General features: G+C 41.3%; 2 protein-coding genes across 3 annotated transcripts; one reads left to right on the top strand and one right to left on the bottom strand.

Annotated features, from left to right (window-relative positions):
- Positions 1 to 43,945: 43,945 nt before the first annotated feature.
- LOC122661743 (protein ACTIVITY OF BC1 COMPLEX KINASE 3, chloroplastic-like) lies at positions 43,946 to 44,721 on the bottom strand. The gene is made up of 2 exons (XM_043857243.1): positions 44,292 to 44,721; positions 43,946 to 44,203 (listed from the first exon to the last, which is right to left on the bottom strand). Exons 1-2 carry the CDS (start codon positions 44,622 to 44,624, stop codon positions 43,946 to 43,948), a joined length of 591 nt encoding a protein of 196 aa, XP_043713178.1. The 5' UTR covers positions 44,625 to 44,721.
- Positions 44,722 to 61,746: 17,025 nt separating this feature from the next.
- Positions 61,747 to 143,341, top strand: LOC122661813 (chaperone protein dnaJ 10). 2 transcript variants are annotated; one of them, XM_043857326.1, is made up of 10 exons: positions 61,747 to 61,983; positions 83,447 to 83,506; positions 84,396 to 84,478; positions 101,834 to 101,993; positions 120,500 to 120,629; positions 138,309 to 138,467; positions 142,001 to 142,179; positions 142,293 to 142,373; positions 142,463 to 142,621; positions 142,787 to 143,341. In XM_043857326.1, the coding sequence occupies exons 1-10, from the start codon at positions 61,897 to 61,899 to the stop codon at positions 142,898 to 142,900; spliced, it is 1,212 nt and encodes a 403-aa protein (XP_043713261.1). In that variant the 5' UTR covers positions 61,747 to 61,896; the 3' UTR covers positions 142,901 to 143,341. The 2 variants fall into 2 exon arrangements, with proteins under 2 accessions (XP_043713261.1, XP_043713262.1); XM_043857327.1 differs by lacking the exon at positions 138,309 to 138,467.
- Positions 143,342 to 144,179: the final 838 nt, after the last annotated feature.

Below are 144,179 nucleotides of genomic sequence, written 5' to 3'. Positions count from 1 at the left end.
TTATTGCTTCTTAATGTAATGAAAGGATTAGGATGAAAATATGTGGTCCAAAGTGAGCCGGCCAAGAGATTTGCTCTATGGGTCCTACAAAGTACGTAATTAGCTTAAATTCTTAAATCAAACTTTATAATGGGGGGGAGGGGAGGGGGGATGAAGTCTTTAGGATGGGACCACTATCCTTGTCATCAACAAGAACAAAAGATAAAGGATAATGACGTCAAAAGGAACCAATCACAAGACATCGTACTGTGTGTGTGTCTGCATCTCTTCTCCCAAGAATTTTTAAGATCACAAGACCATCATCATCACCCACTTTGGAGTTTGGACTTTTGGATTGGGTAAAACTAAAAGACAAACTGGACCCTTTTCTTAATTTTGAAGTGATAAATTTTCTACTTTTATTAACAAAAGCCCACACTGCTTTCAACTTCCACTATTGTTGTCTGACTTGGATTTTTTTTATTAATTATGCTTAGCTCACCAAAGCATTACATTTTGTTATAATCTTTTAATTAAGCATCATTTGGGTTAGTCATATACTTCCTTGTATTCGTACCATTTTCAATAATTGAAGGATTCTTGTCGTTTCCATATATTTTTTTTTAAATTTTCGATGTTTTACAATATAGATCGAATTCTCCTACACCCATGGTGAAGAGGGAATATCCATATCTAAGAACATCCAACTCTTTGATTAGAAGAAGGGGGGGAAAAAATCTGGGGAAAAAATCTAACTCTTTGGATTAATATGAGTAGGGGTAGGGTGTGAAAAGTTGGCCTGCACTGGTAGGCTTGATCTGAATCGATCGATTGAAGTCTAAGATTGGTTCGATTGATTAGGTAGTGACGGATTAATATTCAGGTTTGATGCAATCTAGTGGCCTCAACCATGGTCATAATCTTAGGATCGGATTGGATCGGTTGATTCGTCTAGATCAGATTAGTATTGGTCAAGGTCGATCCCAAATATTGACTAATCCATTGTTATGACCAAAGGGTAAAAAAGTAATAAAAACCAAATTTTATTAAAAAGCATGTGCAATTTCGTCTGATCTAGATCGATATCAGATCAGTATTGGCCAAGACTAATCTCAATCTAATTTTTGATACCTTAAGCCATGGGACTAACCGAATATTGTGACTAACTAATAACTGACCACTTATAGACCGTTTAGCCCGTTAAAGACCGTTTATAGCCCGATGAACTTTAGCCCGATTATGGAACAATAATCGACCAACTGACCGAATAAAAATGTGTCTATGCTCTTGCTTACGAGGTTAAATTACTTAAACGAGCAAAAAACAATGCAAAACCTTAAATTGGTGGGGAGCACTTTGATTGATCGAAATCAACTTGGCTCAATTGGTGACACTTCTAGGAATGGTATTTTTTTTAGCCCGTTCAATAGGGGGGTGAAAGTATAACAATGAGACGAGTCCAATCACACGATTACATCAAGCATGAAAAATATATTTCTCTACTCCATAGATGAAGGAAGACTCAATTCGTCCGATATACATTTACGTGGTAAACCTTATATAAAAAGACAATTAAAGAGGGGGGGGGGGGGGGGAAATAGCACAAGAGCATAACACCAATGTTTAGTTTAGAATAGAAAAGGAAAAACACAATCTGATGGTTCTAGCCTTCTAGATTTGTTACAAGAGTGTGTAGTTATGACGGGGACGATATGAAAACTATTAAATTTTAAAATAAAAGATATCGAAATCATTAAATTGATAGATGTTATTTTAATTGGTCACATGTCAATTTTGATGGTTCAATTCAATCATATGATTCATTATGTATTAGACTTACTATTTATATTGTATTATTAAAAATTATTTTCTTATTAAATTTTGTTTACCTTCAAGTTGACTTAGTGGATAGAACAAGGTATGATTAACACACCTTAGGGGGTGGGGAATAAAAAATAAGATGAATAAGATAGAGGATAGCACAGGCCACATGGTAGGGGTGTCAATTACTCGGGCCTAATTGGTCCCCACCCCACATTTTTTTCCGTCCATTAAAATAATTGGGCTTCATAGACCAGGGCATGGATACATTTCTATTTGGTCAATCAGTTATTGATCCCTAATCGGGGTCAGAGTAATTGGGTTAATTGAGTTATAATTGGGCTTTGAATGAGATAATTGAATAATTGGGCTATAAATGGTCCTTAAATGGGCAATAATTAGACAATAAACGATCGATTATTGGTCGGTCCTGGTCGAAAGATTTTCAAATCATTACCTTGTACCGAGAAAGTCCAATTATTAATCGATTAGTGCTTGAACCTGAGAAAATCAGATTATTTATCAACCTAAGATAAGCAAATCCAATTAATCCATAGAATTTTTTTTTTTTGGGGGGGTAGAAATTAATCCATAGAAAACTAAGGATATATAGAACTAAACTAGTTTTCCTTTTCTATATGAACTGACAGCAATAAACCCGTGAAATGTACAAGAAAGTAAAGAATTTGATTTAATTAAGGGGAGTTGAATTATAAAGAAAAAGAAAATGATAAAAGAATTACAATATATTCTAATGTAGTAGAAATAATTAAGTTTTCATTTTAATTATATTAATGAGTTACTAAAACTTACATTTTATACTATAAAAAAATAAAACATTAAAAACCTATTGAGAAAATGACCTCAATATAAAAATGATAGTCTCGATGATATTATTGTGCACCATAAAAGAAACACGGACAAAAATATGCAATATCAAAAGGCTGAAATTTTTTGTGGTCGGCTATCGAGACACAAAATTTATGAGTGAAGACATCCGTTTTTGCCACGTAGAAGAATGATGTGATAATTTTGACATTTAGGAAACTTCTAAATTTATCTTCCAATCTAATTTTTCACAGAATAATTGAATGGTTTACATTCATGTGTTCATGTCGTATGGATGAGTCTTTTCACAAAGATTTAACCATAAAAATAAGTGTATCTCTGAATCTCCGTTGAAGCCCATACAAATGTACACTTTCAAAGGGGTTGCTTTGAATAGGCACCTCACATCTATAAATAGGAGGGCTTAGAACACATTCCTTCAATTCATTTTTACTCTCTCCCACTTACTGTACTTAGGCTCTGCATTTTTCATCTTTGAGTTTCATACTATGTTCGTCCATTTCGTTTGTTTCATCTCTGAAATTGACACAACATCGAATGCATGTGGACTAAATGGCCAATAGGAGGCTGTTTTATCTTGGAAGACTAGTTCACATCAACCCATTGGCACCAATAAGGGAGAACTAAGGTCTTAAGGATAATGATACGTGGCACGATTCAACCCCACCTACTTCTCCTAACCATGGATTTTGTGATTACAATAAAAGACGCGATAGACACATCAATACTTCATCAACATTGAATTACAGTAGCTGTCATCATCAACAATTAAGTGAACTTATACTCAATTTTTTTTTCGGTGAATAAGAAAACTTAACTAATCAAACATAATACTTACAGAATAGTTTAGGCTGTCCGTAGAGAATTTATTTACCCTAGCATATCTAACAAGTCTATCTACTGGAGCAATATAAGTCCTAGGTTGTTTTTTTTTTTTTTTTTGGTAAATAATCCTAGATTGTTTTAAGATTATTACAGACCCATGAGATGTAATAAGGTGGGAAATGTCATATAGCCAGGTGAACAGCTGAAAAGGCCAAGGATAGTCTACCGGGCACTGAAGCCAATCCACAATTTCCTATGAGTTAGTCCATGCTATTATTTGTTTGCATTCCAATGAAAGTGACTTTTGGAGCCTTGCCTGGAGTCCTCGCAGCTGTGCTTCTTATACTCAATTTTGAATATCTTCCATTATACGGTTTTTTCCATGCCCGTGTTGTTATGTGGCTAACTTTGGTTTTAATAACTAGCTATAGATCGTTGTTCTCTCCACTTAATATAGGATTGGTCATTTTCTATTGAGAAAATCCAAAAAAAATTTTTGGTAAGAGAGAAAATCCAATTAAGACTGAAGAAAGTAAAGTTTTAAAAAAAAAAAAAAAAAAGAGGATTTTTTTGTGCTTTAAAGTTATTTTTAAAAGTAGGATGATAGCTAAAATATATGAACTAACAACTCTTAGATTATCTTTTAATAAAAGTTGGATATTTTATTTAAATATTATGACAAGTTTGATCAAATAAAATCATGAAAATTTAATAATTTTGAAGATAATTGGATCTTTGAAAACACAAGAGAAAAAGTCTAACACCTTTTGGGCTTTTTGGTTGAGAAGGACCACATACATTGACACAGATCATAACCTAACTTTTCAATGGTTAGAACTTTCAAATCGTTTTCTACCAAAAAAACTGTCAAATCATTTGATCATGGGAGTGGAAAATCAAGTGGAAATTTATTTATTTTTTTGATGAAAAAAGGTTTTATGCACGATCACGCACAACACTTTGGATGAGAAGTAAGCCCCATTAAAATGACAAAACACCCCTATTTAATGATGCATGGAATCTCCTACGCATCAATCTAGTCCTTTTTTTCAATAAAACAATCATACATTTACTTCCTACCCATCGCACTAATATGATTATGGGAGAGGGATCGCTACAACACTAGAATGCAATTTCCCACCAATGAAGGGGTGAATGATTGAATCGTCTAGTAAATGGATCATTATCACCTCCAATTCTGACACCCTCCAATCCCTCACATAGTAGCTGAAATGACCACCTACCCACTGCCTGATCACACTGCCCAAGGTGGGGTAAGGTGGTCATTTCAACTCCTATGTGAGGGATTGGAGGGAATTGGAGGGAATTGGAGGATGTCAGAATTGGGGGAGATAAAAATTCTTCTACATTGTGGGCTTCTTTTTCCCTATGATTATTATCTTCTTCAATCTCCGACTTTTCCTATAATCAATTGCAATTGCCTCTTCGCCCTTTGGATAATCTTATGATTCCTTTGTAAATTTTCTCAGGGTGATATATACCAGCTTAAAAAAAAAAATTTGATTTGAAGGATACCCCTAAAACTACATCGACAACCTGTCCTTGCTAATTCATATTGCCTAATTTTAATGGATTGAGTTTTTCCTCGCCATGATGAAACTCAACCTCGAGTATTGTAAAGCCAAGGAATCAACTTCACATGGTGTACATCCAACTTCAAACCACAACAAAACACGAGCAGCTCATGGCTGTTAGGAATGAAATCCTCAAGTCATGGAGCTCGTTCTTTGAAGAACTGTGGTGGAATCACAAACTCTATAACTTCCATTAATAATGCAATCTATAATGGTCCAGTCTCAAGTGGAATATCCTCAGAGTTTTTCACAACCGTATTATTGTTCTCTTCCACCATTGATTCAATCTCTTCAGCCTTGACTGTACCAAATTCCAAGGTGTCTTCTGTTAAGATTTAGGGGTATTTATTTACCCAAAAAAAAGATTTAGGCGTATTTTAGTCTATTTCAGCCTCTAAGGCTATTCTCAGTTGTATTTACTTGGTTTAGTAGAGTGTCATGGGTACAAAGGTATTATTGTCTTTGTATCCTTCTTTTATTCTACCAATGAGATATTAAAAATATTAGGGGAGAGTCTGCGGTAGAGAATTGAACTCTCTTGCCACAGGCTATTCCCTCTTCTCGGATAGCTTGTTTCGTCTCCTTTCTTCCTCTTTCTCTCTTCTTTCTTCATTCTCTCTAACCTGGTTACAAAATCCTGGCATTGTAACATTGTATCAGAGCTCCTGTAATCAGGTTTGCAATTTTTTTCCTTCCCCTCTGGTTTTTCTCTTTCGGTTCTCACCTTCGGGTGTGCAGCTAAGTAGCTAACTACTGCTGCATCTACAATGAAGTAATCACTCCTCTCATTCATGGAGTGTTTGATAACAAGTTATCTCATGTTTTCTGGCTACTGAATTGAAGATTAGTGTTTCCCTGTACCTTGGTATCGATTTTCATGGAAATCCTGCAACATCAATTTTCATGAAAACACAGCAACATCGACTATCTGGTTCTGCTGATTTTTTATGATTGATTTCTGGAGCTTATGGGTTCTTGGCTCTTAGTTGCTGCTGTGTATTGATACTGCAACAAATTTGATAGTTCTACAGTTCAAGTGACATTGATTTCTGCTACTTCAACAAAATCCTGCAACATCAATCTCATGACTGGTTGGTTTTCTGGTGTTTTAATTTGGTTAAGATTTTTTTTACTGCCGGTATTTTATTCCAGCCCTACTTGGTTCTCCTATCTGCTGAATTGATTTCTTGCGTTTTCTAGAACCCTGATTGTTATCAGATTATTTTTTGTATTCTATTTTTTTGTGTCATGGCTGAGAGACCAAGGCTACTACAGACCCGGTTAATGTTCAAATCACATCTATTAAACTCAAAGGGAGCTCCAATTACTTGCTATGGGATCAGGCTGTTAAAGTTTATATTATGGCTAAGGATAAGCTCCGGTTATTACTTCTGATCCTCCTGCATCAGATTCTAAAGACTATAATGAGTGGGTCAAGGACAATGCTATTATTCTGATTTGGTTATGGAACGCCAATGTGATGTTCCATACTACTGCAAAGGGGGTGTGGGATGATTTGAAAGAAACATATTCTCAACAGAAGAGTATGACTCGTATCTATGACCTGTATGAGAAGTTTCAATTTCAGCAATCTGACAAGTCTCTACAGGAATATTATAGTACTTTCAAGGGTATGGTTGAAGACTTGAATGTTTTCAGCCCCTTACAACAGATATTGAGAAGCTTAAGGCTCAACAGAATGAATTCTTCGTCTCCGAGTTCCTTGCTGGTCTGAATTCTAATTTAAAGGTTGTAAAGGGTCATTCACTTGTTGGTGAGTCAGTTCCTACTCTGAATGACACCTATTCCAAACTTCAACGTGTTGCATAACTCCGCTTTCAATGCTGGTCATGGTCGTGGTTCTGGTGGACAGCAACCCGATCATTCTAGTAGACAGTGTTCTTATTGTGGCAAGCCCAATCATACGGTTGAGACTTGTTGGGCCAAGCATGGGAAGCCAGAATGGACTCAACAGTTGGTCAATCATGCAATGTCTGATGATGGTTCTAATAATGGTGATTCCCAGTGCTACTAAACCTGGTCCATCTTCAAGTGATTCATCCTCCAATCTCAGTGAAGAGGTTCATCAATTGATGTGCAGTTTACAGAATCTTGAGACTCTACATCTACTGGAGCTTCCAGTTCCGCTGCCACTTTAGCTCATGCGGGTACACCTACTTTCTTTACTACTACTTCTACACACTGGATTGTTTATTTGGGGGCTTCCACCCATATGACTGGTAAGTCATCATTGTTTAATTAGTTTTCTTCAAATTCCCACTCCATCTGTCATTCTTGCAAATGGCACCTCTACTCCAATTATTGACCATGGAATAGTTCATCTGAATTCTAACATCACTCTTTCCTCGGTGTTGCATGTTTCACAATTTCCATTAAGTCTTTCTTTTGTTAGTCAGTTAACTAAGTCTTAACTGCTCAGCAACATTTTTTCCTTCTCACTGTGTTTTTCAGGATCTTCACACAAGGAAGACGATTGGTGGAGGGTGTGAGAAAGATGGACTGTACTATCACTACTGTGTTGCCCCTTCCACTTCTGCGGTAGCTACCACTGTTGGTGGGGTGTCTCCTTTCCAGTGGCATTGTCGATTAGGTCATTTGTCTCTTTCTAGGTTAAAACTTTTGCATCCTCAATTTAAGTCCTTAGCTAGGTTAAAGTGTACGGATTGTGAGTTGGGAAAGCATCATCGTGCCTCTTTTCCCTCTCGACCTGTGCCCCGTAGTCCATCTTTATTTTCTTTAGTTCATTTAGACATTTGGGGTCCTTGTCATGTAATAGGCATAGTTTTCAGTATTTTGTCACTTTTGTCGACAATCGTTCTCGTCTTACGTGGTTGTACTTCTTGAAAGATTGTTCTAAGTTTTTCTCTATCTTTCAAAAATTTTATAATGAAATAAAGACTCAATTTGGTATTCCTATTAAAGTTTTTCGTTCTGATAATGCCTTGGAATATGTTCAAAATGAAATTTCTTCTTTTTGTGCTACTTACGGGGTAGCAGAATGAAAAAATAGACATTTACTTGAAGTGGCCCATGCCATTATGTTACATATGCATGTTCCCAAACAATTTTGGTGTGAGGCAATCCTCACTGAGTGTTTCTTGATTAATAATATGCCATCTTATGTGCTAGCCGATAAGTCCCCATTTTCAATTTTGTTTCCTGTATTGTTGACTTTCACTTTACCTCCTCAGGTTTTTGGTTGTGTGCGTTTTGTCCATAATTTTCATTCCCCAAGTGATAAGTTGGTTCCTAAGTCTACTAAGTGTGTTTTTCTGGGTTATTGTCGTACTCAGAAAGGGTATCGATGTTATGTTCCAATTACCCGTAAGCAGTTTATCAATGCAAATGTGACTTTCTTTGAAGGCACTTCTTATTTTTTCTAATCAGCCCACTTAGTCTGGGGACACGTGGACTGATTCTAAACCACCTCCCATCCCTACCCTTATTCCTATCCCTACACCGCCACTCCAGGTTTATCAGCGCAAGAAGAAAGTGGGGCAGTCTGGTACGAAAGTTTCTGCTCCAACTCCATCACTGCCTGCAACAATTTCGACCTATAATGCAGATCCTAGTCCTGTTGTGTCTGATGACTTACCAATTTTTGTTCGTAGGGTTACAAGCTAATGAACTCAAAAATCATTTGTTGTGTATCCGATTGACCAGTTTGTCTGGGGACACGTGGACTGATTCTGACCCACCTCCCGTCCCTACGCTTATTCCTATCCCTACACCGCCACTACAAGTTTATCAGCGCAAGAAGAAAGTGGGGTAGTCCAGTACGGAAGTTTCTGCTCCCACTCCATCACTGCCTCCAACAATGTCGACTTATAATGCAGATCCTACTATTGTTGTGTGTGATGACTTACCAATTGTTGTTCGTAAGGCTACATGCTCATGAACTCAAAAATCATTTGTTGTGTATCTGATTGACTAGTTTGTCTCCTTGTCCGATCTTCCATCTTCCTATCATAGTTTTGCTCTCTCCTTGTCTAAGCTTCTGACCCACCTCCCATCCCTACGCTTATTCCTATCCCTACACCGCCACTACAAGTTTATCAGCGCAAGAAGAAAGTGGGGTAGTCCAGTACGGAAGTTTCTGCTCCAACTCCATCACTGCCTCCAACAATGTCGACTTATAATGCAGATCCTAGTATTGTTGTGTGTGATGACTTCCCAATTGTTGTTCGTAAGGCTACACGCTCATGAACTCAAAAATCATTTGTTGTGTATCTGATTGACTAGTTTGTCTACTTGTCCGATCTTCCATCTTCCTACCATAGTTTTGCTCTCTCCTTGTCTAAGCTTTTACTGTCCCTGGATGGAAAACTGCTATGTATGCTCTTTTGACTCATAATTCTTGGAGCCTGGTGGATTTACCATCTGGTAAGGACCTGGTAAAGTGTCGGTGAGTATATACTATTAAGTACCACTCTAATGATTGGGCGGCTGAAAGCCCATTTGGTTGCCAAAGGATACACTCGGACTTATGGGGTTGATTACTTTGAGACGTTCTCATCGGTTGCAGGTTGAATTCTGTGCGCCTTATTATCTCATTGGCAGTTAATCTTGATTGACCATAGTTTCAGTTGGAAATTAAAAATGCCTTTCTCTATGGTGACTTGCTTGAGGAGGTCTATATGGAGCAACCTCTCGGGTATGTTGCTTAGGAGGAGAATGGTGGACGTGTGTGCAGGTTGCATAAGGCGGTTTATGGGTTGAAACAGTCTCCTTAAGCTTGGTTCGAGAAGATTAGTGCCACTGTGACCAAGGTAGGCTACTCTCAGTGTTACAGATCATTCTGTGTTTGTTCGTCGCCAAGGAGAGAAGTTAGCTGTCTTAGCAGTCTACGTGGATGATATCATCGTCTCTGGTAATGATGAGGTTGGTATTGCTAAGGTAAAAGGGTACTTGCAGCAGCACTTTCAGACCAAGGACTTAAGTCAACTCCAATATTTCCTTGGGATTGAATTCTTTTTTTTTTTTTGATAAATAAAAAATTCTATTACCAAAAGGAGAAAGAGGGAGGGGAGGATACAAGCAAAGCCGACACTAATCCCTACCAAGAGCAAGGACAAGACAAAGGGCCAAAGCCCAACCCAAAAAAAACTCGGAAGACAAGACAGGAAACCAAAGAACCAAGTCTGGTTCGCAAAGAGCAACAGCCAGGCAATCCAAGTAATCCCAAGCACTAGCTAACCCGGGTCAATTGGCTCACCACTTGGATCAAAATTTCTGAAATCTGAATTGAGCGGCGAATGCAACTTCGGGGCGGGCAGGGAGGAAGAAAGGTAGGGACGCTTCTTAGAGAAAGGAGGGGAGTTAGGGTTACAACGACGGAAAACAAGGGGATAAGGGGAGACAGCAAGGAGGGGAGGCCGGATGGATACAATGGTTGAGAGAGGAGGGGGGAACTGGCCCATTAGAACTAAATGGGCCAGCGAGAGAGGACCAAGGGGTTGGCTGGGTCGGAGAGGAAAAGGGAATGGGAGAGGGAGCTGGCCCATTAGTACCAAATGGGCCAGCCAGGCAGGGACTAGTGGTGGGATGGGCTATAGAGGGGATCAAAACAGGGGGGGTACCACGAAGGAGGGGGGAATCGAGGAGAGAGAAGGCGAAAGGGGGTAAAACTCTTAGTTACCGATTTGAAAAAAGAGGATCTCCCAAGGTGAGAGGGGAGCGATTTTGGGGAAGGGCCCAGAGGAGTGACATGCTGAGGCATAGCATGCGCAACAAAAGCAGCGACAGTGGAGACTGACACAGGCAGAGAGGCCAGCTCATCGGGGGAGGGGAAAGCTGCATCATCGCATAGGAGAGAGAAACAGTTGAAACAAGCGACGTCAAGGGGGACCATTTGCTCAGCGTGGGAAGGACGGCGGGGAGATTTCGATACCGGGAGATCCATTAGGCAATTCTTGGATGGAGGTTTCTTCTCTGGCCACGACTGGGGCTCCTCAGCTCAGAGGGTACCTAAAGAGAAGCGGCGGCTTCGACTGGATAGCGATGATCAAAGACTTCGGCTAGGCTGCACTGCTTAGGGACTTCCATAAGAGAGACGGGGGCTTCGACTGGATTGCACTGATCAGGGGCTACCGTAGGAGAAACATGGACTTCGACTAGGGGGCTGCTTAGATCCAAGTTAGGGCTGAGACCTTCGATAGAAGATGGCAGAGCAGAGGAAACATCATCTCTAAGGCTTCTCTCCCAACAGCAGGGCATTCTTTGCTCAGATGGCTAAAGACCTTGCAAGAAAAGCACTGAGGGGGGGTCCAATCGTAGCAAACAGCCTAGTTGAAGGAGAACCCTCCGTCATCAACAACGAGAATGGAAGTTGGCAGGGGAGAATCCGCCGGAACATCCATGCAGATTCTGGTGAAGGCGAGACGATCTTGGACCTTTTAACTGGCATCAAAGTAGAGTGGATTTCCAAGGACCGAACCAATCACGCTCAAACCTTCCTTACACCAGAAATGCAGGGGGAGCCCAGGGAAAGAGATCCAGGGAGGAAGAGAATTGAGATCGAGCCTATGCATCTGAAGATATCGGTTCCAATGCCATAAAAAGAGAGGTTTTCTTCCAACATTCCAGGGGCCACTAGCCATAACTCTACCTCTGTGTTCGACTTCAGCAAACTTAAAGATAAAGAGGCCATTGTCGAGCAGGTAAGTTTCGAAGCAGCCCTTTGTTTTCCATTGCTTGGTAAGAGAGGCTTTCACAAGGGGGAAGGGAGGCCAAGTTCCCATAAAGTGCCCCCACCAAGCAGTTGTCCTATTTCTTAGCTTCATAGAGAAGGAGGTCAGCTTCGTAATGGGCTGCCTTGGAGCCACTGATGAAGGCAGGAGGGACAAAATGTAGGGGGAAGCCATCACAAGATTGGGGGTTTTGGGAAGGGAAGAGAGAGGTCCAAGGTCAAGGTTCAGTGGTGGAGAGGAGGGAATCCTTAGGTTGAGATGGCACCACCCCAGGAAGGTCGGACATGGAGGTTCTCTCGTGACATCATTTCAACATGTTAATGGTGACTGTGTGAAGTTATCTCTGCAAAGTCGAGTAGAGCATTTTTATTCCCTTTTGCAAGTAAATTTGAGCATCCATGAAAAACGAAGAACAAACGAATCAAGAAATTTCTAACAGTTGCTTTCCCCTAACTCGATGGTTATCAAACAGTAACCAAAAAAGGAAATAGTATGCTTGCCTCAAAGCCAGTGGATATTCCTATGGACCCTCATCAGAAATTTGGAGTTGGAGTTAATGATGGTGAAATTCTCAAGGATGTGCATTCAAACAGAAGCCTAATTGGGAAGTTGATATATCTAGCATTCACAAGGCCAAACATATCCTTTTCTGTTGGAGTACTCAATCAGCTCATGCAATCTCCTCATAAAGCACATTGGGATTTTGTTGTTCGGATCCTTTAATACTTGAAGGGTGCTCCTGGTAAAGGACTTATTTATCATCCCAATAGGCAAATGGAGTTAGTAAAGTTCTCTGATGCAGATTGGGCAGGATCGGCTAGTGATCGTCGTTCTACTACAGAATATTGTACCTTTGTAGGGGGTAACCTGGTTACATGGCATAGTAAGAAACAAACTACCATGCAAGGTCCAGTGTTGAAGTAGATTACAGAGCCATGGCTCATACTATTACTGAACTGATGTGGGTTTGGTTTTTACTTCTTAAGATGGGTTTTCTTGTGCCAACACCAATAAAGATGTATTGTGACAACCAAACAGTTGTTTACATTGCTAATAATCATGTCTTTCACGAGAGGACCAAGCATAATGAAGTGGATTGTCACTTTGTTCGGAATGCAGTCTTGAAAAAGTTAATTGAGACTCCTTTTGTTCCTTCGTCAGATCAGCTTGCTAACATGTTCACAATGTCTTTGTTTGCTCCTAGTTTTTGTTCTTGTTGTAACAAGTTGAGCATGGGTGATATATATGCTTTAGCTTGAGGGGGAGTATTAAGATTTAGGGGTATTTTAGTCTATTTCAGCCTCTAAGGCTATTCTCGGCTGTATTTACTTGGTTTAGTAGAGTGTCATGGGTACAGGGGTATTATTGTCTTTGTATCCTTCTTTTATTCTAGTAATGAGATATATTAAATATTAGGGGAGAGTCAGCAGTAGAGAATTGAACTCTCTTGCCGCAGGCTATTCCCCCTTCTTGGATGGCTTGGTCCTTTCTCCAAGTAGGCTTTCTACAATAGCATTCCAACCAATGCCACTACAACACCATACTATCAAAACATGTTAGATGAAATAGGTAGGGCTGGCCCAAGAGTGAAGAGGCCTACAGCATATGGAGATGTATAATGTTTAGTTGCCCCACCACAAGGCAAACTTGGTGGAGAATATTGAGGGGCTGAAGCTGATTCAGGAGCACCATGGAGTGACTGTCAGGTGGTGAAATCAGTGATCCTAGAGAGGCCAGTGAGCATCTCGCTCTCTCGCTCTCACCTCAGGCAAATAAAGCATCAAGACTTCTACGTTACACGTAGAGAATCGATCCCCCACCGAGCATCACAAACGTTGGATTTCCTTGCCTTCGGTTTTGGGGCACTTCTGTTCAATCTTTTCAGCCTTCTATGGAAGGGCTCTGTATCACGCTCTACAACTGAAAAGAGATACAGCTGCTAACTGCCAGATTTATTTGCCTTTGTTTTTAGGGCAATTCCGTATTTCTGTTCAATCTTTTGAACTTCTGTAGAGGGGTTACGGTGCTCAGTTGCTACTACAGCCAGCTTCAGCCTGTAATAGAAGTGGAGTTGGCATTATAGTGGATAGAAATCTAAACAATGATGTTGTGGATTTTAAAAGACTTGGAGAAAGGATTATTTCCATCAAACTTATGTTAGAGAAGAAGTAGTCAACATTATCAATGCTTACGCACCACAAGCAGGATTGGACGAAAGTTGCATGTTACAATTTTGGGAAAACTTTGATGGACTAGTGCAAGATATTGGTCAAGGAGAAAAGATTATTTTAGGAGGTGATTTGAATGGACATGTAGGGAGAGATCGTAGAGGCTATGAAAGTGTGCATGGAGATTATGGATTTGGTGAGAGGAATGAGGAGGGTATCTCGGTTTTGGATTTTGCGGTTGCTTATGACCTATCCATTGTAAACACTTTGAAAAGAGAGAGGAGCATCTAGTCACCTGCAGAAGCAGACATTACAATAGTCAAATAGATTTCTTCCTAACCGAAGGGTCTAACAGATTGTTTTGTAAGGACTGAAAAGTTATCCCAGGAGAGAGCTTAACCACGCAACATAGATTAGTATGTGTTTCCTCACGCAGGACCGTAAGAAAGCGAACCTGTTTGCCCTAAGGTACGATGGTGGAACTTGAAAGGAGAATTCTTAAAGTCATTTACTGACAAGGTGGTCAAACAAGGAAAGTGGAACTTTGAGGGTGATACTAACTTGATGTGGAACGAAATGTCAACGTGTATAAGGAAGGTGGCTAAAGAGGTCCTAGGGGAATCGAAAGAAACACGCCATCCCCCTAGGGAGACCTGGTGGTGGGATGCTGAGGTCCAAGACACCATCCAAACTAAGAAAGCTAGTTTCAAGACATTGCAAAGGACTAAAGATGTAGAAGACTAAAAAGGTATAAATCTGCTAGAGCTGAAGCTTAAAAGGTTGTGGGGAATGCAAGGGGGAAGAAATATGATGATCTCTATAACAATCTGAATGCCAAGGAAATGGAAAAAGCTATCTATAAGATAGCTAAAACGAGGGAAAGGATGAGTGAGGACTTTGCCAATACTAGATGTATTAAAAGTGATGATGGTAGAGTCCTAGTAAGGGATGAGGAAATTGAGGAGAGGTGGAACCGTTATTTCTACAATCTACTTAACGAAACCAACTCAAGTTATAGAGGACCGGGAGAAGGCACTACAAATTAAGTTACCTGTCGGAGGTATATACGTAAAATTAGGATTTTTGAAGTAAAAGAAGTTCTAAAGAGGATGAAAATAGCCAAAGCACCTGGTCCAAAGGGGTCCCAATAGAAGTGTGGAAGAGCTTAGGAAACTATGGCTTATCTTGGTTAACTAAGTTGTTTATAAGATTATGTGCACTGTGAGAATGCCAGATGAATGGAGGAAAAGCATTGTGGTCCTGATTTACGAAAATAAAGGCGATATCCAAAGTTGCCACAACTATAAAGGCAAAAAACTTATGAATCATACTATGAAATTATGGGAGAGGGTTATTGAAATACACCTGAGAAAAGAGACCTCGATTTCCGAGAACCAATTTGGTTTTATGCCGGGAAGATCTGCAATAGAACCTATTTATCTACTTAGGAGACTCATGGAAAGATTTAGAGAGAAAAAAAAGGATCTTCAAATGGCCTTTATTGATCTAGAGAAAGATTATGACAAGAGTTCCTAGGGATTTAATCTAGCATGTGCTAAAGATGAGAACTATTTCAAGTAAGTATGTGGACTTAATTAAAGATATATAAGATGGTGTGGTCGACTAGTGTTATAATTGTGAGGGGTCAAGGTAGTGAATTCCCAATAACAGTTGGGTTACACCAAGGACCAGCCTTGAGCCCTTATCTGTTTGTGCTTATCATAAATGAGTTAACTAGAAGCATACAAGGTGAGGTTACTTGGTGCATGCTTTTTGTTGATGACATTGTTTGGTGAATGAAACAAAGGCCGGAATTAATAACAAACTGGAGCTATGGAGATCAACCTTGGAATCAAAAGGTTTTAAGATAAGCAGAATGAAGACGGAGTATATGGTTTGAAACTTTAGCAACTCCGAGACGGATAATGAGGGGGTAACAGTTGATCGGATGGAGATTCCACAAAGTGACCTTTTCAGGTATCTATGATCAATTATCAGTAAGGAAGGTGATATAGAAGATGATGTCTCTCAGAGGATTAGAGTAGGTTGGATGAAGTGGAGGGGTGCATCCGAAGTGTTATGTGATCGACGGATCCTTTTAAAGCTTAAAGGAAAATTTTATAAGACAATCATAAGACCGGCTATGATGTGTGGCGCGGAGTGTCGGACGGTCAAGAAGTGCCATATATACAAGCTAAGTGTAGCGGATATGAGGATGCTGAGATGGATGAGTGGCAAAACCAGGAAGGATAAAATAAAGGAATGATACTATTAGAGCTGGCCTGGGAGTAGCCCCACTTCAAGATAAGCTACGAGAAAGTCGGCAGAGGTGGCATTAACATGTTCAACTGAGGTCTTTGGATGCCCCAGTTTGGAAGAGTGACTCAATTATGATTGAAGGTGTTAAAAAAGCTAGGAGCAGGCCTAAAATGATCTGAGAAGTAGTGAGGAAAGACATGCATAATTTAGGACTTGCTACAAATATGTCTTTGAATAGAGCAGTTTGGAGGGAAAGGATCCGCATTGCAGAACCCAGTTACTGAATTTAAGACTGATTTGTTTGTCACTGTTGCTATTTTCCTTTATCTTTTATCTTATCTTCGCTAGGATCCATGTAGCCGACCCCATTTAGTTGGGACAAGGTTGAGGAGTTGTTGTTGTGATGTGTGATGGTTGGACTGGACCCACTAGACAGTCTATCATCAACTTCATCGTATATTGTGATAGGAGGACTGTGCTCTTCAAGTCAATTGATGCATCCAAAGAAAAGAAGGATGCAAAGTATATTTGCAAGCTGTTGAAGGAGGTGGTGAAGGAAGTGGGGGTAAAGAATGTAGTATAGGTTGTCACTGACAAAGGAATAATTTTTAGGAGGCAGAATGAACAATCCCAGATACTGACTCTTCTAGGTTCCATGTGCAGCCCATTGCATCGATCTCATGTTAAAGCATATGGGGTATCTAAAGCATAGTTGTCACGGCGTCACGGCGATCCAAGTCGGTGGAGGGGTGTCACGTCGATATATCGACATGCCGAGCATGTCGACCATGTTTTATTTTTTATTTTCTCTATTATTAATGTTTTAATAGATGTATACTCAAGCCATGTTTTATTTTTTCTCTATTGTTTCTCAAGTTTTAAGAAGAAAATTCAGAAATCGAAGAAAAAATCGAAGAGGGAAAGAAGAAATCGAAAGAAATCGAAGAGGGAAAGAAGAAATCGAAGAGGGAAAGAAGACAGGAAGAAGAAATCGAAGAAGAAATCGAAGAGGGAAAGAAGAAATCGAAAGAAATCGAAGAGGGAAAGAAGAAATCGAAGAGGGAAGAAGAAATCGAAGACAAGAAGAAGAAATCGAAGATAAGAAGAAGAAATCGAAGAAGGACGCCATGGCGTAGGTCGCCATGCAACCTTCTCCAGCGCCAGGACGGCATGGCGTTGCCATGGCGGCGCCATGGCGACGCCATGACAACTATGATCTAAAGAGTATCTAAAGATTGTGAAAGAAGTGATAGAGAAAGCAAAACAAGTAACCACCTTCGTCTATAATCATGGATTTGCCCTGCACTTGTTGAGGAGCAAGTGTGGTGGTAACTTGATGAGGCCAAGGCTGACACGCTTTGCAAATTGCAACAAATTGGATAAGCTCTTCAGAGCTTCGAGATGAAGAAGTCTGGATGATGCAGCACCATGTGCCCAAACCCGAAGGAAGAAGAAGAAGCAGCACAGAAATTAGGGCTTAGTTTGGGAGCCATAGCTTAGGTTTACATTTATTAGGTTCTATACTTTAGTTTTATTTCAACTATTTTGTAAACTTAAATTGAACCGGTTCAAACCCTGGTTCAATTTAAGTGATTTAATTAAATGTTTTTTGTTTTAAGTTATTAGGGGTAGATAGAACTTTTAACCTTTTAACAAGTTTAAGTTGTTTTAATTTGGTCCACCCCTCCATGATTTAAGGAGGGAGTGTTTTGTTTAGATTAGGATTTGGCCTATGGCCTTTTATTATTAATATTGAAATCGTGGGAGGTTCCCCCACAGTCTTATGAGTTTAAAAAAACATCGGTTGCTGCCATTGTTGCTGCTGCTCCTCCTTGTGAGTGTTTGCCTTGTGGTTCTACCAAGGAATTGGATCTCCTACAACTCCTTACGCCGTGACGGCTGGGAGGATCTCTAAATTTGAAGGTGGTTCTATCCTTCTCCAGTGCTCAATCCAGTAAGTTAGTTTAATTTTCTGCAATTATCCTTCTCTCCTAATCCTCAATCCAGCCCCCTTTTATTTTATTTGAATTCCCCCAAAACCCTAGATCTTCTTAACTCCAGCAAGCCTCTATCTTTCATCAGATTCAACCCAAATTTAGACCACAGTCCCCTTTCCTCACCCCTCACACTCGACTGTAAGTTCTGCCCCTAATTATCATTCAAACCCTAATAAGATCCCTTCATTCAGATAAAATCCAAGAAAATCCTAAGTTTCTGTCTAGACCTAGCCAGCCATCAAAAGTTATTCATACAACAGCCTAACCTCCTTCCCACTATCCCCTACACTCGACCCAAAACCCTGTCCCAAAATCCGATCTTAAACCCTAGTTTTGGCTGTGTTTCCTAATTTTCAAAACCCGAAACCCTAACCCTAATTTCTGAAATTTGAAATTTTGTTCAAACCTACATTATTAGCTTCTCCTAGACCTGCCTATTAAAACCATATAAGATTTAGCTCCATATTCGTAAACCTAACCCTAATTCTGCCCATTCGAACCAGCAGCCCCTTTTGATCCTGTTGCTTGGCCTCTAGTAGGATCCTTCTCCTATCTACAGCTACATTACTGGACTTAGGTCCATGTTTGCTTCAGAGGATTGATTTGATTGGGAGGGGTCTAGTTCTCGTGGAGGTCGGCCAGCTCAGGCCATCATTGCTAGTTGTTGCAATATGGAAGAGATTCACCCAACCTGACCAAGATAGAAGTTAAAGTGTGTTCCCAGACATGTTCTGCCACTGGGTGCCGAGAGCAACTAGAGTACGGTCAACCACATACACTCCAAGAGGCGGAATCGATTGGGTGCTAAGCGGCTTGAGGACTTGGTCTATGTGCATTATCATATGAGATTGAGAGAGGAACACATACACCTTGGCATGGAAAACAATGCAAGCCCAATTGAGTTTGCCAAAATCGTCCGAGTGGAATATGAGGATCCACTTTATGAGTATGTCAAGGATCAGGTGAGCCTTTGTTATGTGAGGCTAGGGGGGCCCAACAATGAGACTGCCTCACAGATTGGTGCTAACGTAGATGAGTATATAGCAACAAAGGGCAGAGTTCACTCAAAGACTGCTTCACAGATGGGTGCTGACGTAGATGTGATGCAGAATCATCACCAAATAGGGCTTATTTCTGTAGAAATAGGTCTAGGGTTGGGTTATACCGTTATATACATGTTGGGCCTTTGTTCCCAAGGGTTTTTTATGTATTAGGCCACTTTAATGAGCCTAAACTAGGGTATATAGGTTGCATACGGGATTAGCCCAACACTTAGTTTATTTTCCTGTTTTTAGATTGAACCGGTTTAGAATTGGTTGCATTCAATTGGTTCAATTGGTCTAATTTAAGTGAAGTGTTCCTATTGGTTAATAGTTCCTTATATCCTATTGGCTAATATGGAATCTTCTTTTAAATTAGTTATTTTAAGTTAGATATCTTTTAACTTAAGTTAGTAGGGTTAAATAGGTCTTTTACTGTTTTAAATTAGTCAAGTTAGATTAAATCTCTTCCTTCCACGATTTTTGAAGGAAAAGACTTTAAATTGTACTAGGACTTGGCATAAAGCCATCTAATTAATATAGTAAATCGTGGAGGGCTCCCCCACATTGAATTTGAATAAAAAATACTGTTTCTGCTGTGCTGGCCAACTGCTGCTGCTGTTCTTACTCCTTTGAGTGTGCATCCTTGTGGATTTCAAGGTGGATAGGGTGGGTGGATTCCTGCAACTCCTTGCATCGAGACGATCGGGAGGTTCCTTTACTTATCAAGCTGCTGTCGGTGAATTCCTGTGGTAAGTTTGAAGTTTAATTTTCTGTTCCAGCCACTCTTCTTCCCTCCCAATCGATTTCCCCTTTGTGTTGCTTGAATCCCATAAACCCTAATTCATCTAGGACCTGTCCAGCCTTCATCCTTCATCTGTTTTTCATAAAATCCTAATCACAGCTTCCTCTCCATCAGCCCTACATTCGATCCTGACTGCTGCCCCCATCCTTAGTTCAAAACCCTAAAATCCCCTCATCCCCCATAAACCTAAAGACCCTAAATCCTGTAAAACCCTATTCAGCCATCAGAAAACCTTCATATTACAGTCGAACATCCCCCTCCCTGTTTAGAAAGCTCGACCTCAGCCCCAGCCCTTAGATCCCACTAAAAACCCTAAATTCAACCTAATTTCTAAAACCTAAAACCCTAACCCTAAATCTGCAGAGTTATAAAACCTAACCAAATCCTTTTTTTTTTATATCAAATAGTCCCCTAGACCTGCTGATCATTACGATGTATCACATTCATCCCTAACCCTAGCCTAAACCCTTACTTTGCCCTAAACAGCCCCAAACTGACTACCCAAACCAGCAGCCTTACAGATAAGGTCCTCACAGACACTTTAGACCAGATGAGGTGATACATCGAGCTTGTCAAACATAATGGAAGCTATGAATTTAGGGGAGCGTCAAAGATTTGGGCATTGGCACACGCCATCCTTCGTAAAAGAGAGCTTCGGTCCGGCACATCATGGTGATAGTAGCTTCGAGAGAGTCGCATCTGCATCACATGTTGGGTATAGACCGCATGGTGGATATGTTGGTGGACCATCCATTGACCCGTTTCATTTGGATATGGTGGTGGCCATGGTGGATCTTCTACTTCATTTGTATATGAGCGTAGCCATGGTGGATCTTTTATTTCATTTAGATATCAGGTGGGTCAGGTGTCCGGTTATCTTTTGTTGACGGCATCTTCAAGTGTCCAGCCCAACCATGTGTGCCGGCTCCACCTTCTTTCAATCTCGGTGAGCCATTCCTAGGGTGGGTAGTAATTGACTATAAGAACAATTGGGTCCAAAACATGTCATTGAATACATATGTGTTGCATTCCGAGGAACGGCTACGACATCTTCAGTGGTATGCGGCTCGTGGATTGGACCCGCCAACAAACCCCTCGTGGAATTAGGTGGTGAGTGTTGTATCATCTATCATGTATGCTTTTTTAACAATTTTAATGTATGTTCTGATTGTTTTAATGGCTTATTTACATTTCCAATAGTTTATCTATTTGTTGACTTAGTGTTTATAATAAGGCTAGTCTACAAATCATTCAATGTACACTAGCAAACCTGGGTAAAAAACACAAGTACCATTTTGAGTTTTTTTTTAACTAATTATGGATTGTATTTAAAATGTCAAAAATAGGCAGCACAAAAAAAAAGGGCAAAATAAAACTTTTTTGGCCATGAACCCATGGTTTCCAGTTGACCTAGAAAAAGAATCAGGTTTCGGTCGAAGCCTGGTGCATCTCAATTTCATGGCTGGTCGAAACCGGCCTCAAAACCAAGATTTCGAACCTAGCTTCTAATATGGTTAAATGGTGAAACAAGATTCATACACATTTAGTTGGTATAGGACTTAGTTGAGTTGAGTTAGTCATGAATTAGTGTCCACGAGGAACAGAACAAAACTAGAAAATATGAAGGTTGAAAACTAGTATCCATTTTGGAAAGTGCAGTTGTCTTCCTACCACCATAAGCATTCTTTTAAGCTTCATCTCTTTGAAGTATGCCATCAATGACCAAACCAACTTATTATCTTTTGTGATTATGAACTGGGCACCAGCAAACTTCTTTCGTGCAGCAAATAAAATCATGTACCTCATTTCCATTTCCTAATGTATCTAAGAAGATGCACAATAGGCGTATTACATGCCTCTTAAGATTTCAGGGTGATTCATTGAAGATGGATCTTAAATGCTTTGATCAGAGCGATCATCAATACAAGCAGGTAAATGCCTGCAGTAAGGATTGTACTCCCATCTATTTCTCTTTGAAGTTGCTATCTCCACATTATGCATCTAATGTTGCTTCCCACAGAACTATTGTTCCATCAACACGAAATACAAAACAGGTCTAACATTACCACGTCATACTTCCAAAGATAAGATAAAAAGGGACACAATTAATGAAACCTCAGCAACTCACAATTAAATCCCCTCCAGTGATGCAGAACTGAAGGTGTATTCAAGGAAGAAGAAGAAGGCTGCAGCCTAGCAGCCATAATTTTGGGCTGCTGCCTAAGCTGCCACGATATTTGGTCTTGGGTTGCTGAGTTATTTTTGTCTAATTTTGAGTCCTTATGTCTTTGTATGAACTGGTTGGTTCAGTTTAAGTTATGGTCCAGTCTAGTGGTCTAGCTGAAGTTCGTTACCTCCTATTTTCATTGTTAGTAGTCACTTTCTATTTTCGTTGTTTGTAATTGTGTCAACAATTAGTTCACATCAGTTTAGAAACTGATTGTGCCTTGTACTCCAAGCAAAGGGGGACCAAGTTGGAAACTTCCTAATTTTGGAACCCTGCTGCTCCTTTCTATTATTCTATAAAGCAACCCAAGAGGGCACAAGAGAGCCCACAATTTCTGCTTCAACACTTGCTGCTGTTTGCATGCTTGCTTGCTCCCCATGGAGTTTCCTTAGTGTTTGATCTAAGGTGGAAGGGGCTGGTGTTCAATCGTCGACTCCTTGAGGAGCGAAGCTCGGGAGGCTGATACCTATTGTGTTCTTCATCCCTACATCACCCTAAAGCCATTAGAAGGTTGTCTTCAACAATTAGTCCACTATTGAGTAAGTTCAGCCATTCAACTTTGTTAGTGTCTAATTCTGTTCCCTTCAACTTCTAATATCTTATTCCCCAAGTCTACCACCCCCACTCCAATCCACCCATCAGAACTGGCCAATATTTTGATCGAGTTTAGTCCATCCAGGAGGGAAATTCGACCAGAATTTCAGACCAAACTGACCACCTGATCTTCAGTTATTCATCTTCTCCCATAATCAGTCTCTGTGTTAAGTTTCTCTGTAGTTTCAATCTGTTTTATGAAATCAGTGATGCAGGTTCATCATAGAAATTGGCTTATTTCTTTAGAAATAGGCCTAGGGTTGGGTTATATATATGTTGGGCCTTTGTTCCCAAGGGTTTTCTATGTATTAGGCCGCTTTAATGAGCCTAAACTAGGGGTACATAGGTTGCATACAGGATTAGCCAATACTTAGTTTATTTTTAGGTTTTTTTTAATTGAACCGGTTCAAATTAGTTGCATCCAATTGGTTCATTTTAAGTGATCATGTGACTTGGTTAAGTGGTCATGTGACGTAAGTTGGGCTGGATTAGGACTCTATAAGTCCAGCCATGTTTTGAGTCCATTTCTTTTAGTATTTTAGTTTCCTAGTTAGTTTAAGTTACCTAATAGGTTAAGGATTGGGTTAGGCCTTTTCTTTTTAGTGTAGGAATCTAAATTTGAGTCTTTTATATAAGGTTGTAAGGGGGCCAAATATTGAAGACGAATTTGATTAATAAAAACTCAGCTTTATGCTTGCTGCCTTTGTTGCTGCCTTTGCTCCATCGTGAGTGTGCCTTGTGAGTAATATCAAGGTGAAGGGATTGGTGGATCTCCAATCGACTCCTTGCATCGTGAAGATCAGGAGGGCTGCTACTTACCTCCTTGCATCTTGTAGATCGAGAGACCCCATTGTTCATCTTCAAAGCTGCTGCCATTGAAGATCTCTTCAAATCCAGTAAGTTTGATCTGAACTTTGTTTAAACCTTCTTCTTCTCACTCCTACCCTAACTAGGATTCCTCCATAACTTCAAATCTGTCCATTAGTTTCAAACCAAACTTTCAGCATACATCCCTTACATCATTATTGACACTCGATCCAAGTTTCATCAAACCCCCACCACCCTAAACCCTAGAATCCCCTACTCCTACCTCCATTAGGAATTGTCTCTAATAACCTTATCTTGTTGTTCAACTCATCTAACCTACTTCCATTCACTCAAACATCATAAAACCTATACCATTAGACTTCCCTACACCTGTCTATCATTACCATGTAAGACAACCCTAACCTAAACCTAACTTTAACCCAAATTTTGACCTAAAACCTCAATTCTGCCTCCATCGAACCAGCAGTTCTACAGATCCTGGTTAAACTGACTCCTAGTAGGTCTCCTACCTATCTAGGACTACATTAATTGGTATCAAAGCCATGGATGTACATGGCAATCCAGTTCTGCCCCCTCCACCTGATCCTATGGCTGCTATAATGGAGATGCTACAGAAGTTGAATGAAAAGGTGACACGATTGGAAGAGAAGAGGACTACCCCTCATAGGGACAACAACATTCCCCTAGAAAAGGACAGATATCAAGTCAATTCGGTAGTACAAAGAGCCCCAAGGAGAGATCAATACAGAGAAGACAGAGAAAGGTACAGAGATCATAGTGAAGATAGGAACAGAGGATACAGAGACTACAAGAGACGCAATAGACCTCCAGAGGCGTATGAGTTAAGAGACTTTGATGGCAGACCAGATCCACAGGTATTTTGTGATTGGTTAGCTGCTTTAGATGGTTATTTTAATTGGTATGATTTGCCTGAGCATAAGAAAATGAGACTAGCACATACCAAGCTAGTGGGACCAACACACAATTGGTGGAGAACCCAGATGGATTATCCTGACTACCATGATAGAGAACCTGTTACATGGGCAGAGATGAAAAAAGATCTAAGTAAGAAATATTTTCCACGGACGTTCAGAGCTCTACAACAAGGTAACTTAAATTCCCACCGAAAACATCACCACCAAAAGGCCTTCAAATCTAAAGACAACTTGAAGCCTCCATCAATGAGATTCCGTTTGCAAGTTGAAGAGTGTTGGAAATCTGACATCACCAGTGTTAAATCAGTGGATGAATACAAATGTACAATGCCAACGGAAATTGAGAGAGCACAAGTTGCAGACAAAGCTGAAGTGATCACAGTGAACTGTGATGAAAAGAAAGAGACAATGCCTGAAGCTTCAAATATGGAAGTTCAACGTGTAGAAGATTCTACTGAAGAGGTATACATTGAAGAGAACAAAGTAGATAAAGCTGAAACAGTAGAAGATGAAAAGTTGATTGAGAGCATTCCAAAGGAAAACAATGACCTTCAAGATGTTGTTCTTGAAGAGGTGGAGCTTGTGTCTCACGCATTAGATGAAAAGGTTGCTAACACTGAAGGCTCTATGGACGAGACATTGACAGTTGTTGCTGATTCAAAGATAAAACACATAGAGTTTGTTATGCCACCATGGTTCTTCGAAGAGAAAGCTCCATGCATTAAAGACTTTATCCCCAATGTTCCTGCCTCATCCGAATTTTGTTTGGGGATGGTCAAAGCCGCTGATCACATGTCGATTTCCCCCCCATTGCTGCAAAATTCAAGGACAAATTTTTTCAAGTTGGAGAGAGTTGATGCAAGTTCATCATTGAAATTTGCTTATTTCTTTAAAAATAAGCCTAGCGTTGGGTTATATATATGTTGGGCCTTTGTTTCCAAGGGTTTTCTATGTATTAGGCCACTTTAATGAGCCTAAACTAGGGGTACATAAGTTGCATACGGGATTAGCCCAATACTTAGTTTATTTTTAGGTTTTTTTAATTAAACCGGTTCAAATTGGTTGCATCCAATTGGTTTAATTTAAGTGACCATGTGACTTGGTTAAGTGGTCATGTGATGTAAGTTAGGGTGGATTAGGACTCTATACGTCCAGCCATGTTTTGAGTCTATTTCTTTTAGTATTTTAGTTTCCTAGTTAGTTTAAGTTACCTAATAGGTTAATGATTGAGTTAGGCCTTTCCTTTTTAGTGTAGGAGTCTAATTTTGAGTCTTTTATATAAGGTTGTAAGGGGGCCAAGTATTGAATACGAATTTGATTAATAAAAACTCAGTTTTATGCTTGTTGCCTTTGTTGCTGCCTTTGCTCCATCGTGAGTGTGCCTTGTGAGTAATATCAAGGTGAAGGGATTGGTAGATCTCCAATCGACTCCTTGGCTCGTGAAGATCAGGAGGGCTGCTACTTATCTCCTTGCATCTTGTAGATCGGGAGACCCCATTGTTCATCTTCAAAGCTGCTACCATTGAAGATCTCTTCAAATCCAATAAGTTTGAATCTGAACTTCTTTTAAACCTTCTTCTTCTCACTCCTACCCTTACTAGGATTCCTCCATAACTTCAAATCTGTCCATTAGTTTCAAACCAAACTTTCATCATACATCATTATTGACACTCGATTCAAGTTTCATCAAACCCCCACCACCCTAAACCCTAGAATCCCCTACTCCTACCTCCATTAGGAATTGTCTCTAATAACCTTATCTTGCTGTCCAACTCATCTAACCTAATTTCATTCACTCAAACATCATAAAACCTATACCATTGGACTTCCCTACACCTGCCTATCATTACCATATAAGACAACCCTAACCTAAACCTAACTTTAACCCTAATTTTGATCTAAAGTCTCAATTCTGCCTCCATCGAACCAGCAGTTCTACAGATCCTGGTTGAACTGGCTCCTAGTAGGTCTCCTACCTATCTAGGACTACATTAATTGGTAGGGAGGGTTTAATTTGCTGATTGCATGGAGACCTGTGATATTGAATTCTACTTTGGTTCAGACCTATATCTACATATCTCTGTTCTGTTCCCCAAACTGCTACCTAACAGCCTGCTTCTCTCCTATTCTGTTTCATAACCTTTCCCATCAACCTTACCACAGCCTGATTATCTCTAAAGTGTGTTTCATTCCCTGGTTTAAGATCATTTTTGGGATTAATTGAAGCTTTCAAATCTGTCCTACATTATCCATCAAGCACCGTATAGATCAAACCAAGGTTCCCTCAACAAAGTTGAGCTCGAGTGTTATTTATTTCAGCTGCTTCATTACCATATAAGAGAACAAGGAGGGCAAATGATTGAATGAAAAGAAGAATTTCAAACATGATAGTTATAGGGCTTATGTTCATGATCCAATCACACATACCAGATTCAAAGGAACCTCATCACAACTTGTATCCAGACTCTTGCGCTCAGCCAAAATTATAAAGTAGGACACTTTGTAGTGAAACTTGTTGGCCTTCCTTATCAATGTTTAGGAACCCTCTAGGAGACCCTCTACATACCATTAATGAAAGAGGAAATTGCTATCGCTCCCTTACTCTTGTTCTATATTTACTCAAACCATAGTTGTCAAAGCATCGCATAGGCGTCCAGGCGGATTATTTGGGTTTAGGTGCCTATCGCCTTAGTGGTATTCAACCCCTTAGTGGTATCGAACTAGGTTTTGCCCTTATTTATGCCAAATATCATTTAAGTAATATTACTTAAGATATTATTCATAAGCAAATACACTTTTATTTGAATCCAATAAAAATAGTTAAAATATCAAATTCTAAAAGGATAAAAAGTCACCCCCTCGGTTCAAGAACAAAAACTGGATTTTTGGGGGTAGGTGAAGTTTTCAAATTTCTAATACTAGGGTTTTTTTCAAATCTAAAAATTCCATAAATCTTTATATGGTAAAACAATACTAAAAACCAAAAGAGCGGTAAAATATTCATTTGTTTTGATATCTAAGAACATATTTTCATTCAGAGCAATTTTGACAGCATTCGCACACACCATATAAGGTTTGACCGGAACATAACTCCTTCAATAAAAATTAGATTTAAGCAAACTTGGATTTGTTGGAAAGCTGATTTTGCCATCTACTTAATACAAAAAGTCTCACGTAAAAATAAATCATTTGATCGGTCAAACTTTTATAGAACAACAACGTTTCTCTAAATCGAGAGTAATTTAATTACTTACAGATAAGATCATATTTTCTAATAACAGTATAAACCAAATGTGAGACTAGGTATACCTGGACAATGATCAATTCTAAGAACAATATAAACCAAATGTATGTTTCGATTGTTTCAAACTTCCAATAGCTGGCTTCTTCAGTTTTATTGTCTTCTCGTTCTATAATGATTTTTGATAACTTGATGTGCCTTAATATTGCTTTTTTATGACTTGATGTGACTTAATGTTGATTTTTGATGACTTGATGTGGCCTAATGTTGATTTTTGATGACTTGATGTGGCTTAATGTTGATTTTTGATGACTTGATGTGGCTTAATGTTGATTTTTATGATACAAAGTATATATAGCAGCATACTAAACAAAGTTGTCAAGTCTTCGCCTAGGCGCCGATTAGGCATCCAGGTGGATTTCTACGTGCCTAGGTGGCTGCCACCTTATTGTAGGACGCCTTGCATTGGTTTAATTGGTATTGAACCAGGTCTTGGTACTTATTTATGCCAACTACCATTTCAGTAAATGTTTTTTCATTTACTTAAGATACATTATTCATAAATAAGCAAATACCCCCTATTTGAATCCAATAAAAATAGTTAAAAAATAAAATTCCAAAAGGATAAAAAGTCAACCCCCCAGTTCAAGAACAAAAACTGGATTTTTGGTGATAGATGAAATTTTCAACTTTCTAATGTTGAGGTTTTTCTCAAATCTAAAAATTCCATAAATTTTAATATGGTAAAACATTGCTAAAAACCAAAAGTGCAGTAAAATACTCATTTGTTTTGATATCTAAAAAAATATTTTCATTCAAAGCAATTTTGACAGCATTCACGCACATCAAATAAGGTTTAACCGAAACATAACTCCTTCAATATAAATCAGATTTAAGCAATCTTGGATTTGTTGGCAAACTGGTTTTGTGCTCTACCTAATACAAAAAATCTTATGTAAAAATAAATCATTTGATCAATCAAATTTCTTAGAGAACAAGAACATTTCTCTAAATCGAAAGCAGGTTAATTACTTATTGATAACATCATATTTTCTAAAAACAATATTAACCAAATGTGAGACTAGGTATACCTAAAAAATGACCAATTCCAAGAACATATAAACCAAACGTGTGTTTTGATTGTTTCACACATCTAACTGATATATTAAAAAAATATTACTAGAATGCGAATTACGCCATCTAAGCGCCACCTAAGCGCTTAGGGAGGACCTCGAACGCCTTGGAATGCCTAATGCCTTGACAACTATGTGTGGGCTTTATATTTCTTGGGCTTCCTTCTCTGTCTTTATGCCCATGTGGGATTTTGATTTTTACAAGCCTAGCCTCCTCTCAGGTAGGCCTTGTAATTTGTTTTGGCTTTTGCCCTTGTACGCTCTCTTCCCCCCCTCCTTTCTTTCCTTTAGTAATGAATTAAATTATTTATTCATCCAAAAAGAGAGAGAGAGAGAAAGAGATCAGAGGAGGAGAGAAAGGTAAGTGTAGAATGTCAACCATCAGTTTCAACCCAAATAAGTTTTCATTTCAAATCTCTAATCTGTCTATACGATGGTTACAATAGTATTTAAGGACTCGAGCAATCCTAATCCTTGTCAAAGTCTAAATTATAAATCGACTCTATCTTCAATTGAAACAAACTCTAATTCTATCATGATCTAAAATAGAAAAAACATAATCAACTCCAATTGGACTTTTCATACCTTCCTACAACTCCAACATGAATAAAAAAATTACAAAAATACGTCCTAATTCCAAAGTAAAACTACATCAACTCTCCCGGTCTTTAAAGAACTCAACTCTGTCGAGTTAGGTCACGAACCCAAGATGCCTCTGTAATTATTTCAACATTGAGGTGGCACGTATCTCGAGGTATATGATCGAACTGCAACTCCATGAGTAGGGTGGAGAGAGTGATCCAGAACAGGCGCGGGACAAAACGGTTGTCACCGTGGCATATCCTTCAATGCATGAGGCAACATTAGAAACATACGCCCTCCATGTTTACTTTGATGGTGTTCCGTGCACCATCGTAAAGAATACCAGTCGTTGCAAAGGTCGTCCTAGAAGACTATCGCAATGGGCCAATGAGGTGACTAGGTAAGGCACTTGGTACTATAATGGCTCAAATTGCAAGTGTACTCAAACTCCTATAGCGACCTCTTCTTGAGCTGTAGGTCCAAAACCTCGCACATGAATTTTCTTGAAAAAGTTGTTTCTGTAAAAGGTTGAGTGCTCGAACAAAATCAGCAGAGATGAAATTGCCTTCTGCCCTAGTATCAATAATTGTATGAACATCTGTAGAACCAACACCGTGCAAAAGAATACCCTTTTATCTGAAGAGGAGAGCTTTATCAATTAATCTGTTTGAGGATGATGTAAGACTGGCAGAGTGAGCTTCAACTTCATCATTATCTTCATTAGGATCAATATCCTCTAAAGGAGGACCAACTCCCTTCCCTTGAGAAATGTCGTCTCCCCTGACTTCCCTTCCCTGCCGGTGAAGGCCTGATCTTCCCTGTTCTGTCTTCTGGTGGCGGGGAAATGTCGTCTCCCCCACCCACTGCTACTCTTCCATCCCCTCCAGCTCCCTTTACTTCCCCCCTCCCTTCTTCTCCCCCCTGCTGACACTCGGCCTGCATCCTGGAGCTCTCGGCTTGCTGCAGGTCTCTCCCCTAGCGCTGATGCTTTGCCACTGCACTTCGTTCCCCCTACCACTGTCGGCTCCTCCAAATTGCTGTTTGTCCTGCTGACCTCCTGGAATTTGAAGCAAAACTATGGGAGGACTGCCTTGTTGGCAACTTCCTAGGGCCAGACCTCCTTTCCACCTCGTCAAGTTATCACTCTCCAAACAATGGCGTCCTCAGGGTTCTTTGGATACCTTCTTGCTGGACAATGGATTCTTTATCGTTAAGTTCCCCTCCTCCATTGATAAGACCCGTGCCCTTGAGGGTGGCCCCTGGATGGTGGGTAAGAAACCGATCTTTCTCCGGCAATGGCACACTAAGCTTCAGCTCCGACGCGTGGACCTTTCCTTGATCCCCCTGTGGATTTCTTTACCTGGCTTGCCTCTTCATTACTGGTGCTCGGTTGGCCTCAGCTCCATCGGTTCTGTCCTAGGAAAGCCGTTGTTCTTTGATGTTCGCACCATGCGCAAGGATCGTCTGGCTTTCGCAAGGATTTGCGTCGAGGTTTCTGCAGAGGATACTCTCCCTTCCTTCATCACCGTCAATGAGGGCGAGGACTATTCGTTTGAGCAGGAGGTGCACTACGATTGGAAACCACGGCACTGCCTGGTTTGCAAAGTCTTTGGCCACGACTCCCACCTGTGCACTTCGAAGACTCTGACTACCTCGCCTGAGGTTCTGTCTCCTAGCGAGAATGGTGTTGACGAACAGGCTTCTGCTGCAGCTGCGGTAGGTGATGCCTTGCCTCCTTCTCGCGATGTGCCGGAGACTGCTCTTCCTCGTCCTCTTGCCGGCAGACTTGCGTCTCGTGGGAGGTCTCATACTAGACCCCGGCGCCGGAACCACAGAGAGTGGAAGAAATCGCAAGTTCCCCTTAAGGACCTGTCTCTAACGCAGCTCCCTGCTTGGACCGATGGGCAAAACCGATTCAGTCTCCTGTCGACTGACAAAGACTCTGATCCCCTCACCTGTCCTGAAACTCTCCAGTTTGATGTTCTCCCTCAAAGTAGATCTCGCATGACAGCTTCACCCTCGGTAGACTCTTCCATTCCCAGCTTCGGTTTTGCTCCCAATGCTCTGTCGTCGAAGGATCAAAGAAGCCTGGGTGACGTAGCAGCTTTACCTTCTGTTTCCAACGCTCTGCCCCCCCCCCTTTCGTCTCCCTCCTCTCCATCGTTGCTGTTAAGAAGTCCTGTTGGTGCTGAGTCATCCGATGTGGCCCCCACTCCCTTACCCCTGGTGGGTCCACCCCTTTCTCCCCCTCTTCCTTTGGACGAGATTGTAGGGCCCCTTTTGAACCTGCCCATTTCTGGTCCCCGTTTGCCTGGGCCTGGCCCTGGCCCATTAGCTACTTTAAATGGTTGTGGTCTTGGGTCGGGTCTTCCACACCCGACAGAAACCCCCACTTTCCAGTTGGACCCGTCTTCTATACCCAGCAAGTCTGTTTCATCCTGCTCTCTGGCCCCCAGCATTTTCCCTCCCCCTTCGCCTGCTCCCCATGCTGGTAGCTCCTACAGGCGCCGCCACCACAGTGAAACTCGATCCCAAGCTGCTCTGACTCAATTCCTTGAGTCTTCGTTGCCTCTCCTCCCCCTACCCAAATGATCCGTGGCTTTATTTGGAACACCCGAGGGCTTAACTCTCCCTCCAAGCATTCTGTTGTGCGCTCTCGCATTTGTTCTTCCCATGCCAGTTTTTGTTGCTTGTTGGAAACCCATATCAAAGAGCCCAACTCTCAAAACATAAGTTCTTCCATTGCCCCGGGCTGGTCTCTCCTTTTCAACTACCCCCATCACTCCAATGGCCGCATTTGGATCCTTTGGGACTCGGAAAAAATTTCTATAGCCCTCTCTTCCTCCTCTCAGTTTATGCACAGTTCTTTCTCGGATAGCTTGGGGCATTTTTCTTTCCATCTCACTGTGGTCTACGCTCTGAACTGTCCCCTTTAGAGGAATTCTCTTTGGTCTGACCTCAGGTCCTTGGCCCCGCAAGTTGGATCCCATCCATGGGGGCTTGGTGGTGACTTCAACAGCATTAGGTACAGCTACGAGAAACAGGGAGGCGACCAGCCTGACTTGGAAGCTTTGAATTCTTTTAATGAATGCCTGGAAGATATAGGTGTCAATGATCTCAGGTGGTCTGGTTTCCCTCTTACTTGGAGCAATAAAAGAGCAGGTTCTAACCGTATTGCTTGCAAGCTGGATAGAGTTCTTGTCAATGAAGAATGGCTAACCTCTTTCCCCACCTCTCATGTTATATTTGACAATCCGGACATCTCAGATCATTCCCCCATCTCTCTTGAGATTCAGCCCTTCACCTCCTTTGGCCCCAAACCTTTCAAGTACTTTGATATGTGGTCCTCTCATGAAACCATCTTGCCTCTTGTCCAAGAGGCTTGGAATAAGCCTATTTTTTCCTTCTCCTCTCCTCTTTTAGCCTTCTCCAAGAAGCTTAAGAATGTCAAGGCTGCCCTCAAAGTTTGGAACAACTCCACCTTTGGCAACATTTCTATTCAAGTCTCTGAGTGTAAAGAACAACTTGCTTCAATTCAGGTTCGGCTGCAATCTGACTCTCTAAATGATCTCCTTGCTGAGGAAGAGAAAGAGGTCTCCAGGCATCTGTCCACTTTGCTGGCTAGAGAAGAAAGCTTCCTCAAACAAAAATCTAGAATCAAGTGGTGGCTTGATTTGGGGGACTCTAATACAGCCTATTTCCACAGGTCAGTGAAAGCTAGAGTCAATGCTAATTCCATTGTGCAGCTAACTCATCCGGATGGCTCTATGTCAACACTATTAAAGATATTAAAGATCTGGCCGTTCAGCACTTCAAATCCATCTTCTCCGGATCTCAAGAAGACGCAGAGCCCATACCTAACCACCTAATCAACAAGTTCATAGACCCGGCTTGCTATGCTTCTTTGAGCTCCATTCCTACTGAAGAGGAAATTGTCAAAGCTATTCACTCCCTCAAAGCCAATGGAGCCCCGGGGCCTGACGGTTGTAGTATGGGATTTTTCACAGCTGCCTGGGATATAATCAAGCATGACGTCATTGCAGCCATTAAAAGCTTCTTCTACAATCCAGCTCAAATCAAAGGGGCCAATTACACCTTTTTATGTCTTATCCCTAAAAAAGAAGGTGCTACTGCCATGTCCGACTTCAGGCCTATTGCTCTCTGCAACCTGCTCTACAAGTTTATTGCCAAGATCCTTGCTCGAAGGCTCAAAAATGTTTTTGACCTTCTAGTGAGTGACAACCAAACAGCCTTCATTCCTGGCAGGAACATCTCTGACAACATTCTGCTGTGTCATCACATTGTTCGAGGGTTTGATAGGAAAAATCACTCTCCAGCTCTCCTCTTGAAGATTGACATCCACAAGGCTTTCGATTCTCTAAGATGGGACTTCATATCTCAGGTCATGTCTAAGATGGGTTTTCCTGCGATCTTCACCAACTGGATTACTGCCTGTATCTCCTCTCCAAAATTCTCAGTTTTGGTGAATGGCAGCCCAACTGGCTACTTTGGAGCTTCTGTGGGGATCAGACAAGGCTGCCCTCTCTCCCCCTACTTGTTCACCTTAGCCTTGGAAATCCTCTCCAGAGAGATTCAGATTTGCAATGATCAGCAGCTTATTGCCCCTATGCCCAAGTATAAAGCTCTCAAGCTTACTCATCTGGCCTTTGCTGATGACTTGATGATTTTCTCCAAGGCTTCCATCTCTTCATTGGAGTCTATCCTCTTATGCATGCAGCACTTTAAAGAGCTCTTAGGTCTCCGTATCAACCCCACTAAGTCTCTAATCTTTTTTGCTGGGGTTTCCGACTCTGAAAAAGCTGCCTTGGTCTTGCTGGCTTCACTGAAGGTAGGCTGCCGGTCAAGTACTTAAGGCTCCCTCTCATTCCAGCTAGGCTCACTGCCCATCACTGCAGCCCCATGTTAGATTTCATCCAGAAAAGGCTTCAACTTTGGAAAGGCTAGCTTCTCTCCTATGCTGGAAGACTGGTTCTTATTAGATCAGTTTTGGAGGCTTCCCACATCTACTGGTCGGGTTCTTTCGCTCTTCCCCACTCCATTATCAAGTCCTTAGAAGCTCTCATAGCTTCATTCCTCTGGAAGGGTACAGATTCCTCTCGGTTCCTTCATCCTCTTAGTTGGGCTGCAGTGTGCCTTCCAAAGAAAGAAGGAGGTTTAGGCATTAGAAGAATCAAAGAAGTTAATACAGCAGGCATCATTAAGCTTCTCTGGAAGGTTGTCTCAAAGAAGAAAAGCATTTGGGTAGATTGGATCTACTCCGGGCCTCTGTCATCACATCTTGATAACAGAAAGGAACATACAAAATGAATAAACCGTTCCAGATACAGAGTTAGTGGAAGCGAGATTTAATTAAATCATGTGAAATTATAGAGCATCGGTTCTCTAATGATGACACATATTACAATTCTAATATAAGTAATCATTCATTACTCTCCCTATAAATAAACATATAGTTTATACATGATTGTGGAATGAAGACAGAAAATTAAATAATAAATAATTGCCACAAGGGCACCAATCTTGGGTGTACATCTACATCCAAGTCACAGCCACCGGCTCCGTTTGATGCGCATCCAATGGTGCTCATCTAAGTAGTACTTCCTGCATAATCAACTAAAAAGGGGTTGCGCAACGGGGTTAGCTACACTAGCTAGTGAGGGATCAAAGGGGAATGCACATATACCATACAATCAATATCAATCAGAATGATGCATGCTAATGTTAGATTCATTTTCCACTTAGCACACAATTCTATCGGTCAAGTATATACTACTGTGATAAATCGGGAGACACTGAGAGTCACTTATCCTATCGCCCCAATGAAACCTCAATTATCACGAAGGGACCTGCGCCAGTAGAAGCCATCATGACCACCCAGTGGCAAACCCCCATAGCCATCACTACCCCTATCCTGGCCTCTCCCACCTCCACAGACCACAGGTGCTCAGACTATCCAACACATAAACCCCTGTTGGCAAGGGTCGTAGCATAAGGGAACAAGCATCCTAGCCGCAGATATACTATATGCAGGTCCTATCGTCCCGAGAGGTATTCCAGGTGCATCAACGTCCCATTCCATCTAGTACCCGGGTACCAGCACGGCACGGCACATACAGATCATGATAACATATAGCAGTTTTCATAATTTAAATAAATTGGGGTTCCGGTACCGGCACACCCGGCACCGTAGCCCGATATAGTGGTGAGCATACTATCATATTCACAACAGTTCACAATTGAATAAAATACAATGCGCACCATGCTTATAGATATACCATAGCATGCTTAATATTAACAATTACATAATATTTAAACCCAACAAAGTCACCGAGAACCCACTCACCTAACACAGGCGTCGCCGTGTGTTGTTGACATGAATCTCACCTGGGCTTCCCGCTCTCCATCGAGTTAGGTAGCCTAGGAATACAAAAACAATCATTAAAGCATGCATAGAAGGGTCTCATGCTAGGCCCTTAAGGTTAAAACCAAGTTTCAACCAAGACAGCACGAGCGGACTTACGGGCGGTCCCAGTAGAGGTGAATCCGCCCCTGACTCCGTTCAGGCCAAAAGGTAAAAGCAGAGAGAGCGAACCCACGAGCGGAACTTCTTACTTGATTCCGGTGATGCATCCGTTCGACACCTGAGACACTTAAAAGGGAGCGGATTCACAGGCGGATGTGCTTCTTGGGTCCGCCCCTGTATCCGTTCAATTTCCTAAGACAAACCCGAGAGCAACAGGCTTTGGGCGGAGGCAAACAGAGTGAATCCGTGCCTTTGTCCGCTCAGGCTAACACACAGGGTTTATACTGGGTGGACTGACGGGCGGTACCACGATAGATGGATCCGGTCGTTCGTCCGCCGGCAGTCTCTTCCGAGATTGCAGAGGGCTTCAGCTCCAGCTTGAAGCTCCTTGCATCTCAGGAACAGGGGAGAGGTGTCTAAGCCTCCTAGGGTCACTAGGTCTTAGGCTCATCTTAAGGATCCAAGATCCTACAAGGATTGGGTCTCACATTGGTCCAAGGGGTGGGATTCAAGGTTCAAACTAAAGATTCATTGGCCATGGCTGCAATTGCAGCACTTAGAGGCCTAGGTCAACATCCATTAGAGCTCCCAACTAGGGTCGAGCTTCACCTTGAGCCCCAAATGGAATCCTAGGTTAGCCCTAGCTCAAGAAACCATTAAAATTAAAGAGAAATAAAGGAGAGCGAGGTTTGGGGAGCTTACCTTGGTGAGCTTCCTTCTTCCAGCCACTCTCTCCATCTCTTCTCCTCCTCTTTCTCTTCTCTCTTAGGTCCGACCAGCTTGGGAGGAGGTGTGGGGATGCCAGCCATCTTGCCATGGCTTCCATCCTCTTGCCTTCCCCTCCTATTCCTCTTCTACTTCTCCTTCTTCTTCCTTCCTCCTTCTCTTTTCTCTTGTCTCTTCTCCTCCACGGTTTATGGGGGAGGGGGAGAGATAAGTAAATGAGAGGGGTTTAGGTATCCTTCAAGGGGATAGCTGGGTCTTAGGGTGTGTTTGGTTTAGGTATCCCCAATCACTTAGTGGTCCTTAGGTCTTTCAATGAGTTTTAGTTAGGTCTTAGGGCTTGTTTGGTCTAGGTCATAACCATTAGGTCCATTAGGTCATGTTTGGGGTGCACCCTAAGTCCATAGGACTTAATTGTCCACTAAGGCCTATTTCGCTTTCAAGTTAAGGTGTATAGAACCTATTATTCACCCAAGTTAAGCCTTGTGGGCCCTCTTTCATGGTCCAACTAACCATCCAATGGTAAGGGTAGGGGTCCATATGGTTCAAAGGTTCAATTAAGGTGTCCGGGACACGGGGGTGTGGGTCCCACAGGAAAATAATCCAAAAAGGCTTATGACAGCACTAGCGGATCCTCGAGCGGATTCAGCAAGAGTGAGTCCGTTCGTAACTCCGGTACTACTGTCATGGCCCAAACTTCAAGGAAAGTTGCGGGGCTTTGGCCCACACTTCCAGGGCTTCGAGGGGGTTCTCATTATACTACTTTCTGTTCAAGGTCATTAGTGTAGACCCTGGCCATAAGGCATTACCCATTGGGTAAAGGTCTAACTGCCCCGGGTATAAGGGGATATCTGGGGTGCCAGTGTAACAATTACACTCATCGTGTAACTCCCAAGTTGCATTCATCTTTCTCCTCTTCTTCTCTCGTTTCTCCTTCTTCTTCCTTTCTCTTATTATTGACAATTCGTAAGGTATGAAACTGAGGAGATTGTGTATTCATTCCTGCTTCAACTTTTTTTCTGGTTCTCTTCATAAAAGCAAGAATCTCAACAAGGGTGTCCTGAGTCTCTTCCATGAATGTATCGTACTTTGCCTCATTCCTCTAAAGTCTGGCATCAGTCTTCGGTAGATTCTCAACCAGTTCCCGATATGATTTGTATAACTCAGAATTTGTTATATTGTGACCTGTCATGGTTAGTAACTGCCAGAAATTCGGATTCGATACTAATTTGACGCGGATCCGGGCTTACAGAACCCAACTTGGATCTCTTATGGGCCCACCCAATCAAAGAAACTCAAATAGTAATGATACTGGCAATATTGTAATGAATAGAAATCAACTAACAAAGCAAGCACTATACGTGAGTGGAGAGTTGTTATAAGCGAAAGGGGCAATCTTAGAATCAAAAGTAAATTAAGGACAAAACAGAATTTTAGTTAAGGAGGAGGATATTAATGGGAAGTGGAGGATTAAATTAAAGTAATGAAATTGTAGAGGAGGGGCTACTGTCTTCAACCTCAAGACTCCAAACAATGGCAGAAAGCAGCATAAGACGAAAGAAAGAAATCCATTAATTCTTCTCGATTGGACCTGAACCTTCAAGAGGAGGATCGCAATTCACGGCACTCTTAAGGGTACCTAATGGCCTCCCTCAACCGGAAGCAAACAAGATTTTTAGAGATCTGTGACTCCCAATGATATTGTTAGATTCAAATCTGAAATAAGCTTTAAATCACACAATGCAAAGGAGTTCAGGAGGCAGGGCTTGGGGGTTTTGAATCGCCCAGGTAAGCATTTCCTTCCCCCAAAATCTCAGATTACATTGCTTGCTTACGGGTGGGAATAAATCAGCTTATGTGAGGACTGTTAGATCGCCTAGAAGTCTAGAACAGAGCACACAGTAGAACTTCAAGAAACTAAGATAAATGAGGAGTGGGGAAGAAAATAAAAGATTAAAATTAAAGAAAGGAAAAGAGGAATCGTACCTGAAGAAGAGAGAGAGAGAGAGATCAGAGGAGGAGAGACCATACTTCAAGAACTCGCCAAGATCTCATTTTTTAAAAAGGCGAGACGAGACTGAAGGCGAAATAAAAAATTACCCCAACTTGGTCGAAATCTCGATTGAGTCCAGATCTCGGTTCGAGATTCAAACTTAAGTTTAAATTTTACATATCTCAACCGAGACCAGTCGAGATCTTGCCAAAACTCGACTATCTTGGTGAACTCGATAGAGAAGTGAGGGAAGTGTGCTTGTGAGCAGATTCTTGGGGATTTTCCACCTTGGTTTAGGCACCGGTTCCGAATATAGTGGCTATGGTCAGTTTGGGCAGGCACAGTCAGTACACTCTGGACATGAGTTCGACAGTCAAAGCAATGGGTCAGGTTCTGTGGACATATTCACAGTCCCAACCCAGCCATACCCATAGTTGTCACAGCATCACGGCAATCCAAGTCGGTGGAGGGGTGTCACGTCGATATATCGACATGGCAAGCATGTCGACCATGTTTTATTTTTTATTTTCTCTATTTTTAATGTTTTATTAGATGTATACTCAAGCCATGTTTTATTTTTTCTCTATTGTTTCTCAAGTTTGAAGGATGGCAATCTTTTAATTAAGCAAAATCTAAGAAAGGACATAAAAGGGTTTTGATTTAATGACTAAGGGTAAACTTGGAGGGATGTGTAAAGTATGGACAAAGGGGAAGGGTACTTTAGGAAAAAGGCAAAAATAAGGGTTTGTAATAACCCATGATCGGATTATGGATTTATGGTTGTCTTCAACCTTACGACTTCAGCCTGGGACGGAAAACAGCGCAGTACGAAGGAGATAACTCCTTCAACTCTTCTCGGTCCAGTCTAAACCTTCAAGCGAAGCATCGCCACATCATGTTCTATCAATTCCAGCAAGAACTCATCACAGAAATCAACTAAACAAGGAGTATTTAATTCCTGGAATCAGATCTGGCGACTTCTTAGTTGCAAAACAGAGACAGAGAGACAGGAAGAAGAAATCGAAGAGGGAAAGAGAGACAGGAAGAAGAAATCGAAGAGGGACACCATGGCGTAGGTTGCCATGCATGCTTCTCCAGTGCCAGGACGCCATGGCGGCACCATGGCGACGCCATGACAACTATGGCCATACCCATACCCTAGGATAGGGTACCTTCAGTTAGCTGATGACAACACTTATATGACTTGTATTGAAGACTACGTGCAATTCTACAGCAGCACTATGACATGGGAATCCTATGTTTTCCAATTATAGGTTTACATGCTTTGGCAACATGGCTTCGAATGATAGAGATATATGTAATATGTTAAGATTGATGTATTTTACACTTTTACATTTGTAATGCTTAATTATGTGTAAAATAGGGCCTATTAGTACGTCGTCGCCTACCAACCTAGGGTCCGAAGTGAAACTCCTATTTGAACTTTGTTTTTGCAAAACTTGCACTGCGTTTAAATGGCTTAAAATAGGTTGAGTACCAAGTTTCAGGCCTAAACTAAGTCTAAAACCGAGATCTTGGCCCAATTCGATTTTTTGGCTGGGCGAAACCAATACCGAAACCGAGTTCTTGAACCTTGGAGAAAAAGGTAAGTGCAACTCATGGCAGCCATCGGTTTCAACCCAAATAAGTTTTCATTCAAATCTCTAATCTATATATACGATGGTTATTTAAGGACTCAAGCAATCCTAATCCTTGTCAAAGTCTAAATTAGAAACTGATTCTATCTTCAATCGAAAGTTCGAAACGAACAATAATTCTATCGTGATCTAAAACAGAAAAAATAAATTCAACTCTAATTGGACTCTAACTTACTACGACTCCAACATGAATAAAAAAATTCCGAAAAGACAAGTCCTAATTCCTACTCAAAACTGCATCACAAAGGAGGCTTTTGTGCTTTTCTGGTGTTTAAGGCACTGGATTCTAGATTGAACCTTAGTACCTTTGTCGGTCAATTTGTAGGAAAGATCGTTAACGCTATTGCTAATCTATGACTCTTCTCATTGAAGTGATGATCAAGAATCGTTTGCAAGTCTTCAGTTTTAGAAGATCTTATCACTCACAACTTGTTGACATCCAATTCTGCCGGTGCTTCGTCTTTGTCAAGAACGACGTTCCAGTTGATAACTAGTCCTTCCATTTCCATGCCCAACGGAACAAAGAAATGAAGAAGAAGAGAAAATACTAATAATAAAAACCTTCAACACAGCCACATGCATGCAGTTCGGGATCCTCAGACAATTCTCTCCGGTGTCTCCCTAAGTCCAATCTTGTTTGACGGGGAATTTTGAAAAACAGTCTGAATAGAAAAGGGTGAAACAAAAAAGGAAGAGAAAGTCACAAGAAGAAGGTTGTAAACATAGTTCGAGATCTCGCCGAGTTTCCCGATTTTGGAAAAGCCGAGACGAGACTGCCTACAAGTCTCAAAAGTGCAATATCTCGGCGAGATCTCGGTTGGATCTCGGTTTCGACCCATTATTTTAACCCACCTACCACTTAAATACCTTACCTAATTGGACAAAACTCGACATATCTCGGCGAGATCTCAGATCTCGGGTCCAGATCTCGGGTTGACCCAAAGTTGAGGCTTCGAGTTGAAGAAAAAAAATGCACCAACTCGGCGAGATCTCGACTCGTCTCGGTTTTTCCAAGAGTCGAGTTGGTATCGAGACCCGAGTTTTAGTACCTTGGTTGTAAACAGGGGGAGATGCAAAGGGCTACGGTAGGGGGTTGCTGGGGGAGTGCTGTCGGGGGGGCTGCGGGGGTGTTGTCAAAGGGAAGGGGCGGGGAGCAGAGATAATTTAGGGATTTTGAATTATCAGGGAAGACAAAGAGGTGGAAGTTTGCTTTCCTGGGAGAATTAGAAAGAGGGGGGAAATGGGGTTAGGGGAGTTTGAGTAAATATAGGGTAAGTAAAGGACAATGATAGAAATTTCCCCTTAATGAAAGGCTGACCAGACTGCCACTGAACACCATCATACTCCATAAAGATGAAGTTCAATGGTGAATGTGATTCACTGATATATTTTCTATTTATAATAGAGGGAGCAAATGGCAAATAAAAAATGACATTAGGCATTAGAACCAAAAAGGGTTTCAACTTTTAAAATAGGTCAAACTTTGAAGCAAAAACGAAAACATGGAGTGCAATTTAATAATGTTGCCACCGGAATCTGAACTGGTGAAGTGGATGACCTGCACAAGAGAGATCGAGAGCGGACTCCGAGGAGGGACTCTCCGATGCTGAAGTCAAATCCGTGCAACAGTAGTAAGAGGAGGAGGTACGGAAAGAGCGATAGCTTTAGGATTTGTTGAATGAATTATCTTATACCCTACCTTCCCTATTTAAGGGATAGGGCAAGGTAGAGTCCTACTCGGATTCTAGAATCCTTCCCCAATAGGGGGATTTGGTTAACTTCCTTCCTGCGTGGCGAAGTAGAGTTTGTGTCCTGCTCGAATTGGAGAGATGACCCTATCTTCTCATAGGTGGTGGAGAGTCTGAATCTCGTTACAACTCTGCTAGTGGAGAGTCAGTTCTTTGTGCAGAGTTTAAGTCCTATTATGGCTCTAATACCGACTAATGAACCAAATTATTACCGACCAATGAGATTGTGACACGTGGCAAAGTGAGAGGAACAATATAAGTCAGGTCCCGGATGACTGAACCAAGCCATGACGTCGGACCACTAAATACACCCAAGTAAATAGGAACCAAAGAACAAACCGACCCTAGAGATCGGACATTAGACATGGACCAAGGACATCTCCGAAAACACTCGACTGCTCAGCACAACACACCGTGAGTAATTGAGTGTCGACCTGACAGGTCAATCAATCCATTCAACATTTCAGCTGACCCGACCTTTCAATCATGCACGGATAGTGATCTGATCTGGCCACCATTCGACACACACTTTCCACGTAAAGATTACTCAACAACCACCTCAACTAAGCTCTTAACTTGTCGACCAAGCAAATAAACTATAAGGGTAAACTAACCCGACAAATAACCTATCGGTTAGGAACATTCTTAAATGAAGACATGCTTTCTTCATGACCTCCAAGTTAACAAGTGTCCCACCCGAGAAGTGCTACCTATCCAAATGAGGGACACTCCATAACGGTCTACCATCGTAAAGACTCTATTGATTTAACATCTCAACCCTATAAATAGCAATGCCTAGCCCAGGTAAAAGGGGGAGTTTTTCGATTCAATTCTCAGCTTAGAGAATTATTTGTTGCTACAGATCTGACTTAGGAATCGGAGTGTCCTAGCCGGTTCAGACCGCTCCTCCGTTGTTTGATTTTGTTCTTCTGTGCAAATCAGCACGGCCGCAGGAGAGCACCAGGTTGGAATCTGTTGCAACACCGACAAATCCGTTTCCGACCGTGACTCATCAGCTTTGGCACAATTATCTCTTTTGACTGGTCTTCTACCACAAGTCAATCACCCATTGATGGGTTATTTTTATGTATATCAAGTAAAAACATATAAAGCAGAAATGACCAATGACGACTGAGAGATACCCACAAACCATTTTTTTAGAGGGCTGCTGGCACAACTTTATGAGAATGTTTGTCCAACTTTGATCACGACAACTAAGCCATAGAGTTTCTCAGTCTGACCATCTGCTAGATTTTCATTCTTTGTTAGCCTCAAGGTAGAACCTCATGATGCTCTTAGTCTAAAAAAATGGTTAGCATTCCCTACAGGTTGCCTTCTGAACAATAGCATCTAATATCCCTTTTGTCCAAACTAATTCTGGTCTCGTGTCTTAAAGGAATGAGTAGAACATTGATCTGGAGGAGGCTCGCGCTTCACAAATCCAAATTTTACGAACCAACATCCAAGATACGAAAAACAAATTAGAATGAGGAAGAAAGAGATATCGTGATTTAAAGTCTACTATGTTTCATTAGACTATGTACAATTATAGTTTATGCCTAATGACTTCTCTACTGACAAAAGGGGTGGTTATTAGACCTTCTACCGCAAATTACAGACCAATAAATGGATTATTCGACATTGACACCAGAGCGAGACAGGCAGGACGAGAGGAACTAAGAAGCAACGGGCTAAGATAGGAAATTATGGAAGAGATATACCTGTAATTCAGAAAGCTCCTCGAGGTACTCGGGTGGGCAAATATCGGGCCTGGTCGACAAGCCTTGGCCGATTTTGACAAATGTTGGACCCAATCTCGTAAAAACCCTCCTCAGTTCAGTGGCTCGCACGCGCTTGTTCTGGTTAAGATGACCGCTCCTTTCATCCAGCAATAATTTAAGAGCGAATGTACCCAAACCTATGAAGATCTCCAAGGTCCGCCGCAAAACCTAGTAAAGACGATAAGAAATGCCAACAACAGAGGAGGGAGGCTAATCTAAATAGCTGGCTGACTACCAAGAACCTGAGAGACGATACCTTGATAGGCCGAGAGCTGTATTTGAGAGCAAGAAGTTCAGGACTGTATATGGAAGCATTGGCTGCACGAGCCATAGCCCTAGCCTCGGCTTGCATATCGTCCGTACGATCCCTACCGGAAAGGGCAGAACGAGAGCCAACATCCACGACCTGTATGGCATAATTGCCGCTTCTATCTCTTCCCGTTGGCACGGGTGTCGCCTCCACGAGTGCCGCGCGTGGCAAGACTCTGGCTCTCCAAGCACATGTACCACTTGGCTCTAAAATCATCAACCCCGATGGCGACGGCGGATAACCGACGGTGTATGATAATGGAAGAGGAACCATCGCCATAGGAAGAACACTGTTCACCTCAGATGCTTTTAGAAGCTATAGCAGAAGACGTGGCTCACCGCTCACATGATAAAATGGGTAAAACAGGTTTTCTGACTGGATTCGACTAAATCGACTCACACGATAAATGGAATATTGGTGTGTCCCAAAGCTCTCCACAGCTGCAGCACAAGTCAGCGCGAGTTGCCTTGGCCGTGTTTGTTGGGCGAGGGTTCTAGTAATCAGAATCGGTTCATCCGATCCGGTTCAACGACCTGAATGAAACATTTGTTCTCTCTCATTTAATTATTACTAATTTTTCGTTTGGGATGGTTGAAATAATAAAGAATGCAAGTGATTTCATTTCTTTATCAGTTTAGTTTTTTTTGTTTTTTTTTTGGGGGTGGGGGTGTGTGTGGAGGTGCTTCCACTGTGATGAATGATGATGCTTGGCTTGGTTATGGATGGGTAATGGCTGAACCACCCATCATATTATCAACTATCAAAAGTGGGTGGAAGTTGGTTAGGGGTCACTAGTATCCTCACTTATCTGTTGAGTATCATAATGTGCAATGGGTAGGGTTCTGCTCCTTGACATTGGAAGGGGAGGTGTATTATCTCTAATGTCTATGAATTGCATTGGAAGGGGAGGTGTATTATCTCTAATGTCTATGAATTGATTACTCCTCACTGCTTATGTTCTCTTTTCCTCTTTTCCTCTTTTCCTCTTTTCCTCTTTTTCCTGATCCAAGCATTGAACCAAAAAAATAAAAAAGTTGATACGAGCTAGGACAAAAATTGATACGACTTCTGTTTTTACTTGCCAAGTCTGTGAAAGAGCCACCTTATATAGTCATCCTTAATTTGCTTCACAGCTGGACTACACACCACAAACAGTCTTTTAATATTAGTTTTTATTAATATTAAAAACAGGGGACATGCAATCCCATCTTTGTTTAGTTCACTTGCAAACATGATCGGGAATGTTGATTCACTAGATTACAGCTCGGATAATTACTGCAGCCTTGAATCTTCTTTTTGTTGAATATGCATCTACACCCACATCCAGCAGTGTGTTGATCTTATTTTCTATTGCTTCAATCATTTAGCTGCTTTCTGTTGCCATTTGGAATAATTTTTCTCATCTCTAACATTTTCATTTTTAGAATCAAGTAAGATAACAGATCCTGAGGCTCAAATTGATTTTGTTTGTAAGTAGAGTTTTTTACAATGACATGCCAATACAAATCAAAGATGCATGGTTTACTGGTTTACTAAATAAACTATCTTTAGATACATATTTGTACTTGGATATATGTGAAACATGTAGATCTTTGGTTGGACTGATTAAATTCAAGGATAATAGATGCTTCCATAGGTTTCTAAGGTTTTTTGTTTTTAGTTTGTAGTCTACTTGGATACGTTGGAATGCACTACAGCCACAAGAAGAAGAAGGCAGCCTGAAGACAGCAGCCGGCTGGGCTGGGTTGATTCAGCAAGCTCGCAGCAGGGGATGGTGTGGCGTCCTGGGGAAGCAGGGGGTGGGGGTTGGGGAAGGAACAGAGCTAAGGAGTGGGGAGACGGGGAGGGTTGGGCATAGTGGTGGGGTTGGGTTGCAGGGGGGTTAGGGGCGGATGGGGTTGGGTTGGGTTGCAGCAGGGGTGGGGGCCAATGGGGTTACAGGAGGAAGAAGGAAGAGGAGGGAATGGTTACTGTGGGTCTTGCTAGGTTTTTATATTAAAAAGTAAAAATAGTTATTTACAAGGGTAAAATTGGAAAAGGAAAAAATTTTGAGTGATGGATTAATTATAATCTTGTTTAGGTATCTCAAACGCAATATGTGAAACATTAAATATCTAAGCTACAATTTGTTGAAACGTTGGGTACCCTGGATGCCATTTACCCAAGAAAAATAAAATAAAAACAAATAAAGGCACACAATGAGCCCCTATACTGAACCCTCAGATAGACCAAACCCTATGTTGGGTTGATCGACGGTCCGACCAGATGGATTGTCAGGCTGGCCCAATAGCCTGGTTGGCTGTCCAGTCGACGGCCTTCTTCGTTGACTTATATAACGTTGACTGGTAGGTATAAATAGTGGTATTAAAAAAATAAATAAATAAACCATAAATTTAAACATAATTGTGTTTGATTTTCGTTTTTTTTTTTATCAACTTATGTTTATTTTCTGTTTTTATTTAAGAGCATATTTTTGTTTCTGTTTTAGCACTATTTCATGTTTCTATTTATGCCTTATTTCTGTTTATGACATAAGCAGTTTATATGCATGTGTTCATATTTCTAATTATATTTATGCCTATATAAAAGCCCATTTATGTGAATTTTTATTTCTATTTTCTGTTTCTATTTAGTTTCCATTACTCTAGGGAGCTATTTATAACAGAAATATATGGAAATATACATTTGTTTATGTATGTATGTATTGCTTGGAATACTTTATGATGCATGGATGACAACTTATGTTAAATTAAATTGAAAATGTGTTGACTTTGATTTTAAATGAGTTTAGGGCATTAAAAATCATCCAATTGAGGTGAACGAGAGTATCAATAGGTACACGATCTTATTAAATATGGTGTTTTTGTCTGTTAGCCATGAACATGACTAGATCACACATTCAATTGAATTAAAAGTATATGTTACATTGTGACTAAGTAATATATGTAGTTCATGGCATTAACGGATCATACAATTGAGTTGAGTGGTAGTATACACAGGTATACATTCTCATTACTTGTGTTGATTTGTTAGCCATAGATATAATTGTAAAACACAATAAATTTAAATTTAAGATATCTAGGGTCTCATAATGATCATTATATGACAATCAAGATAAGATGAGAATATCCATAGGTATACATTTTTTCTTTACTATATTGATATGTATGTTATGGTTAACGGTCACGATAGGATGAAAATATCCACAGGTATACATTTTACTTAATCATAATGATGCCTTGAATATCTTGCCCTAAGAGTGGCTTCAAACACTCGTTAAGTGAACCAATATCATGTTATTGTCATGATCCCGCTACATAGATTGTGTTGATGCTATAAGTTGCTTTTAAGAAATTTAGTATTCTATTTGTAATTCCCCCATCCTAAAACTGTTGAATTAATAATTGTATATTGTTGAATTTACAAAATGACAAGGCTGGACGGAGGGGAACCGATCTTATCGTATGATGTTGCTAGATTATGGTTAAATTCTCATGTACTTTATGATTTTACATGTTTTATATTGATTTTTGGGCATATGTATTATGGATGGTCCTATATGCATATTTATGTTGATTTATAGCCCAAGACCCTATTTTATAGACTATGATATGATTTTATACACTATGTTTGTATTTTCATATACTATGGTTAATGATGGAATATATGTATTAAGGTGACCTAGGTATATGATATATTATTGGGTTCACTTATGTTATTGATTTAATGTTGGTTCAATGTCCTGGTTCATTTTAAGTGATTTTGGTCTAGTTCAATATTAGGCTAGAGGACCGAGGGCATAATATGAAAGACCCTAGCCAGATACCCTAAAGTGATTCACTATTGGTTGGAGGGCTTAGGGTAAGGATTGTTGAATTAGTTTTATGGGCATTCACTTAAAAAATCCAGGTATTTACAAATTTGCCACTGGATATAAGTATTCCTTATGGAGAAGTTAATTCTTATAATAAGGTTTCTTCATCACATTGCCAAATTAGGTTAGAAGAGTGAAGAAAAGGCCCGAAGACGAAAGAATTAAGCTGGAGATGGTGGACTGAAGGCTTATGATCAAAGATTTGAGTAATTAATAAAGGATTAAAGCAGAGGATTAAGGAGGTGAAGTCATTCAAGGGATTTTGAGGTAATAGAACCTTGATTTCGTGTGGTTTCCTTATAGATAGCTAAAGTATGTTTTAGTTTCTTAGATTAATGTTAGAATAGCTTAATGAAGAGTGTTATTAGTTATATTTGATAGGTTTTGCAACTTGAGAAGAGTTAATCCCATTTTTTTTGGAGGTTTTTGAGGTATTTCTTAGGTAAAGGTCATTGAAGTGATTTAGTTTTACAACCAAGTGAAAATTCATTCTAGTAATGGTTTGAATGTACGTCTTGTTTAGGTGGTGTTGAAGCTGAGACTGTAATGGATTGAAGAAATTCCACGTTTTGATTGAGGATTCAAGTGAAGAACCCTAAGATTTTAGGTTTCTCATTAAAGGATTGTATAATCGATTTGGTTTCATTTATTGATTATGTATGAGTTGATTGAGCATTGTAGGATGTTTAGGATGCATGTTTTAATTGGTTTATTCTTTGAAATTCCTGTATGGAGGTTTGGGGACGAAATCCCCAAGTTTAGGGTGAGTTTCCATGGCTACTCGGACTTCCCGAGCTGGTTTTTGCACGTAGAGGTCGACCGGTACCTGTCGGACTATCTGGAGGTCAACTAGACATCGATTGTTAAATTTCTGTATCTGTCGGTAGATGCACCGGTCGACCGGTACATAGACCGATAGGATTAAAAATGGGTTTTTCAAAAATATTTTTACATGGTTTTGTTCCATAATTTGGTCAGTCATTTGACAGCAAAAATCACGTATTGATTTGATGTTTTGGTGTCTCATAGGACCACTCAAAGTTGATTGAAAGTTAAAAGATTGATGAAAGGTGAGTAACGATACTCAATTATGGTAGGACATCTAGCTATTAAGCTATGCATGTAGGAATGATGATTTATGTTAACTATGAACTATTCACGCATGATAGACATAAATGATGCATGTTAGAATGAGAGTAAGAAGATTTAATATGAGATGCTAGTTATGCGTTATGTGTATGGTGAAAGGTTAGAATGATAAGAATACATGATTTATGGACTATGAGTGGGAAACTAAATGCAACGTTATTATTGATGATAGTACAATGTTTATTTTTTATTTCTATCATAATGCGAATGATTAAATGAACGTATGATTAAATAGGAATATGAACAGACAAAAGAATTGAATGAATGTCGTGTGCTTTAATTGTGCATGCAACTATGATATGTTTCCTATGAATCATGCACAGATTAATGATGATGTTAAGAATAAATTATGAAAAAATATTTATAGTAAACAATAAATGTTCAAGGATAGGGAAAGAAAGTCATTCGAAGCCCTAAGTCAATAGATGACTCGAAATGTTATGAAATGGTGCCATAAGAGGCATTGATGCTAAGGCAAAAACATGACTCGACACAAAGAGGCATTGAGGTTAAGGCTAAGACATGACTCGACAAAAATGCTATGAGGGGTGTTGAGGCTTTTGTTAAGACAAAACCTAACGTAAAGGAATACCACACTCGAAGGAAGTTGAGACTGAGGCTGAGAATGGGATATGGTAACATATGAATGATTTAAAGAATTATGAAAATGATGTAAGATGCATGTTGTCCTATGAATAGTTATGGATTATGTATATGCATAGTTATGCATGATTGTTTATCTTGGGGATACCACACCCGAAGAAAGTTGAGACTAAGGTTGAGAATGAAATATGGTAACATATGAACGATATAAAGAATGATGAAAATGATGTAAGAGGCATGTTGCCCTATGAATAGTTATGGATTATGTATATGCATAGTTATACATGATTGTTTATCTTACTCATTAGACTGTAAAGCTCATCCCATTATTGTTAAATGTTTTTACAGAGCAATGAGCTAAGGATAAAGGCAAGGAAATTGTGATCGAGCAAGATCACTTGGACTGAGGAAGACTTTTCTATTCTTTGAAGTTTAGTTAAGATCAATATAATGGATGTTTAGACATTTATCTTGATGGATGTTTAAAGAATGTTTTGAATGATGACTATAAATAATAGAGATAGATATCAACAATGTTACTACCCAATGGATGGGCATTGGGGTTTAGGAATGGTTTAATGTTTTAATTTTGATGCTCCTAACCCATGAATGTTTCCGCTATGACTTTGATAGATATTCTGTTATGGATATTTTGAATGGATACCTACGATGGTAGCAGAGCTTTAGATTCCATGAATGGTCATGATCCATGTATAGTATATGACTTAATATAAATGTTTAAGTTTTAACTTGCACGGACCTCAACTAGATCTGGTGTCATGGGCCCCGATAGGTCTAGGCGTTCCGGGGGCGTGACACTATTATTGTTAGAACTCAAAGCATTATGCTTAATAAACATGTATTATTTGCTCTAATCCTATTACAGTCGCACCCAGGACCCTAATATAATATTGTACTATTGTGCTACGTAGGCAAAGCAACAACGTACATCGGGGAATTATTTGCAATGGCCGTCAGGCCAACTCATCGGATCATCAACCGCAGCACCGGACTCCTGGTTGGAGAAAGGTTCCTTAACTGAGACTGGGGAAGGTTTGTGGACAGCGATTTCCTTGATTGCCCGCCTAGCACTTGTCCCGAGAGCGAAGAAAATCGCAAGGAGAACCCAATAGCCACGTGCATCAACAAGTGGTGCCTCTGTACAATGTGCATTGAAAAGAGACTGTTGTTCGGGATCTGGGAACTAAGCTTGGCTGAAAGGTGAGCAAATACCTTGACCATAGCCCCCCAACACTAACTGGGTTGGACCCTCCTCGAAGCCCTCGATATGTGGATCAAGGCCCACAATAATTCTTGGCTCATCCAGCCTTGACAGTAGGAACGGAACCACGGACGGAACCATTGTTGGTGATTCGGTTCGATCATCCGTTCGAGCTGTCAAGGGTATTGTGGTAATTTTGTTGCATGGGACTCACAGTCCCGCACTCCAGACGTAGTATCCTTGTCTTCAAGTATGGTAGCCCCACCCTTGGCCTTCACCTACCTGATGGGCCACACAGTTGGGCTTATAAGGTTAAACTTAAGTGAAAATGATGTTATGACTTAGAGGAAACCAAGCAGGGCCTTAGGGCCATTTAGTTAGTAATAAAGGCAGCCTTTATGGCTCATTCACTTCAAAATACCAACCAAAAATGTGGGGGCTTAGGCTGGAGCATTGAAGGCAGCTTGAGAGAAGAAAAAGGGAGCCAGATCAAGCACTGATTGGTGGTGGATGCCCTAATCCCTAAATTGATTAAGGTAAGCCCTCATTCCACCCTCCTCTCTTCCCTTTTCGATCTATTTCGGGTTTTGGGAACCTCATTGAGCATGGGTTTTACCTTGAGTTCCACTTGGAACCCAAGGTTATGGACTGATGACTTATGGTGCCCTATAAGGGGGTTCCACACCCAACTAAGCCCTAATGGAACCCTGTATATCAAGCTATTGCTGACCAATGGATTGCCAAACCCCAAAATCCTAAATGGGGTCAAATGGTAGCCATGTAAAGGAAACCCTAGGTTTAGGTATGGTGGGATCATGGTGACCCTATGTGAGCTTAGGACACTCCCTCTTAGCCTTTGGAACCAATGGATCCCAAGGAAAAAGGCTACGAGAAGAAAGCCCTCGGAAGGACTATTTTCCCTTGGGTAGAACTACGAACGAAACCAAGCATCAGGCCTCCGCCCGTAGTTCCGTCCCATTTAAAATGAACATCGATTGGGCGAAACAATAGATAGAACCACCCTGGTTGCTTCCGTCTGATGTTCCAAACCTATCGGGTATGTCTCAGAACACTGGCGGAACAACAAACGGAACCATAATTGAGATTCTACCCAATCTTCTGTCCCATGTATTTTAACCCAGGACCTGGGCAGAACCACGGACGGAACTAGTGGCACTGCCTCCGTCCATGCTTCTATCCCTGCTGTCTTTTGTATTGAGTTATGGTAACTATTGGGGCTCCTTATGATACCCACCTACACCTTCTGACACTTTGCTTCACGCATCCCTAGGTAATCAATGTAGCACAAGAGAGTGTGCATCAAGGCAATACTCATCGAGCGGTACAATAATGACAAGTGAGTGGGTTTTGGGTCTTGTTGGGTTTGCCTATATGCATCTATTCATATATATAGATGTAATGCTAATATCATCATCATAACCATGCTTGTATTATTGCATATATTGTTATTGGAAACTTGTGATATGGATTATGATGTAAACTGTAGTGGGTTTCGGTGTCGGGAAGTACCGGTACCGAGATCCCGGATTATACTGTCTGATGACATGCATGACATTTTGCCTGAATGCGCCGTGTTGTGCTGGTAATCGGGTGTTAGATGGAATGGGACGTTGATACAACCGGATTACCTCTTGAGACGATAGAACCATGTAATATATTTGGGGATAAGATCTTTGTTCCCTTATGCTACAACTCTTACCAACAGGGGTTTAGGTATTGGATAATCATAGCATCGAATTCTGTGGAGTGTGGGAGAGGCCAGTCAAGGTAGCAATGGTTATCAGGGTCTGCTTCTGGGTGGTGATGACTATGACCGATGCGGGCCCCCAGGTGACAACTGAGGTTTCTTTGTGGCGATGTGGTAAGTGACCCACAATGTCTCCCAAGTTGTTACAGTAGCATATACCTTAACTTAGAATTTACGTGTTAGGTGGAAAATATACATTACCATTACATGCATTATGGACCATGTATAAATTGTTTGTATGTGCATTCCCCATCTCCTCACTAGCTCAGTGGAGCTAACCCCCATGTATACAATCTTTTTAGATGCTGATACAGGTACTGGATGTCTTGCGGGTCTCGAGGTTGAGCCCTTGGGATACGATGCTATTGGGTCCGAGGATCCAAAGTATGAGGTTGAGGAGCACGGAGACGGATGTCCGTGTGATGATTGCTCTTATGGAGTACAGTGATTTCTTGGGACTTGGTCCCTTTTTTTATTCTTTTGGGGCTTGTAAGCCTTTGTATAAACATTTTCATGTTATACTGTTATTTTGTATAGTTATGTCATGGTCGAACTAAACGTTGTGTTATTATACTGTATCACATAGAAACATGATGTAACTATTGACCTTAATGCTTCCGCACCGATGCTTATTTTGAAAATGTAATTATTTTACCTTCTGCTACACTCTTATATGGATGTGACATTCATGTTAGTTTAAGATTGTGGATTGGGACACTGTATTTGTGATCCTGGTAGTGTTGGGCTGACGTGTGTCACTCCAGCCACCCCTTTATATATTATTATATTCCTTATAGGAATGGAGGCATGATAGATCCTCTTTAGTTATACCATCACCTGTTATAGTTTTGAACAACATGCCACTTTTTATTAGATCCAATTTCGCTAATTGGCATGAGTAGCTAACTTATTATTTTGTTGTCATGGATCATGATTTGGCTTCATGCACTAACAAGCCAACTACTCTCACTACTCAAAGTACTATTGATGGAAAGTAGGAGCGTTTGAATCGACTGTGTCTACTTTACATGTAGGTATCTATTTTTTAATACCATGAAAGGTTCCATAAAGACTTCTAATAGTGCAAATATATATCTGGCTAGAACTTGGAGCCATTTTGTGTCAACAAATAAATCTTTGATAAGAACTCTTATGGCCAAATTGGTTACTATGAAGTATATTGAAACTAGTGGCGACCACATTAATGAGATGGATCACATAGTTGCACAACTATAAATCTTAGAACTCAAAATTAATGAATCCTTTATAGTTTAGTTCATTATAACTTCACTTCCTTGTGATTTTAGACCCATTAAGATCCACTATCATACAAATAAGAATAAGTGGACTCTGAATGAACTTCAGAGCACTTGTATTCAAGAGGAAATGAGACTGAAAAAGGAAGAAGGTCAAGTGGCCAACTTTGTATCAAATCATAATAAAATAAATAAAAGAAACTTTAAGAATAACCTTGCATCAAAGAAGAAAAGTTACAATCCACAAAATGTTGATAAGGAGAGGAAACCTGACAAATTGAAGTGTTTATTCTGTAAGAAAGTCGGACATCTCCAGAAAGATTATAAAAAACGTAAAGCTCGATTTGAAAAGAAGACTAATGATTTTACCGTTGTATATTTTCAAACCGATTTTGTTGATGTTCCTTGTAATACTTCTGTGGAATGATTATAGAGCTGTTGTTCATATTTTTAATTCTATGAAGGAATTCTTACAACCTGAAATTCAAAGCAAAGTGAGACCATTGTCTACATGGAAACTAGATAAAGTTTGAGGTTCGAGCGATCGACACTTATAGAAACCATTTCCCCCAATAATATTTCGTCTAAGAGATCCATTTGCAAATGAATATCAAGATTATGTTTCATAAAAAAAAGAATGCTAATTGGTCACGTAGTTCCTGCGCTCAGACACAGGAGTACGCAAAAAGGACCGCTCAACCCCTAGTAAAATCGTAAACCCCATCAAAACCAATGCTTATGTGTGCACTATTATTGGCCCCGACACTTGTTACAGTTTGGTTCAATTTCAACCCGGATCCTAACCCTAACCCGAATCCAATTGTAGCTCCAAAACCCAAAAACGTAGCTTCTTGTACATTATGGAAGGTTGGTTGGGTGTTCAAAGGGGAAGAAGGAACCTTTGTGTCAACACTTCACATGCTGGCAAAATGACGGATACTTCCCCGTGTAGTTGCAAGACCCACCACCTGATGTTCGGACCACGGTAAGTTCCACTAGCTGACAAACCCAACCCACAAATTTAATGTCTTGAACTTGAGAATTTCGATGAGAGTATGATAGAATGCAAAAACACCGATACTCGAGGTGTCTCGACATTAAAACAGCAAGGAAACCGCACACTGGTCGACTGCACCCATCGACCAGAGTTGCTGTCATAGCAAGTCTCTATCTCAGGAGTGCAAGGCCCAATGTCTCGGGTCAGGGATCTCGCTGTTGCGTCCCAAGTACTTGGTAGAAGTGTTTCCCCAATAATGCTGGTTCATGTTACCCATATTGCTATACCCGCACCCGATTTCTTAATAGTATATTATTTTTTATCCTCGTGGTGTGTAGATTCTGCTGCCTTGTTTGTCGGTGAGCTTTTCACCATGATGGTCAAGGGATAAGTTACTAAATCTATTTTATTGCATGTTTCCTTCCTCTCAAAGTCCTTGATGTACAGGCCCAAGCCTGAACCTTTTTTATGCTTAACTTGTCCTTTTTGTTGGATCGAATGCAGGGTCCTATTTGCATCAGATCTTGCATCCGATGTTGTTGTCATGGCTGTTTTGAGTAAGAGCTTATGTGGGGTCCACATGCCCTGTGTCAAGGGTTCTGTTAGTGCCCTGTCATGGTTGACTCTTATCCTGGCCTCCCATTTATTTTGGTGACCTCTTGTGTGGGTCTATAGGGCCCAAGTCATGTTTTTAAAGTTAGTGTATTTTGGGCAATTAAAAGACCTCACCCAAACATGCCTTTAGAAGACAATTAAAGGACCCTACCCAAACGAACCCTAGGTATAGATCTAAGAGGCCCTAACCAAACAATCCCTAGTAGGATATTTTCATAAATAGGGTACCTATGGCTAGGAACTAGTCATTTCTAATTTCCTAACCAACCCAGTCCGTGCAAGTGAAGAGAGAGTTGTGAGGAGAGAAAGACAGCAAGGAGGAGAAGAAAGAGAAGGAGAAGGAGAAGGAGAAGACGAGGGGATCGGTTGCATGAGCTTGGATCTACAAGGGGGACCTTTTGTGTACCTCAAATCAGATAGGCCAATAACACTCTTGCCTCTCTCCCTTTTCTTTTCTCTTTTTCATTTTGAGCTTGGATGGCTGACTTAGATTCGGTCTTGAGTTTGGGGTTCCTCTTGGAACCAAATGGTTTAGCCTAAGCTGTGTCTTTGGGACTCCATTAATGCGATTCAGTCCTATTAGAACCTTTATTAAGACCTCCAGCTGAATCTCTTTAACCCTAGAGCTTTAACTACCAAGGGAGACCCAAAATCTGGATTTTTAGTATTTGATCCTTTAAATCCCTCAATCTTTTGATGATGGGTAGTTTTAAGACCTTAATCGATCCTAGGACACCCCTTCCCTAGCCCTTTGGAACTTAAAGAACCAAATGGGGCAAATATGGGTTGTTAATGACCTTAAAATCGCGCATGAGCTGCATCAGATAAAGCTCTACGTGCATCCGATGTTAAATCCTATGAGGCCTGAGCTCGCAGGACGGATCGGATGTAAGGCTCTGGCTGCATCCGATGTTGTTCTAAAAGCTTATAACTTATGTAATTTGTGGGGGCTTCTCTATGAGACCTTCCCTACCCTCTCACACTCTTACACACTTTCTTAGGCACCAACACACATGCAAGGGAGTGGTTTTGAGCAGAAATTGTTACGCTTATTCAAGTCGTAATTCAAGTAATCGATGAGTGGGTTTTAGGTGATTGTTTAAGTTTGTTTATACTAAGCATATGTTTATTCTTTTACTTGCATCATCACTGAACATATTGTATAATTGCATTACTTATCTTGATTATGAATTGATGTGGTGATGTTGTGAAAGGTATTTCATATAAGCATAGGTTTCTTATGCTACTTGCATCATTAGTGAACATGTTGCATAATTGTATTATTCATTTTTATTATGAAATGATATGATGATGTTCAAATTATTCTTCATCTTTGTATACCATGATGATCTGTATGAGTTGTGCCGTGTTGCTACTCGGGTGCTAGATGAGATGGGACGTTGATTCACCCGGAATACCTCTCGAGATGATAGGACTTGCATATAGTATATCTGCGGTTAGGTTTCGTATCCTACGCTACGATCCTTACCAACAGGGGTTTAGGTGTTGGGTAACCAGAGCACCTGCCGTATGTGCAGAGTGAGAGAGACCAGAACAAGGGGTTGTAATGGCTATCAGGGTCTACCTCTGGATGGTACCGGGGCTTCGACCGATGCGGGTCCCTTAGTAACAATTGAGGTTACCCTATGGTGATAGGTTAAGTGACCCACAGTGTTTCTCGAGTTGTTATAGTAGCATATACCTTGGACTTAGATTGTGTGTTAGATGGAAAATGGATAATAATTACACGCATCATGGACTATATGTGAATTGCTTGTATGTGCATCCCCATCCCCCTCACTGGCTTAGTGGAGCTAACCCCCTTTGTGCACACTCTTTTATATTTTGTTGCAGATGGTTACCTTGTGAGTCTCGTGGTCCAGTCCTCGGGCTATGTTACTATTGGTGCTGAAGACCCAGGTGCCGTGATAGAGGAGCACGATGATGGATGTCCTTGTGACGATTGTGCCTTCAGGCCGTGTTGTTTTGGGACTTGTTCCCTTCTCTTTGTATTTTCGGGCCTTGTGCCTTGTATAAACATTTATGTTATACCATTTTGTTGTTACTTGATGGCTATGGAGAAGTGTGTTAACTACAGTACTTATTATCACTTAGTCGGTAAACAGCTTTTACTTATTTAATTTACGCTTCTGCAAACTCTGATCTTATGTTGGAATGTAATATTCCCTTGTCTTTTGCTTTCTGATATTATTGTATTTTAATAATGGTTTATGACTGTGGATTGGGACATTGTGTCTATGATCCATATAGCTCTTTGGGATGACGTGCATCGTCCTAGTCACGTCTTTTATTGTATTTTATCCCTTATCGGGATAGGGGTGTGGCACACATATTAATCCATGAACATAAATTCAGATAAATAATCAGTTTTGAGCTATTGGACCTTAACCAAACAAACCCTTATACCCCACTCCTATATAAACCCTTTAAATCTCTAAAACCCATTTCTAATATTGTTACAATCGTTGGAAGAAAGTGAGGAGAAGGAAAGCAGAGAAGGAGAAGAAGAGTGAAGAAAAGGGAGCAGGAGGAAGAGTACTTGGGATTCCAAATTCTGTTTTGAGGTAAGGACCTCATCTCTATCTCCCTCTTCCTTAATCATGATTCTCTTAGCAAACCCTTGTTAATTCCATCCTCAAAATCCTAATTTTTTAGTGATTAGTGAGACACACGTTGGAGTTTCATCCAATTGCTTCCAAATTTCAAGGCAGCCTTTAAGTCCTAGTCCATCCCCTTCTTCTAACTTGTTTCTAGACTTAGAGTTAGTCAAATTTGTGAAATTAAATCATGGGTTGATCATTTGTCATGTGTATATATATAATTTGTATGCTTTGGGGTAATTGGAAACGCAATTCTTGCATGCATGCTCAAATCCCATCCCAAATCCTTATTGTAATTTTTTCTAGACCAACAATTTAGCACAAATTATGTTTTAAGTTGGGTTTGAATCATTTAAACCTGTGCATGCATGATTTGGCATGATACAGTTAGATTTCTATGCATGCATGGTTGTACTCATCTTGAATTCACCAATTACCCACTTCATTGATCAAATTAGGGTTCCAATTTATGGATTAGGACAAGTAAACATCAATCATTGAGCCAATCGATGAAATCCAAGCCAAAACCCTCCCAAAAATCCTTGTTTTCGTCTTTAAAAACATGCTGCAAAATCTCTGGTCGATGCCTCTGGTTGACTACTCACATTGACCAAAGAATGCGACCACAGTCAAATTTATAAGCTTAAGTACAATCAAATTTATTAGCCTAAGTATTGTATCACTTTGGATGATCCCTCTGGTCGACTGCACCCATTGACCAGAGTTGCTGTTAAGTCTGATTTGACTCCTAGACCTAGTCTAGCCTAACCCTAAGGCCACCCTAGGGTCCCACCTTCATTTTCACAAGTGTTGACACGTGTGTTTGGTCTATCAATCATAGCATAGGATCGTTTGATTGTTGAGACCTACTAACAATCGACTCAAGAACAATTTCAAACTTTGCGATCACAAATACAACAAGGTGAGTGGGGATAGACACTGATTTATTTTGGAAATGTTTATTGCATTAGTTGTTTTTAATAGGTATGATGCACATGTGTGAATTTTATTACATGCATTGTTAGAAACTATTTATTTGGTTTATTCATGTTATGAAATATGAGTTGTGAGACTTGGATGGTTGTTGATGTCTTGGTGCGGTGTATTGGAAACGTGAATATTGTTATGTTAGTTTAGATGTATGTCGTAGTATGGGATGCAGGAGCATTGTACGCCTCGTACTATGCCATTTAGTCTGCATAAGGCTTGAAATGTCACTCCATGGTGCTACAACCCTTACCAGCAGGGGTTCAGGTGTTGGGTGATTATAGCTCCCTATCGTCTAAGGAGTGAGGTGATAATCTGGGATGGGGCTCAGGCTATGATTATTGGGGTCTGCCCACGGGTCGGTATACAATGCCACTACCGGTGCGGGCTCCCAAGGTAATAGTTAGAGATTCTGTGCATTAAGGAGCGGGAGAATACGCGAATGATTATCTAGTTGTTACTGTAGTATAAACTTAGAGACTTAGGCATTGTTATTAGGTGAAATTAATATTTAAAATTGAATCCATGCATATAGGATCTTGTGTGTGGTTTATCTTCACTTGTTGGGCTCAGTGGAGCTTATCCCGTGTAATCTTTTATTTTAGATGATCTTGCAGGTGGATGTTATGGTGGCGAGGAGGATTACTTCGAGGCGAAGGTTGATGATCATTGTGAGCATGTTGGTGTGGACCCAGGGGGGTGTGACCCCTATCACGCGAGTGATAGGGTATCCCTGGAGAATAGGGATTGATGACGGGGACCTTACTTTCTATTTTTTTATATTTCTTTACGTTCTTTTGATGGGATGAATATCCATTGTAAATAGTAGCTAGGTTTTTCTTTTGGGAAATGTTTATATGTTGTAACTGAATGTGGGAAATGGTAAGAAGCCAATGTAACTGGAACTTATAAGTAAATACTAACTTTTAGCGTACTCTGGTCTACAAAACTTTTCGTATTTTAATATTGTTTTGTTTGTGACATGTATATACTGCATCAGGATCCTGGAGATATTTTAAATGTTTCAGGTATTCGGGTCAACCATCGGATCCTCCCAGGGGTGGTTTCGGGGTGTGACAACATTGGTGCAAGGGCTACATGACCAGTTAGCATTCTTTTGCCCATGTTTCATTTTTGTCACATGAATGAATGATACAACTATTCTTATAGTTAGATATTCAAAGAATGATGTGGATCAGCTACATGCTAAAATAAAATGTAAAGTCTTATTCAATCGATTACTGCTGTGAGATAGGCATAGGACACCTTATGCATCTTAGCAGTCTTCAGATTTCTAGTTTGCCAATTTGCAAATTTTGATTAGATTGAAACTTTACATGTGAATAGGAGTCGTAGGGTTTATTGAATCATGAAATTTCTGCCATGTTTGAATGCCAAGAAAAGGAAATAAAAAACGTAACAAGAAAAAAACCCATTATGATGTAATGATTGATTTATGTGTCTACCTCTCTCCTCAAATGACAAAATTTGTCATGATTTCAATTTCAATGTTAGATTGATTTAACGAAATAGTCAACAAATAACTTTTTGTTCGAGTAATAGAAATTGTTTCGGTTGAGTCAATTTGAAATATTTTAAGAATAAGAAATTTATTTGGTAGTTCAATTTTTGAGAATAAATTCCTTATATTTCTTTGGGAGAAGGTGGTCGTGGCAGGGGTGGAGCTGAAGGCAGAGCCAAGATTGGGCCGGGGTTGAGATGGGTGGGTGATGGTGGTGGCAGGAGTGGTGGTTAGAGTGTGAGACCATTAGGAGAAGAAGAAGGGTGATGTTTTATTTTTAACATGAAATTAATACTTTGTCTATCAACATGTGGCATGAGTGAAATCAATTATAATTTTAAAATTAAAACAACTCCTCAGCTATTTCAGAATTTATATTTCAACTATTTTTTATTTTTATATGGTACAAAAACTTTACCCAAAAAAAAGTAAAAAATGAATAAAATGAAACAATTTACAGAATAGAAATCATACCAAATCAGGCCATTTTTTTTTTTTAATTTTCTCAGCATCCAAACAAAGAGAGTGCTAGATTATTTTTCTCGCGGTCATCTCCGGGGCGGGGGGCTCTCTTTTGACTTTTTGGATTTACAAAACTTACAAGAGAATGCTCAAGAGTCACAGACGGTCAGACCAAGCAGTGGCTAAGGTGGTGGGTGATGCACTTATTAAATCCAACGCGGTTCTCCCTCGATTCCCTTGCGTACTCTTGCTTTTCTCTCTCCTCCCCCCCTCTCCTCCCTTTACCCGACTTTCGAAGAAGCACCGGTGTCGTTCTTGAGCACAAGTTTTCATCACTTCTTTCCCACCCTCCCTTCGGGTAACAGTACAGACGAGAAGAGGAGGTATTCCTCATTTCCTGTTTCCGTAGATAGTCCCAGGACCATCGTTGCGTTGACCGGAGCACCAGCTTCCGATCTTAGCAGTGCCTCTCAGGATGGTGAAAGAAACGGAATACTACGACGTCTTGGGCGTCAGCCCTACAGCTACAGAGGCGGAGATCAAGAAAGCTTACTACATCAAGGTATTAAGTATGTTATATTTATGATCAAATCCTCCTCTCCATGGATTCAAATATTCATCTTTCATTGGGGGGGGGGGGGGACCGACTACTCTCACTCGCATATTATATCCTTTGATCGAGATCCGATTTCTACAATTTCCCCGACCCAAGGAAGGAACAGTTGGTTCCGGGAATTAGAAATTTGTAGAGCTTAGTGCTCGAGAATTCATCTGTGTCACCGTCAATTCTTGTTCTCGGGGTGTGTGTGGATTGGAAAATAGTCACAGGTTAACAAATACTGGGGTGGTTGGGTTGTGCAAGGGAATCTATAGGGCTTTGGGTCTGGCAGTAGGGTATTGCCTCTGTCTCTATGTAGGGAACTCGTATAGCTTTAGGATTAGTTGGGTTATCCTACTTCATGCCTGTAGGTTCATCCACCAAGCCACCCTCTCCAAAATGTTCCCTACTTCTTCCATCTTTTTGCGAGGTGGTAATAGCGATGCTAGCAAAAGTAGCCTAGAGCCCCCTCCATTACAAAGAGTTGCTATTTTTCAAGCCGAGAAGAACTCAGGCAATTGGTCCTGAATTTATTTTTGGGGTGAATAAATGAATTTATTACCAAAGAAAAGAAAAATACAGGGTGCTTCGAGAAAAAGGGGGGGGGGGGTAGCAATACAACTTACAAGACCCTGCCTTACAAGGGAGGGGGAAGGAGGCTAGAGACTAACAAAGAAGGGGGGGGGGGGGAAGACCCCAACCATCAATAACCAACCTATTTCTAGGGGTGTCTGCACAACAAACAAGGACAATAGCTAACTTATCTTTAACATCAAATATAATGGAGTCCCCAATCTGCTGAAAGGACCTAGACTTAGAGGACCATCTCCGATGATTGCGCTCAAACCAGATATGATGATTGGCAGCTTCAAAAGCGAGCTTCACTACCATGTCACAGAAGTTCCGCAAAGGTCATACCCACCAAAATCCATTCTCTTTTGAAGGGCAAGATCCATATTCTACAAGGCCAGCATTTGGCCAGAAGACCAAACCAAACTTTGGAAGAGAATGGGCAATCAAAGAATAGATGATCCATATCTTTACCTGGCATTCCAAAAAAAGGCAGCACTGGGGGGGATTGTAATCTGTTGCTGGAGGAGGAAAGCTCGAGTAGGGAGGCAGCGAGTGAACACCCTCCAAACAGTGAAGTTATGACGTGGGATGTGCCTCTTGAACCAGACCAGTTTGCGCCAAGGCTTCACAAACCCATGAGCCCTGATGAGATCCCAAGCAGACTTGGAAGAGAAAAGACCCGACGGTGAAGCAGACCAAGTCACTATATCACCACTACCTCCGGCCTCCTAGGGATACTTGGCAGGGGATTCCAAATGGCAGCCAAGGAGGGGAAGGTGGGAGGGGGGGCAATCATCAAATTGTCAAAATCTGCAATGAAGTTGATGTAGATCAATTCATGGGCTTGAATTATAGCCTCAAGAATCAAAAGGGGCTGGGTCCATCAACCAAATAATATGGACCAGTCCATGGGCCATAGGGCCAACCCATGTGGGTTTGGTGTTGTTGGCTCACCCAAAGCCAAATCATGGGGGATAGAATAGCTTGGGCTACTAGCTATCTTTTGTTTTTTGTTTCCAATTTTAGTTTCAAACTTTGGTTACTTAGCTAAGACTTTTGTTTTGACAGCAGTTTACTTTGGTAACAAGCCTCAATATTGTCTTGTAAGAGGCTTCTTGTAGTTTCCTTTTTCATTACTTTCTAAATTTGTATTTCAGCAGCCTTATATATGTGTATGAGCCATTGCCTTTTTGGTGTGATAGCCTTGGCTGAGATAGCCACATCCCTTCCCCTTCTTCTCCAATCGATACTTGTTTCTCCTTTATTCTGTGTTTGACTTGTTTGGCCATCTGAGACCCAATCGAGCACCCCTTGGAAGGTGCTGATTATCACTGTCGATCCATCAAGTGTGATCAGTTGCTGCTGCCTTGGTTGACGATCATAGGACATATCCAAGCACCTGCGGTTCTGATTTTCTTCAAGGGTTCTGCTGTCACATCGACTTCACAGATCTGAGTATCCATCCATCAACTGTTGGTGATATTTGGAGGCTTGAGTACATATATGCAATTCTTCTTTCGCAGCTGATTTCAAGTAGAACTGACGGTTGGATAGATCTGCAGCATAATACATTCTAACTGTAACCAACCTTCTATTTTCATATCACTGTGATATCTCAGCATCTAGCCATTAACTTGACCTGAGATTTTAAGAGTGTATTCCACATACCGCGGCTGTTCGATGGTAATATTTTCCCTTTTTTATTCACTGTTGCTGGGTTTATTAGGGGGAGTTCATTCCCAGGTTTTGGGGCACTATTTCTGCCATGCAAGAGGCTGCATTAGGTTGCTGTTATTGATTCCTTTAAGGTGGGGTTATTACCACCTTTATTAGGTTGCAAGGACTATTTTAATCTACTGTTACTTGCTCTTTAGACCAAGTTTATATACTGTTAGCAAGTCTGGGAAACAATGGCTGTTTGGGGTTGTATTTGTGATCCTATTTGGGGTCATGTTAAGTCATACCTAGCTTTACGTTAGAACTGCATCCTGTCAAAACCAGCACTGTAAAGGACTCTAGCACCAACCGAATGGATGAGAACATCATGAGAGTGCCAATTATCAAGCCAAAATCTGATAGAGGAACAATCATCAAACAAGGATTTGATCACCTCAAGAGCAATGGGCCTGAGCTGCAAGATATTCCTCCACACTGAGGGTGCATCGGAGGTAATAGGGGCAGTCCAAATGGAATCTGAACAGAGGTGACATGTGAACACTGCAAACTTCCAGATTAATTTCAGAATACCCGCCTGGTTGACATCTTTAATTCTTCTCAAACCCAGACCCCCCTCATCTTTTGGGAGGCAAACAGTGGCCAACTGACAGGATGAAGGAATCTAGAAGCATCACTATCCTTCCAGAGGAAAGCACAAATGAGGGGTTCAATCTTTGCTATGATAGACTGAGGCAGCCCAAAAATACCTAACCAATAAATATAGGAAGACTGGAGAACAGATCGGATAAGCTCAAGGCGACCGGCATAAGTAAGTTGAGAGAAGCATGTTTTATAGATAGCTTAAGCCGAAGTGGAGCTGACATCTCCTCGGACTTGGGGGTTCCAATCGGGACCCGAAAGGCATGTTTGCTTCCCCTCCAAATCCTGCCAGTCTCAGATGGAGCGGGTGAACTAGGTAATGGATTCAAAATTTTCTCAAAACCTGTTGCTGGTTCTTCACAGTGAAAAAGCTTCATTCAGATGTATGCTTTTGATTATAAAAAGACCTTTGCACCAAGTGGGAAGATTGATTCGATGAGGTGTTTCTTGTGGCTGCCAATCTTGATTGGCCATTGTTCCATTTCCCCCCCCCAAAGAATTACTTTGTACATGGTGTCTTGGAGGAGGAACTGTATATGAGGCATGATTTCAATTTCTGACAATCAAAATTTGGCAAAAATATTTTTATTTTTCTGGAAGGAGAAGTTGAAATCCTTCATACTTGATTTCGCTTCCATATTCTGGTTGAAACCAGTGAAATGATTATCTGAAATCTCGTTCAAGTGCCATTCTTAACCCCCATTGTCTACTCATGCTTACTCTATTTTCCTTGCTGTGCTAGTGGTAGGAAACCCATTCAAATCACGTGAGAAATCTGAATTTGCCCAAGCATACATTGTTTCAAATTCTGATTATCAAAATGTAGCAAAATCATGGGTTGAGAACTCGGTTTTGGTACTAGTTTCACCCAGCCAAAAAACCGAGTTGGACCGAGATCTCATCGAGATATCAGCAAGTTGGTGCATTATTTTTTTTTGGGAACTCGGTTGATGGTTTCGGTGTTTTTGACCTAGTTTGGTCATGAAACTTTGTATACAGCCTATTTTGGGCCATTTAAACATAATGACACTATCAGATTATCCAAAATCAAAATCCAAATAAGAGTTTTGCTTCGGACTCTTGTTTGGTAGGCTACGACGTACTAATAGGCCCTATTCTACACATAATTTAGGAATAGAAAGCAATCAAAGCATACAAATAATGTAAAACAACTTTTTTTTCTTTGGATTAATGAAAATTAAATTATGAAGAAAAGAGAAGGAATATACAAGCCCTAGGGCAAACAAACCAAAACTAAAAGCTAGCTAGGCTGCAAAAAGGAGAGAGGAAGACCCCGGGACACAACAATGAGCCTGTTCCTTGGGGTATCCTTAACAGCAGCGAGGGGAAGGGAACTAACTTTAGATGAAACATCAAAGGAGATGGCATTCCAAATCTTGTCGAGAGAGCGAGAGTTGGACGTCCATCTTCTAAGGTTACGTTCCATCCAAATGTGGGAGATAGCGGCACAAAAGGCAATCTTGCCAACCAAATCACAAATCGAGTTTCCTCTGAATGTCATATCAATCCAAACCCATTCCCTGTGAAGAGGAAAGGGACTTCGTCGACCTGGCCAGCAATGACAAAGTACACGAGTCCAAATGGAAGAAGCAAAGGGGCAAGAGAAGAACAGGTGATCTGCATCTTCAAGCCCATTCCAACAAAGGCAGCAGTTGGGGGAGACTTGCATGTGGTGATGAATAAGGAAGGCCTAAGTAGGAAGGCAATTTGCAAGGGGTGCCAAGAGGTGAGACTGTGGCGAGGGATATGCCCTTTGAACCAGACTACTTTGTGCCAAGGACAGCGGGTCCCTCTATGTCTAACCATATTCCATGCAGAGTGGGAACTGAATCTGCCGGAGGGGGAAGGGAGCCACAGGATGGTGTTGCCTCTACCTCGGTGAACGGGGGGATAGGGGGTAGGGAGTTCCATAGGTCCGCAAGGGGAGGGGGGAGAATGGGGGGGGGGGGGACCAAGAGCCTTTGCTGATGATGGAGGCAACTAAGGAAGATCTGTCCAACCTGAAGGAGTAAATGTCACGGGGACTCACAACTGAAGAGAGGATACGAGAAGGGTGCCATTTATCCAGCCAAAGAGAGGTAGAGAGGCCATCATCGATCTTGCAAGAGATGGCTTCCATGGCTATGCATCTCACTTGAAGAATTCTGCGCCAAACCCAAGAGGAGTTTGCCACTGAGCTAACAGTCCAAATGGAGTCTCTACGGTGAGGCCTAGCATACACCCAAGAAGACCAGATGCTGGTTTTGTTGGTGAGGAGCTTCCATATAAGCTTGATAGAACCAGTAATGTTGACATCTTTTATCCTTCTAAGACCAAGACCTCCTTCAGATTTAGGTAGGCAAAGGGAAGACCAACTCTTGGGGTGGAGAAATCTAGCTGAATCCACTCCTTTCTAGAGGACAACACACATAATAGATTCCGTTGCCTTGATGGTAGCCTTGGGAAGGAAAAAAATGCCACTCCAATAGATGTAACAAAATTGAAGCACTGATCTGATGAGCTCAAGGCGACCTGCATAGGAGAGAAGCTTGGCTTTCTATAGCTGCAACCTCTTGCGAAGGAGATCTAAAATGGGAGAGCACTGGTGGGCTAAAAGTCTAGTAAGGATAAGGCGAAGGCCAAGGTATCAGACAGGTAAGGTGCCAAGGGTAACAAAGCCAGTGAGAGAGGAGAGGGTCGCTTTGGTGGTGTCTGGCACACTAGCGAGGAAGATGTGGGACTTGAGGAGGTTGATGCAGAGGCCAGAAAGGCCCTGAAAAAGGTGAAGGGAGGACATAATGGACTCAATGGAAAACGGGTCCGCCTTGAAGAAGATCATGAGATCGTCGGCGAAGGCAAGGTGGGTCCAATGTGTGGGCTTACACTTGGGGATGGGGGAGATGAGATGGAGGTCGGTTTTGGATTGGATACTACGGGAGAAAACCTCTAGAGAGAGGCAAAAAAGGAAAGGGGACAGGGGACAACCTTGACGAATACCAACATAGGAGAGAAAGTAACCAGCCGGGTTGCTATTTAGAAGGACGGAGAAGAGGGGAGTGGAGATACAAGAGCGGATCCAGTTAACAAAGATGGGAGGAAAGACATTTTGAGGGGAACTTGGGAGATGAAATCCTAGCTGATGGAGTCGAAAGCTTTGTGGATATCGATTTTCAAGAGGGCAGACGGGGAGTGAGATTTGTGGTCAAAACCTCGGACGATTTCCTGACAGAGGATGATGTTATCAGAGATGCTACGCCCAGAGATAAAGGCGGATTGGTTGGTATTGACAAGGGAATCAATGACAAGATGGAGACGGTTGGCAAGGATTTTGGTAATGAACTTGTAAAGGAGATTACAGAGGGAGATGGGTCTGAAGTCACCCATGGATGAGGCTCCAGAAGTCTTGGGGATGAGGCAAAGAAAGGTATGATTGTTACTTTGGATTTGGTGAGGATTGAAGAAGAATCTCTTGATGGCACTGGTTAGCTCGACACCGATGATGTCCCAGCAAGCGGAGTAGAAACCTATGCTGAACCCATCGGGGCCAAGAGTTTTGCTAGCCTTGTAGGAGCGAACAACAAAGATAATCTCGGAGTCGTAGGGGATGGAGTGGAGGGAGTTGAGAAGATGGGCAGGGATGAATTTGTTGATGAGGTCCTCAGGAATGGGGGTTTGGGGGGAAGACGGGGGGCAAAAAATATTAGTGAAGTAGGCCGCAGCTTCGGATTTGATGGCATCCACAGAGGAAAGAACCAAGCCATCAAAGAAGGTAAAAGAGAGGATGAAATTGGAGTTGGAGCGGGCTTTAAGGGAACGGTGAAAGAAGGCGGTGTTGGAGTCGCCAAGTTTAAGCCATTTGATACGGGATTTTTGTTTAAGGAAACTTTCTTCTTGGGAGGGCGAGGAGGAAAGCTCAGAGGCAGCAAGGTTCTCTTCCTCCGCGAGGGAGGAATTGAAAGGGTTTGATTGGAGACGAGATTGGATGGAGGAAAGGGTTTCCCGACAAGAGGAGACACGGGAAGAGATGTTACCAAAGGTGGAGGAGTTCCAAGATTTGAGGGCCAATTTGACATTTTTGGGGTTTTAGAGAAGGCGAGGAGGGGGAAAGAGAAGGACTGGACAGGAATGTCCCAAGCGACTTGAACAACAGGGAGAAAATCTTATTGGTAGGTCCACTTATCAAAAAATTTGAAGGGGTTGGGGCCGAAGGATAAGAAGGGGAGGACAAAAAGAGCAATGGGGGAGTGGTTTCAAAGGCCAGGGAGGTCAAAGAAGGCATAGGAGGATGGAAGGGAGGAGAGCTGAGGTTCGTTGATGAGGACTCGATCGAGCTTGCAGGCAACTCTATTGGGGCCTGAGCGTCTATTGTGCCATGAAAGATCAGCACCCGACTATTTGAGGTCGTTAAGCATGGAGTCTTCGAGGCAGGAATTGAAGGCATTAACAGCTTGGTGGTCGATGGGGGAACCACTCAATTTTTCATGACTATATCGGACGACATTGAAGTCTCCTCCAATGCCCCATGGAGAGGATCGCATGGACGAGGAATAGGATTGGATGTCGTCCCAGAAGGGGAGCCGATCAGGATGGCGATTCAAGGCGTAAACCATGGTGAAAAAGAAGAGGTGATTGTCAAGGTGGTTAGAGATGCTAAGGTGAAGGAATTCGGAAGAGGAGGAAACCGAAATATGGAATTTAGAGGGATCCTAAAGAATCCATATGCGGCTGTTTGGAGAGTGGGAATAGTTGGAGAGGAAGGACCAAGAGGGGGCTAAGGAACAGGCGATACGGGTTGAGTTGGGCTCAAGAACCTTGGTTTCAAGGAGGCAGCAAAGGGGGGACTTTGAAGATTTGAGGCAGGAACGAATATCAGCTTGTTTGGCTGGGGCATTAAGGCCACGAACATTCCAAATGGTCCAAGGAATCATAAGCGAAGAGGGGGAGTAGGCAACCAACCCGAGGAGGAACTAATGCGAGAGCCCAGAGGGACGCTACGGGGCCGAAGGCGATACTCTTTGAGGGGGGGGAAGCAAACCAAAGGAGAGGGGGGTATAGGAATATTCAAAGAGGAAGAAAGAGGGACCGGGGCGGAAACAGTGAGGGAGGGGAGGGGGCCAAGGACTGGTTCAGCAAGGGAAGAGAAGCGGTTCGGTCGGTTTGGAGTAGCGGGTTTGAAGGTGGTAAGATGGGTGGGGCTAAGGGTTGGGTCGGGGGTATCATAGTCAAACTGAGGCTGAGATGCATGCCATGACTGACACTCATTGGTAGTATCTATACTCATGCTTTCGAAATTTTCAAGCATGGTCTTCATACTCATGTCCTCATCTTGAGCTTCTGACTATCTGTGACGCGGGCATCTCTTGCACGTAGTGGGGGCACCATGGTCTTGATCCTGTGTGGCATGAGTAAATTGACTCTCACCTATGTAATGCGTATCCCAACGATTTTTCCGTCGAAAATGGGATCAAAACCATGCAAATGATGTTTTCTGGGGGTTCTCCGCTTAGACCAGCGAGAGTAGCGAGATCTCGACTGGTCTTGGTCGAGATCTGTACTTTTTTATACCTGGGTTTTGTTTAAGTGTATCGAGATCTCTACTGAGATCTTGGCCAGATAATGTAATTCTCTTCTCTTACCTTTCCAAAATAGTGAGTTGTTAGCGAGATCTCACCGAGATTTTGACGAGTTCTTGTTCCATGGGTAAAATATTACTATTTTTCTGGAAGGAAAATTTGAAATCCTACATGTTTGATTTCGCTTCCAGATTCTTGTTGAAACCATTGAAACTTTTATCTGAAATATCGTTCAAGCGCCATTCTTAACCCCTATTGGCTATAGTCATGCTTTTATTCCTTGCTGATTGCTAGTGGTAGGAAACCCATCAAATCATGTGAGAAATCATTTGTACCCAATCATATGTCTTCTTTGTGCAAAATGCTCCCTCTATTTGTGGTGCTTTGTTAAATCCTTCTCTAATCCTGTTTCTCTATTTTTTTAAACCAAATTTCCTACTGATTATTGTGATTTCTGACCAATCTATCTTGTGTTAAGTCCCTCTTTTCATCTTGTGAATTGATTCAAATACCATACTTCATCTGTTTTAAACTCTAACTGAACAAACTTTGGTCCATTCTCTCTTTGAAACCTTGGTTTTCTTAGTTTCCTCTTATATCTTAGTCTTGCTAATGTGTTTGCCAAAATTCTTCAACCAATGTATTCATCAACAAAAGGGAGAATCTTCAACCAGATTTGCGTTCTTATCTGTAGCATGCAAGGACTATTTTCCCCCTTTTCGAGTTTATCAAGTGGAAAGAAAGTTATTTTTTTTTGGGGGGGGGGGGAAGCTGAGCAATATGGTTGGGGAAGGGAGGAGGCCTAGCGATGTGTTTATTTACTCATGGTGGGAGGTAATTTGTTTGACTTGAGTGTTTTTTTTGTGTTGTGTGTCTGTCGTGGGGGTGGGGGGGGGGGGTGGTGTAGCTTGCTGAATTTTGGCAGTTTCTACATGTTTGGTTTCTTGAAGTTGAACTATTTTTAGTGCTCGGCTTGCCTCTCTTCAATATTTGGTAGAATTTTTAGAGGTTTTAGCTGGTGGTTATGTTTTGATTAATTTGAACTTTAAAGTAGGTCTTGGCTTTGTTGTGTCATTTTTTTTGTTTCATGTGACCAATTGATGGCATTTTGTTGAGGTCACATACTTGACATGTGCTAAAATACGCAGACAAAGTGTGGTTCATGTGATTGAGGACTCCGCACCCATCACACTGGTCAAGTTTCAGGAAAAACAAGTAGTAGAAGTGGCTTAAAAGTGAGTATAAGTGGAGAAATTTCAGACATCGTCAAACCCGCTTTTAACCACTTCTTGTGCTTGTTTTCACTTTTCAGGCTATAATTTGGCCTGTGAGATGGGTCTGGGGTCCTCATTCAATAAAGAGCGATCTCTTTTGTCCATTTGCCATGTGGTAAGGAGCTGAGTTGGTAACAATGACGAAATGTCTCCAACCTTTATTTTTGGTTTAGTTTTCCCCTTATGTTAGTGTCCTTTTTTTGATAAATGATATTTTTTATTTTTAGTTGTCGGAGGGATATATGTAAAATTAAGGTTTTTGAAGGAAAAGAAGCACTAAAAAAGATGAAAATAGCCAAGGCCCCAGGTCCAGATGGAGTCCCCATAGAATTGTGGAAGAGCTTAGGAATCTGTGACTTATCTTAGTTAACAAAGTTTAATAAGATTATATGCACTGAGATAATGGCAGATGAATGGAGGAAAAGCATTGTGATCCCGATTAACAAAAATAAAGGCAATATCCAAAATTGCAAGAACTATAGAGGCATAAAACTAAAGAGTCATACTATGAAATTATGGGTAAGGGTTATTGAAACACACCTTAGAAAGGAGACTACTATTTTGGAGAACCAATTTGTTTTTATGCTAGGAAGATCCACAACATAAGCTATCTTCCTACTTAGGAGACTCGTGGAAAGATTTACAAAGAGCAAGAAAGTTCTCCATATGGTCTTTATTGACTTAGGAAAATCTTATGTCATAGTTCCTAGAGATTTAATCTGGCATGTGCTAAAGTGGAGAAATGTTTCAAGTAAATATATGGACATAATTAAAGATATGTATGATGGAGTGGTGACTAGTGTAATAATCCTGGGGGGTCAAGGTAGTGAATTCCCAGTTACAGTTGGGTTTAATCAAGGATCAGCTTTAAGCCCTTATCTATTTGTGATTATCATGGATGAGTTAACTAGAGATATCCAAGGAGAAGTGTCTTGGTGCATGCTTTTTGCTGATGACATTGTTTTGGTGGATGAGACAAAAGCTTGAATTAATGTCAAATTGGAGTTATAGAGATCAACCTTGGACTCAGAAGGTTTTAAGATAAGTAGAACGAAGACGGAGTATATGGTATATAACTTTAGCAACTCCGGGACAGATAATGAGGGTGTGAAAGTTTAGGAAATGGCCATTTTGCAAAGTCACCATTTTAGGTATCTAGGATCAATCATCAGTAATGAAGGTGTGATCAAGGAACTAAAACTTGTCTCGAGTACAGGTTTTAACCAATCAAATTTCCTAGTTGGGTCGAGATCTCGCCCGACGAGTTGGGGTAAATTTTTTTTTTTCAACTCGATGGCTTGTTTCATCGGGTTTTAGACCTATTTTGGGGCTGAAACTTGGTACTCAGCCTATTTTTGGCCATTTAAGCACAATGATACTATCAGATTTTGAAAAATTAAAGTCCAATTAGGAGTTTCATTTAGTGGGAAACTAGGACAGACACTTATTTATGCCTAATATCTTCATTTACTTAAGATATTATTCATAAATAAGCAAATACCCCATATTTGAATTCAATAAAAATAGTTTGTTATAAAACCAGAACCTTATCATCAGACCAGAGTATTGAGAGAGAGAAGAAGAAGGGAAAGAAGAAGAGAGGAGAAAGTGAAGCATGCAAATCTCAAGAAGGGAGAGGACCTGCGGACAGAATAGAATAATTTGTCGCAGGTCTGCTCCTAATTTATTTATAGTCAAGTCTAAAGACAAAAAATGACAAATATGCCCTTACATAAACCGACATACCAAAGAACATAAATAAAACCAAGTATAAAGACCTCTTTGCCCCTATAACCACATATTTCAACACTCCCTCTCAAGTTGGAGCATATATATCACCCATGCTCAGCTTGTTACAACAAGACCGAAAACCAGGAACAAATAAGGATTTTGTGAACACATCAACAACCTGATCAGATGAAGAGACAAATGGTCTCTCAACCAGTTTCTTCAAGACGGCGCTGTGAACAAAGTGACAAGCCACCTCTATAGATGGCTGTCTGGTTGTCACAAAACATCTTCATAGGAGTTGAAACTGGAAACCCCATCTCAAGTTGGAGAGACCTAATCCACATCAACTCTGCAGTGGTATGGGCCATGGCTCTATACTCTGCTTCAGCACTGGATCTGGCAACTGTGGTCTGTTTCTTGCTTCGCCACGTAACCAGATTTCCTCCAACAAACGTACAATACCCTGTAGTAGATCGACGGTCACTAGCCGAACTTGCCCAATTTGCACCAGAGTAGGCAACAAGCTCCATATGTTTACTTGGGCGATAAATCAGCCTCTTACTAGGGGCCCCCTTTAAATGCCGAAGAACTCGAATGGCTGCATCCCAATGAGACTTACAAGGGGATTGCATGAACTGGCTGAGAACCCGAACAACATAAGAAATATCTGGCCTAGTGACTGTCAAATATAGCAAATTTCCGATTAAGCTTCTGTAGGAATGAACATCCTTAAGGCCCTCACCATCATTAGAACCAAACTTGTGATCAGGATCCATAGGAATATCTACTGGTTTTGCAGCAAGCATATCAGTTTCGGTCAGGGGTCTAACACATATTTCCTTTGGGACAGGCTGATTCTCTTTTTACTTCTGATAACCTCAACCCCAAGGAAGTAGTGAAGTTGGCCCAAATCTTTAGTTTGAAAATGTTGCTGTAAGTAATTTTTCACCTCCTTGATTCCATTCTCATCATTTCCTGACACAATGATGTCATCAACATAAACAACAAGAACAACCAATTTCTCTCCTTGGCGCAAACAAATACAGAATGGTCTGAGAAGCACTGAGAAAAGCCAAAACCAGTCATAATGGAACTAAACTTCTTGAACCATGCTTGGGAAGACTGTTTCAGCCCATAAATGGCCTTGTGCAGCCTAAACACATGTCTACTATTCTCCCCCTGAGCAACATACCCAGGAGGTTGCTCCATATAGACCTCTTCGAGTAAGTCACCATAAAGAAAAGCATTTTTGATGTCCAACTGGTACAAGGGCCAATCAAAATTCACAGCCATAGAAAAAATGAGGCAAACAGAATTCAACCTAGCCACAGGAGAGAAGGTCTCAAAATAGTCAACACCATGGGTCTGGGTTTACCCCTTAGCAACTAGGTAGGACTTCAGCCGCTTAACAGATCCATCAGAATGATACTTAATAGCGTACACCCACCGACACTTGACTAGGTCTATACCAGGAGGTAAATCTACCAACTCCCATGTATGTCGAGTCAGTAAGGCATCCATTTCCACATCCATGGCTTTCTTCCAAGCAGGGATAGTAAGAGCCTCAGTGTGAGTGCGAGGAATGGTATAAGTGGACAAGGAAGTAGCAAGACTATGAGGGCATGATGGGAGATGTGATAAGTAAACAAACTTCTTAATAGGATAGGCAATTAAAGATTTTTGAGTACATGAACATTTACATTTCCGAGTGGCAATGGGTAAGTCAACAGGATCCGGGTTAGCTGGTAAGTCAGGAAGAGCAGGTAAGCTTGGATCTCCACCAGAGATTAAGGAAGGTACATGAAGCGATGTAGAGGGGCCAGTCTGATCTGTATTGAGCTGCCCAATGTGCCTCTTGTGCCGGTACACCTGTAGTGGAGGAGTAGACATAGGAACAATGGTGGGAAAAGGAGGAGGGTCAAACACAGCTAATAGATCATTGGGCACGGTGGGGTGATCAGAAAATTAGGCTGTACCTTAGAAGAAGGTGACATCTGCACTCACAAAAAGATACACTTGGTTGACTGAGGGTCTAATTTATCACCATGGAGATGGAGATTTTGAACAAAAAGAAACACACCCAAAAACAGCTGAAACTCGAGACATCGGGTAACAAAACAAAAAAAAGAGATTTGTCAACAAGGACAGACGCGGGCATTCGGTTATTAAAAAAAACAAGCAATAAGAACTGCATTGCACAAAATATAACCTATTTTTTTGTTCCGCTACCCCATTTTGTTGAGGAGTATCGGAACAACTAGTTTGATGAATCATTCCGTTAGTGACACAAAAAGAGGATATCTCAGTTTGAACAAACTCCAAAGCATTATCAGACCGAAATTTTTTAATAGAAGCATTAAATTGGGTCTTTATTTCAGTGCAAAATTTTGAAACACATTTAAAAATTCTGATCGATCCTTTAAAAGGTACAACCAAGTAGTCCTAGAATAATCATCCACAAAAGTGACAAAATACCAAAAACCATGTTTATTGCTTGCACGACAAGGACCCCACACATCTGAATGTACTCAAGAAAATAAGGAAGTACTATGGGGCATAGGACGAGAGGGATAAGTAGCACGATGATGCTTACCCAATTTGTAGCCCTCACGCTCTAATTTATTTAAAACCTTAAACTGGGGAAATATAATCTTTAACCTAGACAAAGATAAATGTTCTAGCCTACAATGCCATCGAAAAGGAGACTCTCCACCGACAGTAATAGCCGCAACCGAAGCAGACAAGGCAACACCAATCAAAAAATACAGCCCATCTTTGTCACACCCTCCACCAATCGTCTTCGTCATGTGAAGATCCTGAAAAATATAGTAAGAAGGAGAGAAGGTCACCGAACAATTCAGATTTTTAGTAAGTTGGCTAACAGAAAGAAGACGTAAGGGAAATTGTGGAACATGTAAGATAGAAGAAAGAGAAATCTTAGAATTAAAACAAACAGTACCACGTCCAGAAATAGGTGTAGAGGAACCATTGGCCACAATAACAGGAGGGTTGTGTGAGTTAGATGAAATAGAACTAATAATGGATGACTTACCAATCATGTGAGCGGAAGCCCTTGAATCAATGATCCAGGGTGTGAAAGTGGTGGAAAAGAGAGCAGCAAGTGTACCTACATGAACCAATGTGGCAGCGGAGGTGGATGCCCTAGTAGTAGAAGTGGATGACTCTAGACTCTTTATACGACGCATGAGTTGTTGCATCTCATCATGGATGTTGGTACCCATGAATCTCCCATGGCCGAACCAGGCTTAGTATCACTAGGTGCAACAAAATCAGAACCATCTTCAGGAGCTGCATGATTGGCCAAGTTTTGAGCCCATTCAGGTTTTCCATGCTTGGACCTCCATGTGTCAACAACGTGATTAGTTTTCCCACAATAATAACACAATCGGGCTGCCTTATCGGTATGCTGTCCACTAGAATTACGACCACCAAATCCACGTCCTCCCCCTGATCCACTGCCGCTACCACGGCCTCGAGTAGTAGTAAAAGCTGAAATCTCCTTGGGATTGGTTTCAGGCTTGGAACTAGGAGAGACGATCCACTGCAGTCTAGAAAAGGTATCATTCAAGGTAGGGATAGATTCACCAGTAAGCAGATGCCCTTTTACAGCTTTGAGACTAGGATTCAATCCAACCAGAAATTTGGAGACAAAAAATTCACTCCTTTGAGCCTTCAATTTCTCAATATCAGTAGTAAGGGGCCGAAAAACATTAATTCTTCAACCATGCCCTTAAAAGCACTGTAATACTCTTGGAGAGATTTGTCTGATTGCTGAAACTGAAACAACTTCTCATAGAGGTCGAAAATATGGGTCATACTCTTCTCTTGAGATTATGTTTCCTTTAGGTCATCCCACACTCCCTTTGCGGTGGTGTGGAAGATGACATTAGTAGCAATATCCGGCTCCATGCTGTTCCATAACCAAATTAGGGTAATAGCTTTCTCCTTCATCTAGGTGCTATAATCCTTGGAATCAATTTCTGGAGGAGAGGTAATGTAGCTAAGCTTGTCCTTAGCTATGATGTAAACACGGACAACTTGCGCCCATAGTAAGTAGTTGGAATTCCCCTTTAACCATAGTTGCCACGGTGTCATGACGATCCAAGTCGGTGGAGGGGTGTCACGTTGATATATCGACATGTCGCTTGCCATGGCGAGCACTTCGACCATGTTTTATTTTTTATTTTCTCTATTTTTAATGTTTTATTAGATGTATACTCAAGCCGTGTTTTATTTTTTTTCTATTGTTTCTCAAGTTTTAAAGATGGCAATCTTGTAATTAAGTAGAATCTAAGAAAGGGCATAAAAGGGTTTTGATTTAATGACTAAGGGTAAACTTGGAGGGATGTGTAAAGTATGGACAAAGGGGAATAAAAGAAGAGAAGGGTACTTTAGGAAAAAGGCAAAAATAAGGGTTTGTAATAACCCACGATCGGATTATGGATTTATGGTTGTCTTCAACCTTACGACTTCAGCCTGGGACGGAAAACAGTGCAGTACGAAGGAGATAACTCCTTCAACTCTTCTCGGTCCAGTCTAAACCTTCAGACGAAGCATCGACACATCATGTTCTATCAATTCCAGCAAGAACTCATCACAGAAATCAACTAAACAAGGAGTATTTAATTCCTGGAATCAGATCTGGCGACTTCTTAGTTGCAAAACAGAGACAGAGAGACAGGAAGAAGAAATCGAAGAGGGAAAGAAGAAATAAAGAAGAAATCGAAGAGGGGAAGAAGAAATCGAAGAGGGAAAGAAGAAATAAAGAAGAAATCGAAGAGGGAAAGAGAGACAGGAAGAAGAAATCGAAGAGGGACGCCATGGCGTAGGTCGCCATGCATGCTTCTCCAGCGCCAGGACGCCATGGCGGCACCATGACAACTATGCCTTCAACTATATGGAGGTAATCTGAACATTGACATTGTCATGGGGGGTCTTCGAATCAGCCTTAGTAGATATACTTCAATAATCGATAAGAACAAGCTCCCAGGGCATTAATCGATTCTGAAGTAAGGAAGAAGACAGCAGCAAACAAAACCAGCAACAACTGATACTAAAAAATATATAATCTGCAGCAACGAAAAGAAGCACCAAACAGCAACAAGACCACACCCGAAGGAGCCAGAGCCAAGGAATACAAAAAAATTGATATCAGGGTTTCTAGGAAGAAGAGGAAGGCTTTCGATTATGCAGCAAAACCAGTCAAACCAGGTTGAAATGACCACCAGAAGCAGCAAAAATAATATAGCAGAAGACCTGAATCGCAGAGAAGATCAATATTTGTCAGGGTTTTATCCTGACATCGATTCTAGCAGTCTTCAAGTGTGGTTGGTTTAGAACTCCCATCAGCCATCAACAGTAGGCAGATAGTAACAAAAATCACTCCATTAATCTTCAAAAGGAGTGGATTTAAGCCATAGTAAGGGCAGCTATAGGTGGCTGCACACCACAAGAAGAAATCGAAAAAGGGAAATCAGAAGAGAATTGTGGGCAGCACTTCAATCTCATTAAAAGAGCTCTGATACCATGTTATAAAACCAGAACCGTATAATCAGACCAGATTATTGAGAGAGAGAAGAGAGGAGAAAGTGAAGCACGCAAATCCTAAGAAGGGAGAGGACCTGCGGACATAATAGAATAATCTGCCACAGGTCTGCTCCTAATTTATTTATAATCAAGTCTAAAGACAAAAAAGGACAAATATACCCTTATATAAACCGACATACCAAAGAACATAAATAAAACCAAGTATAAAGACCTCTCTGCCCCTATAACCACATATTTCAACATACTTAAAAAATAAAATTCCAAAAGGAAAAAAAATAACCCCCCAGTTCAAGAATAAAAACTGGATTTTTGGCGGTAGATGCAATTTTCAACTTTCTAATGCTGGGGTTTTTCTTAAATCTATAAATTCCATAAATCTTAATACGGTAGACATTGCTAAAAACCAAAAGTGTGGTAAAATATTCATTTGTTTGATGTCCAAAAAACTATTTTCATTCGGAGCGATTTTGACAGCATTCGTGCACGCCAAATTAAGGTTGATCGGTACATACTTCTTTCAATATAAACCAGATTTGAGTAATCTTGGACTTGTTGGAAAGCTGTGAATGAAAATAGTTTTTTGGACATCAAAACAAATGAATACTTTTGGTTTTTAGCAATGTTTCACCGTATTAAGATTTATGGAATTTTTAGATTTGAGGAAAAACCCCAGCATTAGAAAGTTGAAAATTGCATCTACCGTCAAAAATCTAGTTTTTATTCTTGAATTTTGTGGTTGACTTTTTTTTCCTTTTGGAATTTAATTTTTTAACTATTTTTATTGGATTCAAATAGGGGGCTATTTACTTTAATGATATTAGGCATAAATAAGTGTCTGTCCTGATTTCTGGCATAAATAAGTGTTGTATACCAAGGTTTGCATAGATAGGTGTCTGTATACCATGATTCCCCACCGAGATGACCAAAACCACCGAGATCTCGACTCATATAAAGGAGTTTTGGTTGAGATCTCGGTCGAGATCTCGCTCGAGTCGGGGTAATTTTTCGTATCGCCTAAGATCTAGTCTCGAGGTCTTGAAAAACCGAGAAACTTGTTGAGATCTTGCGAGTTTTAGTTCTATGAAGGTGATATAGAAGATGATGTCTCACAGAAGATTAAAGTAGGATGGATGAAGTGGCGAGGTGCATCCGGAGTGTTATGTGATCGACGGATTCCTTTAAAGCTTAAAGGAAAATTTTACAGGACAGTCATAAGACTGGCTATGATGTATGGCGTGGAGTTTGGGCTGTTTAGAAGCCCCATATAGATAAGCTAATTGTAGCGGAGATAATGATGTTGAGCTGGATGAGTGGCAAAACTAGGAAAGATAACATAAGGAATGATCATATTAGAGCTGGTTTGGGAGTAGTAGCCCCGATTCAAGATAAGCTACGAGAAAATCGTCTGAGTTAGCATGGCCATGTTCAACGGAGACCTTCGGGTGCTCCAGTTTGGAGGAGTGACTGTAACTTGATCCAAATTGAAGGTACTAAAAGAGCTCAGGGTAGGCCTATAATGAGCCTAGAAGAAGTGGTGAGGAAAGACGTGCATAGTTTAGGCCTCGTTTCAAGTATGCCGTCGAATAGAGCTGAATGGAAGGCAAGGATCTGTGTAGCCGACCCCAGCTAGTGTGTTTAAGACTGATTTGTAGTTGTTGTTGATGTGTTGTTTTTCTTTTCTTTTACTTTTAATATTTTGTCTTCACTAGGATCCATGTAGCCGACCCCATTTAAGGAAAAATTATGTACCCCTCCCCTGTACTTTGCCCTAATTACACGTTCCTCCCCTTGGTTTTCCCACCTTACATTTGATTCCCTTGTAGTTTTCGAAAAATTACTAATTCCTCCCTTGCCGTTAGCATCTATCTATTAAGTGCTGACATGGTGTAGTTAGATTTTCTATAATGCCCAAATTAACCCAGAGTCCTTGTGAGATGACCCTTTTACCCTTTTGATTGAAAACACATTTCATCTTCTCTTATTCTTCTTCTTCCTATAACCCCACCCACCCCCACCCCTCTGCAATCCTGCCCCATTGTCGACTGCATCGCTGACTTCGCTGCCACTTCGCTCGGTGATCAAGATTCAAGATAACCCATATCTCTGCATCTTCAAAGTTTGCCAAAGGTAGGCCATCCAAAAAGAAAGAAAACCAAGCACAGCTGAGATCCCTCTTCAAAAAAAACTCACAAACCGATCTGACTTTTTTCATTTCTAATAAAAACCCTACTCGCCAAACCACTCAAGAAACCAGCCATGATTTGAGCGAGGCCACCTGCAAATGGGTTTTTTCGCAAAACCCTTTTGCCTCCTCTCCTTCACTCTGTTCCTCTTAGCAATATATACACAAAGATAATCCATCCATTTACTATGAAGCTTAACTAATTACCATATAATTTTCTCCACCGAGCAAAGTATGGTAAGACAGTTGAATGGATGTTATGGGTTTCATTTACAGATTCAAAAAGAGAATCTTTATCCTGTTTTCACATATCTTCAATATTCCTCAAAGGGAAATTTGATTTTGGACCTCCAAAACCATTCTTTCAAGCCTTTTATACGCTTGGATGGGCGAAATCCAGCATATGAACATGAGAATGGCTGCCATGGCTAATCCCAGAAGTTGCAGAAACTGAAAAAACCTCATCTCTCTACCTCTCCCTTTCTCTGTTTCCTCTCTATTTACAGCTTCAAAGTTGATTGATGCTAAGGGAGGAGAGCAAAAGGTATTTATAGATGGAAATTGGGGTTGAAGAATGTTGCGAGGAGGGGAAAAGATTTTGTCCCACGCATAGATTTAGAGGCAGATTCAGGAGCTGCAAAGACTACAGTTAGGTAACCAAGAGCAACAATCCGTGTTCCAGTAAAAAAGTGATGAGAACCTTCCTAGGGCATATGCCGATGAATACTACATCCAACGGGTTCCTGAGAAAATGGTTCCAGTGCCAGCAGCAGTTCCAGCGACGATGTCGATTCTGGCGGCCTAAACTCAGTTTCTGCTCAACTTAAGCAGAATTTCTACCAAAACATCTGTCTCAATGTTGAAAAATATGTTCGTAGTGTTGTTGAAAAGAAGTTCAATGAACTTGATATGGTGGCGGTGGCGGCGGTGGAGGAGGAGGCAGCGGCTGTAGTGGTGGAGGAGGAAAGAAATGGTGTTTTAAGGTTGAAGATGATGAAAAGGGTATCATTGTAATTCTACTTGTGGTGTTCTAGAACAAGGGTAATATTGTCTTTTCAAACCATTAACTAACAGCACCCTAACACCGTCAGCCATAAGGGGTCAAAATGTAAGGTGGGAAAACCAAGGGGAGGAACATGTAATTAGGGCAAAGTACAGGGGAGGGGTACATAATTTTCCCTTGATTTAATGAATTTTATTTTATTTCTCTCTTGAGTTTCATCTTATTTTGTTACTTAGATTCTTTGTGCAGATCCTATTTTAGTCTATTGATTTATTTATAGATATTTTTTTCGAGGGAGTGGGATTTGAGGAATGCACCTAGGGGGTGCAACTTTGGCCCAGAAAAAACCTGATCCCGCCTTAGGTCGATCCATTTTTTCCATACTTGAGCTGGAAAGCTGGAATTTCCATCCCATGAATGGAGCTAGGGTTAAGTAATTATTCTATCTTTAGGTTGGGCTGGGCTGGGTTAAGGTTGAGGCATCAGGTTCAGCTCAGCTCCCTCAATCCTGGCCTGACGTAATTTAAGGGTACATGCATGCATATGGATATATGATGTATATTGTATATCAGTCATATGCATATAAACACGTGCCATTGCTTAGTTATATCTAGATGAGATTCAACTTAAATAGTAGATCCTTTACAAATAAACGACAATTTTTTAGATATATGAATTACATGAGCTCAAAAAACTTGAAGAATAGGGAATTAGTGTTGATTCTTGTTGAACTCAACCTGGCCCAAGGTCCAGACAGGCTAGGGTTGGGCCAGCTTTGTGCTGGGTATTCGAGACCTTGATAAAACCCAACCTGCCCAACTTGCACCCCTTAAATGCTACTGTCTGCAGTCATCTTCCCCAGTACATATCCTCTTTCCTTTCTGTCTCTGAGTGATTTTCTCTCTGTCAATGTCTTTGTTTGTGCATCTGTTTTGGCTTTATGAGCATGTGAGTGGGCCTATCTGTGAATGAAATCATGTATCCTCTTTTTTGTCTGTGTGTCGGGCACGTGTACGAGTGTGTGTGTGCATGCTTTTCTCTGCTTGCCTGCCTGCATGCCTGCATGTCTGTCTGTGTGTCTCGCTGTCCCCTCTTTCTTTCACAGGTTTTATGAGGCCTGATATGCATATGCATGTAAATGTCGTTACTATCTGAATGATTTTTCATTGGAACTTGTTAGTTCATGACTTTCTTATGTGGCTTGCAGGCGCGGCAGGTTCATCCGGATAAAAATCCCAATGATCCTCTTGCAGCACATAATTTTCAGGCAAGTATTGCATTTTTATTACTGTAATAAGTATCTTATCCTTCTCCTAATTGGAATTATTAATTTTCTAGATTTTGTAATAATCTACTATGATCTTGCACATCTTTTGTGTACGATCATAAATATTGTATTCTTTGCTTGTGCTATTTCCCAGTTCCCACTGTGGATCTTGCATCTGGATGAAAGGTGGGCGGGTGCTATGAGCTGGAATTCAGTGTTCAAAAAACCCTCTTCCCATCCTTTTAAACATAGATTGTTGTGATTTGTCATTTGGACTTGAATGGACTCAAAATCAGTGTAATGGCAGAGCAGGATTTGTATGGCCAACATAATGTAGTGGGATTAAGGCTTAGTTAATTGGGTATTGAAATGAATTTTCTAATACCTAGATTTTTGCAGTAATTTATAAATAATTTGATCCTTCAAGTAGCATGACAATCCCCTATTCCACTTTACTGTCCTTGGAATGTTTCCATTGCACGAAAAGCATTTTGCTCTATGTATAGTTCTTTGAGAAATGATGCTCTTTGCCGAGGGAATGCTGCTGAGATCCTCCTTTGAATACTTTTTGAACTTTTGATGATAACAGCAGCCTTGGCTACATATATTAATGCTCTGAGGATTGAACAGCTTGTAAGGGAAAACTTGTATATCTGACTTGAAGTGAACTCTTCTTGGAGAAACTTATACTTCTGGTCAAAAAGAAAAAACATTTGAGTTTCCATTGGAGTTGCTCAGAATTACTTCCTTTACAATTTTAGGTTGCTTCTATATATGAGTTTCTATGTTTATAGAATAATTTAGCTTTTAAGTTTTAATTTGATTGCCGTGGATCATTGCTTCGAGTTCTATTTGGCCATTAAAGTGTTATTATTTGTGGATGGTTTAGGTTTTGGGGGAGGCTTATCAAGTACTAAGTGATCCAGCACAACGGCAAGCATACGATGCTTATGGGAAATCTGGAATTTCAACGCAAGTTTTCTTTTCCTGTACCCATCCATTTGATAAAATATTTTTTCATATTTTTTTCCTTTTTTTGGTTGCTGACCCAATTTGTTAGAGAAATGGAAAGAGTGGGAAAGGGGGGCGGGGTGGACAGGAGGTGGCAAGAAAGCTTGAATGCTAACAACACTGAACAAGTTGCCTCAAACAAAAATGTCCAAAATAAAAAGTCAACCGGTTATGATGAGGTTTGCTAGACTGAAAAGGCCACACTTGAAAACTTACTAGAGAAAACCAGAATCACAGAGAAACAATACTAGCATAAACTTGGACAGAATCGATTTCTCAATCTCTAACACCGATGGGGCTGAAACTTGGACTGAATGTCCTAATGGGTAGGCTGGTTGGATTATATGAAACAAGCACCAACTGAAAATAGAAACTGACAAAAGACAGAATTATGAAGTCAAAGAATAATCCATAACCGCCAGTCTCCTAATCAGACCAAATTCTGGTCGATTGTAGTGAAGAGAGAGGGGAAGTTTATATCAGAAATTGAAACCCATTCAATAGTTAGATTAAAATAGATATTAGGACAAAGTTACTGTTTTTTTTTTTGGATGAATAAATAATTCAATTACCAAAGGAGGGGAGAAAAAAGGGGGGGGGTAAGATACAAGCAAAGCCAACTCTAAGCCCTACCAAGAGGCAAGGACAATACAAAGGCCTAAGCCCAACCAAAAAGCGCACCCAAGAACAAAGCGCCAGCCCAACCAAAACCGAAGAGCCAATCCCCACTCAAAGATGTCCCACTAACCCGGGTCAATAGGCTCAGCACTTAAATTGAAAATTCTAGAATCTGAATTGGGGGTTGAATTCAACTTCGGGCCGTGTAGGGAGTAAGAAATGTAAGGACACTTCCTAGGGAAAGGAGGGGAGCTGGGATTACGGCGACAAAAAACGAGGATAGACTGAGAAGCGAAAGGGAGGGGAAGACGGGAAGAAGAAAGGGAGGGGAAGACGGGAAGAATTAAGGGAATAGGGATTGGAGGGAACAGGCCCGTTAGTACCCAATGGGCCAGCCGGAGAGGAGCAGAGAGAGGACTGGGCCAGAGAGGGATAGGGAAAGGAAGAGGAATCTGGACCAATTGGAGTAGAGGAGGATTGGGCCAGAGAGGGAGAGGATAAAGGAGAAGGAGACGCAGTGGGGTCCACATCGATTGAAAGGGGGACCATGTGGATTAGGTGGAGGAGAAGTCGGGGAGAGAGAGGGTCTAGGGGATAAAAATCCCTTAGACAACGATTTGAGAAAGGCGGAGATACCGAGAGGCGAAGGGGAAACCTGCAAAGAGGCGACAGACTCATCAGAGACAGAAGGGATGGCAGATTCAACAGGGGCTACAGGAGCAGCAGGCAAAGAGGAGGTTAGCGCCTCGGGGGAGGAGGAAACTACATAGTCACAGAGGTTGGCAGACTGGAGAATGGAGAACCTGTTTGACCCTGTTGTTGCAGGGTGGACCATTGGGACAGAGGGAGAAAGCCGGCAAGGAGAAATCAAAGCTGGGAGGCCTTTCTGGCGAGTTCTGCAATAGCGGCTTCTTCCCCGACCACGGTTGAGATTGCGAAGAGCAGAAGCTAGCTGAAGAGAGGCATGGACATCTACTCTGGTAACAACAAGGACAACTGGAGTCACGATATTGGGTCTTGCTACTCCAGTCACAACAGGGAAAAGTGTGGTCGCGATTCCTTCCCCATCCACGACGGGGAGACTTCTACAAACCGTCACTGCCGGAGATTGATTTTTCGAACCAGGGACCTCGACTGAGGTACTATTGGGCAACAGGCTGGGGCAATTCTCCAAGGTATTGTTGGGATTCTTTCAAGGAGGAGGAGGAACAGAGGAGGCTTCCACTACAGAGGGATCTTCAACGGAGGCGCCATGCCCAGCAGCAGGGCGTTTTCCGGTCGAATGGCTAAACACCTTGCAAGATAAACACTGAGGAGAGGTCTATTTGTAATGGACAGCCTGGTTGAAGGAGAACCGTTCGTCATCAACTACAAGGATGGAAGCCGGCAGGGGAGCATCCACCGGAACTTCCACACAAATTCTGGCGAAGGCGAGATGATCTTGGAGTTTGGTTCTGTTGTCGGAATAGAGAGGGTTTCCAAGGACCGAGCCAATAACACTGAGGCCCTCCTCACACCAGAAATGCAGAGAGAGCCCAGGGAGGGAGACCCAGAGAGGGAGCGAGCTGAGATCGAGGCGATGCGGCTGGAGGTAGCGATTCCATTACTGGAGGAAGAGATGTTTTCTTCCAACATTCCAAGGGCCTCCATCCAGAACTCTGCCTTTGTCTTCTACTTCAGCAAACTTGAAGATGAAGACTCCATTGTCTAGCAGGTAGGTTTCAAAGCCACTCTTTGTTTTCCATTGCTTCAAAAGGGAAGCTTTGACGAGAGGGAAAGAGGGTTGAGTTCCCAGAAAATGCCCTACAAGGCAGTTGTTCCATTTCTTAGCTTCAACATAGAGGAGATCGGCTTCATAGTGGGCTGCTTTGGAGCCATCGATGATGGTAGGATGGACAAAGTGGAGGGGAAAGCCATCACGAGATGAGGGGCTAAGGTTTGAGAAAAAGGAGGACCAAGGCCTAGGATCAGGGGCTGTCTTGGGAGGTGGCGGCACCACCCCAGGGTGGTCGGACATAGGGGAGAGAGTTCAGGCAGGTTCTGACATTTTGTTTTCTTCCACCAAACCTGGTTTCTTCTGCTTATTTAATAAGACCAATATGAAGATATTTGAAACCCTTTTCTAGATGCTTTTGAATTTCAGAAGCAGTCTTCTCCAGCATTTCACCATATCTCCAGAAATGAATCATCTTCTTGTGCTCCATCTGTCCATTCACAACAGATGGTCTATGAATCAGAATCTAATTTTCACAAAGTTACTGTTATAATAGGGTAACCCAGAATATCGTAGAAGAGAAACAGAAAATAAAACCTGCAGAAACAATGGTTAACAAAGTGGTATGTTATGAAGAAGTAAGAAAACATAAGAAGGGAAGAATCACACTTAAGAGACCACGGTAGGAGACAATGTTCGAAAAAAACTCATTTCATTTCGGTATTTTGTGCTGATCGAAATAGGGATATTTCGGTCGAAATATTGCATTGTTTCTGCATGTTTTCGGTGGGTTTTAGCCCAAGTTAAGGCCTGAAACTTCATGGAAACCCTATTTTAGGTTATATAAACACATGTAAATGTTCAAATTGGAAAAATAGTCATCCAAAGTGGTGTTTTGGATTTGCACCATTGATTGGCAATATACAATCTAATACTAATGTATAACTTAGTTAATTACACACACACACATTGTTTAAGACTTTAAATACTAAAGGACATAATAAATTAATAATTAATAAGCATTTTAAACAAATAAATTCACTTGGAAGTAGAAAACATAAAGTGAATGACTCATAACTTAAGTTATAATATTAAGTACAATAAGTCAATAACAACTTAACAAGATGATATCAATATGACAATATCCCAAATTCCCAATAGTCCGTTACAAGTTAAATAGTCATCAAGTGACTCAAATGTTTACAAATATTCTAATAATAATTACTCTGCCGTCCATGATCGACCTCACTCATAGTCCGATGGAGCCGACGTGCATTGTTCTCCGATTGTAGGACAAATCAATGCCACGTCATAGTCGTGGAGAAGAAACTAGTGTAGTCATCCACAGTTGCTATGTAAATTGCATCATCAACATGCTGAAGGTAACCTATCCTAGGATATGAGTCATCAAACTGTAAAGAACCACGATTACCCATTGATCCATTGTGATATGACGGCTCTGGGAGCATGTACCGGTACGGCTGGTGGGTTGGGTAGGAGAAGAGATCATCCACAAAAGATGATCCACTACGTCCCTGTGAGTGGGAGTCGTACTCAAAATTGGGAATGGATGGAGAAGATATATGCTCCCCCCCCCCCCAAGTCATTTGCCCTTGGCCATATAGATGTGAATGAGATGAACTGTACTCTAATTGTGCTGGAGATGGACTGCTCTCTATCTGAAAAGATGCGGCACAGAAATGCCCACTCAATCTGCTGTCCCTATCACCAATACTTAATCCACCAACAAAGCTAGATAAGGTATCAATGTCCATAAGATCAGCCTGCCTACTAGTACCAGGAGGACTGGACTGGCCACGGTGCTGTCACGAGTAAGTCGAGGTGGCCATTGTGGGGGCATGCGCACTGTGGTCTGTATCTTGTGTGGCATGATCAAACTGTGTTTCTTCTGTGAATCATACCGGCTCTTGCTGCTCTTCTACCGCAAACCGCTCTCGAATTCCATTATATGCCTCACCACCATCATCATCACCTCCATCATCACCATCACCACCATCACCACCATCACCACCATCATCATCTCTACGAGTTTGAGTTTGAGTACCACCACCACCATCGGAGGATGCGGACGAATCATCTTCCTTATCAACATTGCCATCAGTAGGCTTGAACGGTATGGGTGACGCGTCCCGTGTGTGTACCTCACCCTCTTCAGCCGTGAACTCATCCACATCAGCATCTATATGTTCGGTTATCATGGGGTTAGGTCTACCTCCAGGCTGATCTAACATTGGCTCACCTCTATCCCTCACCCAATTCACAATAGAGTCTTCGTCATCTGACTCCACCTGGAAAATGTTGGTGAGATCGATATTTCCCATGCGTATGTGTTGCATCTTCAACCTCAAATTGTAATGCATATACACCAAGTCAGATAGATGTTCGGAACCCAATCTATTTCTCCTCTTGGAGTGGATGATAGATAATGTACTCCAATTCCGTTCATAGCCAGATGCGGAACATGTCTGGGGGAGGACCTTGATTGCTATTTTCCTTAAATTCTCTGCCGAACCCCCATACAACACCCACCATTCAGTTGCATTACGACAAAAGGGACATGTTATAATCATTTCAAAAGTTTCAATACGTACATAATTTAAAGAATACGATATTGAATTGAGTAATGACTAATGAGTACCGGCATCACCGCGTATCTGGCCTTGCTCTGCAGCATCGGTTCCAAAACTCCCCCATGCATCCCTAAAAGTCTTCAGCTATAATCATTTGAAAAATATTTAAAATTAGTAATGACTTATTACTATTTAGTATTTACTAAGGTAATTCCAAATGAATTATAAGACTCACCTCATTATTGCATATAGCTAGTATTTTACTATTCGGCTCCAACTTGGCAACTATTTGTTTTATTGCTTCAATAAGACTACTATTCATCCCAAGCCTATGATTGTATTGGTACTGGGGGTTCAAATAGTATGCTGAAAATTGGCATTACATATTGTTAATGCCTTAATAGTTTGTAATATATCTTTCAAATTAACTTTGAAAGATGTAATTGCATAAAAAAAAAAAAACTCACTAGCCTTATGCAGTGGATGCATAAGTTGATTTTCCCAGTGCTCCTTGTTAATTTTGAGACAGTGTTTGCTACCTCGTGGATTCGCATTGTAATCACCTTCATTCATCAAGTCTATGGCAGCATATAGATGTGGCATGGTTGGTCCCTTGAGAGCAGAATCAATTATATGCAAAACCTTGACCACTGGGTCCAAAAGTGATACAACTTTATGCAACTTTGACCAAAAGTCATCTTATGCAATGATAGCTTATGCTTCCCTACCACCTTGGGTATTGGACCCATTCTAGTCAAAGCAGTCTTCAAAAGCAAACATAGATCTAAGTCCGAACTTCTTGGTCTCAATACTCTTGAGTGCAATGTAGTTGGTGGCGAATCTAGTAATGCCCGGCCTCACTAAGTCACCCTCACACTTCTCCCTCAAAAGGAATCTCGATATCTCGTGAGATTTTACTTTTGTCTCGAGATATCGGGAGATGGTTGAAATATTGACTGAGTTTTTGTATTTTTTTAAAATTCGAATCCGTGTTTCGTTTCGGACAGGTTGAGATACTCGAAATTCTCGAGATCTTGATCGAGTTTTAACGAGTTTTAGTACTATGGTAGGAGACCGAAAGGCTGCTGGAAATCAATAGAACTGTAAGGAGAAAGATGAAAAGGAAAAGACAGAAGATAGAGGAGGGGTAGAGAGATATGACTTGGTATCACCACCAAACCGTCAGCTTCACGACCAACCAACCATAGGAATCACCAGCTAAGACCTGCAGCTGATTCAGCACAGCAGCAAAAACTCACAAAAGGGCATTATGTTGTTCAACCAAAATCGTGGGCAACATGCGCTCCTTTTTTATTTATAATAGCATTCGACCTATTACAGGAATGGTAACCCTTTCTTTTGGGTGAATAAAAATATATTTCCAAAGAAGGGAAAAGGGGCCCCCAAAGGGGAAAAGAATATACAAGGAAAGGCAAAAGCCAAAAACAACAACTTCACACCCACATTAGAAAGATTGGGGGAGATTTCAAGAAGTTACAATATATCTATTTCTAGGAGAATCGATAGATCTATTAGTGACCACAGACAATTTGCTTCTGATGTCAAAACGATGGAGTCTCAAATCTGCTGGAAAGATCTGTTGTTGGGAGTTCATCTTCTGAGGCTATGCTCCAACCAAATATGATGAATAGCAGCGCCAAAAGCCAGTTTTCCCACACGGTTACTAATAGAGGTGCCTCCAAATGTCATGTCAACCCAAATCCACTCACACGGGAAAGGCAAAATAGTCCTTCTGACAGGCCAACAACGAGCAAGGTGCCAAGAACAAATTCTAGAGGAGAAGGGGCAGCTGAAGAAGAGATGATCAATGTCCTTTATGGCATTCCAACGTAGGATACAAGATGAAGAGATAGAAATGTGCCTCTTGATGAGGAAAGTCTACGCCGGAAGGCAATTTCTAAGGGCCCTCCAAACTGTAAAGCTATGATGGGGGCATATGTGATGTAAACCAGACCAAATTGCGCCAAGAAACTGTTGACCCCCGAATTCTGATTAGTTTCCAAGCGGACTTCAAACTGAGCAAACCTGAAGAGGAAGCAAACCAAATAACCAGATCACCCCTGCCATTGGGTCTCCTTGGTATGCCCGGGAGAGGAGTCCAAATGGGAGGAAAAGGTGTCTGATACTAAAGCAAGTCTGTCAGTGCCTCAAGTCTTTGATGAAAAGGTCACATTAATTGAGGATTGCATTATAGAGGTTCATGAAGACAGTTAAAACAATTGTGCCAGATGAGGTTGTGATTAAGGAAGACGTCAAGTACATTCCGCATGAAGTTGTCACCAGTCCTGATCCTATTCTTACCATCGGAGAACCTATTGAGTTTGTGATTCCACCTCGGTACTTTGAAGAGAAAACTCTCAGGGTTGAAGACTTTATTCCTAGCGTTCCTACATTACTAGAGTTTTGTTTGGGAATGGTCAAAGTTGCAACTCACATGTTGTTTTGCCCCTCATCACTACAAAATTCATCTGGACGATTTTTTTCAAGCTGGGGAGAGTTGATGCAGATTCATCACCAAAATAGGCTTGTTTTATTACGAATAAGTCTAGAGTTGGGTTTTACACATGTTGGGCCTTTGGTCCCATGGGTTTTTTATGTAATAGGCCACTTTTATGGGCCTAAAGTAGGGGTATATAGTTTGCATACGGGATTAGCTCTATACTTATTTTATTTTTATGTTTTAGTGGTTTAAATTGAACCGGTCCAAAGCTAGTTGAACCGTTGGTTTAATTTAAGTGACTTAAGTCACCTTTTTTTTTATTTTTAATTTGATGTAATTTTGTTTTACTTTGGGTCCACACCTCCCACGAATTAGTCAAGCGAGGTGATATTAGAGTTAGTCGGCTAGGAGTATTTACACTCTTAGGCTGCATAGGAATTGGGCTTTTGGCCATTATAAATAAAGGATTCGGTGGGGTGGTTATTCTCTCCTCTAAATTTTTGAAAATTGCTATTGCTGCTCTGCAACTTTGTTTCTTCTTTGAAGAATTGCTTTGTGTTTGATCAAAGTTGGTGGGATTGGTGTTTGATCCAATCAACACCTTGCGGTGTGAAGTCCGGGTTGTTCTTTTGAGCTCTCCTTCAAGTTTTTTTTTTGGGTGAATAAGAATTTCATTACCAAAAGGAAAAAGGGAAACAAGGGGCCCTGAGGGGGAGAAGAAAAAATAAAAAGCCAGGCCCTAGCTTAGCTAGAGGCCAGCAGAAGCAACAAAAGAAACATTAGATAAGCCCCAGGAACCAACAATGAGCCTGTTCCTTGGGATGTCCGAGCAACAAGAAGGGGGAGCTAGTGATAACTTTTCTTTAATTTCAAAGGAAATGGAATCCCAAATCTTCTGATAAGAGCGAGAATTGGAGGTCCATTTCCTGATATTGCGCTCCATCCAAATGTGGTTAAGAGTTGCACAAAAAGCTAATTTGCTGACCGAGTCGCAACTCGCAAATAGAGTTGCCAGCAAAGGTCATGTCAATCCAGATCCATTCCCTTGAGAAAGGGAGGATTCTTCTACGAGTAGGCCAGCACTTGGACAAGATTCCTTTCCAGATGGCAGTAGCAGTAGGGCATTCAAAGTAAAGATGATTCAAGTCTTTAGAATTGTTCCAGCAGAGGCAACAAGCAGGAGAGACTAAAATCTGCCTAGAGTGAAGAAAAGCCTAAGTTGGGAGGCATTTGGTGAAGATTGTCTAAGCAGTGAAGCAGTGACGGGGGATGTGGTGCTTGAACCAGAGAAGCTTGCGCCAAGGGGCCAAAGGGCTATTTAGATGGATGAGTTTCCAGGTAGCCTTGGATGAGAAGGAGCAAGAATTGTTGGTCTTCGGTAACACAATCACCTTTAAGAGAAGGTCTGGAAATGGAATGGGGCTCATTCCAGATGAGACCGAGAGAGGTGGAGGGGGAGGGGGGAGGGGGGAGGGGGGAGGGGGGAGGAGCCCAGCCAGCTTGATCAATGATATCAGCCACTAAGGATAGCCTGTTGAGACCTGAGGCATAAATGGTTCTCGGAGTGACCAAATGGAGAAGAATACCCATGGGGTGCCAGTGGTCCAACCACAGATAGGAGGAAAGCCCATCACCAATACTAGAGTGAATGGCTTAGAGGACCAGGTGACGGCTAACAAGGATCTTACGCCAGACCCAATAGGCATCGGATAAGGCTGAAGCAGTCCAGATTGAGTCCTGGCGAAGAAGACCTAAATATAACCAGTCGACCCAGATACTTTTCTGCTTTGAGGCAATCTTCCTATCTGCTAGCATAGGTGAGAAGCTTGCCCTTCCAAAGCTGAAGCCTCTTCCTAATAAGATCAAGCATAGGGGTGCAGTGTGAGCGGAGAGTCTTGCTGGGATCAAAGGGAGGCCCAAGTATTTTACTGGCAGGTGGCCTTCAAGAAAGCCTGATTTCTCCAGGAAGGCAGATTTGTGTAACTCTGAAACCCCCGCAAAGAATAACAGGGACTTGGCCGGATTGATGCGGAGACCAGAAAGCTCACGGAAGTGCTGGAGACAGAGCATGATGGACTCAAGCGAGGTAGTTGATGCCTTTGATAAAAACATCAAGTCATCAGCAAAGGCTAAATGAGTAAGCTTGAGAGCTTGGCATTTGGTCATCGGAGAGATATGCATCTGATTAGTGCTAATCTGGATTTCTCTGGAGAGGACTTCCAATGCCAAAGTAAATAAGTAAGGGGAGAGAGGACAGCCTTGACGGATACCCACCGAAGCACCAAAGTAGCCAGCCGGGCTGCCATTCACCAGAACCGAGAACATTGGGGTCGAGATACAAGAGGTAATCTAGTTGACAAAGACCATAGGAAACCCCATCTTGGTCATGACTTGAGCAATAAAATCCCACCTGAGAGAGTCAAAGGCCTTATGGATATCAATCTTCATAAGGATAGAAGGAGCATGGTTTTTCCTGTCAAAGCCTCTCACTATGTCATTGCACAAAAGGATGTTGTCCGCAATATTTCTGCCAGGAATAAAGGCAGATTGGTTGTCACTGACTAGTGGGTCCACAACTCCTTTTAGTCTTCTAGCAAGAATCTTGGCTATAAACTTGTAGAGCAGGTTGCAAAGGGCAAAGGGCGTAAAGTCATTCATGACATTTGCACCTTCCTTTTTTGGGATGAGACACAGGAAAGTGTGGTTGATGCTCTTGATCTGACTGAGGTTGAAGAAGAAACTCTCAATGGCGGCAATGAGGTTAGTTTTGATGATATCCAAGCAAGCTAAAAAGAATCCCATGCTAAAACCATCAGGGCCCGGGGCACCATTCACCTTGAGGGAGTGGATAGCTGCTACAATTTCCTCTTCTTTTGGAATGGCGCACAAGGAAGTATGCAGCTCAGGGGCAACAAACTTGTTGAGCAAATGTTCAGGGATGGGAGGATGATCCACCTGATGGCTAGAGAATAAGTCTTTGAAGTGCTGGGCAGCCAAGTCTTTGATGCCATTAACAGAAGTGACAAGAGAACCATCCGGGTAAGAGAGCTGAGAAATGGAGTTAGCATTGGCTCTAGCTTTCACAGAGCGATGAAAATAGGCTGTATTTGAGTCGCCCAGATCCAGCCACTTGATTCTAGACTTTTGCTTCAGAAAACTTTCTTCTCTAGGTAGTAAAGAAGTAAGCTCAGAAGTGGTCTCTTTCTCTTCTACAACAAGGGGACCATTATGTAAGTCAGATTGTAACCGAAGCTGAATGGAAGCCAACTTGTCTTTGCATTCAGCCACCTGGAGAGTAATATTCCCAAAGGTATTGAGGTTCCAAACCTTGAGAGCAGCCTTAACATTTTTGAGTCTTTTTGAGAAAGCAAGGAGGGGATTGGAGAAGGGATAAACAGGCTTGTTCCAGGCTTCAAGAACCAGGGGCAAAAAGGAAGGGTGAGAGGACCACATGTCAAAGTATTTGAAGGGTTTAGGGCCCAAAGAAGAGAAGGGTTTGATGGTTGGGGAAATAGGAGAGTGATCAGAGATACCCGGGTTATCAAAGTAAGCATGGGATGAGGGGAATGAAGTCAGCCATTCTTCATTGACAAGAATTCTGTCCAATTTACAAGCAATACGATTGGAACTTGCCCTTTTGTTGGACCAAGTAAGAGGGAAACCAGTCCAGCTGAGATCATCTGCCCCTATATTCTCTATACACTCATTGAAGGAGTCCATAGCAACCAAATCCACATGATCCCCACCTTGCTTTTCAATGCTGTACCGGATGACATTGAAATCACCTCCCAAGCCCCAAGGATGGTTCACAGTAAGGGGGGCAATGGATCGGAGATCAGTCCATAAAGAGGATCTAAGAACAGGACCATTATGGGCATAGACCACAGTGAAGAAGAAGGAGAAAATGCCTTGGCAATCAGAGAAGGAAGTGTGCAGGAACTGAGAAGAGGAGGAAGAAAGGGAGATGGAAATTTTGGAAGGATCCCAAATGATCCAAATTCTGCCATTGGGGTGGGAGGAGTAATTGGATAGCAAAGACCAACCAGGGGCTATGGAGGAGAGGATCTTTTTGGAGTTTGGCTCTTTGATATGGGTTTCCTGAAGGCAACAGAAACAGGAGTGAGAGGGAGCGGATACGGGAACGAACAACACTTGTTTCGAGGCAGAATTCAGCCCTCGAGAATTCCAAATGGATCCGATAATCATGAGGGAAGAGGAAGCAGGGGCATCGATGACTCAAGGAGTTGAGACAGAACTGAGCGAGAACTAGTTTCGCTGTGGTAGCGACGTCTATAGGATTTGCCGAGGGGGGAGACAGATGTAAAAGGGGGAGGATGAGTTTTTCGGGTTGCCGTGAAGGGTGTGGAAATGGAGATGACGGGCGAAGGGGATGAAGAAACAGTCGGGTTAGGAAGAATACCTGACCCAGACCTAGCAAAGGAGGGAAAAGTGAAATGGGTAATATCAGAAGGACTCGTCAACGGAAGAGGGGGGTCCACAAGAGGATTGGAAGAAACAGGAAGGGTGCCAGAATGTAAAGTGGAGGGGCCCACTGAGACAACGTCAGCAGGCTCGAGAGGCGAAGCAGGCATAAAGGTGCCTTTGGCAGCAGAGGCCAAAATCGAGATTGAGTCGCAAGCACTAGAGGCCAAAGGGAGATTACCAAATGCAAGGGTCTCCGTCAGGGGGCAGGAAGGCTCAACGACTCTTCCAGAGCTTGGAATGGAAGGAACAGCTGGTGCAGCTTCTGTCATCCTTTACCTACTCCGAGGAATAACCTCAAAAAGAGGCTTTTCGGGGCAAGAGATGATCTCCAAATCGTCACAGTTCTCCAGCAAACTGAATCAGTTCTGATTGTCTCGTATAGACTTGGGTTTCGACAGTGACGGGGCCTTGGAGCTTTGATTGGGAGGATTCTCAACTCGACGAAAGTTCTGGCGCCGGTGCCTGGTTCTCGGCCTGCCGCGAGAGAGAGATGTATGCCCAGGAAGATGATGAACAGTCTCCGCGGCGACATCTTCAGTGGTAGGGTCAGCACCATCGTGGGCAATTAGAGCATTCGAAGGTTTTCTCACAGCAGCGCCTTCTTCAGCATCCACTCCAGGACCTGGGATTTCAGTGGTAGAGGGAACAGCAACAGCGCAATCCTTTCCTACCGGAGTACAGTGAAGGGAGTCGTGGCCGAACACATTGCAGACTAAGCACTGGGGGAGCTTCCATTCGTAATGAATTTCTTGTTCAAAAGAGTAGTCGTCTCCTTCATGAACAGTGATGAAGGCAGGGAGGGACTCATGCGCAGAGACTTCAACACAGATTCTCGCATAAGCCAATCGATCCTTGCGTTTGGTTCTCGCATCGGAAAACAAAGGTTTCCCAAGAACGGATCCAACATGGCTGAGCCCATTGGTACAACAGAAATGGAGTGGCAGGCCTGGTAACGAAATCCACAGAGGAATAGTGGAGAGGTCCAATCTCCTAAGCTGCAACTGTCGATGCCGTTGACGAAGGAAGATCGGCTTCTTCCCCACAAGCCGGGGACCTCCTTTAAGGACGCGGGTCTTGTCCAAAGGAGAGGAGAATTTGAAAATGAAAAACCGTTGTCAAGTAGGAAGGTGTCCAAGGTCCCTTGTGGATGCCATTGCTTGGAGAGGGAGGACTTGACAACAAGGAAGGGAGGACGAGAGCCCAAGAAGTTTCCAACCAGGCAATTCTCCCAGAGCAGAGCTTCATCAACAAGCAAGTCAGCAGGGCACAAAGCCACTTTAGAGGAGCCCACGGAAGCAAGGGCCACAAAATGCAGGGGGAGACCATTGGAGCCAGCAGAGGAGGTATTGGAAAACAGGGAGGACCAGGGGGCTGGCCGGGAAGCCGACAGAGAAGCAGGTGATGAAGAATGAGAAGGGGGGGGGGGGAGAAAAAGGTGGGGAAACAGCAAGGGAAGGAGCCTGCATGCCTCAAGGGAAGGAGGGACAAACCAGGGAGAATGGGGACAGGCCAGCTGGGAGCTCCGGCAGGGAGAAAGGGGGGAGCAATCGGCAAGGAGAGAGACGATTCATTTTCCGTTTTGATGGTTGTTGCTATCCTTCAAGTTACTTGAAGATTTCTTTGAAGTTCTAGTTAAAGATCCAATTTTTATTCAAGTTTCATCCTCAAGCAAGCTGCTGCCAAGAATAATCTGCTACTACAGTAAGTTTAAGACATCCCCATCCCCATCCTTCTAATCATCTAAAACCCCAACCCTAGTTTTCTCCTTTGTTATTTTCAGTTTTCCCATACCCTAAATTTCCCACAGACCTGACCAGCCCTCAGAACTTCATCAAACTTCAACCACAACACCCCCTGCCCATGAGGAGAACTCGTTCTCCCTTGCTGCCCATCCCAACCACTGAAATCCTAATTCCCCCCAGCTCAAATCAAAACCCAAAACCCTAATTTCTGCCCAGTCCAAACAAACCGTCAGAACAGTCTACTAATCAGACCGATTATCCCTCGTACCCTCCTAAGAAAACCATTCAAGTTTGGTTAACTTCTGTCCAGCCAAACAGTAGAAATGCATCTTTTCCTCTTTTTCAAAACCCGAAACCTTAACCATAAATTGCTGCCCATTCAAGTTTACACACTTCCATCCATCAAAACATCTCAGGACCTTCATTGATAGACTCCCCTACCTCAACTTGACATAACCCATGCATCAAACCCTAACCCTAACCCTAATTTTACCAAAAACCCTATTTTGACTTAGCCGATTCACCTATTCATAACAGATCCTGGTTTACTGGCTCCTAGTTGGTCTGCTACCAATCTAGGACTACATTACCTGCAAAATGAAGGATACCGAAAGGATGCCAGTAATCCAGCCAAAGCCTAGTGGAAGATCCTTCATCAATCTTGCAGGTGATCGTACCGTAAGCAAGAGGCCTAAGCTTCAATATCATTCTCCAGACCCAAGAAGAATCAGAGGATGGGGAGTCCGTCCAGATGGAATCTCTATGATGATGTCTAGAGTATACCCATTCAACCCAAACAGTTTTTTTTTTTGAAGCTACCTTCTAGATCAACTTGAGAACAGTTGCAAAGTTGATGTTTTTGATGCGCCTTAGCCCCAATTCGCCCTCAGATTTAGGGAGATAAACTCAGGCCCAAGAGGTGGGTTGGAGGAATATAGAAGTAATCCAAACCTTTCCAAGGGAAAGAAAACATAAGAGCTTTAAGTTTCACAATAACTGCACAAGGGAGACTAAATATGCCAGACCTATAAAGGTGAGAGGACTGAAGAACTGATCTGATCAACTCAACACAGATGGTCTGCATAGGAAAGTAACTAACCCTTCCAAATTTGGAGCCTCTTATGCATACGGCCAAGCATAGGGGTGCAATGTTGCGCAGTCAATCTGAATGTGATCAACGGAAGTCCAAGATATTTAACCGTCAGGAGCCCAATAGAGAAACCAGTCAACTCTTACAAGCAAGACTTAACCTCATCAGAGACCCTTGATAAAAACAGGAGGGACTTTGTGAGGTTTATGCATAGCTCAGACATACACTCAAATTGTCTCAAACAGGACATAGAGGAATGGACCGAAAGAGGGGCAGCCTTGAAGAAAAACATAAGGTCATTGGCAAAGGCAAGATGAGAGATCTTTAAGGCCATACATTTGGGGAGAAGAATAATGAGCTGCTGGTCTGTGCAGGATTGGATACTTCGGGAGAAGACTTCAATGGCTAGGGTGAAGATGTAGGGGGAGAGGGGGCAGCCCTGGTGAATGCCAGTAGAGGAGCCCATGTAACCCGCAGGGCTGCCATTGACAAGCACAGAGAAGCGGGGGAGGGGGGGGGGGGAGGATATAGGGTGATAAACCCAGTTGATGAAAATAGGGGGGAAGGACATCTTCATGACATTGACTAAAAAGTTCCATCTCAAAGAGTTGAAAGCTTTATGAATATCTATTTTCATGAGGGCAGTGGGGGACTTATTCTTTCTATTATAGCCTCTTACAATCTCATGACAAAGGAGGATGTTGTCAGAGATACAACAGCCTGGGATAGAGGCGAATGGTAACCCCTTATGCATGGGGAAGGGTTACTTGGCTGCAATTCTGTTTAGGATCTTCTAAGAATGAAATCCAAATATACTATATGGAAATAGAAAGTAAATAAAATAGAAACGACTTAGTGGTGCGGAACCCGGGTTACAAAATACCCTATTGGGTTCGCTTATGGGCCCACCCAATCAATGAAATTCCCAATATGAGAATGTAATGTCTGTTTCGTAATTAACTGGAACTTTTAGAATCAACAAGAGAGTGAAATGGGTTGAGAATGTAACTGAAATCAGCTTCTTAAATTAGGAGCAATATTGGAAATTCACAATAGAATGGGATGAGGGGATTTGTCAAAGGGCTGGATTGGTATCTTCATAATATTGGCAACAGGCTTAATTAATAACCAAGGGACAGGTCATCTTCATCCTCTCGAATTGCATAAAAAGCGGCAGAACAGATGGACTTCAATGGGAGCACACACTCATGTGGCCTTAATTTGGCATGGGATTTCAGAATAAGAACTCCAACTCACAACCCTCTTAGAAACAGTCAACACCAACGGTCAGGTAAGTAATGAGTTTTAATTTTCTGCAACTGTTCTTGGTGATAGACATGAAACCAGATTCAAAGATGGGTTAGAACCTCCCAATCTCCGACTCCTGTCGATCTCAAACATGGCAGACTGATGTGCATATGCAAGGTGAAACCTATGCTCAAAATCTGAGAGCATAAGGTGTTGAATCTAATGGGATTGACCCACCTGAGATGGGCTGCCAGTAGTGCTTAATGACTGAAAAGCTTGCACAACACAGCCACACTTTGGGGGGGGGGGGGAGCTCGCAGAATACAGCCACATAGGCTCTCACAAACTCAATTCATTATTCCATTCATCTAATCTGCCCAATGAATTGGCTTACAAGCATATTTATAAAAACGAAATTCAAGTTTCCTAATTGTAGTCTAATGCTGAAATAGAAATAAAAATCTAACTCTGACTCCTAATTGTCTAACCCAATCAAAATGGAATCAAACTCTAAAATTAGTATAATATTACATAATAAATCTAAATAACTAAATAAATAAATTACTAATATCTTACTGAACTCAAATCTGAATTTGGCCCGGTTCTCGGTCAGTACTCTCAAACAGATTCAGCCCAGCCCAAAGAACTGCTCCTGCATCAACTAGCTTCTAACTAAACTAAGTAGCTGGTTACAAAATTTAGAAACTAAATAACTTATAGCAACATCCATTTGGCAGTCACATGGTCCCACGGAATCCTCCAATAGAATCCTCTTCATAAGGCTGGCTGATGGCTCCTCTTAAGCTCTTAATGGGCTTAAGTTATAATCAGTAAATGGGCCACATATGAGCCTGACTTACTACTTTAGACCTATCGTGGGGCTGGTTAAACACTTAAGTTGCTGGGCTTAAGTGTGGGCCTGGTTATGGCCTTTATTCCTCCTTGAATACACCTGTAATTCTACATCAGATTACAACAGTTTCAATTAACATATAATCCCTATGAACCTTGTAAGGCCAGATTCTATGCAGCAGAGAGAGCTGTCTAGATGTCCCAATGAATGAGATATTCAGGTGAGATGCCAAAATTAAGTCTCTCTGATGAGATGAGAGAGTCAATGGCCCATAGATGAATTAGATAGCCAGTATAATGAAAAAAGTGAATCACTTTCCACTAGGAGAATCTGGAAGCACACGGATCTCACTACTTAATCAGAGCGACCCGTTTGTTTTATTTCCCGACTTAAAAACACAAAATGTCAGATTCTATTCTATCCTCTATGATTTTTGTAGATGCAGGTCCTCTAAAAATCAAAATTGAGATATGATCTTCATCCATTGATCCCCTTTTGACATTGTTCTTTACAGTGAAGCAATCATTGATCCAGCTGCGATCTTTGCAATGCTCTTTGGGAGTGAGCTCTTTGAGGAATATGTAGGCCAGCTTGCAATGGCTTCGATGGCTTCACTTGATATTTTCACAGAAGGGGAACAGTTTGATGCCAAAAAGCTGCAAGAGAAAATGAGGGTATGTTTTATCCGTTGTCCTTCAGATGAACTTTCTTCTTGGTTATTTCTGGTTTTTTTCTTGTTTTTTGTGCCTAATTACCATGTTGACTTGTGCCCTTTTAACTGCCATTGTTTGTTTATCTTCACAAGTCCCCTTTGTTGTTATGATTGTAATTATTGGAACTGCCAGTTCTGCCAAGCTTAGCTGAATGGGCACCAATTTGGCTCACCATGGGTATCTGGGACGATTTGGGAAAATTTTGTAAGTGATTAGGTATAGAAATTATGGGTTGTGATTTAGTGGTGCAAGGGTATACGGCTCTCTTTTTGTAGAGGGTCCCAAGAGGAGTACAGATTTGTACAGCACCTTAGTCTACAGGTTGCTTCTTTTTCGTCATACTACTACAAATTTTTAGCATTCCACTAAAAAAAAATTGTATTGAGTGTGTTTGTTTCTTTTTCGTCTTACTTTTATAAGTTTAATAGCATTCCACTAAAAACAAGTGTTTTGAGTGTAGGTGTTCTATGTGTTAATAGTATGTTCTATACTAAACTTGTTCAATTTGAAAATTTTAAATTAATTATTAACAATTATGAATGATAAATATAGAATATTAAAACAAAGAAAACTAGCAACTAAACCATGAAAAATGACGAAGTCCAAAATGCTTCCATTCTCTCTCATGGAGGACACTTGAACCCAATGTACCTACAATTCCTTTCACAAACCTAAGCGATTTATTCCACAAAAATATACTCAATCCTCAAGGCTCCATTTTGGAAGGACTCTCAAAATGGCCTACGTTGTGGCCGTTAGACCACTTAATAAATCTCATCTCTCCTTGCTTTTTATTATGTTAAACCAGAGGTATGGGCTTCTTTTTTTTTTTAATTATAATTTACATTTATTTCTTCTTCCTTTGTTGGTTAGCCCCGGTGATGTAAGTCGGCTAAGGAAAAAGAGTAAGATGGTCCTGCCAGCCGGCCAGTCCAACGAGCCCAGCATAATCATCCAGGTGGCCAGGCTTTTAGGCCCATCTTGTGGTCCACCATTGTTGGCCAGAAGTAGACCCATCACTACTTTATTCATGCCTTGCGTGGGAGGATTATGAGAGGATTTTCTTTCTCATTTGTTTTTATATTTAATTATTATTATTATTACTAATATATATATATATATATATATGGGTCCTTCTAAATGTCATTATGGCCAGTGAAAAAGATCACTTCACTATGACTTTTTGTATCCCTCCCAAATGCTCTTTTTTTGAGTTGAGGTAAAGGGTCATTCTTGTAAAATCCGGAATCATCAGTAACCCTTTTTTCCTCTCTATTTGACTCCTGCTCCCACCTTGCCTGACACTCCCGTGCACAGGGGCAGCATCCCCTTCCCCACCACCCAGATGTCCCTCTCTCTCCTCCCACAACCCCCTTTGGCAGCCTCCATTATCGTCCCCGCACCCAGCCCCATTACCGTCGTCGTCGCCATTTGAAGTTCCAGAAAATGCTTTCGAGAAGGAATTATTGGACCTTACTATGGGTTAATTCATGGGCGGTTGTTGCCATCGCCTTCCTGGGCCTAGTCAGACTGGAAAGCTGTAGACCGCTTAAATTGGCTGCAAGACTCTACGTTCTCAAATCCAACAAGACAGATTACCTATGGATTTTAATGGCGTTACCTATGAATTTTAATGGCATCACTGTCCCATGAACCAAATGTAGTTGAATGGTCTGGGTTTCTGTTTTGAGTTCGAAACTTTGGATTTTTTGGCAAGCAGGTACACAGTTATTGGGCATCTCTTGTGATACACTATTTCTCCATGTACAAGTATGGTAACAGGGTATGAAGTACTGGATCTGGATACATTCTCCCTCACGGGAAAAGGTTGCAGTCGGGTCACTGGAACGTCATCAATGTCTGTACTTGATCTGGGTGTGTTCTTCCTTACTAACGTTTTGACAAGCTCCTGAATTGAATGTGGTATCTGAAACCAGAATTAACACCTCCATTGATTGAACCTCTGTTTCCTGATGATTTCACCAAGTACAAAAGTACCAGAATATTCCAATAGAGCCAAAGAGGTGTCTGGATGAAATTTGCAGCTGAGACTTGATAGAGAATCCAGGAGGGATTCTTGCAGGATCGTTTCTGGAGGACAACCAGATTAAGATCAGGTTGTGTAAGACCAAAGGGGGATAGAAGGGTGGCAAGCTAGGGAAGATGAAGAGTCACCTAACCACAGTTTAAGTTTAAGGTGATTTGGTGGAAGGTTGAAGATGATGGAGTTGATGGTGATAGATGAAGTTGAAATTAAGAGAAAAAAGATAAACAGAAAATGAAAGATAGCTTTGGCAGCCTAGAGTCCCACTAGTTGCCCAACCGTCGGAGTCCCACTGAGGTCACGATCGAAGGAGTCCCACCTTGATGCCACTTGAGTCTCACAAGAGGATTTTTTAAAAAAAATTCTAGGTTCTGAAACAGCAACCCACGATTCCATTATATAGCTTAGGAGGAGGCTTAATAGCCTCTTGGATTACATAAAAAAGACTGTTGGAATTCCAAGATTAATTAGAATTCCTACACCTAGAAACTAAAATCTATACATAGCTAATATAAACCCAATACATTGAACCCCACCCCCAAGAAAACTAGAGACTTGTTCCAAGACTTTGGAACTATAAACAAGGAAAATTATAAATCTGCCTACGAATATGAAAAGACACTTAACTACCTAGATATATGAAAATAAGCTACTACTAAGTCTAATCCCGTATGCCTTCCTTGTACCCATATTTTAGGCCCATTAAAGTGGTCCATTACAAAGAAAACACACAGAATCAAAGGCCCAATGTATACATAACCCCACCCAAGGCTTATTTTCAATAAAATAAGCCCATTATGTGATTTATCTACATCAATTCTCCCCTGCTTGAAATAAACTCGACCTTGAGTTTTGTAGAGACAAGGAATAGTCTTCATATGATGAATGTCTAGCTTCAGCCCATAATAATTTTCTGGCGGCTCACGGTAGTTAGGGATGTAGTCAAACAATTGTGATCCATTCTCCTTGAAAAACTTAGGTGGGAAGATAAAATCTACATGCTCCACCTCTGAATCAATGTTGGCTTCAAAGGGAATAGCCACAGGATCTTCAGAAATTGTCACATCCACCACTTCGACTGCAGTGACGAACTCATTTACCATGATCTCGCTGACAAGTACATCAACCGTTGCAATGCAATTTTCTATAATAGAATCTTGAGGCATGAACTTTTCAATGCAATCATTGGTTGGTAGTTCATCAACAGACACAGTCTCTTCATTGCCTTCCATGGCGACATCTGTAGTGGATTCTTCAAGCATTTTCTCCACCTTGTCATCAGAATTTTTAAGAGATTTTGTACGCTGGATCATTTGCTTAAGTTGTTGTACATGTTGTTACACATAGCTCTGGTCTCTTGCAATTCGGAACGAAAAGTATCCATGGTTGTGGAAGAAGTTTCCTTTTCAACTTGAAATGCCGGATGATGGTAATCTTATCCATGGGAGAGCTTGTTGTTGACACGTTTCGGAAGATACTTGTTCGTCAACTCGTACTTCATCTCTTCCCAAGTGTGAGGCTCACGTCGCCTGACTCTGAGCTTCTCTTCATGGGATCTCCACCGAGCTTTAGCATGATCAATCAATTGCAAATAAGCAAATCTGATCTTCCGTGCTTCTGTCAAACCATGCCGATAAAAACATTCTTCTAAAGAATCTATCCAATTAAGGAATAGATACGGATTTCTTTGTCCGGCAAAGTAAAAAACATCTGGATTCATTTTCTTTACCAGTCTGAGCTTTGATACCGAATAATGGAAACCCGAATGGGTAAGCAAGCCAAGATCAAATCTGGAAGAGAAATCTGATCTGAATCTGGTTTGAGTGGGTTATGGGTAGGTATGATGGAGGTTGATGAAGGGTGGCTGCAGGGAATTGATGATTGAGATAATGAGGATGATGATAGTTGAAGATGAAGATATATAGGTGGCAGCCTAGAGTCCCACTAGTTGCCCAACCGTCAGTCCCACCGAGGTCACGATCGAAGGAGTCCCATCTTGATCCCACTTGAGTCTCACAAGGAAAATATAAATCTGCCTAGGAATATGAAAAGACACTTAACTACTTAGATATATTTATAGATCCATTGGTGATGGCTCTTCCACTGGGGTTTTTAAGGATAAATGGCTTCCTTCTCTCCCAGGTGGAAGGATTTTGAGCCTCTCTCACCATCCTGCTATAAGTACAGTCTCTCAACTTTTCTGCCCTCAAACTAAGCATGGAAGACTTCCCTTATTAGATCCATTTTTCCTGATACTGAGGCTAAGGCAATTGTTAAGTTGCCCCTTGCTTTTTCTCACAAAGCTGATGGGTTCTGGAAGATGGCAATGTCTGGCTGTTTCTCTGTTAAGTCAGCTTATTTCACAGCTTTGTCAGGGGTTCCCCTTGCATCTTCTTCATCTGGTTCCTTTTGGTCCCACTTATGGGGTCTAAATTTTGTTCCAAAAATTCGCTGCTTTATCTTGCGGTGCTGCTCTGACTCTATTGCTGTTAAAAAATTACTGTGTGATAGGCACCTGGCTCCTAATGGCATCTGCCCAGTGTGTAATAAGGAGGAATAGTCCATTACTCACGCTCTTCTCTTTTTTCCTTTCGCGGCAATGTGTTGGTATGTATCATCTCTACGTCTAAATGTGCATGAGTTTACTGTGGAATTCTTTCAGAGTTGGTTAGTTTTTCTTTTCGACAAGTTTAAATCTGTGCCATGCTTGCATGATTTCCACATCTTATGGTCTTCCATTACTTGGCAGATCTGGAAGAGTCATAATGCTGTTGTTTTCAACAGCTCTGTTCCTGACCTGCATGCTATTTCAGCAGCCATCCTTTCCTCTGTGGCGGAAGGTCATTTGTGTGTTTCTCTTGCTCATGAGTCTTCTTCAGGGGTCTCGGGTCCTGGCCCCCCTCCTCTTCCTCCTGACTGCTTTACGATCTTCACTGAAGGGGCCTGGTCTGCTTCTACTTGTAAGGGCGGGCATGGAGTTCTCATTCAATTTCCTTCGGGGGTTTTTTTTGCGGCGAAATGCAAGACTAGCCTTGGTTCGTCTGCTCTTATGCTCGAGGCTGATGCTGTGTGGGATAGTCTTGTCCTAGCTTCCACTTTGGGGCTTAAGTCTGTGGCTGTGTTTAGTGACTGTTTGTCTTTGGTTAATGCTTGTAAATTTGTAATAGTGTTCCGTGTTCTACCGATTGGGTCTCTAGACCAGTAATCTAGGACCTTCTTCTTTTAGCCTCTTCTTTTGATTTTATTTGTTTTCGGTTTATTCCGCGATCTTCCAATAAGGAAGCTCACTTTCTTGCTAAGGATGCTTCTGTATTAGGTATCTCTTTTGTTTGGTTGGGTCTTCCCCCTCCTTTCCTTGTAACTTGTTCTTCTCTGAGAGGGAATTTTTCTTTTAATAAAATGCTCTTCGTTTTTGGTCCCCCCAAAAAAAAAAAAAAAAAAACTACTTAGATATATGAAAATAAGCTACTACTAGGCTTAATCCCGTATAGCTTCCTTGTACCCACATTTTAGGCCCATTAAAGTGGCCCATTACAAAGTAAACACATAGAATCAACAATGTATACATAACCCCACCCAAGGCTTATTTCCAATAAAATAAGCCCGTTATAGGACTATCTACATCAAGACTTGCATTTTGTAGGGTTAGGGTGGAGATAGAGTTTAGGGGATGGCAGAGGGAGGGGTAGACGCAGGGATTGGGGAAGTGATGTAGTTCTAGATTGGTAGGAGACCAACTAGAAGCCAATAAGCAGGATATGAACCGAACATGTAGTTCAATTAGGTCAAAATAGGTGAAAATTTTGAAATTAGAGTTATGGTTTGATGGTAGGGTTAGGTCAAGTTGATGTAGGGGATTCTATCAGTGAAGGTTACGTTAAGTTTTAACAAGTCTAGGCCTTTTAATTAGAATCGGCAGCAAGGTTAGGATTAGGGTTTTGGGTTTTTGAAAAGAGGAAAAGATGGATTTTTGGTTTATGATGGTCAGATGAGGGAGCAACTTGGATCGAGTTTTCCTTATGGTGACAGGAGAGTTCGAACCAAAAAAGGAGGGATTTTGCTGGCTGATTTGGTCTGGACAGAATTTAGGTATTGGGAAAATTGAAAACAAATGGGGGAATCTTAGAGTTTGGGCTGTGAGACGATTAGAAGAAGAATTGTATGGGCTGGGAATGATTCAAACTCACTGTTGTTGCAGAATTTCCTTGGACGCAGCTTGTTTGGTTGTAGATTTTGAATAAAAATTGAATCTTTAACTAGAACTTGTAGGAGATCTTCAAAGAACTTGAAGGAGAGCTTCAAAAGAACCACCCGGACTTCACACAACAAGGTGTTGATTGGATCACACACCAATTCCATCAACGAACCACCCGAGCTTCCCACCGCAAGGTGTCAATTGGATCAAACACCGATACCACCAGCCTTGATCAAACACAAGAAAAAATCTTCAATGGAGAAGAAGAGCAGCATAAAACTTTTCATTAATATCAAAATTCGTGTTCAATACTTGCCCCCTTACAGCCTTATATAAAAGACTCAAAATTAGACTCCTACACTAAAAAAGAAAGGCCTAACCCAATCCTTAACCTATTAGGTAACTTAAACTGACTAAGAAACTGAAATAGGCTAAAAACAGAGTCCTAATTCAGCCCCACTAAACACTTAAAAGAAAAACTATTAAAATCACTTAAATTGAACCATTGGTTGAGCCGGTTTAATTTATGTACAAAAAACACCAAAATAAAATTAAATATGGAACTAAAACAACTAATCCCGTATGCAACCTAATTACCCATAATCTAGGCCCATAAAATTGGCCTATTACATAGAAACCCATGGGATCAAAGGCCCAACACGTATATAACCCTAGACTTATTCCTAAGCAAACAAACCTTATTTTGGTGATGAATCTGCATCAGGAAGGGGGAGGTGAAGTTGCAGGGGAGGCAAATAAGGGGGCAGCGGACTCGGGAGTGACGGTGGGGGCAGAGATGAAGAGGAAGGGAGATGGACAGGGAGACGAGAAGAGGGAGAGAACCAGAGAGGGGAAGTGGTTGTTAGTTGTGTCAGCAACGCTGCAACCCGCTGGCACAACATTGGGTGCCAAGAACGTGTAGGGATTTGGTGTAGGTTTTTAACTTTGTAAAATTCCTAGTCTGCCCTCAACATATTGATCATTATAAGTGCAAAATATGGTTACAAAATTCATAGTGAAATAATCCACTTCACTATCCAGAGTGCTACCGAAGATTACTCTCTCTCTCTCTCTATATATATATATATATATGTATATGTGTGTGTGTGTGTGTGTTGGTAGTAGGTTGTTACTACACCTTAGTTTCAAATAAAGGGCGACATTTAACCAGCGCATTTACATCCTGGCTCTGGTTAACCACCAGACGAAAAAGATAAAACTTTCTTATTTCTGCTGATCTATTTTCAAATAGCTATAATGCATTTACCCAAATGGCCAAATATCATTTTTCCGCATGCATAACAGCTCTTTCATTTGTGTAAGTGGGGGCCAATGAGATCGCGTGCAGGGGCATCGACATGGATGTGATTTTTTATTTCATGGGGGATGGGGCGGTGATTTTGTACGTTCCTGTGTCTGGGCACAGGTTCCATGCCTCCGGGCAGCGTTCTTTTTCCCTTAATTCCTATTTTGTTAAGAGAACTCCTTCTCCATGCAGGGGGGGTTGATTGTTGTTTTCAATAGAAAGAGGGGCTGTACTACACCCCCCATGATAATTTGAATTTGAAGAAAGGAGCTTGGCTTTATGCTTGGTTGCTGTGAGAGACTGACCAAGGCCACAAGTGAGAGGACTTGGTCATACCCTTCTTTTCTTCTTCCATATCTTTATCCTTTTACTACTTGTTTCTATTCTTCTACTTCAGTCCTACTCAGATCAGTACTTGGGTGATCTTTGATTTGTTTATTTACTGATTGAGGGCTGCTGTAATGGTATCTTATTGTAGAATATGTTTCTGTTAAATCTGAAGTTCTGGTTTCAAGGAGAAATTCTGCGGCTCTCTTTTGTCTTTTCTTAACCTGCGGCATCAAGGTACTGATAGTTTCACATCTGTTCAGTAGATCTAGTTAAGTTTTGTTGTTTTACACTGCTGGTATTAGCCACTCTTTGACTGGAATTATGGGGTATTCTGCCTTGTGGATTGGACGTACTGTTAGCTTCTAAATCAGTACTTAAGTTGCAATTTGGACTGCTACAGTAAGGTAATGATATTTGCCTATTTCTTCATCTGGTCATTAGGATGAGTAGATATTTTGAGGTTTACTAGTGTCTACCCTAGCCTTCCTTTGATTAGAGTTAAGATTCAATGTACTGTGTGGATAGGAAGTTGATGCAGTTCCAAGCACAAGGAAGAAGAAGCAGCCTTGACTTGGCTGCTGTCTTGTTTATTTTTGTTGGAGCCTTTTTCCCATACTTAGTTTTATTTTCAGTGTTTTAGTTGTCAAGGGCAAATCTGTCTTTTACCCCTTTTAAATTGTTTTAAGTTGTGTTGCTTAGCTATACTTCCCCTCCACGATTTCTGTTAGAGGGTTGATAGGTTTTGTAATTAGACTTAGACTCTGGATTTGATTTGAATCCTAGTCTGAGTAGAAGTTTGGGCTTTAGCCTTGATTATAAATAATATATCATGGGAGGCTCCCACTCAGTTCAATAAAATCTTTTTGCTTTAAGCTTGCTGCTGCCATAGGCAATATATCCTTGTGGATCTCTTGGTGGTAAAGGGTAGGTGAACTCCTGCGACTCCTTGCATCGTGAAGATCGGGAGGATTCTTCTAGTTCTCAAGCTGCTGCCATTAATCTCTTTAATCCAGTAAGTTTGAATCTGAAATTTTATTTAAACATTCTTCTTCTCATCCTCCAGCCCAAGCCCTCCTAATCTGTCCAGCCTTTCCCTTCATTAGACCTAATCCATACCCCCCTTCATCCACTAAACCCTAACCTCCATTAAACCTGCAACTACACCAGTCGATCCTTAGCTTAAATTCTAACCCACATCCAGCCATCAGACCAGCCCAAACTCCCATCGAACATCCTTCTCAGCCCTTCCTACACTCGATCCAAGTTTCAGCCCCAAACTCCCACTCTAATCCCTTCATCTCCTTGCTCCACTAAAACCCAAACCCAAAACCCTAAAATTCAATTCTGCCCTAAATTGCAGAATTTCAAAACTCATCCAAACCCTAATCTTTTTATACCATATTGACCCCCTAGACCTGCCCATTATTACCCTATAAACCCCTTTTCCAATATCCAACCCTAGCCCTAGTTTTGCCCTAAATTACTAAACCCTAGCCCAATCGGCCAGCCCTTGTGTGTGACCCCATTACCCTGGCTCCTAGTGGGATTACTCCTACCTAGGACTACATTAGAAATACTGTTGGTTTCTAAATCCTGTTCTGAGTTGCTATTTTGGTGTTGCTAGTGATATGAGATTCTGGCCATGGGATTAATCAGCGGCCTTGAGGCTTCCAAGAGGAAATCATAGGCTGCCTTTGACTAGGGTACTGAGCTGTTATTTTTCCTATGGACTGATGTGTATTGATGGTTACTAAATCTGAGTTCAGGTTTCTATTTTGTATAGTTGCTGATCTGAAACTCATGGAGTAATATTTTTGGCCATGGGAATGAACTGATTTTTGTATATGTTGATTAACTCATGGAGTAATATTTCTGGCCAAGTTCTGGTGTTAATCTGTCATATGGATGTGGAGATTTAATGCTGTTTCTAAATCTGGAAGTTAGTTCCTAATTCATCCTGTGGCCATAACTTGGAATCCAACCATTGAATTCTCTTCTTTTATGGGACTGAAGTGCTGTTAGATATCTACATCTGATCTAAGTTTGGGGTTGATCTGAACCCTATATTGAGGATTTCTTTTGGTAGTTAACCTGCTGGATTTTGTGAGCCCTTTGATTCTATTGGGTAGGATTCTGATTTCTGCAGTGATTTTAGATTGAATACACCACCCAGCTTTCCCTTTTCATTTTCAACTCATCGAAAACCAGAGCTATCTCTGGAATTGTATTGCATCTCTCTCTCTGTCTCCAGTCTCCCTCTCTCTCTCTCTCTCTCTATATATATATATATATATATATGAGGAGCTTGATATTACTTGGTCATTTCTCATTGGAAAGCTGCCGGATTTCTTACCCATGGCATTTGTCTGACTGGTCGACCATTCAAATAGTCTATTCACTATACATTTTGCAATGTTGAACTGTCACTAACTTCACCTATCGAGAGATGTGGAAATTTCAATGAAAATGGCGGTTTCTCCTTGTGGCAATTGCCAGAGTAGATAGCTTCACTCGTTGACCTTGAATTTAGTGGTAATTCCATTCAGTCACATTTCTGTGGAGATTGTTATAGCAACAGAGAATTGGATAACCAGTCCTCCAAGGCAGAGATCTGGAACAGGTAGGACTCAGAGATTGTGCCTATCGTGGACCAGCAGTAGTCTTTATAATATATTCCAGAATCATACTCAGAGTAGGAATCTACTTAGAGTCGGTCCAAATCTAATTACATACTACAACTTAAAGTAAATAAACACCCATACGACTAACGTTACCACTTAACACACTCACACCATGATAGGGGGACTCCCCCTCAAGCAGGAGTATATATATCACCCATACCATAGTCCGAAATCTCGGGTCTCGGGGCCATCTCGGCCTTTGAAAAAACCGAGTTGGGCCGAGATCTTGGCAAGTTTGTGCATTTTTTTTTTCTGACTCGGAAGCCCATCTCGGTGGGTTTTAGACCTCTGTTGGGTCTGAAAATCAGTAGACAGCCTATTTTAGGCCATTTAAACACAATGGCATTATTAGATTTTGCAAAAACAAAGTCCAAATATGAATTTTACATCGGACCCTCAGTTGGTAGGCGGCGACGTATTAAAATAGCATAGTATATACATTAATGACATAATTTATGTACATAGAATTCAAACAAAATATTTAATTAATAGGAAAACAAGTTAATAAGCATTACAAACCATCAAAAACCTTCACAAACTTGAGCAATCCTCCAAAATTGAGCTGCAATCTTCACTTTGCCACCAAATTGAGCTTCCAAATATTTCAATCCAACCAAAAAATGAAGAAGGGAAGAGAAGATCGAGAGAAGAGAGCCAAATAATAGAAAGCAAGGTTCTGTCGAACCTTGCTGTTTACAGCATGTATATGCCTAACATTTTAAGTTAAATGGGTAAAGTAAGTGAAGTGACCCATATCCAGCAACCGAGACCCGAAACTCGACCCGAGATCTTGCAATTTGTCTTCTGTTTTTCAATAAAAATTCAAGATGATATCTCGCCGAGATATGGTACTTTTCTGTTTCCCTTGCCATCTCGACTCGGCTTTTGAAAAAACCGAGAATCTCGGCGAGATTTCGGACTATGACCCATACTCAGCTTGGAACAACCACCGAGAAACGCATGCCTGAACAATGCCTTAGTGAACATATCGCCAAGTTGATTGGATGAGTTGACAAATGGTGTAGAAATTAGCTTTTGTAGAACTGCATTTGTCACAAAATGATAGTTGACTTCAATATGCTTGATCCGCTCATGGAAAACCGTATTATTGGCAATATAAATCGCTGCTTGATTATCAGTTGTCACAATACATATTCATACGTTTAGAAACTGAAGACCCCAACTCTTGAATCAGAGATTCAACCACATCATTTCAGTTGCTGTATGTGCCATAGCTCTGTTCAGCCTCGGCATTTCACCGAGTCACTGTAGTTTTTCAACCCATAGATGGCCTTGTGAAGGCGGCAAACCTTTGATGCATTCTACCCCTAAGCAACATAGCCACGAGGTTGCTCAATATACACCTCCTCTAAATCACCGTATAGTAAGGCATTTTGATATCAAGTTGAAACAGAGGCCAGTCAAGATTAACAACCAAGTATATAGAACATGAACAAAGTTAAGGCAAACAATTGAAGAGAGAACCTCAAAGTAATCATCACCATATGTCTGAGTGTATCTTTTGGCAACCAAGCGTGCCTTCAGTTGCTCAATGAAACTATCTGGGAGATACTTGACTGTGTACACCTACCGACACCACACAAGATCCTTCACTGAGGCAAGTCAGTAAGAGGCCATGCCTAACGATCTAATACGGCATCCATCTCTACATCCATAGCATTCTTCCGACAAGGATGTAACAAGGCTTCGTGGTACTTAGTAGGCACAAACACAATAAAGACAAAGGAAAGTTACGAAGTAAAGGTGGAAGATGAGAAACTGAAACAAATTTAGAAATACGTTAGGCAACATTAGGTTTTTGAGTCCAAGTTCTCATTCCTTTATGAAGAGTGATTGGAAAGTCAATGGTGGTAGAATCCCTAGGCAAAGGTTTTGATGAAGTAGAGGGTGGTCTCAGAGGATCGGCTTGAGCTGTCGTAGTCTCCTTGGGGCATCGTTTGTATACTTGGCAATTGCTTAGGTGGGGAAGTAGTAAGGGGAATAAGGGCAGGAATGGGTGGAGGGTCAAGGGGAGCAGTATCCACCTTATGGCTCTCTATGGAGAAATACGGAGTATCTTTAAAGAAGGTAACATTAGCACTAACAAACTATTGATGCGTAATGGGATCATAACACATATATCCCTTTTCGAGTGCAAGCATACCTGAGAAACAAACACTAGGTAGCACGTGGAGAAAATTTATCAAAACCAAGGTGAAGGTTATGAACAAAACATGTACAACCAAACACCCGTGGGGTTAAACCAAGTGAAGACGAATAGGGAAAAAACCAAAAAATAGGGAGATCGGTTGTCAAGGACAGCAGACAGACATACAATTAATAAAGTAGCATGCTGTCAAAACATCATCACTCCAATAATTCTTGGGAATTTGCTGTGAAACATAAGAGATCGAGCAACTTCCAGCAAATGCCGGTTTTTCCCTTCAGCTGCTCTTTATGCTGAGGGGTATATGTAAAACTAGTTTGATGTATCAACCATGATTAGAACAAAATTCATTTGTTTTTCATCCAGTATACTCAAAGGCATTGTCAGAGCAAAAGACTTTAATTGATGCACCAAGCTGAGTCTTTTTCTCATTATAAAATTGCTTAAAAATAGACAAAAACTCCGATTGATCCTTTAAAAGATAATAACCAAATCATTCCAGAGTAGTCATCAACGAAGGTAACAAAGAAAAATAAGTTGACTGACTCTTGGCATTGACCCCAAACATTAGAAAGGAAAATAAGGAAGAACTACGAGAGACATCATGAGGAGGGAACAAAGTATGATGGTGCTTGCCAAGCTCGCACACCTCACATTCTAGTTGAGAGATATGTTTGCAATTGGAAACCATTCGTTGAAGTTTGGGAAGAAAAAGGTGTCCCAATCGGTAGTGCCATTGGAAAGGAGTAGATAAATTAGAAGCAGTAGAAGCAAAGGTAGGAGCGATATCATCTAGGTAATAATAGCCATCAATCTCATGCCCTTCACCAATCATTTTCTTTGTTTGGAGATTCTAAAAAACACAACAGATGGGATAAAATGTTCCTGAACAATTAAGAGATTTGGTTAGTTGACTAACAAACATAAGACTTAAAGGTAAGTTTGGAACATGAAGAACGTATTGCAACGTAGGCAGAGAAGACAAAGTGATGCAAACAGAGGCGGATACCCGAGTAGACGAGACATCAACAAGTATGACTCTAGAAGGGTGATTAATTTTCTGAAGGGAAGAAAGTACATGGGACTTGCCAGTCTTATGGGAAGTGGTGGAAGAGTCAATGACCCCATGGTGTAATTGAAGGAGAGGCAAGAAGTGTGTCAGTACTTGAATGAGCGATGGTAGCAGTAGATGTAAAGGCAAATGTCTCAATCTGTTAAATATGCTTAAGTGATTGAGTTCTTCACGTAATGGAGATGAGTTTACCCTTCCAGTGCTGGAGCCTTTTGCTGATAAGATCCAATATAGGGGTACAATGGTGACCAGTCAATCTGGCAGGAATGAGAGGAAGACCAAGATATTTGACTAGGAGGGAACCTAGGGAGAATCCCGTCAGGCGAAGGAGATTTTCTTTTTCAGATTCCGAAACACTCGAGAGGAAGATATGGGATTTCAAAAGATTGATCCGAAGATTGGAAAGGCTCTCGAAGAGTTTAAGGGAAGACATAATGGAAGAGATGGAACAAGGGTTAGCCTTGGAAAAGATCATGAGATCGTCCGCAAAGGCAAGGTGGGTGAGGTTGAGGGCCTTATACTTAGGAATGAGGGAGATGAGGAGCTGGTCAGTTTTAGATTGGATGTTCTTAGAGAGGACCTCAAGAACAAGGGAGAAGAGAAAGGGGGATAGGGGGCGTCCTTGACGGATTTCCACTTTGGAGGGGAAGAAACAAGCATGGGAGCCATTGATGATGACAGAGAAGGAGAGGATATGCAAGAGTGAATCCAACGCATGAAAACAAGGGGAAAGGACATTTGAGACATAACATCGTAGATGAAGTCCCACCGCAAGGAGTCAAATGCTTTATGGATGTCAATTTTCATGAAGGTAGTAGGGGGATGGGATTTACAATAAAAAACCCTGACAATTTCCGAACAAAGGAGGATGTTATTGGGTATACTTCTCCCATAGATGAAAGTCGATTGGTTTGGGCTAACTACAGAAGCGACCACCAATTGGTGCCGATTAGCCAGAATTTTGGCAATGAATTTGTAGAGGAGATTGCAGAGGGAGATAGGCCTGATATTAGAGAAGGAGGAGGCCCCTTCTTTTTTGGGGATGAGGCAGAGAAAGGTCTGGTTGATGCAGGGGAGTTGATTGGGCTTTTAAAAGAAGCTCCGGATGGCTTTGATGAGTTCATCTTTGATAATGTCCCAGCTGGCCAAGAAGAACCCCATGCTGAAAGCGTTAGGACCAAGGGCCCGATTAGACTTATGAGAATGAATCGCTTAAAGGATTTCATCCTTAGAGGGGATAGATTGGAGTGAGTCAAAGAAAGAAGAGGGGACAAACTTGTTAATTAAACCTTGGGGGGGGGGGGGGAGAGGGGAGGGCAGAAGAGGGAGGACAAGAAGGAGATGGCTTCCGCCTTAATGTCATGGACAGCGGTAAGAGAGGTACCATCTCAGAAATGAAATTACAGTTAGAGTGGGCTTTCAGGGTTCGATGGAAGTAAGCCGTGTTAGAATCTCCAAGCTCCAGCCATTTGATACTGGATTTTTGCCTGAGGAAGCTCTCTTCTTGGGAGGAAAGAGAAATAATAATGTAATCCTAGATGGGGATAAAGCCAACTATAGAACCAGAACCAGGATCTGCTAGGGTTTAATGGGATCGGCTAGGGCAGAATTAGGTAACTAGTGAAATTAGGGTTAGGGTTTAAGGAGGTCTAGGGTTTGATGGATCGGTTATGGTAAGATGATATAGGGAAACCTTCCATTGAAGGTCCTGAGTTGCTCTAATGGAGTTAAATGTGTAAACTTGAGTAGATGGTAAGTTAGGCTTAGGGTTTCGGGTTTTTGAAAAGGAGAATAATGTAGGAATCTATGGTTTATAATGGGTATTGTGGGCAGGGGCTTGGATCGTTTTTCCCTAAGAGTGAGAGGGAGCTTTGGTCCAAGTTTGGGCAGTTTCTGATGGTGGGTTCAGGCTGGGCAGGTTTTAGGTTATGGAAGTGATGTTTGGAGATGGAGGGATGTTAGGGTGTGGTTTAGAGGATTAGGATCAAAAGGGTTTGGGGATGGGGATTATATACTTGTTGTTGGATGGATCCCTGAACTGGTAGCAGATCTGGACAACTGAGCTATGAATCTTTAAACAATTGGCAGTAACAAACTTGAACAGATTTGAATGCACTTGAAGGAGAGAGATAGTGAACTAGTGAAGGCTATCTCAGAGTTATTCTCAGCCTCACCTTCACAGCCTATCTCTGGACAGTGGAATGCAACATAGCAATTTTCTTATTCATTAAATCGTGGGAGGCTCTCAAGAGCTCTTACAATATATCGCCTTATGGCTGGACCGAATTCAAACTTTAACTATGACTAACAACTTAACTACTCATGATTGAAATAGGAATACTAATTAGGACTTCTAACTAGGATTCAAACTTAGGGATGTAAATGGATTTTCGTAAATCCGTATTCGATTTGCGTTCGTATCCGTTTAGGAGAATCCAAATCCGTCCAAAACTAATCGGATACGAATATGATAATCCCCCTATCCGACCGATTATTATCCGATTAGTTTAGCAGTCTGACGGTAATAAAATATCTGAAATATAACTCTGTGTTTGTCTATCCTTTTAAGTTACCTTATTGGATTTTGTTATTTTATTTTTATAAATTTATAAGTTAAGATAATATGATTCTTTTTCTAGATTTGCTATTGGTTTATATATATTGTTTTATGCAATGTGATACATGGAATTACATATCTATTAAAAAATCAAAAGTAAAAAACATAAGAGAATAAAAGACTAAGAAGAGTAGAAGAAAGGGTAGTTACTGAACTCTCAAGTCTCAACCCTAACCCTCATCATAAAAACGGTAAATATGTTGACGGATAGTCAAAAAATCGTTTTCGATCCGTATTCGTATCCATTTAGGAGAACCTGTATTAAAAAATCACTATCTGGAAATTATCTGAATCAATCCGAAAATAATCGGATACGAATATGATAATGCCACTATCCGACTGAATTCGATCCGTTTACATCCCTATTCAAACTTGCACTAGGAATCCTAATTAGAATTACAACTCAGTAAAAAAATTGACTTGACAAATAACAAAATTAAAATCCTAACTCAGCCCACGATTTGTACTGCTGGTGTAGGGATTCCCTTACACCAACCCGATGGCTATTCATGCTGGTGTAAGGAAGAATCCCTACACCTGCGGCTGGTTTTAGACAGGCAATTTACATTAAATAAGCTCTAAGGATAGCCTTTTTCCTTCCTTGAACAGAGAAGGGTTAAGCAAGTCCGATTGAATTTGGGATTGGACTTGGGAAAGACTAGAGTGGTAAGAGGAAGCCCCCGAAGAGATGTACCAAAGTGGAAAAATTCCAGACTAGAGCCCCTTGTCTTATTACCAAATGTTCTTTAAGATAGGGGTATAAAAGGGTTTTCAAAAAGTAGTTTGAAAGTGGCATATCATTACGTCATTATGAAAAGGTGTCATTGTCATTCACATTTATGTGAAATGACACTATTACCCTCGTTGGAAAAAGATTGTGTATCATACTAAAACGGCAAAAAAGTAAGGCTACAAATTATTTGACACCATGAGGGGGGTCTTTAAGAAAATTTCTTTATAAAATTATACTATGTTAGGGAAGAATTGATTAGTTACTAAGTAAAGTCTATTTAGATTTTGGTTTTACAAAAAATGTGATTTTCCAAATAAATTTCTTAAAAAAAATAAAAAAATCTTCCATTAAGGCAAGGCATGTGAGTTTTTCCAGTTTATAAATAATTCAATTTTTATGAATTAGAAAGGGTGTATTTTAATCATAAAGATGCTTACTGAACAAACAAAAAGTAGTTCAAACCTTCACTGGAAAGTAATATATTTTAAAATTTTGGCTAAATATTATTCACTAGGGCCTGATATGTTTCCAAATCTCACAAAGCATTTGTTCTGCCACATGGACAGATGATGTGACCATTCTGACCGTTGGATAGAAAGGAAACAGTCTAGATTAGCCACACATCAAATTTCAGAGTCTAATTCAATCAAATCCGCCCTTGTAATGGCACGCATCATGTGTATGTACATGCATATTTATCAGTACTCTAGACATTACTGTGCACTCTCCCAACTCTTAGAAGAAACAAATGGTTTATATAGAAAAAAACAATGAAAATGGACGGCTCAGATCTGTCTTGTGACTTCTGGAAATGTCACAAACAGTTGTGACTTGTGATATCGATAGCTGCCCTTAAAATTTCATCACTAAATTTAAAAACCCTGATTGCTCCTCACATACCAAAACTCCAAATAAGCCTGTGGCAACTTCTTCAACTTTCCATATCAACCTATTTTAACCTTACAAGGAAAACCCTTTTTGTAGTTTCTAAGTAAGAATCTCAGTCATTGGGTTTATATCCCATCGAATGGCTCAAAATCCAAGATGCAGCCACTGAGCCACTTGTGTGGAAAGTCAATCTCTCTCGTGAGACATGCAAGTAAATTGCATTTACCTACCTTCGCAATGATTTACTCATCCATATCTATTATCTATTCAAAATGTTATATCCTATTGAGCTTGTACCTTTTGCTTTTATTTTCGTTCTTGTTCAATAAATGTCTCCCATGTTTTTAATATGTTAAACTATGTTGTACTTGTAGAAAAAAATTTGAAATATTGATTTTCCGCTTTTGCATTGCACAAATTCTATTTTGCTAAAGGTTGTTCAAAAGGAAAGAGAAGAGAAACTTGCAGAAATTTTAAAGGATCGGCTCAATCAATATGTACAAGGAAACAAGGAGGGTTTTATTAGTCATGCAGAAGCTGAGGTATCAAGACTTTCTAATGCAGGTAGTGCTCTGACCAACTTCTTGCTTTTTCTCAATCTTATCTACTTTACACTGTTGTGTGCATAACAAGTTTCTGCTTTTTACTGTGATGATAAATTTTCAGATTTAGAAGTCCTGGGTAAAGGAGTAAAAACTTTTCTTTATTTTTGGGGGGTGGGGGGAAAGGGGAGTTGACCCAAAGAAATTGTGAATTACGTGTAGCTTTCCCAGTTTATAAGTTACATAATGTCACTTCTTATTGTCATTCTCCTTTCTTTTGCTTTCTTATGAGCCTTAATTACTATTTCCAGGAAATGTGGCTAGTTTGAGCCTGCATGATAACACTTCTATTTCTGGGCTTTGTTTCCGTTCTAGGATTAAGTTTTGGTATTTCTATTTCTGGGCCAAATTTCTTGACAAAAAAATGCGTTTGATAATTCGTAGTAATTTCTATTTCTGGGCCATAAAAGAAACAGAAACACATTTGTTAATGGGCAGTAATTTTTTGTTTCTGAAACTTCTATAAATTGACAAAAATACCATTGAATACTCAAAAATTTCAAATAATGCAACTGTATCAAGTATAAACTAAATTGTTTGTAACAATATCCATATAACAATAATGTTCCAACACATTAAAACCTCTTCTTCTCAGCTCCTCCATCTTTCCTTCTCGGACTGCTTGGGTCATTTCTCCTTCTTTTTCACTGTGGTTTATGCCCACAATAGTCATTCTCTGAGGATTCCTCTTTGGTCTGATCTCAGTTCTCTTGCTAGCCATATTGGGCTCTGCCCTTGGGGTTTGGGAGGTGATTTCAATGTCATCAGGTACAGCCATGAAAAACAAGGAGGTGATAACTTGGACCTTGAAGCAATGAATTCTTTCAATGAATGCATTAAGGACATTGGAGTGAATGACTTGAGGTGGTCTGGTTTCCCCCTAACTTGGACAACAAAAGGGCTGGAGTTAATCGGATCTCTTGTAAGCTGGATAGGGTCTTGGTCAGTGAAGACTGGCTTTCAGCCTTCCCCTCTTCCCATGCTTCCTTTGACAATCCAGACATTTCCGACCATTCCCCCATCTCCCTTACTATTCAGCCTTTCACTTCTTTCGGTCCTAAGCCCTTCAAGTTCTTTGACATGTGGTCCTCCCATCCCTCTTTTCTCCCCACTGTCTAAGAAGCTTGGGACAAGCCTGTTTTTGCTTTCTCCACCCCCCTCATTGCCCTCTCTAAAAAGCTTAGAAATGTTAAGGCTGCCTTCAAGGATTGGAATGCAAACATTTTTGGCAACATCCCCCAGCAGGTCACGGATTGCAAGGCTAGACTTGCCTCTATTCAGCTTCAATTGCAGTCTAACAATCTGGATAGTGCTCTAGCAGCTGAGGAAAAAGACGTCTCTTTGGAGCTCTCTTCTTTACTGGCCTAGGAGGTAAGCTTCCTCAAGCAGAAATCTCGAATCAAATGGCACTTGGGAGACTCTAATTTTGCTTACTTCCACCATTCTCTGAAAGCTCGAATCAATTATAAATTTATAACCATGGTACAAAATCTCGCCATATTTCATATATCTTGAGTGGTCCGAGAAGAGATAGCATACCGAAATGGAAAAATACAATATTTCGTCGATATCTCGTGATATATCGACGATATATCGTGGACTCACGAGATATCGGCGAAATATCAAATTTTAACTTAGAGTGTCACGTGAGCAGCCCCTTATATTCACATATTTCGCAGGTCTCGGTCGAAATATCGACCAAGACCTGCTATAGCTTACAAATTCCACCATTTTGCTTCTTCTTCCACTCTTCCAAGCTCTAATCCAAGACTCCAAGCATTGTTCAAGCACTTTGTTGATGGATTGTCGCTGGAAAACACATCAGAGGCTCATCTAAGCACATCCTACAAACCTTTTTTCACTATTATGGAGTTTATGAGAATATGATTTATGAATTATGTCTTATGAGTTTTAATTAGTTTGTTTAAATTTCTCTTATGTCTTTAACTGCCTAATCAATGTGTATTTAACTATTTATACATTAGGGTCGGCGACCGTATACTGTCAAGCAAGGGTGCAAGCCCAAAACACCACTTTGAGTTCTTTTTTTTTGCAATATGAAGGTTTAAATGTGTTTATTAAGCTTAAATAAGGGTGTCCATGAAATATTGGGCCTAGATATGACCAAAAACCCACCGAGATGGACTCCCGAAATATTGCAGGAAAAATGCAATATTTTGGCGAAATTTCCGATATCTCGGTAGGCCCGAGATACCGATATATCACGAAATTTAATACCTTGATTATAACTCCATTATTAAGCTCACTGCTCAAGATGGCTCTACTGCTTCAGCAGTAAAAGATATCAAGCACTTGTTCAGCACTTTAAGGATTTATTTAGAGGCTCTCAGATGGACTCCTCTTCTTTACCGGATGACCTGCTCAATAAATTCATCCCTCAGCCTTATTTTGACTCCTTGAGCTCCATTCCTAAAGAAGATGAGATCGTTGCTGCCATCCACTCTCTCAAGGTGTCTGGTGCTCTTGGGCCGGATGGTTTTAGTATGGGATTCTTCTTAGCTGCTTGGGACATCATCAGATTGGACCTTATTGCTGCCATTGAAAGCTTCTTCTTTAATCCTAATCAGGTCAAAGGCATCAATCGCACTTTTCTTTGCCTTATTCCCCCAAGGAGGGGGCTTCTACTATGAATGAATTCAGGCCTATAGCTCTTTGCAACCTGCTGTACAAGTTTATTGCCAAGATTCTAGCTCGCATGCTTAAAAGTGTCGTGGACCTCCTTGTCAGTGACAACCAATCAGCCTTCATCCCTGGAAGGAGCATCTCTGACAACATCCTTCTCTGTCACAATATAAGAGGGTTTGATAAGAAAAATCATGCCCCCTCTATCCTTTTGAAGATTGACATCCATAAGGCTTTTGATTAATCTTATGTGGGATTTAATTTCTCAAGTGATGTCCAAGATGGGTTTTCCGGCGATCTTTGTCAACTGGATTCAGGCTTGCATCTCCTCCCCAAGGTTCTCAGTCTTGATCAATAGCAGCCCGGCGGGTTTTTTTGAACCTTCAGTGGGTATTCGGCAGGGTTGTCCCCTATCCCCTTACTTGTTCACTTTGGCTTTGGAAGTCCTCTCCAGGAAAATTCAAATTGCCATGGACCAGCAGCTCATTTCTCCTCTGCCAAAGTGTAAAGCCCTCAAGTTTTCTCATTTGGCATTCGCGAATGACCTGATGATTTTCTCTTAGGCATCCTTGGCCTCTCTTGAAGCTTCCTTGCTCTGTCTTCAGCATTTCCATGAGTTGTCCGGCCTTCGTCTCAATCCTTCAAAGTCTCTTTTGTTCTTTGCTGGGGTTTCAGATTCAGACAAATTGGCTTCATTGAGAGATCTGGTTTCCAAGAGGGCCATCTGCCTGTCAAGTACTTGGGTCTCCCTCTATTTCCTACCAGGCTTACAGCTCACCATTGCACTCCGATGCTTGATCTCATCCGTAAGAGGCTCCAGTTATGGAAAGGCAAGCTTCTCTCTTATGCAGGCAGGTTGGTTCTTATTCGATCAGTTCTGGAATCTTCTTATATCTATTGGTCCGGCATTTATGGTCTTCCCCAAGCTACAATCAAGTCCTTGGAATCTCTATTCGCTTCTCTTTGGAAAGGTAATGAGTCTTCTAGATTCCTTCATCCTCTTAGCTGGGCAGCTGTGTGTCTTCCTAAGAAGGAAGGAGGTTTGGGCAATAGAAGATCAAAGAAGTGAACTTTGTTTGGATCATCAAGCTCATCTGGAAGATTGCCTCTAAACAGAAGAGCATCTGGGTTGATTGGATTTACTCGGGCCTTCTTCGTCAAGACTCCATCTGGTCGGCTTCTGCTACCTCTGATTCTTCTTGGATCTGGCGCAAGATCTTGGACTCCCGCCATTTGGTTCTCCACAAAATCCAAACTCAGATTGGGGATGGTCTCTCTTCTTATCTTTGGCTTGACCACTGGCACCCTAAGGGGATTCTCATCAACATGATAGCTCCTCGTATCATTTATGCTTCCAGTCTTCATAGGCTCTCCTTGGTTGCCGATTTCTTAGGCTCGGCTGGTTGGTCTCCTCCCCCCACTGCCTCTTCGGATCTTATTCTCATTTGGAATGACCTTCCCTCCATTTCCAGAAGGCTTATGAGTAGAGGCGATTGTGTTTCTTGGAAAGCAAGCAGCTCCAGCTCATTCTCCTCAAAATCTGCTTGGGATCTTATTCGTCTGAAGGGTCAGCTGGTTCCTTGGAGAAAGCTTCTTTGGTTCAAGCATCACATCCCTCGGCATTGTTTCACTGCTTTGAGGATTTTCTCCAATTGCCTTCCAACCCAGGCCTTCCTTTGTCACCGCCAGATTCCGGTGTCGCTTTCCTGCTGTCTCTGCTGGAGCAATGTGGAAGACACTGACCACCTCTTCTTTGAGTGCCCTGCTGCAAAAGCAATCTGGAAAGGTATCCTGATCAAATGCTGGCCTGCCCATCGTAGAATCCTGCCTTTCTCCCATGAATGGATTTGGATTGATATGACATTTGCTGGCTCTTCTATCTGTGACATTGTTGGGAAGCTAGCTTTTTGTGCTGCTATTAACCATATTTGGATGAAGCATAATATCAGGAAATGGACCTCCAACTTTCGCTCTTATCAGCAGATTTGGGATTCCATTTCTTTTGAAATTAAGGCCAAATTAGCCTCAGCTCCTACATCTTCTTGTATGGACTCCCCAAGGAACAGGCTTAATGTTGCCTCCTGGGGTCTCTCTTCTGTCTCTCTTGTTGCTCCAGACCCTCATCTCTGATTCTTTGTTTTGTTGCTCCCCTTTTAGGGCCATGTAATTTCCTTTTCCTCTTTGGTAATGAATTTCTTATTCACCCAAAAAAAGAAAATATAACTAAACAACTATTATCAAATCTCAGCCAATCAATGCTCTGTAGCCAAATGGTTTGCAATATTTTTTCTAACAATGTTCATATGATTCGTTGCCTGTAATGGGGCATCCACCTCGACATCCAAATCACATCCAAATCAGGGGATTCAATTCGTAAATCTGGCCTTCCATAATATTCAAATTTCTTGTCTGCCTACTGCTCATCCCCATATAACAATAATGTTCCTACAAATTAAAACAAAATATAAGTAAACAACTATTATCAAATCTCAGCCAATCCATGCCCTATAGTAAATGGTTTGCAATATTTTTTTTGACAATGTTCATCTGAGTCGTAGCATGTAATGGGGCATCCACCTCGACATCCAAATCAGGGGATTCAATTCGTAAATCTGGCCTTCCATAATATTCAAAATTCTTGTCTACCTACTACTCATCCCGAATATAGTTGTAGATTGCATACTATGCAACAACGATATAACGCTGCCAAATTGTGAATGGATGCGTCTTTCATAAAATGGGTAAGCAATTTTTCAATGCCCCAAATGAACGTTCGATGACATTCCTCAAGGAAGAGTGCCTATGGTTGAATAGCTCCCTAGCAGTTCTAGCTCGCCTTCCTCTAGCCCTATATTCTTGCAAATGGTAACGTTCTCCTTTGAATGGAGTAAAAAAACCTGGCGTAGATGGATAACCGGAATCTATATCGTAGTATTTCCCTACAATATATGTAAAAAAGAATATCATTTCAAATATACTCTGACTTGTGAGGTTTGCATTTTAAAAGAGTGGAATTTCGTGAATACTGGCTTGATCAATGTGATCATAGCCCAGCCTTTATTTATAATATTGAAATCATATGACAAAACTATAACTAAGCAATGTGGGACTAGAACCCACATACAAGAATACCCCCACGGACAGATTTACCCTTGGACCCATATTACAACACTCCCCCTCAAGTTGGTGCATACATATCAAATAGGGGCTCTAACACGGTGGACTATCCAAAGGGGGACACGGGTGGATAAATAATTTCAACACCTGTCCGTGCCCAGAGGGACTCGATACCGTGACCCTTGCCTGCTCTGATACCATGTTGGAACCGCTTCCTCTAAAAGGCCGACCCCTTAGGAAAGGGAGGAAACAAGATGTATATCATACAGGAGCTCTAACACGGCTGACTATCCAAAGGGGGACACGGGTGATGAAATAATTTCAACACCTGCCCACGCCTAGAGGGTCTCGATACTGTGACCCCTGCCTGCTCTGATACCATGTGGAATTCCGTGAATACTGGCTTGATCAATGTGATTATAGCCCAACCTTTGTTTATAATATTGAAATCATATGACAAAACTATAATTAAGCAATGTGGGACTAAAACCCACATACAAGAATACCCCCACAGACAGATTTACCCTTGGACCCATATTACAACACTCCCCCTCAAGTTGGTGCATACATATCAAACATTCCCAACTTGCTAATAATAGGAAAAAACAATTTTGTACTTAATGAATGGATATCCTACATGGATATCAGCCAACTATTTACTAGACTGAATGAATGGAATACAAATAATTCCTTGTTCCAGCTTCTCTTTGATGAAATGCCGGTCAATCTCAACATGTTTGGTCCAATCATGTTGGACCGGGTTGTGAGCAATGCTGACTTGCTGTCACAGTAGAGTCGCATAGGAAGATCAACACTCATCCGAATCTTGAAGAAGCCCTTTGAGCCAAAGAAGCTCACAAATACCTTGTGTCATAGCTCGGAATTCAGCTTCAGCACTAGATCGAGCCACAACAGTTTGTTTTTTGCTTCTCCAAGTAGTTAGGTTACCTCCAACAAATGTGCAATATCCAGATGTGGACTTCCTATCATCAGGACTGCCAGCCCAATCTGCATCAGTGTATGCTTCTATCCAGAGATGGCTGTGTGGAGATGACAATACTCCTTTCCCCGGAGTTGACTTAAGGTAACAGAGAATTCTGTATGCTGGCATGCTGCTTCCAAGTGAGAAGAGTGAGGATCATGCATGTATTGGCTGACAAGGCTTACAACAAATGTGATGTCTGGCCGGGTATGTGAGAGGTAATCAATCGACCCACTAATCTTTGGTAGCTGCCTTTGTTCACTGGCTCACCTTCCTTACTCTTCAAATGTGTGTTGGGCTCTAGAGGGGTATCTGTTGGTTTACACCCAAGCATCTCTGTTTCTTTCAATAAATCCAAGATATATTTCCTTTGAGAGAGAGATATGCCCTTAGCTGAATAGGCATCCTCAATCCCTAGGAAGTACCTCAATTTGCCCAAATCTTTGACTTCAAACTCCGTGCCCAAATAAGCTTTCAGCTTCTGAATCTCATGTGCATCACTGCCTGTAATTACTATGTCATCAACGTAGACAATCAAAAGGGTAACTTGCTGTCCCACTCTCGTAACAAACAATGTGTGGTCTGCATTGCTCTGCTTATACCCATATGCGATTATAGCCTTGTGGAATCGGCCAAACCAAGCCCTTGGGGACTGCTTCAGACCATACAGGGCCTTCTTTAACTTGCACACTTTCCCCCGAGTCTCTGAAGAGGTAAAACCCGGGGGTACCTCCATGTAGACATCTCCTTCCAAGTCTCCATGTAGGAAGGCATTCTTCACATCGAGTTGTTGGAGTTCCCATCCTTGATTTACAGCATAAGAAATGATGACCCGTATAGTATTCATCTTCGCTACAGGAGCAAAAGTCTCTTGATGATTGATTCCTTGGGTTTGAGTGAACCCTTTGGCGACCAATCTCACCTTGTATCTCTCTACAGAACCATCAACCTTGTGCTTCACAACAAAGACCCATTTACAACCAGCAAGCCTCTTCTCATGCAGAGAACTTACCAAATCCCAGGTCTGATTTTTCGCAAGAGCAAGCATTTCTTCATTCATTGCCTCCTTCCACTTTGGTTTTGCTATTGCTTCTTGCCAAGTGTTAGGTATAGAGACAGAGGACAAAGAGGATATGAAAGCATGAAAGATAGGAGTAAGAGAGTTGTAGGACACAAAATTTGAGATAGGATGCTGAGTGCAACTTCTTTTTTGTCTACGAACAGCAATGGGTAAATCAAGACTAGGATCAAGAGGGGGCTTACCAGAAGTACGACTAGGAGCAAGATTTGGAGTAGGAACAGATGCCGATTGCGTAGGTGGTGCAGCTGTGGTGGTTTCTTTCTCTTTGTACCGAGGACCATCTGTAGAAAAATTAGTTCCCCAAGTGTAGTTCTGCTTCACAAGTCTCTCCCCCTGCACCTGTTGCTCAGTCTATCCCACTTCTTGTTCTTGACTTGTAACTCCATCCTCTAGTTCAATAGAAACATCTTCAATGGTTGGTATCTCAACATCTAAAGGAGCAATCAGCGAGACCTCTTCATTACTTTGAGTCTCCCCCTGCAGAGGTACTGGCGGTGGAAAGTAAGCCTCCGACTCTCGAAAGACAACATCCATGGTGACCAACACCTATCGGGTAGGAGGATGGTAGCATTTATAGCCCTTCTGAGTTGGTGAGTGACCAAGAAAAATGCACCGTAATCCTCTGGGATCAAGCTTACCATGGACGTGGTGATTTTGTGCAAACACAACACAGCCAAACACTCTTGGGGGCACCACAAAGGTGGATTTGCCAACCAACATATCCAAGGGACAGCGGCCACCCAAGACACGAGATGGAAGTCGATTGATGAGGTAAGTAGCTGTAAGCATAACATTACCCCAGAAACGAGGAGGGGCAGACATGGTGAACATAAGGGAACGAGCTACCTCCAGTAGATGTCTGTTTTTGCGTTCAGCCACTCCATTTTGAGCGGGAGTGTCAACACAAGATGTTTGGTGTATGATCCCATGGCTGTCCAAATAGGAACGGAAAGCACCATCCATATATTCCTTGCCATTATCTGAGCGAAGAATCTTCACCTTGGCATCAAACTGCGTCTGGACCATCTTCTGGAATAACATAAAACAATTAAACACATCACTCTTGCTATGCCTCAAATAGAGCCAAGTCGTCTGGTTAAAACAATCGATAAATGTGACAAACCATCGAAATCCAGAGGTAGAAACACAACGGGCAGGGCCCCAAACATCAGAATGAATTAATCCAAAAGGACTCAAACTTCTATTATCTGAAATAGGAAAAATACTCTGAGTATGTTTTGCCAAAGTGCAACCACCACAAGAAATTTGTGTTTAGTACATTGTTTCACCAGACTAGGAAATAAAGTAGATAAAACCCCAATCGGGGGATGGCCCAAACGACGATGCCAATTATTCAACTCAAGCAATGCAGAATCAAAAGTAGAAGTTGCCGGCTGTGATGTCAATGTTGTTCGGGAACTTTTAAGCACGTACAGACCACCAACCACCTGAAATAAACAATGAGTTGGATAAAAGATTACTTTGAAGTTTAAAACCTTAGTTAAACTACTAATGGACAGCAAGTTAGTAGTAAACTTAGGAACATGTAAAACAGAGGAAAGAGTGAGAGAGGAGGTGCACTGAACGGATCCCTTCCCAGAAATTGAAGAAAGAGACCCATCAGCAACCCGAACCTTTGACTGGCTTGAAAGAGGATTATATGTGGTTAAAACAGAGGAAGAACCTGTCATATGGCCAGCTGCCCCTGAGTCAATAACCCAAGAGTCAGGCATGACCGAGGTGCAATTCCCACCAAAAGAAATACCTGTGGAAGAAGGCGCATTGGAAGGAGCAGGTAGAGACAAAGCCGAAGCCGCCATGGAAGGAGATACAGATGCCGAAGAAGATGTGTCCAAACGATTCATCATATCCCGTAGATTTTGCAACTCAACCATCCCAAATGAAAGAGACTGTTTAGATGGATCTTCAGTAGCAGCCTGATTAGCACGAGAGGTACTGGGCCGATTGGAACCCCCCTTTCCACGCCCACGAGTATCCGCAGGACAACCATGAAGCTTCCAATATTGGTCCTTGGTGTGCCAGTCCTTCCCACAATGATCGCATTTAATAGGCGGGTGATCACTAGTTGGCCGATCAGTAGGAGGAGGACGAGAGTAATTACCACGGGAAGATTGAGAACCAGAAACAAGGGCTGATTGTTCCTGAGTGACAGGATGAACCATGGCAGTGCGCCTCGTGTCCTCAACCGAAAGTATGGCGTAGACCTGCTCCAAAGAGGGAAGAGGATCCCGATTCAAAATATTGGACCTAATATTATCAAATTCAATGTTTAGGCCGGCCAAAAAATCAAACAGCCGTAAACCATCCTCCCACTTCTCGAAGGTTGTAGCGTCAACATCCGTTGTAGCCATAAAAGTGCCCAAAAAATCCAATTCCTGCCACAGTGTGCACGTGGTATTGTAATATTGGGACAGAGACAACTCCAGCTGCTTGGTAGAATGGAGCTTCTGACGGAGTTCATAGCATTGGCTACATTCCCAACCTGAGAGTATGTGTAATAAGCCGTCTTCCAAATTTTTGGCAGCGGTGTTAAGGAACAGATAATGACCAGCAATGGTCTGATCCATGGAATTAACCAGTTAGGACATCACCAAAAAATTGAAATTTATCCATCGATCTTGAGCCGATCCAGCCTCTGTAGGCCTGACCTTAGTGCCCGTGATATAACCAGAGAGCCCACTGGAACCAATAGCAAATAAACAGGAACGAGACCACAAAAGATAATTGCTGCCATTCAACTTTATGGGATTCACCGGAAAGGGAACAAAGTCCCGCTGGTTGGAATCCTCAGAACCAGTCGAAGCAGTCGTGATTTCAAACTCGTCAGGCATGGTGGCTGGAGAAAAATTGGCAAAGACAAATCCCAAAAAAAATAATCAGAACTTGTATAGGTGAAAAAACGAACCCTTGGTGGGAGTCAACTCACCACCAAGGGATTAAAAAAATTCGAACAAGGTGGAAACCCCCCCCCCTCGAGGTGTGTAGAGGTGGCAGAAAAAGGAGGGAGGGACTGGCGAAGGTGGCGGGAGGAAGGGAGAGGGCCTGCGGTGGTCGGCGGTGGCTGGCGAAAGTGGTGCAGGGGCTGGTGGTGGGTGGTTCTAGGGCAGAATAACGAAAAGGAAAAAGGACGGAGAAAAATCAAAAAAATTTTACTTCCCATATCCTCAGAATATTTTTGGCTCTGATATCATGTGGAATTCCGTGAATACTGGCTTGATCAATGTGATCATAGCCCAACCTTTATTTATAATATTGAAATCATATGATAAAACTATAACTAAGCAATGTAGGACTAAAATCCACATACAAGAATACGCCCACGGACAGATTTACCCTTGGACCCATATTACAATAAAAAGGATGAACAAATACCTTGTGGCGGATGAGGAAACTGCAATCTAGCAGTGTTAAGAGCTGTCGTAAAGACTCGGCAGTCATATGGAGATCCCTCCCACCCAGCATGTATGAACATGAACTTCATGTCATATGAACACGCGCACATGACATTTTGGGTTGTCATTCCCTGCCTCTATAAGGTATTTGCTTCAACTCGGGTACCGAAGCACTTATATGAGTGGCATCGATAGCACCAATGCAGTCCTGAGAATTTACATGAGGGAAAACTAAGTGATTAATGGATATTGTATTCCATAACTAAACACATTCCTTTAAAAGTAAAAGTAAGTGATTAGTGGAATACGGGAAGTGTTTAGGGTTTTCCCTAATCTCTGATGGCATTTCATTAAAAGATGGCGGTTTGATGACCTCTCTTGCCAATTCGAGGACAGCCCTCAACACTTTGTTGAAGTACTTGCTTATTGTTTGACCCGAGTGTTGGAATCTCTCTGGTACATCTCTATTGGAATTGATATGACCAATTGTCATCAAGAAATTCCAATTTGTTCATCCACCCTTAAGTACCTGCTGTCTTTCAACTGGCATTTTTCTTTCATTAAGTTGCAGAGATTCAAAAAGACATGTCTCTCCATTCTAAAAGAGTGATAAATCCTATCTGCATGCCCAAGTACGAGCTCATTAACCCATTCAACACCAATGAAGCTACTATTTCTAATTGGTTCTCTGGTGTGCAATGTATTCTCAATAATCTTAGTTTAATCTGGACCAATCTCTACAACCACTCTTCTTTCATCTTCGTCCTGTCTCTTCTTTCTCGTCCTTTCTCTGACTCTTGCCCTTTCTTTATCTGGGAGATATCATCATCGTCGAATGCATTCACATTACCATCTTCAACTAAGAGTTGTCCACAACACACATACTTTCAATGCTAATTATTGCAACACACATATGTTAACATTAATATAAAAACTAGTCAAGCATAAAGAATAATGAAATTAAAGACCACCACATAACTTAAAATAATCCATGCTCGTCCAGTTAAAATGATATAAATTCATTCAACCCTTAATTTAAAATAAAACATAATCATCCAACATCACTTGCAAACATCAAATATGTTTATGTTTACAATACACGCACAAAATACACAATCATTTAAGGTTTTTCAGGAGTCCGATTTGTGATGTAGCAACGGTACTCAATCAAAGAACGAGGGTTAGCTGTGTCAGAACCACTGGTGCAGTCACTCCCCCTGGATTTTACCATTTCTTGAATGGCCTTACAGGCCATTGAGATATCAGAGTTACCGCTACCCCTCCTCTTGGCAATTGGCATTTGGAGTCTTATTCTGTTTGTGTATGGTACCATTTTTTTCCATTTTCAAACACATTATCAGGATTCATGTGTTGATATCTAATGGTAGAGTCCACAATATCATCCTCATCTGAATCTGGAAGAACCTCAGCATGTTCAAATGAATCATCCCCAGCAGCATATGTATCACCAAATATTGTTTGCAGTTTTGGCCAGTATGGAAGACCAAATTTCTTGAATTTTGCCCACTTAGGATTATCCTGACATTACAAAATGGTGACTATCAGAGGTTTATATATATATATATATATATATATATATATGCATGTCCCAAATAGTGTCGTCGTCACTGGAGTGCAAGCAATCGGTGGCCATGGGGGTGAGGGCGTTCAGGCTGCGGAAAATGATAAAGATGGTTTGGTGGAGGTGCCCACGTATTCTGAAAAAGCTCTCTCTCTCCACGACTTCTTTTCAAGGAGGGAAGAATCTGTGAGACCTCTCCAAACCAGCTGGATTGCAATTCTAGTTTGGACATGGTTAGTGGAAGCATGTTGAGGGGTTTGGGACAGGACCCCACCAAAGTGCAAGAGACTCTAGATCCAAATAATGATGGGACTCTCTCCTGTGAACATTCGGAAGGTAATTTGGAGGGTAACTTGGAGGAACAACGTAGGGTTGAAACGGGGCATCAAGGTAATTCTCTGGTGCCAAACCAAAGAGAGGGAGGGAGTTGGAATGCACATAATTCCCACCTTTAAGATGGGGCTATCATTTTAAATTTGCCTAACGAGGTAGAATCAGTTCAAAGATTGGATTCTCGAGGATCAGGCTATGACCATTCTGATCAAGAGGAGGTGCAAGACGGGTGGACTCAGGTGGTGGATCTAAAAAATCGTAACGGTCGTAGGAAGGCTCTTCGAGGTGTTCGTGTGGGTTCCCATTTGGCAACTCCAGTTATTGGTAGAACTCGAAGTCAAAGGAATGCAAATCATGGTGTTAAGACGGTGGATGCGGCGGTGGAAAAACATCAGGTTGAAAAGGAATTCCATCTCCCTTTTCGCCAAAGGAGGAGGCCCTTTTGGCCGGTGTGGCTCTTGTTCGGCCTGGTTTATATGCTGAGACTCCCCGACGATCATATAGGATAAGGACCCCCTCGGTGCGCCTCACAGATCCCCCGTAGCCTTATGTTATTTTTTTTCTTGGATGAGCGAGTGGCTTGTTGCCCTCGCCAATATGTTTTAGGACTGAGTCCCCTTCTTAGCTTTAGCTTTCTTTGCATTTAGTCTGTCTCTAGGCTTGTATGCCTCCTTTATAATCTTCAATAAATTTTTATTTAAAAAAAAAAAAAAATTAGTGTCGTCCTCAACAGTGCAAGTTTTTGTCAAAGGGTTCCAACCGAATCCACTTGTCGACAGCAAGTTTTTGAAGCTACTGTACTCTTGCTTCAGTTTATTTACCTTATTTTTCAGCTGCAACATATTATATTTAAGTCCTGTTATTTTCTGAAACCCATCCCTGACATTATTCCACCGAGACTTGTTGAATGCACTTGATGTCCGGTTACCCTTTTTGATCTCCTGCACCATCAACCTTACAAGTAGAGTAGTGTTTTCCTTGGTCCACTTTGCGTTAAATGCTTTAGATTGGAAAGCCATTTCAGCCTAATTGAAATTATCTACCACATTAGTTAGAACTCTATCAGCAAATGGCTTTAAGATTAGAAGAAGCACCAACAGAGTACATCATTAACACATTATTCAAAGCAGTCGTTTAATCAACTCAGTCAAGCAAACAATAGAGAAGAAGAAATGTATAGGCAAAACAGAGTTTAGTAAGAGATTCAGTCAGAGGATAAACTAAGAAACAAAGATATGATTCAACCAAATAAATCAGAGTTGAAAATTAACTGAATTTGATTTTAGCTAGGAAAACCAAAATACTACTAGAAGTTTTATGCTTTTGAACAGAATTTAAAATCTGAAAATGCCATTATAACTACATGTATACTTTCAGAGTTGTAATTAAAACAAAAAAACAAAAAACCCCTCATCTACTATGATATATTCCAAGGTCTAGTTTGTTCTTAAACCATGCCCACAAGAGTATTAGTATATAGTGGAAGTGCCAAACCGAATGTAAATAATGCAAGCAGCAATAATAAACAAATCAATATCTGGTGACGGGTGAGAGTGCAGAACCGAATGGAAATAATGCAGCAGCAATACTACTGTTTTGAGGATAAAAAATGCCTAAAAGAATTTTCCAGCCAACACACAGGGACCACCAAAGATCAAGTTACTTTTGGGTTTGTCATTATATATTGGCCTTTTATACATCACTGCTAGTGTGGCTTTGACTAAAACTTAACTTTTCATATAATAATTCTGATCTGTTTATATAGCAGTTTTGCTATTTTCAAAATCAAATTTTAACTTGGCATTGTTTAATGTTGGGTGGCAGAAGCTCATTGAAATAAGAGGGGGGACATATGCAAGATATTTGTAATATTACTATGCTATCTTCCCTCAAGTTAGTCAAGTATGATTCAACAGAGATATACTTATATAAAGGGGTCAACTGTCAACATAAGCAGTAGTTGAAACTAAGATTAAATATAAAATTGAATTAGGATTGTTGTATCCCTCAGATGTATTCCAAGGTCTTGTTCTTGTCCCCTGTTCTTTTCTTTTGTTTGTTTGCTCTCTATTACGGTAGATCTTTCCATCGATTAAACTCTGGTCTTAGTGGGTATAGAAGTGTGATGGTCTCTGTTCCTTTCTCTGTGTCTTAATCTCTCAGGCTGTATCAATTGAAACTGACGGATACACTCATAAATGTAGATAATATCTACCTGGAAAAAGTATACCAGGAGGTCTGGTATCCTATTACATGTAACAAATAGATTCTAAAAAAACAAAACAAAAGATGGAACTGAAAAAAAAAAAAAGAGAGACAAATCCATTGATGGAGAATGGAACTTAAGAAAAAAACAAAAGGGTTACGGAAGAGATGGGAGAGAAATCAGAGAAAGGTATAGAGGGGAGTGTTAGAACAAACACCAAACACAACACGAACAAAAACGGAAAAAAAAAAAAAAAAACAGAGCAAGATGACACGGAGATTTAACGTGGTTCACACACCAGTATTGTGTGCTACGTCTACGGGTGAAGTTGAAGATGTTTCACTATGTAAATCGGAGAAAGTTACAATGGAAGTCTCTCAAAACACCCAAAAATGGCGATGCTTCTCTCTCCCAGAAACCCTAAATCGAAAACCCCAAATCTCACTGTCTTTACAACAAAGTGGGTAAAGAATATAAATACTCCTCCATTGGGTCGGGTCTATCGGTCCAAGCCTTCCGCTACCATCACAGATCTCAAAAAAAAGTTCCATTTGGGTCGCCACTAAAAATGTTGGAGCGGGTCATTCTTTGAAACGGGTACAAGAATTCGAGACATACATAACAGGGAGAGATAGAGTGAGATAAGGAAGTGATGGAGAGAGATCACAGAGAGAAAGAGGGAGTACCCCAACTTTGCTGGAGAATACGGCGCTGAGTCTCGTGGAAATGAGACGAGAGTCTCGTGGAGCCCTATTTCTCTGTCTTAATTCTAGAATAGAGAAGTTCCTAAAAGGAGCTTTTTTATTATTTCTCAGCTACATTTTTGTCCCGTTTCATTCCCAGTCCCAGGAATAAAAAAATGAACCGGTATTAACAAACAGATTTCTACTCTTTTTTTGTTCCCAGGAACAAAAAAACAGAGAAATAGGGAAATAGAAGTGTTATCATGCAGGCCCTTTATGAAGGTTTTACTTCATGCAGATTTTTAAATTAGTAACCAGGCTTGCTGCTTGGGATTGGACTATGCTTGGACCTGCATCACTTTCTCTTGTAAAGCCAAACACACTCATGACTGAATACAACTGTCAGGAAAGGGACATGATCAATAGATCCTGGCTGAATGGGCTGGGATAGTGGTGCCAGCAAAGAAAACCACTGTTACATGGCAAGAAAATGGATATGTCAACTTTGCTTAGCAGTCATTGAGTTTTGGGTGAACTTTTTCTTGCATGCTACTCTACTAATGAAGTGACTGTTTTCTAATTGGCAACTACCAAACTCAGACACACATGCTTTACCTTTTTATAAAAGGGGGAGATTGTCCCCATAAAACACTTCTACACTTTTTTCATCAAACACTTGTTCCTATTTTCTTTTCCCTTAGCTCTTTAGTGACTAACTCAAGGGTCAAGGGTGTACATGGCCCCAAAGTCCTAAGTCCCTGCAAAGATTCTAAGTATGGTCCACAAAGGAAGGGCTCCCTAGATGGTTCAATCAATTTGTGTCATATAGAAGGCTGCTACGGCAAAGTCTGGATTGGCCACATGTCAAATTTCACAGCCAAAATCAACTATATACCCACCTTTTGTATTGGAATTGTTCCTTTTTATTTTCAGTCATCCGTTTGTTGTCATTATTTTCAGTACTCATTTTTGTCATGTGGCCAATTCTGTTATAGACCTAATACTTGACATAGACCCAAACTCTACCTCATCACCAGATTTGGGTCCCACCTGATCTGCCATACAGTGGATATTAGGGCCATGCCGGAAGCCATCCCTATGTGGACCATGAAGGAAACCACTGCACTAAATAATTATTTGTCTTGGGTATTTCTTTGTTTTTTTGTCCATTCCCCCGGACTGTGCTATGGAAGCTCCTGAAGGTCGTCATTAACATTCCTTTTTGTAATAATATTATCTATAGAAACGAGGAAATGAGGAAAATTAATATGAATTTGGAGAGAATATGGAGCAAAAGATGCAATTTCTTAGATTCTGACTCTGCAAATACTAGGTTTACCGCCGGGGGGGGGGGGGGAGACTACGAACACTAGGTCTCCTTCTGAACTTATTTCAAGTTTTGACTTCAGTTTGCATAATTCAGTCTAGCTGTTCCGTCATTCTACAAATTTAGCAGTTCATTCTTTGCACCTTCAAATTTTCTCTATGTTTATGCTCTAAATTTCCATCCCTGCAATTTGTCACAAAAAATTATTAATTTCCTTTTTGCTTTCATTTTTCTTTTAAATCTTCAAGCTTTATTAATTTTTTGGTTTTTGCAGCTTATGGTGTTGATATGTTGAATACGATCGGTTATATATATTCAAGGCAGGCAGCCAAGGAGCTTGGGAAGAAGGCAATATATTTGGGAGTGCCATTCATAGCTGAGTGGTTTAGAAACAAAGGCCACTTCATTAAATCCCAAGTAACAGCTGCAACAGGTAAAATGATCATACTGGCACAGATTTCTTTGTCACCTCTAGCGATTTCTGATTTTATTTTAATTCTGATTTTTTTATGCTCCCTTTCTACATGTGTTGGGAGTGGTTGTGATGTGTTCTAGGGTAGATAAGACAAGGTTAATAGAACACAATGCCCACAGGATAGAAACACAGCAATTCCAACAGTACACAATATGGCAGAATTAGAAAGTGTTAAATAAAACAAGATCCACCGGTCGGATGGGGCTGATATTTGGATCAAGGTCCCAAGGTTTTATGGACTATATTGATATATCAGTTTCTGCAGGTTCTGGTTTCCCAGTCACCCGCGGTGTCTGATAGTTCAATCTCTCTTGCTGTTTTGACTTCTCTCTTGTCAGTCCATGATTTTAGAGTGATATATAATATTGTATTTATCTTCCCGTACTGTCTTATCCGTCGAATATCATTGATATCTACTGTTTTGCAGGCCTGATTCATGGTTTCTGGTAACCTTTTAATTCTAGCTGCAGGGAATTAGTTTGTCATTCTGGACAATCTAGCCCTTGGATTGATCCCTTCTTTTAGTATGGGGTAAATTACACCTGAGGTACCCAATGTTTGATAAAAGTACATTTGGGGCACCTCAGGTTTTAAAAGGGACGATGGGGGTTTCTTTGAGCTTAGTCCTACCCCAAATTGAATATATTTTCAAATTTGCGCCTCTCAACCCCACTCTCACCCGACCCATCTTCACCTTCACCTCCGCCACCACCTCCGCCGCTGTCACCACCACCACCACCGCCACGGTCACCACCAACACGACCTGCAACACCCCTCCATCTCCCGCTCTCACTCTTAATAGACGCAGACTGTACTGCGTACAGCGCAGCTTACCATGATTCAAACGTCCCATCTCATTGCTCAGGAGTGAGATCGAAAGACGAGAATGCCTTGGTAACCAATCTACAAGAACAATAAAATAGCGACAAAGAATTGAAAAACCAAGGTTCAATTGCCATGGAATTCACCCCAAATAAAGAGTTTGTTTTGTTGTTAACAAGAGCAGAATAATTCGGCACAGTTCGACCCTTCCTTCCTGTTCATTTCTCAAAAAAATTTCTGTTCTCTGACGGCCAAGCCTTTCTCAGCGAGCAGATACAGAGTAAATATGAGACAAAAGGAATACTGGTTAAACAATCAGATATTTTTACAAAAAATACTCGTCTATAAAGTTATAAACAGAGTATTTCTGTCTCTTTTTCCCAAAATTTCAATATAGATGAAGGTTCTATGCACTGAAATTTTTTTTTTTTATTTTAAAAAAGCCAGAATGGAACCATTCAGTCTGGGCAGGTCAACTTTGATAGTGGTTGTTTCAATTCAATTGTCAAAGGAAAGCTCATAAAACATAACCGATAATGGAAAGAGAAGCATTTCAAAGTTATGAAACATGTTAAACATAGACAAGACGAGGGATCAATTAAAATTTGAAGGAAATCAAAATAACTCTTTTTGATTAAATTCCTTAATGCCTTACAGGGAAAAGCTGTGCATTAAAACAAGATTCTATTTTATTTTACCTCTTCTCAGTTCACCCACACAGATGAGGATGGGAAGACATCTTTGATGGCAGAGGATGCAGTCACTCGCACAGGTGAAAAAGCTGTGCATGTAGAACAGGGGATTTATGTGAATATATGCTGGCTCCATCCTGTGCAGTACAGGACTCGCATCTTCAAGGACGGCACAAATTGCATGCGAAGGATCTGTTTCTGGTTCTGCATGTGCCGTCTGCTCCCTCCTCCCTTCCCCCTCTCTCTCTCTCCCCCTCCCCCTCCCCCTTCCCCCCTGTGTGCGTGTCACTTTTGTCTATCAATTTCTCTTTATTTGTTTGAATCTATAAAAATTGTAGCCTGTCTCCTCTGCAAACATCAGACAAACATGTCTGATTCTATTCATACCCCGTTAAAGTCCAATTCTTCATTTGCATCCAACGCTTTCTTCAACTGAAGACCACCGGAAAGTGTTCCTGATCCTCTAATCGATTCGATAATGTCAGAGCCGAAAAGAAGAAAAGAAAGAGGAACCAAAGATTATGGGAAGCGAAGGCTCCTGCGGAACCGAGGAAGAACTGGTTGTGTGGCAAAGATCCGTATAGCAACTTCACTTTGGAGGCTTGGAAGATAAAGATGCCGCACCCAAAGAAATCAAGAGACTGGCCACAGAGGTTCTGAAGACTAGGAAATCGATCACTGCTCTCGCTCGTGTCAATGCTTGACTTAGACTGTTGCAGCTGGGTGATAAATGCAGCCTGGTTCTGGGCTGTGCTTTGGGGGTAGAATGCACTCTCGAGCAATGAGAGGGGTTGTGTGAATGATGATAAGCTGCGCCATACGCAGCACCCACCCTGTTTCTGTTAGAGTTAGAGTGGGAGTGGGAATGGGAGATGGAGGGGGGTATTGCATGTTGTGGTGGCAGTGGAGGTGGAGGTGAAGGTTAAGACGGGGTCAGGGGTGGGAGAGGGGTTGAGAAGGGTAAGTTTGAAATTATTTTCAATTTGGGGTAGGATTGAGCTCAAAGGAATCCCAAACGTCCCTTTTAAAAACTGATGTGCCCCAAATGTACTTTTATCAAACATTGGGTACCTCCGATGTAATTTATCCTAAAACCCTTAAATAAAAGTGAGAAACTAAGAGAATAGTCCCGATTAACCTTGCTGGAATGGAAATGACAGAATAAAAAAAAAGAAGAAATAAAAGAGAAAACAAAAGAACGAAGAGGGAAAAGGGAAGATATGACCTGGCTTCACCACCAAGGCCTGCTGCTCCATTGAAGAAGACAACATTTTCTTTGCCAAAACCGTGGGCTACTGTAGCCCTATGTCTATTAATAAGCTCCCTCTTGCGTGGGGACTGGGGAGTAGCTTGGCTGCTAAGCAAAAAAGAGAGAAATAAATAAATAAATAAATAACTATTACATGGGAGATACTTGGAAATAGCTAGTACATGAAAATAGAAACTCCTAATTACCTTAAAGTACTAACTAAATAGCTATACATGGAAATAGAAACTAAATAAATAGAAATTTTATAACATCCTGGCAGCATCTCTTCTATCCTATGCCACCTGTCCTCATGTGGCCCACAAATCTATCCAAAAATCTCCTTAACTGCTACTGGTCGATGGCTACATGGACAAAATTTGGGCTTAAGTTATAACTTCAATAGATAGGCCTAATATGGGCTCAAGTGACTTAACACACATGAGCCCAAACAGACTGAAATGAAGAACTTAAGGACCGATCGTGGGGCTATTTAAAGGCTATTAAAACAGCTAGTTGTGGGCTAGTTTGGCTGGCACATTCTCTAGTGTAGCTGGTCTTCCACAGTTCCACTGCATCAGGTGGTAATGCAATTATGGTTCAAGACTTGTCACTTTGGGTTTTTTGGTTGGCTATGAGGTAGCTTCCTGGTACATACAGTATTGATTTGGGATGCAAAACATATCCTTTCCTTATGGTAGGTGGAATTGTTTCACCTTGACTACTGGCAGGTGCAATTGCTTTGATTCAATTGCAAGAGGACATGAAACGGCAGCTCAGTGCAGAGGGAAATTATACCGAGGAAGAGCTTGAAGAATACATGCAGTCTCATAAAAAATTGATGATTGATTCTCTGTGGAAGCTTAATGTTGCTGATATTGAAGCCACTCTTTCCCGTGTTTGTCAAATGGTTCAATTTCCTTCTTTGTGCTTGTCAAGTTTTTCTTGTGATGTTAACTAACCCTGGGTTTCAACCCCCAAAATGTTTTTCCTATTATTAATATGGTCAAGGTTGGAGTGCAGGTACTCCAAGACAACTCTGTGAAGAGAGAGGAGCTCCGTGCACGTGCAAAGGGATTGAAAACTATGGGGAAAATCTTTCAGGTATTGTTATCGTATTTGTATCTTCAATGTTCAATTTTCTCTGTACATTTTTAACTAAATTTCTTCTGTATGGAACCCTATGCATACAGAGGGTTAAATTGGCCAATGTGAATGAGAATGAGGCTGCATTTAATAATTCAATCCACAAGCTTGATGGCGTTGAACGGAGTTATGATGCTAGTTCTCCTGATACATCCCCAAAATCTCTGGCTCCTGAACAACCATGTTATATGACTAGCACACCGAAGGTATTTTTTTTTGTTGCTGATGTGGTTACGGGGTTTATAATTTTTTTTATATTATTGTTTTAAATCTCTAGTGGTCTAGTTTGAATATGTAAACTTTACTGTTCTTTATGAAATTGATTCATTCACTCACTCCCCACCCCCTCCCGTTTTACAATTCTATCTCAGAGCCCATACGTGGAGACTCCTCAATTTGCAGGTGTGCAGTATAACTATAACTTTCCAATGCCAACAGCACCTCCTGGTGCACAAAGATATCCTCCATCTACAGGCAGAGAATGAATTTATGGTGTGTATCACATTGTTACTTGCTTGTAATATAACTCCTCAAGTAAGTTTCTGTGGTGGAGAAGCAGGGTTCTCATTCATTTGATGCTTTTGTTTGTAACGAGTAGTCATGGTGGATTCATGCCTGCCTCTAGATGATTGGGCATTTTCAGAAGCTTTAGATGTGTCTCCATGGAAATGTTGCAGGCACCATGTGCCTACCAAGGGGGGAAAAGAGGGTGTGGGGTAGGGTTTAAATGACTTCAACTTCACAGGCTAGATAAGATTGGAGGTGGTTTAATCTTATTTTCTGCTGCTTATTTATGTACTTAACGTTCATTCTCTGGCTCCACCTTGTATATCTGAGGTTTCCAGTTTGGCTTGGCTTGAGTTTCAGCTCTTGATACAGTTGTATGAGATCACATATTATATGATGAAAATTAGACCTGTTGTATACTATTTTCACCCATCAGTGATCTGTGGCATGGGAGTGCGTGGTGCATTTGGTTAAGTCAGATGCATCTAGGATGTAGTGAAAATGACAATAGTAGCAGCAAAATCAGCTTGTAAATGCAGATGTGGACTTGCTTTTTCTCCTTTTGACACAACATTTGGCAACAAGTTAAGTGATGAACTAAGGAAGAAAACCAGATGCTTATTAAATTGGTTTAACCTTCTATATGTTTAGAACATGGTAATGGAGTTCATAGAGCCTGGAGTGATATGATTTTTCGTTCAAAATAAATTCACTCCGTAAAAACAAACCAAATATTAGAATCAGCATTACCATATTATAGAAATTTGTACGACTGTAGGGTTAAAAATATACTGGAGAGAGCTCATAGGAATTGGCAACAGGTGATGGAAATTTCATGTGGCAGTCACGAGGAGAGGAAACAGAACTGTAAGTCCAAGGGCACCGGAGTAGCAGTCTCTTGAGGCTGAAGGGAAATGACAAAAGGAAAGAGGGGAGGGGGGGGGTTGGGGTTGGTGTTGTGTTCGTAGCGGTTTCGTTGGTCCCCTCAAAATTAGTGTTGTTTATGTCAACTAGACTCTCCAAACTGAGTTTGAAATCTACCCAAAAGATGAGTGTCAACTAAAAAATTCCGTTTATGAAGTAGGCACTTTGGTATTTGGTGGTATTTCTATTTCTAAACTGTTTCTAGAATTTAAAAACTATTTCTATGTAAGAAAGACGAGGGAAGGGATCCTCTCCAGCATGCATCTTACGGCTGGCAGTACTGGGCATGCATCCCAAAAGTGCTACCCATCCTTCGGATGCATGCTGGGGGCA

This window comes from Telopea speciosissima, chromosome 5 (assembly GCF_018873765.1).
Source record: "Telopea speciosissima isolate NSW1024214 ecotype Mountain lineage chromosome 5, Tspe_v1, whole genome shotgun sequence".
NCBI lineage: Eukaryota > Viridiplantae > Streptophyta > Magnoliopsida > Proteales > Proteaceae > Telopea > Telopea speciosissima.
This window is presented reverse-complemented; position numbering and strand designations above follow the sequence as displayed.

Excerpts from the sequence above, each read along its gene's own strand:
- LOC122661743 (XM_043857243.1), bottom strand. The coding sequence starts at position 44,624 with ATGGCGATGGTTCCTCTTCCATTATCATACACCGTCGGTTATCCGCCG. Across the intron at positions 44,204-44,291 it reads ACAGCTCTCGGCCTATCAAG|GTTTTGCGGCGGACCTTGGA; the intron begins GTATCGTCTCTC and ends CGTCTTTACTAG.
- LOC122661813 (XM_043857326.1), top strand. The coding sequence starts at position 61,897 with ATGGTGAAAGAAACGGAATACTACGACGTCTTGGGCGTCAGCCCTACA. Across the intron at positions 142,374-142,462 it reads CTATGGGGAAAATCTTTCAG|AGGGTTAAATTGGCCAATGT; the intron begins GTATTGTTATCG and ends CTATGCATACAG. Across the intron at positions 142,622-142,786 it reads ATATGACTAGCACACCGAAG|AGCCCATACGTGGAGACTCC; the intron begins GTATTTTTTTTT and ends ATTCTATCTCAG.